The sequence below is a fragment of the Dermacentor silvarum genome, chromosome 1, assembly GCF_013339745.2.
Source record: "Dermacentor silvarum isolate Dsil-2018 chromosome 1, BIME_Dsil_1.4, whole genome shotgun sequence".
Taxonomy (NCBI): Eukaryota; Metazoa; Arthropoda; class Arachnida; order Ixodida; family Ixodidae; genus Dermacentor; species Dermacentor silvarum.
The window spans coordinates 428,194,537-428,338,715 of NC_051154.1; the positions used below are offsets into that span (position 1 = coordinate 428,194,537).

A 144,179-nucleotide genomic window follows, 5' to 3' on the forward strand; every position below is an offset into this window, starting at 1 on the left:
GTAGCAACACCCCAAATAAAAAATACTGCTCCAGTCAGGTAGACTGCTCCCTCCCTGATCGTGAGATTATATTTAGATCATCAAAACAGTGATGCGTTCATAATACCACCGATCCCAACAGCAGGCTAGTCACCACCAGCCCAGCGTTTTCTCCGTCAACGCCTCCTCCGTTGCAACGGCGGCGGCTAGAAACATGGTACGCGCGAGCGGAGCCAGCGGTCGAGCGCTGTATTTTCTAGCAATTGGAAAGTCGCGGCGCGGAGGCACGGCGGTTGGTACCGCGGGTTTCGAAGCGGGCGTTTTTGTTCGCAATTAGCGGTCGCATATTTGACATAACTAGCGTTAAGCTAATGTATATCGCACCTTGTTAGTAGAGGAGACAATAAATGACTAGCAGCAATCTTCTGGTGAGTGAGTAAGTGGTAAAGATGCATTCGCTTCGGGCACGTCACGGCCGGCACAAACATTTTTCACTGGTCTCGGCCGCACGCGTTCTACGTGCTTTGCCGAATCGTTGGACGTAAAAAAAGATTTCAGCTAATTGGAAGAACATTATGCTAGTGGTGTGGGTAAAGAAAGCTGCACCGATTTCTAGGCTCGCGGTGAAGAGCTCTACTGCGACGCACTGCATCCTGCTCGTCAAATTGGTTAATACCAATATACGATGCCTTAGAAATCATTCCACATAGGAATTAGGTAAACAAACTTCTTTTAGTCACCAATGGGATGAACTAGAATGGTGGTGACCGTAAAGAATACTCAAAAGGACGAAAGACAGCATTTCGTTACATGATTCAATAAACAGGGTGTCCCAACTATCATGCACCAAGATTTTAAAATATGCAAATGCCATGTAGCTGGACAGAACCAAGGTAACCTTGCTTGCTGCCGCTTGATTATACTGAGATTATTTTTGCATTCTGCCTAATTACTAATTAGTCATAAATAATTATTCAACTTCTCAAGTATTATAATTAGAAGAAAAAGTTTCAATGAAGAAATTGTAGAGCAACATGAAAAACTCCCGATACAGCTTTCTGCTGCTCAACACGTGCAACATAAAAGCGTTTTTTTCGAGCGTCAAAGAAGCCCGCGAATACACGCAAAATTGCCACGCGACGTGCCGCTCGAGGCACCTTGCCTGTATTCGCGGGCTTCTTTCACGCTTGGAAAAACACTTTGATGTAGAACATGTTGAGCAACAGAAAGCTGTACCGCGAGTTTTTCATGCTAGTATACAATTTTCTCATTGACACTTTTCATCTAATTATAATATTTGAGAAGTTGAATAATAATTATGACTAATTATGTAATTAGGCTGAATTCAAAACAAAAATCTCAGTATCTCCAAGCGACGGCAAGCCACATTATCTTGGTTCTGTCCCACTGCCACGCTTAAAATGCCTCATTGTCATCAGGCACCGAGAAAAGGGATGTTTTTTCCCCTGCTTTTCTAGCAGAAACATAGCCTGTTGTGCAGCTCGGCGCAAAACAGTGCGTCTGTTGTTTCATGCGACTTGGCATTTTTTCTTATGGCATGGCAACGTGTAAAAATATTGTCACCACAAGGAAGCACAACTACACAGCGTAAATGCAAACAGAAAAACAGAAAAGAGCGTGGAGCAAAAAGAACCGAACAGAACCATGCCACCCGAGCGCACTCGCTAGCTCCGGCAGCAGCCAAACTACAACGGAGGCATCTAAGCGTCGACGCACGCTCCACCACTCGGTATCATGAGTCACTGCAACACGCGCCGCGCTCTCCGACGATTGCGTTGCCCTCACTTCCCCATTTCAGCCTCCGTATCCGAGCTCTCCGTAGCCTCTCGGAGTTCGTGGAGTCGAACGAGATCCCTGCCCATCGCTAAGCGCTCGCCCCCAGCAGGCCATCGCCTTCATCACCGGCCTCCTCCATGATCGGATGAGACAACTGCTGCTTCTCATTCTCTTCCCTTCCTCACCTCTTTATCTCCTAATTCCCCTTCCCCTGACGCTGCGCCGTGCTCCCTATTGTACAGCAGAAATAGGCGTCATTTTCATTAATAAATCACTACTACTACTGAGTGCAGAGGGCATCTGAAAGTTTACTTCGCTCGGCAAAATAAACTCCAGGTACAGTCAAGGAAAACATACAAGGAATACAGAAATGCAGCAGAACTCTTCGCAACCGCTCCTTCGGTGTTTGCGCAGCAGAACAACGACAAATGAGCATGATTGATGGGAAAAGTCTATCATGTGGGTTGAAAATGACAGGTTTCGTATGCTATATATAGTGGCGTTATATGGCGTTATATATAGTGGCAGCGCTCCGGAATAAATCTGACCGCCAGGAGTTCCGTAAAGTGCAGACTTGCTCGGTAGGCAAATTCGCTTTTGCATTCTGCCGCAAGTGGACAATGGCAGCACATATGAAGACTCACAAAGTTAAGCAGAAAGTGAAAAGCGGGAAAAACTTTACCGAAAGGGGGAGGCGAGAAAAATGCGCTTTTTTGGAAGAAGCCCTCCATGGAGTTGCTTGCCAGCCTAGAGACGAAGGGAAGAGAGCGAGTTTATCAGATAGAATTACGAAGGAGCAAAACGGGAATACTGTGTAGCTGGGAAAATTATAATTTAAAAAAGTCTGAACTCGAGCCAGTTGGCACTGATTCGTAGCTAAAGAGTCTATAGTTGGAAAATGTAATAGGAAGGCGGGAATCAGTGCACGGAATAACGAAGCTTAGGTGACGCCGATGGAAGCTCCTTGGCGAGATGGAAGCACTGGGATCTAAAATCATTTAGTCGAGAAGAATAACACAAGTGACTTTTACACTGCAGCCTTCTCTTTATAACAAAGGCCTTGATAATGCTGTGTGACAGTTGGCCCTTGCTGTTTCATCAGACATGCACAAGGTACAAGCGTCGTTGAAAAATAATAAGACAAATCATAGCGGTAATTTACCCTTGCAGTTGAAGAAATATATGTCTGGTAGCATTTTCAGCAAGTAAACGGAATTCAGGAGTACGCACTTTTGGGCTAGTTCCTGCAGTACTATTCCTCAGACTGTGCGCTTACGCGGCGTGGTCAAAAATTAGAGCGTATTGTCCTTGTTTTTCTTTTGTTGTCCGCGTCTCTTCAGTGCTATAGACCCAGTAAATAAATAAACAAAAAATAGCATGCAATGAGTCTTTTATATTTTCTCCTCTACTATCAATCGAAAAGATAATCTTTCGAATCAGACGTGGGCAAACGTCGGGTCTTGAAAATAAGGCTCCCAAATCGATCAAAATAAGTTCGTGAACGGCACTGTATACGTTGTCAACAGTACCATAGCCAATCCTATGTGACGTAAGCGTCTTTTTGTCATGATAGGCCTCGTCAAGCAACACTCAGAGTCATTCATTGGAATTACAACGGTTGGATAGCGACTGTGTGTGTATTTTAGCGAGTAGACCATAATTAATACTGACGCTGACGATTCAGTTTCCATATAAGGGGGGAAATGTGTAAACAATACTGTGAGCATTTTTGCTGAAAGGGCACTCGGTACAATGCACATATATTAAGCTCTTTGAGGGATCACCTCCTCTAGTGTAGTCTCTTCTCGCCCCACCCCCTTCATCTTTTAAGCAGATTTTTCTTTTTTCCTCCCAGAATTACTCACTCGTTTAGTACTAATAAAGATAAATGGTACCATTTGAGACATCTAGGATGCTAAGCAGCAAACGGTTTTTCCCCAAAATGTACTTTTCACGAATGTATTGCTCAATGTACTTCTTAGTGATCACGAATGCGCTACGCTGAGACGCCCTGTAATGTTATTAAAATAATTATAGGTACCGTAGATTTCACTCATGAATTGGGAAACTTGTTTTTCGACGAAGGTTTAAGTCGTTATAGCTATATTTCGGAGTGCCCCACTCTGACCGGGCCCGCGATGCGTCAAAGCAATCGCGAGACCAATGTTGCGCACCCTGACCGCCATCCAGAACGTGCCGGCCGAACGAACATTGAGTGCCTAACTCTGGGAGGACTTCATTACTCGAAAGAATTGCGCCACTAACAGTCTGTGCAGCCGCAAGTCCTTGACCGTTAGCGGCGCAGTCGAGACCTACATTTCTCTAGTCGCTTCGGCACAAACACCAAATGCGCGACGGCGGTCAAGGCAAAATAAACATTAATGAGAGGGAAGGCGATGCGGACGCGCAACGCGTGCAAGGTGAAGCGGCGGGGCAGACCTCGGGACCTTCAATAAATGCAGTCACTTTGTCCATTTCGCAACTTTGCCATCGTCTTTCCTGGAATCATTTGCGAGCGAGGCTCCGACGTACGCATACGCGGCACCGGTGGCATAGGAGAGAATGTGAAAGAACGCACTCTTTCTACATCTCTTGGCTTTTGTCGCTATTTATTTTGCTAGCGCGCGCGGGGGGTGCAGGCGTAACCGGAGACGAAAGATTTTTTTCCCCCACATTGCGAGAGAAAGCGAAGAGACCCGGTGGAGAAACCGCGAAGCTCGCAGTGCGTAGGAGTGGCGGGTGATGGCTTTTCCTTGACGCCTACGGCCGTCTCGTCAACTTTGGCAGACGGGGGTTGTCCAGCTGAGGAGTTGTCCTTATTATTATTCGGGAAATATACGTGACTTTCCAGTAACGATTGTTGAATCTGTCATCACCTTTTTGCATTCAGTGGGGAACTGAGTTGTCAGAATGTCTTAAGAGCTAGTCGCGGCCCTCAAGCGCTGTTTGCCTACGTGCAATTCCACAGGTGAGCTTCTTGTATTTCGTTTTTCAATTCTACGGCTTCGAGGATCATGGACAGGTTCCGCGCCAATTCCAATCACTGTAGCCTTAGTCATGCAAACCTTGATAGACGTTGGGCGATTTGGTGTAACGATATAATGCAGCTTTTATTTTAAACTTCGGAGGTTAGTTTAGTAGCTATAGTGTAGGGGTTTTGCTTACTTCTTTGTGAGATGCGCTGCAAGACCAAATAATTCGTAGTGGGGACGGGCTCGTGCAAGTTATCTTTATAGTTCATTGCGACCCTGTGTTCCTGACCAACACTGATTTTCATTGTATATATCCGTTCTGGCTGTGCCTTGGTAGCTTCTAAATGACGTAGTTCCGTCACACACACATAAGAAAAAAAGAAGGGAAGGCACAGGGTAGCGCTCTCCACAAACAAGCTATTACATTGTGAGCTGCTTGCCTTACTATTTCGGTTAATCAAATGAGGTATAGGCTTCAGTTTCATAAAGTGAGCCCAGTATGTGCTCGTAGAACAGATGTTTATAGCTTTTCTCAATGTATACATCTTATATTTCGAGACAGTTGAATAATAATTATGACTAATTATGTAATTAGGCAGAATGCAAAAAATAATCTTCCCGGAGTAATCTTCCCGACGCCTTCCCGGAGTAGTAAGAGCGTGGCACTCTCTTCTTTGCGCGTAGGCTGAGCTCACGAAGGCGCGTCGCGATGGCTTAAACGCCATGACCCGAATGCTTATCGAGAGGAAGCGACAGCCCTTGCTCGGCACTCTAGCGGCATAGGACCACGCCGGGAGTGACTTCATCATCGCGACTTGACGCCTGAGTCAGATCTCCATTCTGTTCCATTCTTTGCAGCCACCAAAATGCGGATTGTCCACCTTTCCGCCTTTTTTGCCATACTTCTTCTGGCTGACCTATCTCTGGCGCAGAGGGGAAGAGGTATGACTTTCACTATAATATCTGCTGTTTTTTTCTCTATTAACCAACGTTCTAATGCCATCATGCATGCTTATGGCAATGACTGCAAATATCATATATGTCCGAGCGTAGTCTTTTTTTTTTTTCTCTCGGTAGTATAGAATCGGCATCCATGAATAACGATTGATATATACCTACTAACTCGCCTATCCTGGCGGCACGTTCTTAAATTTTGTGTAACAGTAATAACGAGCGCATTGGCATAGTAAACATCACGACACGTGGGAGCATTATTTGATATAAAGAGCACTATTCATCTTTAGTTCCTCAGTTAACATGTACCCTGCTACCGCGTGATAAGGTGCAGAACAATATGTGTTCATGGCAGCATTTTATAGGAAGAGTATTTATTTTTTTTTTTCACGAAATGGGCGTAGTCGAAACATTGAAAGTATTTCGCATGCACTTTTAGAGTAATCTGAAACGGCATTATCATATAGACGCCCCGAAAAAAAAATTGGGAGGGTGCCGGTATATTTAGAAACACTATGTGTATCCGAATTACGGTCATTTTGTGTGAGGAACGACTGCCTTGGCGATATTACATAGGCTATTACTATGGAAAAAAATAATTGAAAAAAACTCTCACGAAACAAACTGTTTAATGGTTATCGAATAAGTAGGGGTAACGTATGTTGCGAATGTCATCTAATTAGGTATATTCGTTTTGCTACAAAGCGAAACAATTGTTTTGTTAGTGGCCTTTCAAATTTGGAAAAGAATACTGCTTTTTACAACACCCATTTTCCAGACAAATGGCGTACACGTGCAATGGCAACACATGACACAAAAGAAATCTTCCGGTGCTTCTGAACAGTATTAAAAAACTTGTACTGATGTTTTTTGTCTGCCCTAAAACACTTTCAAGCGACTAGTTCCTGTAATTCCGTGCTGCACTGATACCTGTACTGTTGTATTTCGGTTTCTTCGTTCATTCAATTGCGTTAGCATTTCTAAGCAGTGATAGCTTCTAAGTTTTAATGTGTTTGCACCGTTGTCTTAAAAATTTGTTTGTGGAAGTCTCTTTGCTAAGGCCGTCTGTAAATTACAAATGTTACTCGCTGCCAAGTATTGTGGCTGCCGCCCGGTCGAGTTGCTGATGTCCAGCTGCTTTTTGCGGCAACTCTCTTCTTTTGCAAGAAAAATAGGTGGCTTTAAACTGAGAAAGTTCAGCCGCATAATGATTTGCATTGCTTCGATGTTCGAGAACAGCAAGTCAGAACGCTGAATCAGCGTCATGGCTTGGCGTTCTAAACCACTTTGTTTGTCGACTGAGCTGTCATTACTATAAATTGCCAACTTGGTGTCTAGGTTCTAATCTTTGAGTAGTAAGTGGTAGTAAATTTAAAGTATCTCTATTGTCTTTCGGGAATTAATATTGTACTTCAGCATGTACTAACAAAAAACCAAGCCTGTGTTTAATCATAGAGTGCACTTGCAAACTGACATAAGTTTTTTTTCTCCGCGCTCACATGGTAATGTTATAATTATATTTCACGGGGGCATTTCAAAGGGCGGCAATCACTATAAGTTGTACATTTACTTTGATGAAGAAGCTTTTACACAAAAGAAAAAAGGTGCTATGCTCAGTTGGCCCTATATGCTAATTTTTGTTCTAGTATTTCTTGTCTAAATGGAACATTGTTCTTTTATTTCTTAGCTTTAAACTTGGTTAGGAGGCAAATTACCCTAACTAAAAGCATACTGGGCAGATTGTTGACCTCGCCGAGAGCGTTAGTTTTTACGTTTTTCCGAGCTCTGCATTTGTCTATCGATACAACGTGCCAAAGTAATCATAATCGTCGGGTCATAGCAGCTACCGACGAAACCAATATGAAATGTTGAGGAAAAAAAGAAGGCATAACGTAGATTAGGCGCAGTCATCGATTCAGCAAATTGTTAAGTTGGTGGCAAATAAAAATCGCGTTGCATGGCCCTCACCAATCTGTTTAGTGTCTAACCCGAACGAGTGCTCGTTGGCAATGTAGCTTCTCTCCCCCCCCCCCCTCCCCCATCCCCTCTTTGTTTGTGCCATACCGTCGGGCGTTTACAAAAATGAAGCATCTTCATTGCCCACTTTCAAATAATTTGCTCTTAATGAGTGCAGGAGAAGGCAGAGGTCGTGGTAGAGGACGAGGCCGAGGAGAGTTCCGTGGCAGAGGGCAGTTTCGAGGTCGAGGTCGTGGAAGAGGGCAAGGTCCTCAGAACGGTGATCAGAACGACTCCGAGGAAGTGCAGAGCTCAGTATGCCAAACAGCCACAGGTCTGGCAGGAGTCTGTGAGCCGTTGAGTCGCTGTGTGTACCAGTTCAATGGCGCCGATGACATCGCTGGGTCCCGCTGCGGAAGGGGCAACAAAGTGTGCTGCCCTGTGGACACGCCTCCCACCGTGGAGCAGAGTAAGTCACATTGGATTAATCGAAACCTCTGTTCTGTCTCTCCTTCCGGCCATTATGTCAAACGCCTTGGGTTGGAAGACTTACAGGCACCTGGTACTAAATAATCATGCAAGATTTATGATTTCATTTTAGTCATATCAAATACGTGGTAAACAATCGCCATCAGTACTATACACACAGCGTATAGTATCCAGTGTTCATGCTTTTGACAATTCAACAGCCATTTCTGTCAAGTCCTTTTTAACTCTGAAGGCATTACTTCCTATAGGTCTGCTGGGCGCAGGTTGCGCAGCGGGAAATGTTCAGTAGGAATAGTTAGATGGTTCATATCAAAGCAAGATGACATCAAGAATCATCAGAATTTACCAATTTCTTGGGTTCTCCACTCATTTACTGCGGCATCAGCAGGCTCTCACAGCGCTCACAGCGATCCTATCACGAAGAACTTCATGAGACGCGCGCATCACAAGCAAATACAATGTGTGCGATGCGCCGAATGTAATCGTTGTGCGCTACAGTGTTGCCTGTTGTGGCCGCCATAATAGATGCGTAGGCGCCCGCAAACATTCTGAGAGTCCGTGTGGCATGCCGAAAGCCGCAGCGCGTGTAATGCAAATCGGCACGTTGTCGCATGTGTGAAAGTTCGAATCCCGGTGTTGCGCAAAGGCCAGTTTCTATTCATACCGCGGCGAGAACGAGAAGAGAGCCCGACGGCGACGACACAATATCGACAACTGCCCTAGGCGTGAAAGAAATTGGGGGTACAGGCATGTCAGCTGCAATTCCCAACGTATTATTTATGCTACGATGAGTTTGATACCTCAAAATTCTCATTTAAGTACGGGAAACTCAACGTATAGCATACAGTAGCAATTTCGGTACGCTGGAGTCGGATTTCATTGTTGGCTTTATCAGGCGAATTGCTGGTTAAATAGTTAATTATTTTACGCGGGTAAGGCTTACGACACATTTCATTAAAGCTTTCGAAGAGTATTGTACTCTCAATCGCCAGAAATGAATGAGCAAAAGAAGTTATAATTTTCCTTGAAGTGGAACTGCGTTTGGTCATTACAGAGTTAACTCTTTTGGGCAATCAAAGCAGTTAGAAGAACACGGTTGTGGTAGATTTACCTAAACATCCATTCGTGTATTCTGTCAATTTTGCACTGCCTGTATATGAAAAAAACACGTAATAAAGAAAAATGACGCCCACCAGAACGGGGCACGATACTATACAAAGTCCATCCACACGAGTTTATGCGCCGTAAAACTTCGTAGTTCATTTTTTTCTCGTTGATCGAACACGGCAGCGTCATCTAAGCGATGAAATGGCTCTTCAAACTCAGGTAACCAGGACGCTAGCAGGTGGTAGGCCGAAAAGAAAAACGGTCGCGGCGGAGGATAACTTCGACAACTTCGAAGCACAGGAACACTGAGTAATTTCTGAAATGGAGAGCGTAATCTTACACGTACGTGTTAGGCCAATGCAGTGCGTGTTCGACTTCGACTCTGAAAAACAAGACGAGAAAAACGTTAAAGCTTTCACTAATGACCGTTGTTTCTAAAGTTGAATTAGCCATGCAGTCTCACTTCATATGTTAATAAATTAAATGTAGGATAAAGTTCCTCACAGCTTGGCTCAGCAGAGTTTCTTGCTGGCCCAACTGGTACGTACACATCTGACCAACCGAAAAGCCAGCAAATAGACACATACTCAAGGCAAAAAATTAACAGCCCACCTTCAACTAAGCTGGTTTTATTACAGAGGGGAAAACGCAGCATGAGTGCTAGAATAGAGAGTTTTAGAATAGGGGACGCAAGGTGATGCTGAATCTGTTTACATCCCCTAATCTAAATTTTTCTACTGTTGAAGCGTCGAACATAAGAACACTGAGCCTTAAGATAGTTGCCGGTGCGCCATCTTTGTCATTTAGCTATCTTCACAACACTACAAAGAAAATTTTGTTTAGTGTAAGTACATAAGAGAAAGAACAAAAGTATCCACACAAAAGAAAGCTATGTTCCAAAGCATTTATTTCCTTGAAAGTAGTGATCTATACAAATCAGCGATAACGCTGGACATGCTTTCTTGTATCATCTTCTAAAAAATTAAAACTCTTTATTGCTCAGAAACACAGAAACGGTGATCTCACAATCTCACCCAAGTCTTACAAACATATCGGCTTCAATAATTTCACGTGTCACCTTTGCGCGGTCCTTATTTACAATGGTATACGAGCCATAAAGGGCGCCTTACGCCACAGTTTTACAATGGTGCGCCATCCAGTCATGACGTGTGTTTTAACACTGGGCTTCTTCGATTTTGCACTTCTGGCTACACGCGGGCTGCCAGAACCTGCCAGGACGATTTTGTTCTGGCTGCTCTCTGGAAGTTCTCTCGCTAGCAGACGACAAAAAGAGGCAATGAGCGCTCGCCGCCATCTTTGTGGGGACTCCACGGATTGCAGCGCGCATGGCAGCGCGGGCGCTTCAGGACTTTTACCTCGCTCCTGGCTTGCGTCGAACGGTAGCGCGCGCGTGCTGTCACCGTAGGCGCTGTCGATTATGCTTGCATGGTATTTTCATCGTGTTCCGCGCAAGTTGTTGGCGAAGTTGTAGACGCTCAATTCCCACACATCGCGGTGCCTTTTGAGTTCATCTTTCTCTAGTGGTATCCCTTTTCACATAGCTCGCGTATATGCGGCGATATCTTTTTTCTGCAGTTATATAGCGAAGGCATCGTAGCTAGCCCAGGTTCGCTCCGTCTATCCGTCGTATGCTTGGGTGGCAGCTCGAAACCGCCGTTGATGTTAAAGGAATGCACTGGTTGAGATGAATAGTGGCCACACGTATATTAGGTTAATTATTGCTCTCACGATAAAGTTTTTCGCTGGTCACATGGTGGCGTGTATTTTCATGCGCCAACCGCAGCCCCAGCTCCTTCAGCACAGGAGCAGAATTTAAAGGAGCACTATCAACCGAAACAAAGTTTCTGAAATCGAATTCAAGCATGTCGATCGATCGGTACGAAATTTCACGCGTAATGACGTACCCTCTTTTTCGTGTCTTGTCAAATGACTTCCAAATGTTGCCGGTGGCCGACCTCTTCGAGGCATTCTCGAGCGACCGCCTTTTCGCGATTATTTACGTGCGATTTTGCGTCTTGGCATCGGACTAGTCGCAGGCCGTTTGGTACGCTGTGCAAAGTGAGATTCCCAGTCGCGCGAAATCTCGCAAAAGTGATGGTTTTCCCGAATACAGCTGTATATTTTCACGGTGACAACGCAGAAATGGGCCGACTACGCCGCGCGTGCGCCGCCCACGCCGGTCGCTGCCATGTTGGTAGCAGGTTTACATTTATCCCGTGGCCAGCCCTGTCCCTGCGTTCGATTTTGCAAAGTTCGGGCAGCTCGGGGTTGTCTTGGGATCCCAGCTCTCGTGACTTCCTATCACTAACTAGCTAGCTGCCGTCTGGCTGCCAGCGGGCTGCCAGAACTCCGAAAATCGAAGAAGCCCACTGTGTGCAGGTTCCCTGAGATGGCCATTGGTGCAGCGACCCGTCTCACCTATATACTGCTTTCCACACAATCGGTATCACGTAGACGTCTCCACAGATATGGCCGATGAACTACCCTTTGTGTTTCTTATTACGAACATTTTGTACTACCACGGCTCCTAAAATGCGAAAGCTTACCAAGTTTACAAAGCGAAGAAAAAACAACTTTAGGTTTAGATCGTTCAGCTATCATCTTCCGGCTGTGAAAAATGTTATGCATATAAAATATAACTGCTTTGAATTAAGTAACAAAATCTGATGTATATATTAGGTATATTAAATCTGAGGTATATAATCATATGTTAGCTCTTTTGTATATACCTTCTGCTTGCCTGATTGGGGCTGCGCAGAATTTTCTGAGCAACGCATTCTAGCAAGAACTGACTCAGCAACTGCTGTATGAATAATATATAAGATAATCTGCATCAAACAACCTCAAACGAACATATTCAAAAATACGTTCTAATTTAAGGCCACGACTTGATTTACAAACCTGAGATGCTGTCTTGCGTTTATAGATGCGTCTTGTCGTGACTTACACGAAAAGATGCATGAACCTGAGCTAACGTTTAAAGTCATCGTTTCAGAACTCGCTACCTTGCGGAACTTGATTCCTGTCGACTTGCAGGAAAATTTGTAGCATGTAGCAATTGAAGATTCGTTTGTCATCCGAAGTTCGAAGGTTGTTTTAGGTTTTATAATGTCGTGTTGCGAAAAAAAGCTTGTGCACATTTTCTGCCGACGTTAAAGATCTATAATATTCTATCCCGCTGAATCTTTTACTCTCTGCTGTAGAAGAATGCATTGAAGAGCATCGCAGGCAGTGTCAATTTTCAAGAGAATACCGCAATTTATGTCAGTAGTGTGCGAGATATTCTGTCGTTTTGTGTAAAATGGACGTTTATTTTACGGAATATGTCACCTTAAATTCAGAGGGATGGAATTCGCATCGATTCACGCATTGCCCCTTTCTTAAGCTACACATTTTTAGAAAAGGTGACCAAAACAGGCTTTGTTCGTTTGGCCACCTTGAATGTTTAAAAAATTATATGCGTTGGTGATTGCCTCATTGTAAGTGATTATAACTCCGACGAGACGTAACCACGGGTTTTCAATATCATGTATTTCTTCAGACTCATTCTATCATATTTCGTTAAACCATGAGTCACCCGTAGATGACGTCATTAGGTTTTTAAATATAGCCTCTGTTCTTTCACACTGACAAGAATTGCTTGCGGTATCAGCCACGTGGCAACTAATCTCTCCACCCCTTTCACTCTGGGTAATCTAAGCTCGTTAAGAGGGGTTGAAAACAGTTGCTTTCACAATGCACTTGTAACTTCTTGTGCACACACGATGACCACTATCCCACAAGACTAATCTAAGAATTTGTCTGATGCCGGCTATCGTATGCATGTTGAAACAGCAGTTGGAGAGCCAGTGTTTAGGTATTGCGTTCCTCAAAACGTCTTGCGCAGCCCCAGTCAGACAAGCAGAAGAAAAACGTTGCAGTTACTTTTTATATACATAAGTATCCCCGCAGTGTGAAGATCGCTGAGCGACCCAAATCTAAAGTTTTTTTTTTTTTGTACCTTGTAAACTTGGTAAGCTTTCCCATTTCAGAAGCATTGGCAGTACAAAAACGTTGTGTAATAAGAAACACAAGTGCAGTTCATTGGCTGTATCTGCAATGTCTTGTGTGTGATGCTGCTGTAGTGTGCGAAGCCGCATATAGGTCATCGGGTGGTTGCATGAATGACCGTCTCAGATAACATGCAAATTATTTTACAAAGGCACGCGCTGGCTGGTTGGCATATAATTGTAAAATCAGTGGTTGTAAGCCGTCATTTATTACATGTACACCATTGTAAGTTAAAACAGTGACCAGATGACACGAAATTGTTGAAGCTGATATGATTGTGAAACTTGGATCAGAGTGTCTGAGCACTCCTCGGAGGAGTGTTCTCGAGCGGTAAAAAGAATGAATTTCCTAGACGGTGATGCAAGTATGCAAGTCCCGTGTAGTCCCTGAATTGTCCAAATAACTGTTTTCAAGAATAAAATGCTGTTTGATGTTAGTGTTCTGTTTAATGTATCCTGCCTTCTTTTCCTATGGGCTTGTGCTAAACAATGCTTTTCTTAGTAATCGCATACTAGCAAGCCCCAAACTGCCACAATGACTTCAGAAGACCTTCGCCTCATACTGTTGTCTATGTTCTCTCTCCTGTGCAATAATTTTCTCATTCACTGTCTTTCTCTTTTTCTGAAAAAGGAAAAAAAAAGTTGCAGTGGCCTAGCACGGCTATGCCAGGATATACGTAGCGTTAGCAAAGGTTCAGCTGATTATTCTTAGCTTTCCTGGTTGTCTCCTACGCTCAACCGCTAATTGCCAGGCAACTACTTCGGGATCCGATGAGTCAAGCTTCTCCGTTCTTCTGCGCTGTTGAGCAGCATTTGCGCTCTCCTTCTCCATGGCTATACCACACTGGCAAACGCCAGTCAGAAGCGCAGCGGCTCCAGCGCAGTGTCATACGGCCACTGCACAGCGAGCGCGCGCCGGCGCCAGTGCGTCTACCACGGCTACGACGTCACTCCTCTGGAATGCGCGGACCGGCGGCGTTGGAGTCGCGCGCGGCGGCGGCGGAGTGCGCGAGAGGTGCCGGCTCCGGTGGCTCCGGTAGAGCTCCGGTGCGCAAGCCGTGTGACATCACTGATCCTTGCGCATGCGCAGCACGGCTCTTGATGTGCCGCGCGAAACGGGCTTGGCTAGGCCAGTGTAGCTAACGCTACAAAAATGCGTATATGTAATCCAGCGTATTTTAGTTAGCACTTCTCAGCGCTGCTGAAGTTGGAGTACTTATAAGCGTTAATTGTAAAATCAATGGATTTCTTTACAGCCTTCGCGGGAGTATTTCCCGAAGTCCTCTTTTTGCTTTGCCTCGTGGGCAAACCTTGCAGTTGCACAAATAAAATAAAACAGCTCAGCTCATAATTTCTGCCGGATGACTATGACTTCGCTACTGCTCGGCTCCAATTTTTCAGTTGAAACATGCGCTTAACTATAATAATTAAAATGTAATGAAGAAGTTGTATTATTTCGCTCGAATACTACTGTACCATTTATCCTTTGAGCAGTTTCCATTTACTCGAGTAACTCAGCTGATGAGACACTACTGATATGTCTACCACAAGTGATCTTTATCAAGTCTGTTTACACCTAAAGAGTGCCTTGCTTAAAATGAATAGTTCAGCATGATTAAAGGCGGGCATTACTGTGAGTTGCTGCAGAAGGACATCTTCACAGCCCAACAATGGCGTGTAGCATATTAACTTTAACTGAATTTGAAAAAAAAAAACTAATAATGTCCTTCCAAAAAGCTTGATTGCTTAATGCTTGACTGATTATTTTCTGGCGGGAATGTACGGCGGGTTTATAATGCATACACGGGTCCTTGGTTCTCAGGTGAGTTGCAGGTTTGATTTTCACTTGCATATCTGATACGTTGTTATTTATTTATTTATTTATTTATTTATTTATTTATTTATTTATTTATTTATATATACTGTCGATCCCATCAGGGATCATAACAGAAGGGCATGTACATGGTTGTCTTACAATATAACGATAACAATTAATACAATATTTAGTTTACATACAACACATTGACAATTAGCAAACACAAACAGTATGGTTGGCAGAAATAATAAAGCAATAAATCTATACTAGCAATACTAGCTCTATGAGCTCTTTGATCTTATTTCCCTCCCATGTGGTATGGTTTTGTAATACGCCGCCATGCGATCGCGTCTTCACTTTGCAGCATGTGGTAGGGAACTCACTGCGCGTTACGTTTAGTGACCTAATTGAAAAAACGGGAAGATTGTACTCGGTCGCGCAAAGCTTAGGCACGGCGAAACTTAGTGGCTGCTACTGCTAGGTACTAACTTGGTTGCTGCTAGGTCTTAATTTGGTTTACCTTAACTATGCATGTAGGAAGGTATGCTCGAGCGATCATTTTCGGAGTTACTTTCCCTTTCATGACATTTGGCGTGACTAGCGCTGGACGCACCGGCGCCTACGAGCGACAGCGCTCCTGGCAAGCCTCAAACGCAAGTAGGCTAACCAAGGTTGGCACAGTGCCAAGAACGCTGCTGCTTGCCGACGCAGACCGCGATGGAGGCTAGCCGCTCGATATCAATCGACCAGCTTCGCTGTCTTGAGCTTTGCGCGGCCTAGTGCAAGCTTTCGCCTTTTTTTTTTCTCCTGGCTAATAAAACGCCGCGGAGAGAAGAGAGGCGGAGGTCGGGAAGGCAGGTAGCTGGCGAGGAAGAGACCGCGTCCGCACGCGGTCTCCTCCTTCTCCTCCGGATTGCCATAGCTACGGCGCGGCAGTTTCTGGGCACGCTCCACAAATTACGGCTGGCTTAAACAGCTTCGCTCTTAAAAATGCTAAGAAGAAGTGAACGTATTATATGTGAAGGTATCTCAGGCGCCTGCGGTTTTACAGCTACAATTGTATTTTGACAGATCTCGCGCTGGAAATTCGGTCCAATAGAAAGCTTGTCCGAGACTGGAACCTCTTACGCCAAGCTGCGCGTGGTGCGCTTAACTGGGGTGTACTTTTTTTCACCGCTGTGTTTCCGTATTTTGTGTTGCAAAACTAACGAGTGTGCGGTTTTACACACATGTATATGTACGATTAAGACCCATCCATTCTGCCCGAGTTTCTGATCTGTTCGTCCAATGACGCGATTGCAAAAACACTTCTAGTTCACCGTTCTTTGCCGATTACATATTTATTTCACAATATTACGAATGTGAGTTCCCTTTGTGTTTATTGTTTAGTGATTGTTTGAAAACAGTGTTCGAAAATTGAAAAGGCGCCAAGCTCTTCATTATGTGTGAAAAATGTTGTATTATTACAACGTGTAGTGCCGACTCGGCCCATCGGCCATTAACAGACAGGAAAATAAAGTATAAAACTATGCCGGGTGTTTCACGTAGCATCAGCCAAGAGTTTTAAAAAAGCGGCAAACCGCACTGCTTGGTGAAAGCAACAACACATTGTTTGCCGTCATGTGGCGCTCTTGGGAGTAGTTTTTACATTCCGCCTAACTAGTTATAGAACTAATAATTATTAATTAATATTTTGATATTCACCTTATGGCTAAATGTACTTTGTTACGCTGTAGAGGGGGCTCAAAAACAACCGATCCAGTTTTTGTGGCAACGTAAAACTGCGAGCAAAAGTATGCTGACCACGGGAGCGCGTGAGAAACTGCATCGACACGCTACCTTTCGGAGCGGTGCCGCCTGCCGAGAGTAGCGCTCGAGCTCCAGTGCGCATGCGCATCTCATCATATCTGATGACCTGTCATGTTGCTTTCCGTGTCGACGTACGCTGCTTGTCGACTAAACGTTTCACGGTCAGCTGCCTGTGCCACAGCTATGTCAGCTGCTATACCCCCAGGTAAACGCGAATTGCGTCACAAGCGCCACTTTCTCCCCTGGTGCTTGATAGGCCATGCTTCTGGGAAAAAAAATTAAAAATAAGCCTGCTGTTATGGCAACGGTTTCGCTGATGCACGAGGGGGAGACGGTCATCCAGCTTGCCTGCAATGCGCTCGACGAGTGTGCGATTTCCTCGGCAGACGCAAGAGGAAACTAGCTCGAGTTTCGTTTGCTGCTACAGTCTGGACTGCTGTAGCCGCTTTCATTTTCAGCCTCTTTTTTTGCTAAGACTATTTCCTTTTACGTTTGTTGTTCATGTATTGAATAAACGCCAGCAGAGCATCTGTGGTTGCAAATATGTTTCCCTATTCCGTTTTGATACGTGAGCCAGCATCCCATAGCGCGTGGTTACTGCGTTTCGGCAGGGCAATGACCGGCAGTGAAATGTGCTTTATTTTGCAATTCTATTAGCAACTTTTGTACAGCAAGAGATTAAATCCACAAAAGAGTATTGTAGACGTGACTATCTTGCATCTACAGTACAAACTGCACATTCTGTAGGCGCATAGAAGTAACACTTCTTACAATTTCTGAATAGCAAGTCTTCTTTTTATTGCTTTGCATGAGACAATCCCACCAACGCCAATTGTTGGTCGGAACACTTATCTGTGAATACTCATGAAAAAAATATCATTAAGCGATACCGGCTGAAAGGCTGAAGACCGCACATTTCGCATACCAAAACACAGACGAGGTGAAGTTGTCCGTGCTGGAGCTGTGGTCTGGAAAAAAATGGAAGTAGTAAGTTTTATGCTTACACACGATGCAATTGCAGGAAGAAAGTTCAGTACTGTTTCCGCAAAACAGTGCTTTGAATTCATGTACGTCAACTGTGATATTTTGTTAGGGGATTTATGCTAAAAATATGGCACAAGAATTTAACAATCTAAATTCTTATTTTAACTGCTACGATAGTAAAGTAACAGGTTTGGTAAGGCTGCTTTCTCAACAGCTGCTGAAAACACTGATCAGTTTCTTACGGCTAAATTATCTTGATCCCTAAATTTCTTATTCACTTTTCAATAAGGCACTGACGGATTAGTTCGTTCAACCGTTTTGTATACGCTTTGTCTTCCTAGTTCTGCAGAATGCCTACTACTGGAAGACGATCTTCCAAAAGTTGTAAGCCATTGGTCAGCGGACTAAGCGCATTTCCTATTCTAGCGAGAGAGAGAGAGAAAGCGAAGAGAGGAAAGGCAGGGAGGTCAACCAGATGAACGTCCAGTTTGCTACTCTACACAAGGGGTAAGGGAAAGGGGGATAAAAAGAGGAAGAGAGGACGAGGGTGAGCATTGTGTGTGCAGCGAAGCACCATGACACCAAAGTCAAGTCCCATAGCTGGTGATGTGCGTTGAAGACATCCTACTCTAGAAAAATTTGTTTTGCACAGGGAGAGCACTAGTTCGCGGAAGCAGCAGAGAGCGTGGCTCGCTAAGCGCCGACGTAAGCACCTGCGTCCGCGTTGCGCGCCAGCGCGACTTGACAAGAAGGTAAATTCGTGCGTTCTGAACAAAATCTGCTCGTCTCCCTTAGTTCTCAGTTAACAACCGGGAACGTCGCACATCGCAGATGAATATTCGATAAAGAAGAACAGACAAGCAGGTATTTTTTCTCGTTTTTTTGCGAGAAGATTTTGCTGTATAACGTAAAATGCACCCAGCACCGTAGCACAAAACGCGAAGAAAACGGCGCTTGCAGTGCTTTCTGCACTACCGCAGGGCTCCTTCATTTGGTTTCCGCACCATGTGAAGCTCTAGGCAAATTGCAATGTTTAACCAAGAGCAGACAAGCAAAATATTCTCTAACTTAACCCCCTCGCCCGTGCAGCGAGCATTTAAGTATCTCCAGCAATGATAAGTTATCAGTTTTTATTGCATAAAGCCAACAGCAGTCACCGAGATATAACGAAACGCAATTTCTGTCAGCGGGTCAGCTAGCACTCACTCGACTCAGGACCTGGTGTCGATAGGTAACTTCAATGTATTTGCACGCCACAGAGAAATGTACCGCGTACGGAATATCCGTCCTTTCGTCTTACAACCGTTTCGATATGGTTAGCGGCTATTCGCTACATAACAACTGCATAAAAAGCGTAAAAACCTTTCATTCTCTTAGAAGCAGAAAAAGGGGCCCTGCTGTCGCTTCCCATGTTGGCCCACCACAGAGCCGCGCAGAACGTCTTGTGGCCTTTCTTTTTTTTCATACATCGCTGGAGAACTGGCCGATACACGACATGACAAGAACTTATTCGAGTCCTGAGCAACTGAGATCTAGGTGAGCCGAAGGCTCCCGCAAATCAAGTCGGTGGCTCCTCCCACGATGGGACCGGGAGACGAAGTACCGCCGCGATGTCGTGGGTCCTCTGGACACCGTGGAGTTTAATGTGAAGATTGCTGCTTTTGAGGATGCCTCCCATTGCTGTTTCGTGATGGGTGGAGAGGCGTTAGGGCTGGGCACAACCAGAGCATGTGATCAAAGGAGAATGAGTTATGGCCACATTTGGGGCATTACTATGAGTGGTCAGGGTGGATTCTGTTAAGGGACCGAGGAATGGGATACGAACGGCTTTGCAGAAGTCTAACTGTGCTAGACTGAGTTTTTTTTTTTTTTCAATTTGGGGTGGGGGAGGGGTGGTGGTGTAAATGTCCTCCTGGCCAGACGATATTGGTAAACAATTTCGTGGAAAGTACATAATGGATCTTTGTGGATGTTAACCTCGTTCCGAGCCTGGCTACCCGCGAAAATGTGGTACGTGAAATGGTGCGATATCCCGTGGGCCTGCTCGTTAGGATTACATCCGAGCGGCTTAACTGAGCCATCTACATGGGCTGGGAACGGCGAGATGTGGGATCCTCCTTCGCTATAGCAATCAATGATTTGTATTTCGGGCTACACTGTCACTTTTTTTATTTGAAGTTACCTGATAGACCTCGCATATATCCATGCATGCGTGTGTATGCGAGCCTGTACGTGTGTTGACTCACGGCGGTTAATTTCATAATTCGAGGCGGGAAGCTTTGTTCAAGGAGTCCTTCCAGAGTGAAAGGGTAGTACGGCATCGTGATACCTCTGACGCCCCAAACCAAGACGTCTGTACAATCACTGCGTCATGCTCCGCTTCGGCCGCGCAGCAAGTAATTCGCTGCCAATGCTAGCCACCACTGGAGTCAAACTGCCCAGCCGGCGCTCAGCCACACGACCAAAAAGTGCAAAATCTGACTGAACGCGAGGCAAAGGCTCGCGGAACCGTGTGGTGACGGGGGCAGCCTGATGAAAGAGGTGGGGCAACAAGATAGACGTTATACGCTCTCTTTTCCCCGCGCAATTTGATCTCGCCAAGGTGAAATCATTATTCGTCTATCTCCTCCAAGAACTCGTGCATTCAAAATTTCATCGTCTGGCTCGATAATGTAGAGTTCGGGCACCCAACTTCTCTATTGCGTTAGCTATTTAAGATAAGTAAATAAAGATAAGTTAACTTATTCTGTTACGTGGATTACTAATCTGTACTGGGTGTCCCAACTATCATGCACCAAATTTAAGATATGTTGTGTTGTTTGGGGTCGCTTGGAGATAGATTATTTTTTTGCATTCCGCCTGAGTGCATAATTAGTCATAAATCATTTTCAACTTCTCAGATATAATAATTAGATGAAAAGTGTCAATGAAAACATTGTAGAGCAACATGAAAATCTCCCCATACAGCTTTGTATTGCTCAATACGGGCTACATAAATGTGTTTTTCCGAGCGTGAAAGAAGCCCGCGAATACACGCAAAATTGCCGCATGACTGGCCGCTCGAGGCACTTTGCGTGTATTCGTGCGTGTATTTGCGGAACTGTCTTCCTCAAATTGCACGCCTCAACCATCCGAAAGCGCAAGCGCGCGAAAATATCACCATTCGGAAAACGGAGGCTTTGCCTCCTTACGGCGACCACAGTGAGATTTTGCTAGCTCCGCACCCGTGACCAGTAATAAGCAACGGGCGCGCGAAGGAAGAAGCGCGTAGAATAAAAGAGACGGCATCCGTTGCTAGGTGACAACCGGCTAGGCGGAGCATGCGTCGAGCGCGGACCACCCATATAGAATCTCCTGCGAAGAACAACTCCGTGTGTAACATACGACCAACGTCGCCACTACTGAAAAAGAAAAAAAAAAAAGGGGGGGGGGGGGCTTTGGCTCTGCTATCATTGCTCGTCAGAGCGCGCTTATTCTTTTATTGAGATGGTGAGCGGCGTTCTATATTGCGGTGTTATGCACTATTATCCCCCACCTCCACCAAGGTGCCACGGGTCTGAGCGTAGCCAAAAGGGATAGGAAATTATGTTTACAAAACATATACAGAGAGAGATGGCTGCAGGCAAGATGGCAGAACAACAACACGAGTGCTACTCTGATCATCGTCTTCACCGTCTTTCTGGCGCATTCTTCCATGCTCGGCAGGATGCGTGCTTCAGTGCGCGGGAATAGCGCGTAACAATAAAGTTCATGATTTGTTTCCTTTACACATGGCACCATGAATGCAGCTGATTTATGAGATAAGCTCGCTTCTGGGAAGATGAAGCTTGTCTCCAAGCGAGAAAAAAAGCCAGGTTTCGAAACATTTCCTGGATGTTGTTGACGTGCAGACCAGTCCATGATGAAGGAAGCTCGCTACTCAACGACCCTTTACATGTGGACCGACCACTACAAGAAAGTGGCCTATATCAGTGTAAGGTCCATTCCGTGAGTGAAAAATGGAAACCGAGGAACCTTGTTCTGTTGACTAGCGACTTTACCCCCGAGAGAAAAATTGGAGAGAGCATCCGTAAATAGGTCCTACGAAGAAGCGCGAAGTTGGGGATTGATGAAGGCATGCTGGTGTTCGGGACAGACCAGGGTGCCAACATAACGCGCTGCGTCCGTATGCCACAATGAAATGTTGTGCTCACCTCTTCAACACCGCGCTTCGAAACGCGTTCGATGACGGGTACTTTGATCTGGAGCTGCCCGACCTTTTGGAACAGCTGCAAAAATGGAAGGCTGTCGTGACTTTTTCAAAAAAGAGCGGACTTACAAGCCAGCTACCACACGGAGTGTGCCAGGTGATATGCACGTGGTGGAATTGGAAGCTCGCCATGACCAAGTCATTGCTAACGCAGTACGATACGACAGAGAATAGCCTGGATTCAAGGGGCAATATACTCTTGAAAAAACGTAAATAAGACCGTGTTGCCAGAGGTCGTCGGATTCTCGGAGCCCTTCAAGGAGGCCAGCAAAAACCTCGAGCAGGACAAAGTAGTAACGCTGCCCCTGGTGTTGATGTACTACACAAAACTGAAGAAGCACATTACTGCTACTTCAACAGACTCACCAGAAATGTGCAAGCTCAAGTCGAGCATGCTAGAGTTTCTTGAAATAAAGCTGCAAAGAGTAGAGCTTCACAAAATCGCAACGTTCTCAAAAATGCAAAGTATAAACGATAGCACTGCGGCGACATTAACTGCGGCGGACCACGGCGCAAGGTGAATTGATGACGCAAGCAAACTCCTGCAGGTAGGGGCGCCAGCTGCGTTGATGATGTTCCGATTATTATAAGCCGTTATCGCTCTTTACCGACTTATCCATCCATGTCGAACCACTGTGAACCATTATCACCTATACTCCGGCGGCTGCTGCGTATGGCGCGGCCGCATGGGCCCTATCCTGAAAGTGATCTGCGATGGGGACAGAGTGCCACGAGTGCTGATAGCCTCGTGTGCGCCGTGTTCTCGCCACTTAATTCGCGTTGAAGCGAGACGCGCGCGCCCTATCTTAAAAGCAAGCTGTGATGGGGACGCCGCTTAGTTTGCGTTGAAGCGAGAGGCAGCACATAGGTAAATTGGTTCGCTCCAGCACACCCTATCTTGAAAGCGATCATCTTACGTGACGGACGGCCAGATGCACGGACGGACAGGTTTCCTCGTTGGTAGGCAAAGAATGCTTACGCATTTAGAAAAAAGGAATCAAGCTTTTATTTGGGATAGCCTGAAGCATGGCGTGTGACAGCTTGATAATATCATTTATACTGTACTTCGTGATTACGTTTTCGTTAGAATAGGAATGATTTATGTTTCAGCTGCTTTTCTTGCAGTTCCTCAAGATAACCTTAAGCTTTCTATCTTGCTGCAACAAATTATTAATCAAGAGCCTCTTTTCAAAATTTGTGTAGTCATTATTGTTTTCAAAGTAAAGTGCAGACAAGAGCATTAAATAGATTGCCCTGGATTTGCTTCTATCCGCTTTTTCAAGCTAGATTTACACTTTCTTTTGAAAAACTGTTTGCTAATGTTTTACTGTCACTTCACTTTTATTGTAATGATTTTTCATATGCCGTAAAAGCAACATTACATTTACATCGCTTACATTTACGGGCCAAAACCACGATATGATTACTAGGCGTGCTGTAGCGAGGACCGTATTAATTTCGACCACCTAGAGTTCTTTAACGTGCACCTAAATCTAAGTACACGGGTGTTTTTGCATTTCGCCCCCATCGAAATGCAGCCGCCGTGGGCTGGAATCAAACCCACGTCCCAGAGCTTACCGGCACAACAGCTTCACCGCTAAGCTACCACCGCGGGTGAAGCAACACTTTTCAAGAAACACATTTTTCGTTTGATCACCCGCTAAACAGGGCCAGGCAACACTAATAATAATATTCACCGACAAATTTCCTCCAGCGTACCCCCTCCGGGCCTGGTCATCCACACGAGGGCTCTGGCTAAGCTTAGTAATGAACGCCCGGTCCAGGCCCGTGGCGGACCCGGGCTGGGCTTGGTCATATACGCCCATGTTTCATATAGCGGGGCCGGCCTGGTCCCGGGCCGATAAATCAGGCCCGTGCAGTGCTATATTCTAAGGAGCCCGAAATCATTACCGCCTTGCCGATCAGTGTACAAGCTTGGGCGAGTTGGTAATTTATTGCAAAACATACACAGCGCGGAAGACGGGGAAACAGAAAGACACAGACGGCGCGTGTGTTTCTTGCTGTAACATTGTGTTCCGCGATGTGCTCCTTTTGCCGCCCTGTTACTTTGTCAGGGGAAGCGTGCTTGGTTGTAGTGTGGGTGGCTTATGGCTCACATGCATCATAGCAAGATAAGAGGTGATGGAAAACCTATTTCAGATTACTTACAGTTAAATAAAAGCAAAACATTGGAGCAGCAGTTAAGTTGCGGCGCTACAATTTACCTTGACTCTGTCGGGTTTGTGCGAGTCCACTACTCTCCGAATTTAGGGGTTTCTATATTATGCAAGTGCAAAGCCTGTAGTTTTCGTGCTACCTCTGCGTGGTAGGTGGACATGCTCTTTTTTTGTCTGCAGTGCTGTGCACTGTTAAAGAAAACACATGATTATGAAGCATATGCGATTTTTCCTTCTCGCAAATGTAGAGTTGCTTGGCTGTGCAGGAAGTGGCTTGTGGTTGGCGGCACTGGCACACTTCTACACACCTGTGCAGCGCATTGAAAAAGTTTCAGCACGCACTTAAAGCTAGAGCACCATCAAAATGGGAGCCGCATATTTGACTGTTCCCTTTAATAGTAAGCCACTTTGTTCTATACACAAAGCAATAGGAACCTTTGATGTAATGTGATAAAGTTTTCGCATTTCCGGGGGGAATACTGAGGGGGAACATAACCGGTGTTCACAGATTTGTCCAGGTGACGCCTACTATTACAAGGATTTTGCAAAACTGTTCAAGAATTCACTGGCAGTAATACTCTATTACTTGTAAAACTATATGAATTAATCATTATTTGAAAATAAGAAAATGAATGTATGTGTCCATGCTTGCATAAAGTACGTTGTTAAGCTTGGCGAGGGTAAGTGCTGTTTACATAAAGAAAAATAAATGAAGGTCATGCTGTTCCTCATAATATGAAGGAAAAACTTGTCTGAAGATATAATAATTTTGTTGCATATTATAAATATACAGCTTGACTGCGTCACTCGAAATTCTGTGAACACCCGCCGTGGTGGCTTATAGCGGCTAAGGTATTGCGCTGCTAAGCACGAGGTCGCGGGATCAAATCCCGGCTATGGCGGCCGCTTTTCAATGGGGTCGAAATGCAAAACCTCCCGTGTGCTGTGCAATAGGGGCACGTTAAAGAACCGCAGGTGGTAAAAATTAATCATGAGTCCCTCACTACGGTGCGCCTCATGATGAAATCGTGGTTTTGGCACGTAAAACCCTAGAATTCAATTCAAACCACTCAAGAAGCATCCGGTCGACCTTCGAAACGCCGGGTTTTTAAAATGAAAATCAATTTGGGGTGCAGTTTTCTTCGCTCTTTAATCAGTTGTACCCAATCAGGATCTGCCGAATGTTTACATTTATTACTTATTCCGCAGGAACCTTTCTCATAGAGACATAAGAAAAGGGTAAGGCAGGGAGGTTAACCAGAGGGGAAGGTCCGGTTTGCTACCCTACGCTGGGGAGAGAAGGGATGAGGAGGTAACGTGATAGGAAAGTAGAGATAGAGAAAGAAAGTGAGCACAGGTACACAATCAGAGTTGGTCACTCTCACCGCATACAATCACTGCACAGCACAGTAGCACTGTAGCACCGCAAACTTCAGTTCAAGCTACAGCCGCTTGACCAATTTTGTAGTTTTTAAAAACTGCACCAAAGCTCTCGTCGCCTTCCGTTGCGATGTCGGCATTCTAAAATGGTTTCTTCTGTAAACGGATTTTGGTCCAAGCGTGCTATCGCGCTTGCGAGCGATCGTCTCTGTAAATTGTAGCGAGGACAGTCACAGAGAAGGCGTTGAAGAGTCTCCTCGCTACCACAGTCATCACACGAGGCATCGTCGGCCCATCCAATTCTGAAAGCAGAAGACTTCGTAAAGGCTACTCCTAGCCATATTCGATAAAGCAGGGTACCTTCACGTCCGGAGAGACCAGCTGGGAGGCGAGCAGAAGAGTCAAGGTGGTGCAGTCGGTTGCTTTGAAAACTTCGTGTTTTCCACACGGACAATGTCATGTCACGGGTGAGCATTCGAAATTTTCTAGCGGCATATGTCCTTGATAACGGCATAGACTCTTCTTTGTTGCCTTGAAGAGCCCACCGAGCAGCGCTATCGGCGTGCTCGATGCCTATGACGCTGCAGTGACTTGGAAGCCACTTAAATGTGACGCAGTGTCCTTGCTGAGCCAAGGTATGGATTAGCTCTATAATCTTGAATACCAGTTTTTTGCGTGGTCCACGCTGCAGGGATGATAGTAAATACTGCAGAGATGCCTTCAAGTCACTGAATATGGGCCATCTTCGTGGTTGTTTTTGGCTGACGAGACGAAGTTCCGCACGAATAGCTGTAAGTCCGGCAGCCGTCGAAGTCGTGGTGTGACAGGTCTTGAAACTCATGGGGGTGGCTCTCGCTGGGAAAACTACAGCTCCAGAGAAACACTGGAGAGTTGCTGATCCATCTGTATAAATATGTACGTCGTCGGCGTACCTCCCGTGCAAAAGGAACAGCGTTAGCTGTTTAAGGGCACGTGATGACAGCTAAGATTTTTTCCTGATTCCTGGTACGGTGAGGTGCACCGCTGGTCGAGCCAAACACCATGGAGGAATCGATTGCTTAGTTGCGGGGATGAACCCTAATGGAATGCGGGTGTAATTATACGAAATCATAGTACAAAATGATGCCTGTCGCCTTTCTGACGGTAGTGCTGCAAGGTGATGGGAAAGAGCACGGGCAAAGTGCCTAATCCGCACTCTCAGCACTTGTACTGTAATGTGTGTTTCTCCACGTGAATCTCGGGCAACCGCAATAGTCGCCACTGTTGATGCGCATTTAGGCAAACCAAGGCAAACTCGAGGAGCCCGAGCTTGAATAGCCTCTAGAGCACGAAGATTTGTCCTGCAAGTGTTGGTCAGTACGGGCAAACTGTATCTCAAAAAGCACAGAAAAAGAGCTCTGTACAATTCCAACATTACATGCACTGAGATTCCCCAAGTCATTCCGCCCATAAACTTGAAAAGCTGGGAGATCGCTGTCAGGTGCTGTTTCAAGTAGGTAACGTGCGTGCTCCATGGGAGAACTTTGTCAATGATTATGCCCAGAAATCTGTGCGTCTTCTCACAAGAAATAACCTGACCATTTATAGAGATGGCATAATGTGTCATTGGCTTGAGAGTGAATGACACCAGTGCACATTTGTCTGACGATATTTCAAGATTTTGGTTGCGGAGGTAAGCAGCTGTCTAAGTAGTACCTTTTTTAAGTCTTGCACGTATCAGGTGTGGATATGTCACACCTGAAGTCCATACACATATGCATGTCGACTGCGTACATTGATATCTTGATCGCTGCTAGCAGATGCTCAACGAGACCAATGAATGAGTGTGAGGTTAAATAGGGTGGGGCTTAGTACTGCGCTTTGAGGAACGCCTCGGTAGGTGTAGTATCGTGCGGTTTGGCCATCTCCGGTACACACAAAGAACGATCTCTTAAATATATAATTGGAAATCCATTGAAAAACTCGACCCTAGAGGTCAACCATCTTAAGAGCATCGATAATAGCCTCGCGAGATACGTTATTGTATACACCCGCCACGGTGGCTCAGTCTGCTAAGGCATTGCGCTGCTGAGCACGAGATCGCGTAATCGAATCCCGGCCGCGCCGGCCTCCGTTCGATGGAGGCGAAATGCAATGATGGAGGCGAAATGCTTGCGTTGTAGTGCACGATAAAGAACCCCAGGTGATCAAAATTAATCCAAAGCATTCCACTACGGCGTGCCTCATAATCAGAACTGGTTTTGGCACGTAAAACCCCAGGAAGCAGAAGTACGTTATACTATGCCCCCTTGACATCTAAGAACAAAGCTGCAGATAACCGTTGACATGACTTTTGATGATGACGATGACATGACTTTTGAAAAAAAAATCTGCGATCTCGACGAAAACCACCCATGCAATTTGCGAACATGTTGTAGTGTTCCAGGTACCACTCCAAGCGGGCAAGGATACGTTTTTCCATTATCTTTCCCACGCACCTGGCCAGCGCTATTGGGTGGCATGTGGTCAGTTCAAGTGGAAACTTGCCGTGCTTCAGAAGAGGGACCAAGCGGCTTGTCTTCAATTCTTCGGGAACCATGCCATCTTGCCAGGATATGTTGTAGAAATCTAACAGTTCTGTCAGGGCGCTTACACTCAGGTTGCACAAGGCGCGGGTGGTATGATATTCCGTCGGGTACTGGGGATGAAGAACGCCTACATAGAGCAAGAGCCGCCTCAAGATCCTCCATTGAGAAAGGAAGGTCTATGCGTCAGTCAGGCGAAGCAGGGATGTCATTGGGAGCTGCATAACCTTTACAGGTGGCTTGGCCAGCGATCCTTACACAAACGTCTTCTGCAACATCAACATCCACCCGCCTCTCGAAGAGCGCCACCAATTTTAATGGGAAGCGTTGTTCAGGGAGGGAACGCAGACCACGTATGGTTCTGCAGATGTGGTAAAGTGGCTTCCGGGGGTCTAGTGACTGGCAAGACTATGTCCAACATCGAGATGCCAGTCTATCCATGCAACACTGGATTTTCTTTTGTAGTTGTCTGGCTGTCCTAAGGTCATCGATTGATTTTGTACGCCGGTATCGCCGCTCCACACGGCGACGGAGTGCACGAAGCCGCTCCAACTGTATATCGAACTCCATGTGATTAGACGAAACCGTGACCGTGCGCATGGCGTCTAGCATTGCACACTTCATTGTTTCCTCTAATCCGGAGGACAAGCTCTCTCGGCAAGCATCTTCCATGGCAGAGGTAAAATAGTCCAGTCGAATCGAGTGGTGTTCCGTGGGGAGGAGCTGGACGTACCTTTGATGTGAGCACTCCCGTGGGTCTCGATATCCAAAAACCATTTAACGCATCGTGTGAAAAAGCTAGATAAGACAGCTAGGTCAAGAAAGCTGCGATAATTCACGCCTCGTGGGAGCGTTGGGCTGCTGTCATATAGGCGCGAAAGGCCGTGGTTGCTGGCGAAGTTGGCTAGTCTTCGTCTTCTTGCATTTGTCCGTGAGCTTCCCCATACCATATGGTGCGCATTAAAATTTCAGATTATGACCAATGGAGCAGGACACCAGGTCAAAATCTTTGTTAATCTCTCGGAACCAAACTTACTTGAATGCGATATGTAAACGCCTGCAAGTGTAAACATGACTTTGCCCTTTTTAAGTGTTAGGCAAACATATTGATTGTCATCGTGAGGCGGAATTGGCTGGCGAACATCCGTGAGTTCATGACGAATCTATTACTTTGCTGCATGCACCAGTTGTTGTGGACATAACCGCTTCATATCCCGATAATCTGACTGGCTTTGCTACGTTTGACTCACATATCACACTGATTGGGAATTATTATATATGAACTGACGAAAGTCTGAAAGGCGTGATTTTAGTACGAAATATTGTAGCTAATAACGAATTGGTGCGAGAACAGTTTCAGGTTGCTGTTGATTAAGTGATCACTAAGTGATGTGTTCAGGTTCGTATAAAAGTAGGATGTGAGAATGGCATCGAATCCAGGCAATTATGCAGATGCTTTGTTGTGTAGTTTTCATGTGCGCTAAGACTCGAATCGCATTTGTACTCAAATTAGTTTGCAAGTCTGAAAGACTTTACATGAAAAAATTAGGTATATGAGAGGTGTGCAAGGGCAAGTAATCTAGTGGCACGGCCGCTGGATAAAAAAAAAAGGTGCGGCCTGCTAGTTTAATACACTATAACCTTTATGCAATACGATAACATCTTCAAAAAACGTGGGTTTAGTGGAGTTTGAGGAACTATTCAGCTGAAAGCCAGATTTCATTTGCAACATATTTATTGAGAAGAAAAAAAGAAAACGGGAAAAAGCCCCGTTTCCCCGAAGCATTATTAGTGGAGCTTTCAGCAACTATTCAGCTGAATGCCAGATGTGTTTTGTAACGTATTTATTGAGAAGAAAAAAGAAAACAGATGAAAAAGTATCTGTTGCCTGAAGCATTTTTAGTGGAGCTCTAAGGAACTATTCAGCTAAATGCCAGATTTTGTTTGTAACATATTAATTGCGAAGAAAAAAGGAAAACAGAAAAAATCCCCGGTTGCCTGAATCATTTTAGTGGTGCTTTAAGGAACTATTCAGCTGAAAGCCAGGTTTGTTTGTAGCATATTTATTGAGAAGAAAAAAGGAAAACGAAAAAAAAGCCCCGGTTGCCTGAAGCATTTTTAGTAGAGCTTAAGAAACTATTCAACTGAATGCCAGATTTGATTTGTAACATATTTATTGAGAAGAAAAAAGGAAAACAGAAAAAAAGCCCCGGTTGCCTGAAGCATTTTTAGTAGAGCTTAAGAAACTATTCAACTGAATGCCAGATTTGATTTGTAACATATTTATTGAGAAGAAAAAAGGAAAACAGAAAAAAAGCCCCGGTTGCCTGAAGCATTTTTAGTAGAGCTTAAGAAACTATTCAACTGAATGCCAGATTTGATTTGTAACATATTTATTGAGAAGAAAAAAGGAAAACAGAAAAAAAGCCCCGGTTGCCTGAAGCATTTTTAGTAGAGCTTAAGAAACTATTCAACTGAATGCCAGATTTGATTTGTAACATATTTATTGAGAAGAAAAAAGGAAAACGAAAAAAAAGCCCCGGTTGCCTGAAGCATTTTTAGTAGAGCTTAAGAAACTATTCAACTGAATGCCAGATTTGATTTGTAACATATTTATTGAGAAGAAAAAAGGAAAACAGAAAAAAAGCCCCGGTTGCCTGAAGCATTTTTAGTAGAGCTTTAAGAAACTATTCAGCTGAATGCCAGATTTCATTTGTAACATATTTATTTAGAAGAAAAAAGGAAAACAGATGCAAAAGCATCTGTTGCCTGAAGCATTTTTATTGGAGCTCTAAGGAACTATTCAGCTAAATGCCAGATTTTATTTGTAGCATATTAATTCAGAAGAAAAAAGGAAAACAGAAAAAAAGCCCCGGTTGCCTGAAGCATTAGAGGCGCATGTGGATGCCCGCTACAGGGGCTTTGTTTGTTCGTCTTTTAGTGGGTGGTCCCTATGAAGGCGATGGTCTAGTCCATATTCATCGTAGACGAATTCGGTGAGCTTCGTCTACAGATGGGATACATTTTCCTGATTCTTGTGGCGAGGCCGAGTCCAATCATCTAATTGTGGCTAGCTGGATTGTGTGCAGTTTTTGAACTGCGAAATCACGTGGCGATTGCCAAACACTGTGTCACCATAGGATGTTAAGTACCACTGAACTGTACACGATGAAATTCCCTTTGAAGAGTTACTGAACAACCTATTACGTTGAAACCACGTGGTGAAAATCTGCCGATCAGAACACCTATACTTGACTGAACTCTATAAGAGGCGTATTCGGGCATATAAGAAGCACTGAGCGAAAGAACCAAAGTGAGTAGGATGAATTCTCACGTACAGAACAGATAACAAAACCAAGTACCGATATATGTAAGATTTTTCTTTCACTGGCTGCTGGCGTTTTGTTTGGGTAAAGGGCGGTAAAATATTTGCACGGAAAACGGACACATCTAACGTAATCCGGATTGGCTGTGAGGCAGATGTCGAAAAGATGCGCGAGTAGGTTCGTTCGCCTAAGGATTGTTTGATCAGACCCCTTATCTTATTTGCACCATGGCAATGATTGCACCATGAGACGTCACCAAACCAAGTTCACATGATTAATTTTTTCATTGTAACGCACAGTCGACTAGGCATAAACACGACGAGTTGACTGCGCTTCTCGGTGATTTCCCATTTCAGTTTGACAATGTCATGATTACGGAAACGTGGTATAGAACAAACGAGGAAGTATTTCGAATGCCCGGTTTTGAAACTTTCTTTTTAAATTGTTCTGATAGGTGTGGCAGGGGTGGGGTGTATTACAGCTTGCATCTGAGAGAAATTCTTTTAGCATGGCTCCCAAGTTACTCTGCAATGACATTAGACTATAAAGTGTTAAGTCTGGAATTGCACAGGTGTGTTGTCACTGTTGTGTATCGTCCCCCTAGTGGTGACGTTGAGAGTTATGTCACATTTTTGGAAGGGTTGTTTTGCTTTGTGTGCACAAATGACCTACGACTTGTCATCGGCGGTGATTTAAATATTAACATTTTACTAAATACGCCGAAGTCACGCAGACTGCGTATTATCCTCGATTCATTCGGCTGCAGAAACGTAATTACTGCACCCACACGCACTTGCGCTAACTCCGAAAGCTTGCTTGACTTGCTTATCACAAATAGCGCAGACGGTTGTGTACAGTCGGGTGTAATTTCAGGAAACATAGGTGACCATTCGCCAGTGTACATGTTCTGTAAAGTGAATCATGTGTCTAGGAGCTCACATCATTCTGACTTATTTCTGGTTCAAGTTATTATTCTGAAGACTCTAAAGTCATTTCGTACAGATATCAAAAAAATAAATTTCAGCTCTGTGTTTGATTGCACAGAAGCAGATGAAGCTTACAAAATATTCATGCGTGCACTTCTGAACGTTTACGAATACTGTTTTCCGTATAAAAACATGAAAAGAAAGAAAAAAATTCGGAAGCCATGGCTTACAGATGAATGCCTCAGAATGATCCGCGAAAAACATATGCTGTATGCAAAGTTTGTGAAGGCTCGAGAACCCGCAGACTTCTCCTCTTTTAAAAAGTACCGAAACTTTGCGAATAACATTCTCATGAACGCTAAGAACAAACATTTTCAACACGTCTTTAATAGAGCGGGAACTCGGCGCGATGTCGTGTGGTGCGAAATAAATAAACTACTACTACCTGAATCTCGTAAACAGCAGGAGTTAGAGCTAAGAATTGATAATAAAGCAATTAATGGTGAAGAATTAGCTGACAAGTTTAACAAACAATTCACGTCAGCACGCATGATGTAAACGCGACTTCCTTTCTAAAAGAGCCAAAAGACACACTGCCTGTTTCAAACCTTCAACACCAAAAGAGGTATATTTGGCATTTACGTCGTTAAAGAACAGCACATCGCGCGACATAAATGGACTTGAGATTAGGCCCATTAAATTTGTGGTAGAGCTTTTGTTGCAAGCGCTTACTCACATTTTTAATCATTTCTTATGCAGTGGTGTCTTTCCTGAGAAAATGCTGCACGCAAAAGTGATCGTTTTATTTAGGTCCGGAAACAAGAACGTGTTCACAAATTATAAGCCAGTATCTGTACTTCCTGCGATTTCAAAGGGCCTAGAAAAAATCATTTGCAAGAGAATTACGTCATTTTGTGATAAATACAGTATCTTATCAGATATGCAGTTTGGTTTCCGGCATGGTATGTCTACAGAGCTTGCTCTGCTAAAGCAAAAAGAATTATTCCTAAACAATTTCGAGAGTAAATTGTTAACACTAGGCATTTTCATACGTTTTTCCAAAGCCTTTGACTCTATTAACTAAGAAACCCTATTTGCAAAATTACAACATTACGGCTTTCGCGGGATCCCCCTTAAACTTTTGCAATCATATCTTCAACACAGAAACAGTGCGTCACTATTAGATCAAAACTTTCATCAGTAAGAACATTAACACAAGGTGTTCCCCAGGGAAGTGTACTTGGACCTATTTTATTTAATCTTTATAATATGATATCACAAATATTAGTAAAGACGCACAGTTCATAGTCTACGCCGATGATACTAGCCTTTTTTTCGTTAATTTGACATTGTATGTACATTTTATAGCTTTAGCAAACACGACTCTAAACTTATTACAAAAGTGGGGTAACTCAAATTCCTTAGCGATCAATACGAATAAAACTAAGGCTATACTGTTTACACCACCGCAAAAGCACGTCATCTGTAACTCTGCTCTTTATCACGGCGTAGAAAGGAATGAACTAGTAGATAATGTAAAAACGTTAGGAGTGATTTTTGACAAACATTTAATTTGGCATTTACACGTAGAACGTATTATGTCCAGCCTGGCAAGAACATGTGGTATAATTTGCCGATTACGACACATGCTGCCTTCTAAAATAAAGCTGTTGTTATATAACAGTCTCTTCCTTCCACATCTTAATTATTGTAATCTAGTGTGGGGTACGACATCGCAAACAAACATTCATAGTTTAAAAGCACTACAAAAGAAAGGCGTCCGGCATATTATTAATGCTCCATTTGATGCACATAATTCGAAATATTTCGCGCTCTTGATGTGTTGCCTATTGAACACTTTTATGAATATAACCTTGTCTTGAAAAGTTACAAATGTTCTTGGTCTAACAAAACGGTTTTCAGACATTTGTGCAACCTAACGGAATCAACGGTAGTGTCGTACGAATTTAGAACCCGGAATCAGTGGGTATTGCCTTTCTCAAGAGCTAATTACGGTTTGAAGCGATTGCAGAACCAAGTGGCAAGAATACTAAACTTCTTATCTCATACTGAGTTCAACACGATTACAAGAAATACAATGAAAACAAATTTAATAAATAATGGTAAAGTTTTATAAAAACTACTTTTGCAATCTTGCTTACAGTGTCTCGAACCTCTTTTTATATTCCCTTTTGTTCCGCTTTTTTTTGCGTGAACCACTGGATAATTCCAATATTTCACAATAAAACCTGTTTAGCGCTAATCTTAGCGTGTCTCTACATTTGTGCATAAAGAGTCTTACATATCTGCGATTAAATTATACTTCTTGAATATTGATGTTTGCATATGGATAGATGTAAATATGTTTTGAACTTCTGTAGCCCATTTATGTATTTCTATATGCTGTAACTGATGCCAAGGAAAGGGGAAGGAATCCCGTCAAGCTGCTTTTATGCAGCTTTTTGTTCCTTGCCCTACATTTTTTTCTTCTTTGTAAGAAAGGGAGAAAAAATGCGAAAATAAAGTTGGAAAGTATATCGTACGCCCGAAATGCCGACTCTTTTCGATTAACCAAATACCTTGAACTCCTTTTTATTTATGCTAATTTAGAACATTTTGACAGAACCAATATCACATTTAGGAGCTAAAACTAAGTTATTAATTTCAGCAGAAAAAAATGCATTGCAATTATCCGTATCATTGTTACCTTTGCCTAAATACACTTTATTTTCAAAATCCAAATTGTCAAAACAATGACTACTATGAGCTAGGCTGCATAGCCTGCATGGAAGAAACCCGGACGATCATGGACTTTCCTAATGTTTTTGTTTTGTATGCAGCCAATGCCATTTTTTATTGAAGTTGTGGAATCACAAAGGGATGGATTCCAACATAGAGTACCAACATATGCTGGTTTATTGTTTCACTACATAACGAGAGTAAAACACATTCCAGCAATGTTAAGGAAGCAGTAGCAGTACCTACGGTCCCGGCAATCCTCGAATGACGCAGCAAGTCTAATGTTTGCATCAATGCTTGTATCTTGAGTTTTGTACCTTGCTTTTAGGAAAGACGCCCCAAGCCGCTCTCACAACACTCCTATCAGCTGTTGATGGCGAGGCCAAGCAATGTGCGGCGTGCAATCGTGGAAGCTGCGCCTCGCTATGCGAAACAGTGACGCGGCAGAAACTAAGCGGGTGTGGTGCTGATTGTCCACCGCCGTAGAAGTCATTGATGTAAGATTACGAACATCGTATTAGAAATTCCTTCATTTCTCCTTCGAGTTTTCGTATTAGTATTACGTTGACTAACACACTGTGGCTCCTTAGGTGCTTCGAAGGAAGCAACGAGAGGGTTATCATCCTCGAAATAAGAATAGCATCAACTTGTTTTCGCCGCAGTGATGAGGTAGCGGAAACTTTCATTATCACTGTCTTTTGCCGATGGTGTCAGCAATGCTTTTCATTTCCCGTACAGGTCCCGTCCGCCGACCTGCGAATGTGGCCGGTAGACGAGTAGTGTCGCTGCCCGAGATTACGCAAGAAGATCTGGACATCGCCGGACGAGCGAGTATCAGCATCGTTCGTGGAATAGACGATGCCGAAAGAGCACTGTTGAATGATGGTACTCAATTTTTTTACCGCCGAGTCACCTTAAAATCTGTTATTCTATTCAAAAAGACAAAATTCGTCATACATTCTACATCACTATAACCTATGCCCCCGCATATTGCGTGGCAGCTTAGAGTAAAACGTCTAGAACAGTGTTTATTGCTTTCGTATTGTCTTCAGTTGTGTGATCTTTGAAGAGTGAAGAATTGCGAATTTTTATGAAAGAATTTCAAGCTTACGAGGCCTGCAAGAGACTTACGAGAGAACTTGACCACTACTGATTTGCGAAGCACTTGCGCACGGCCCCCTTGAACTATCGCATATTGTGTGTCTCGTATAGTGAGCCACCATGTTGGCTTTCTGTCTGCGAAGAGACAATGCTTGTAGAGGCGTGCCGCACAGCCATAGATGTGGCTGGATACTGCTAGGCATCACACACAAGTTTTCTTGTCGTCTCTCATCCCGTACCTAAAGCGCCGCACTTTTCCGTTGAATTGTTTTTACCTTTGACGCTAAAATACAAAGCCTCCGTGTGGTTGTAAACCTACTTGTATTAATAAATATTTTGGGTGATACGAGAACGCCACTCAGCTAAATATTTCTGTCAAAAACGGTAATAATATTGCGCCATCTTTCTTCTTAACTTTGAAGAACTCCGAGTGCCCCTTGCCATGTGTAAATGGCATTCTGTAGAAGACAACAGACGTTTACACACCCTCATCAATTGTTCAAGGGCTGCATTTTGATTTAAGCAGTGGGCAGTCTGCTATCTGCTTATTTCATGAATGGCAACCTTTTTATAGTTTTACATATAAATTGGGTCGTCGCTGAATAGGACAGAAAGTTCCGAAGAAGAAAGAAAAAAAAGCTAACAAATCGAAAGCTTTCGTAACCTTTCTGAGCTCTGACGCTACGTGAAGACAACACTCACAGCAGAACTGATAGTTGGGCGAGTTGGTACGAATTCATAGTGAAATCTTTTTGCGCACATCTTTTTGTGTCTCCCCTTCACTGTGTCCGTGTCAATTGTGTGCGCAAAAAGATTTCACTATGGACAACACTCACAACCAACGGCGTATTGTTCTTAATCTTTCATGCAGCGAATGTCATTCGTAACTCATAATTTAATGGTGTTCATCCACAAATTACAGAAAAGATGGACAGTTCAGCGAAAATTTGAGGGCTAGATTCACAGTCAGACGCCATAGCACATAAAACAACGTTCAGTGAGTGCTATGACTCCATGAACTGGTTCGACTGCTTTGAACCATATAGATTACACTGAGCCGCGGGAGAGCAAGTGATAACCAATGAATTCTGAGGACATGTATTTACGTGCTCAGTTAACGTGCAATTTTCGGATGAAGTTCGAAAACCTGTCTGAAGATTGATTTTATAATAATCGAGTGGCGTTCAGGCTAGTGGGTGTTTCGCACATATTCTAAAATTTATTACCAGCTGACTCTCCATAGCTTATCATATCAAGTCAAATCCACGTGCCCTGCAGAATTACACTTTGTCTATGCAGGCATCTTTGCGAAGCGGAAGTCAACCGCCTCTCAACACGCTGCATTCTTTGGTTTCAAGCTCATCGTTCAGTCTCTCGGCAGGGACGGCCTCCTCGGCCTCGAAGCAACCCGAGAACTTGCTCGCAGGTACGTCTGCCGCGCACACGAAATGTAACGTGGATATCAGGCACTGCAAAATTAATCAACTATTTCAGAAGTGGTGACACTCCGTGACAACGTTTCCAGGAACACACAATTAAATTGAGGAACTTCGAAGAGCCACTGTGAAAATATTACTGCGTTAGCTTTACTTGGCTCATTGTGCGACTCCACCGTCGTCAGAACGCCATGGCAAAAAAAAAAGAAAAAAATGTCACAGTTTCGCCCTAAGGGCGAAGCAATGAATGCGATAGCAACACAGCGATGTCATCCGAAGTAAGGTGAGCGGCTTTGGTAGCAATATGAATTGTAGTAAACATGAGCTGATTAAGTAAGCAGGTGTGCTGCGGCGTAAGTAGACCGACATGAAGAGAGACTCGATGACCACGAGAAGGCACGTATGAAACGGTGGTGTTGATGAGAAGCGCTTCCCGTGGGCAGCGCGTGCGAAGGGACACACCTGTAGTGCTGCACTGCCGATCCGGGCAGCATTGCACGTGTAGCGTGCGTTGGAAAATGTGGCCCGACTATTACTAACTGAATGAACAAGCGTGGTGTGAGCGCGCACAAACAAACATGAACAGATCACACTGAATGACTGCAGACAACGACTGTCAAAACGCTGGCAGCAAGCACATACGCCGCCACGGGCGAAGGTACGTACGTGCGGTCTATCGCTTCAACGGAAACTGAGCGGCGAATGCACGGCGCATAAAGGTCAGAGCCGTGTGGAGATAAGAGACGGTGCGGGCGAGCGAGCGAGCGACGAGCGCGGTTGTTGGCAGAGCAGAAGTGCGCCCCCCCCCCCGCGCTCCCTCCGGCGCTGGCTTCCGGCTTCCTTGCTTGCGCGTGGGTGATTGAGTGCGTTCGCTCTCCGTGATAGCGCGCGTCCCCGCACGCTTCCGCTCGGGCATACGGCGCGCGGCGAAGATTTTATCTATAGGGAACCTCACGGCGACGGCGACGACGACGGCGACGGCAGAAATCCGGTTGACCTGTCCATATAATTGCTATCGCAATAAAACGGCACAGAAATCACGTCATCTTCATCTAACCCCCCCCCCCCAAAAAAAAAAAAAAATTCGGCAGCACGTTAGACTCCTGTAACACGTGAAGGCTAAAGCCTGCTGCACACTTGGTAATGCATTAAGTTATACGATCTGAGAGGTCAGTCTTCTTTACGTTGCATCTTCTCAGTAGTGGAAAACAGCACATCTGGTCGAACGCTTAGCTGCCGCCGCTTGGCAAGTCGCACCTTGTTTCTCGCTTGGCGAGCATCCCCCGGCCGCAGCGTACTTCCGACCTCTACCGCGCAATCCGCTAGGCTCTGGGCGAGCGTCCTCCATCGGCGTCTCTCGCTTTGCAGTCGACTGTCGCCACAATCGCCGCCGCGTGACCTCAGCGACGCAACGCCTGTTTTTCTGCGTACGCGCGCCGCTCTTACTCTCTCCACTCGCCCCTCGCTCCGAGAAGGTCACGTGGTTTCTGCGCGCGCCGCTCGTTCTTTCTTCACCTGGCGCTCGCTCGGAGGGGGTCACGGGATTTATTGTACCCACTTGACTAGACGCCGCGTTTTTATTGCGATAGCAATTATATGGACACTTCAACTGGATTTCTGCCGTCGTCATCGCCGTCGTCGTCGCCGTGAGGTTCCCTATAGATAAAATCTTCCCCGCGTGCCGTATGCCCGAGCGGAAGCGTGCGGGGACGCGCGCTATCACGGAGAGCGAACGCACTCAATCTCCCACGCGCAAGCAAGGAAGCGGGAAGCCAGCGCCGGAGGGAGCGGGGGGGGGGGGGGGGGGCGCACTTCCACTCTGCCAACAACCGCGCTCGTCGCTCGCTCGCACCGTCTCTTATCTCCACACGGCTCTGGCCTTTATGCGCCGTCCATTCGCCGCTCAGTTTCCGTTGAAGCGATAGACCGCACGTACCTTCGCCGCTGCGCCGTATCCGCTTGCTGCCAGAGTTTTGACGGTCGTTGTCTGCAGTCATTCAGTGTGATCTATTCGTGTTTGTGCGCGCTCGCACCACGCTTGTTCATTCAGTTAGTAATAGTCGGGTCACATTTTCCAACGCACGCTACACATGCAATGCTGCCCGGATCGGTAGTGCAGCACTACAGGTGTGTTCCTTCGCACGCGCTGCCCACGGGAAGCGCTTCTCATCAACACCACCGTTTCACACGCGCCTTCTCGTGGTCATTGAGTCTCTCTTCATGTCGGTCTACTTACGCCGCAGCACACCTGCTTACTTAATCAGCTCATGTTTACTACAATTCATATTGCTACCAAGACATTGCTGTGTTGCTATCGCATTCATTGCTTCGCCCTTAGGGCGAAACTGTGACATTTTTTTTCAAGGCCATCGCTCTAAGAGCCACTTAAGGCTTTCACCTGAAAAAAAAAAAGTTGCCACGGGGAGGATTCAGTTGTCTACTCCACAGCCATGCTACCGCTCTGTAGCCGAACGCGCTAACCACTGCACCATCGTTGCTTTCTTTACTGTAGCGCTGCAAGCGCTACAGCAATTTATGGTGACCGAAAACACATTCAAAAGCCGGCAGATCCCACGCCCTGTGGCAATCGCTACGCCTAAGAGACCGGAAGACGAACGCGTTAGTCATGCTCAAAGCCGGCAGATCCCACGCCCTGTGGCAATCGCTACGCCTAAGAGACCGGAAGACGAAAGCGTTAGTCATGCTCATGGCTATGATTTCGACCATCAACCTTTAGCCTTGTCCTTCACTTAGTAGCACATCCGAACCCATTTCACACTCAAAAACATTTCATTGTTTTCGAGTGGTAATCTTTTTTCGCTTAAGTCATTGTCATTTTCGTTGAGTCATGCTCATGTCTATGACTTATACCATCATCCTCTAGTGTTTCCTTCACTTAGTGCCCACGTCCGAACCTATTTCAGTTGTTTTTGAGTGTTAATTTTTTTCACTAAGTCATTGTCATTTTAGGTGGCTGTTTCGTGACATGCATGTCATGACATTCATGTCATGGCCTATGATTTACGTTCGTCGTACACTCTTGCCATACTATACCAATTATGGTACCTACGAAGTTAACGAAACGACCATGAGAGCATCAAGACGTAGGCGGCTGTTTCATGTACTACATGGCAGGCATGTCATGACATTCATGTAATGTCCTGACCTATCATTTATGTTCGTCATCCACTCTTGTCATAATATGCTAACTTTGGGGAGTGCGAAGCAGTTATTCGCCGGTGTTTCCCCTGTCTTTTCTTTGTGTTTATCTTGTTCTATTCTGTGTTTATCTTGATTTAGCAATGCATCATCTGTTTCGACACTTGTGATAAGGTACAGCTGGTGGGAAACAGCCACGCACACGGAGCTAAAGCCTTTGCTGCGCGTGACCACGACAACATGAGATGACATTACAAGATTTTCATGAGTTTCTGCTAATTAATGCGCTTATTCCTGAATTATTTTTATCTTTTACATTATTCTGAATCATGTTAGTTTATTTTGAACCGATTTTGATTAATTCTGCCCTTGTTTTGACCCTGTTATTGCGCGTGAACACGACGACTGCGATCACATTACACGCCGACAGCCCGCGCCCCTAAAGTGCGATTTTCGAAATTTTATGCAAATAATGTGCTTAATGCTTGATTATTCCTACCTTTCACATTATTCTGAATCATGCTACTTTATTTTGAACCGGTTTTTATGAATTCTGCACTTGTTTTACCCTGTTTTTGCGCGTGACAATGACGACATGAGATCACATTACACGCCGAAAGCCCGGGCCCCTAAAGTGCTTCGCACTTAAAAGTCAGCCAAGCATGTGCAAGCGTCCAATAAAGGCATCCAGTCCGGCGCTATTTCAAGTGCAGCGTAAACACTACGAACGTAGGTAGCAGATTTCCGAAAAAACGACCGAGTGCTTCGCGGTGGTTCCGCGTGCCTGTCACACACTCTACTGCGCCAAAGGCCATGTAGGCCAAGTACCGTGAACATGTCATATGGTCGGTCACAGGGATCTTTAAAAGGTAAGAAACGAATTGTGTATGGTTTGATGTCGAAATGTTTTTCTAATGTTCTTTGTAGAATGTCGCAGAAGAACACGGCTTCCGCACAATCGACACAACAGTGATCAATCGTTTCAGCATGTGTACACTAACGGCAGTTTATAGGCCACGGCACGAAAAATCCCTTTTTTTTCCAACCAGGTTTCGGCAACCATTCTTGTCAAAACAGCGCCATCGTTGCATTGCGCCGCCGTTGCGACAGGCGACAGTGATTAATATATTGGGGCCTGTGCACGTGGTTGGGCTTTGCCTGGCGAGCGATTTACTAGATGGCAGAGCGAATGACTGCGGAGCGAGCACGGCAAGCTGCAACCGTTCGCTCTGCCACCTAGTGGGGAAGCCGTGTTCTGCTGCGACATTCTCCAAAAAAAATTCAGGTACCCGTCGGACGACGACTACGACATCCCACCAGAGTATGACGTGGAGTTCACCTACGAACACAATGATGGAATGTATCTTCAACACCATGGTGCCGCTCGGAAAAATACTGTCATCGCTCGGCAAAGTGGTGTCATTGTGCTGAAAAGTGGTGTAATCGAGAAAGAACGCTCAATGCAAAGTGTGTGGAACACTACTTTGATGAGAACTCCGCAAATAAAACTCAGCTGAGAGATCGCAATATGGCCGGCTTATCGTCTTGCGAAGTTGCGACCTCATAAGCAGCAACTTTACATTCGGAAACACACCGCCGCAGCACTAAATTCAACAACATTTCACCGCGACACTAAACTCAGCGACAAGTAATGCTCTCGAATTTACACATCATAGTTGCTTAAGTGGCCCCATAGTTTTTTAGCTTCGTGACTTTTTGGCTAACAAAAAGCTCTGTTCTCGCTGCGACTGACGAGTTACTTATTGCAGAATCGTAATTTTCGATCTAGCTGAACTTCATATTTTTCTTTAGTGTCCGTTTAACATGTCAGTATCCATTCAGAGCTCGACGAGGACTGTTGGGAACTTGGTCTGCGGTTCGTGGTTCCAACTCAAGCGCCACACCGAAGGTCACTTGCGTACACTGCCGGAGCACCTTAAAAATGGTAGCTGAGATCGGCGTTTTTCACTTGTCCTCTAGCGCATTCCCGTCTGTACAAGCTTTTGCTCTCATTGAATGGACGTACAATAAAACTCCCATTTGGCGTCCCCAAATCAGCACCTGGTCTGCCTTGAAGATTATTACCATGAGTTCACTTCATACATTGGGCTGTACCGAAGCACACTTTAGTGATAAAGCAATATTTCAATAACTCGCATGAAATAGAAAGAGAAAAGGTAGTAGAATCGTTTCCTATCATGAACATGGACTCATTGGCAGCGCTAATACGTGAAACTTCAGTCTTTTTGTTAAGGTACTTATACCAAATGTTACATTTAAAAGAGAGACTTTTGTAAAGATATCGTAGAGAGACCGAAGATGACGCTTCCTGGGCCTGTCTGATTGGGGAGAGGAGGTCATTTGAACTGTGCCAGAGATGAATGTTGTAGCCTTTGGTGGATGCCCTTCCAGTCATTAAAACGTGCACGCTGAGCGTAGGGGCCCCTTTCTGTTCTTCATCCATATTTGGCATGTGAATAAGTACACGGCAATAAATAGTTCGCTATAGTAGTAAGGTGGACGCTTCGGCTACAATGCTTTTTCGCATATACTATATAACTAATCTACGAAACCTATATTGCAGCATATACAAAGGTGCACCTGCAACGCAACGCTAAATAGAGCTAGAAAACGTTTTGCATGTCGTAAAGCATCGAAACAAATCGTGTTCGCAGGTTTAACCTGGACTCGGTACAAGGACGGGATGGTCTTCAAAGGTTCAACATTCAGAACACGGTCATCGCCGATGCTTGCCCGAAAATTCCTCGCTGCCCTTCCACCAAGTTTCGATCCGTCGACGGACTGTGCAACAATCTCCAGAACCGAGAGTGGGGGAAGTCACTGACCGCTTACGAGAGGTTCATACCGCCAAGCTACGCCGACGGTAAACATTTATGACTATCTTGATGCTTAGCATGAAATAAAAAAAACAAACACCTTCTGCAATGATAAAAACGATAACACGACATAGGTAATTCAACACAGAGCTTTTGAATTTCTGCTACGTAATGAACTACCTGCTTCGTGCCAAGGCTTCGAACCATTTCGTCCTGCTTTCGCTATTATTTCCACGTTTCTCTTTTTTCTTGCCCCTCCCACAATGTTTCCAGCAACCTTTCCTACCTTTCCTATCCCATTTCTCTCTCTCTCTCTCTCTCCGTTCTCTATATAAAATCTCAGATGTCGGTGTCATTAACCTAAAAACACATTTCTTCACTAAATGTGAAGTTTCTTACAATCACTTGAATTTTCGCTCGCATAACAGCACAGCTTACTACCGCGAAGAGAACGAGAGAGAAAGAGCTTTTTGACGACTCGCAACGATTGCAGCCAGCGTGTGCCAAAACCCATAAATGCTAATCTGCGTATAGATCGAGGACACCAAGGATACATGAGAAGGAGCATTGCGAGAAAATAATTAGGGGAGAAGAAAATTATGTCAAACTTTGGTACGCATAGGCACCAGAAACATGGTGGAAAGGTTGAAGATATACTAGAGTTTGTCAATTAGGCCATGGCTCTGAAGCAATGAGATTGCGAAAGCTGCAGCTTGACGTCATCTAGCCAGCACCAGCCTCCACTGAAAGCAATTACGCCGATAGCATTTGTGTCCCAAATGTAATTTAGTAATGTGTTGCCGCTTTTACCGGAATGTCGATCTCAGATCTGTTTCCAGGCACTTACCTCTCTGTAAGAGCCTCGTAAAAGCTTCGCTTTCTGTAGCAGTCCTATTAAACTTTAAGAGTCATCTTTTTATACTAGAGTAATTGCTAAATAATCAAATAAGTCATCACTAAATGAGAAACTGGTGAACCATTCTTGCAAGCTATTTTCATTCATGTTTTGGAAGAACAAAGATCATATCTGCAGAGGTATAGCCAAATTTCCCGTTCTTGTTTTTATTGATTTGCGTCAGAAACTGAGTACCAGGATGTTTGTTTGACATCAGGGATTTCAAAGTTTTGCTCTTATTTGGGCCGTTTCACAGGAGTAAATATTCGAGAAACGTACTGCTTCGGTCTGCTTTTTTTATGCAATGTAGTATTCATTTTCTGATAGACTACATCCTATACGCCGCCGTTTGCGTTGTAATTTTCGTTCCTACTCGTGTCCGCGTTAGCCCGCGTGCCTTTAGTACGCTATAGCCTATGTAGGTGCGGTCAGAATATATTACTTCTCGTGGAGCCGCTGCGGTAACACCACGGTGGAGTTGGGCCAATCGTATTTTGGGTGACGGGATCGTCCCACCATAGGTAATTTTATGAAATAAAGCAAAGATAAGGAGAAGGCTACATTACAATAAGGCAAATCACGAATTGTCGGTGACTAGTTTACACTACCCTCATTCAAAGGGGATGTGGTTATAGCATCAATTTGGCGAATTTTCTGCCACGCCAATCCTCCTGTCATGGTAGGAGTGTCTGTTTTGCTGTGTTGTAGCAGCGCAAATGTCTAGTGAACGTTTACTTAAAACTCTTCTTTACGGTTCCTTGAAGTCTTCGCAGGAGCAGACGACAAATAATGCTGCAGCACTTATTTGTACCTATTCCGTTCTTTTCATCCCAGGCATCACGCTTCCTCGAGTGAGCATCGATGGAGGGCCGCTTCCCAGTGCGAGGAAAGTGTCGGTGACGCTGATGCCAGACGCGGACGTACCGAACCCGCTGCACACCCTCATGCTAATGCAGTTTGGCCAGTTTATTGACCACGACCTCACACTGACTGGAGTTACACGATGTGAGTTGAATAATGCGCCCTCCCAGAAAGGCTATGTGTAGTTCAGGGAGCAAATATAAAGGTATTCTCCGGGGCTAGCTGCAAGTTGCAATTATTCCTAATGAAATGTGGTATACGGAAAACAAACCTAGCGTTTGCCAAAATATATCAATTTTTATCTATGCTTTGCGATTAAAATACTTCCAGAAACTGTAAGCTCAGTAAAGTTGCCATCGATTCCTATTCGAAAAAACGTTTGTAGCGCCCTCCATTCCTGCATTGCAATGGCAATTTCTATTGACACCGCCAACGTTAGCAAAAATTGCAATCAGTCCAGAATTACATACCACCAGTAAAGAGTCGGAAAATCTGCTCTAGCTTGTAGTTTACCTCGCAATTAAAGTTCTATGAAAATGTAAACCGTGAAACTGCAGTAGACTGAACAACTTGAAGAGCACGAGGCAACGAGAGCAACTTGTAAGTGTAATCTCAGCAAAATTGCCCATTATTGCTGACGCATAGATATTTTATACTTTACTATTGACGTATGACAGGCCATGAAATGTCGGCTGTGACAGGGACAATTTTCACATCACGCAAAGCGAAGTTTAAGAATATCTCGTATGTATTCATAAAAAAAACTATATAAAGTTGTCATTACTTAACAACAAGAAAAAGAGCGCGGTTACTTTAGAAGTGAAAACAAACCTAGGTAACACTCGTTGAAGGCCACATTGCCGAATTCCTCTTGCAGGCAGGGACTCCTAAGAAGTTTGCTTTTTCGTACTGTTGCTGAAACAAAACAAAACAATACATTTGTGAGCAACTGCAACTTGCTTAATAGGTTGCTCCCCTTTCTTCCAAACCACCCAGTCAGCAACGGCTCCGCCATCACCTGCTGCGACCCGCAACTAGTAGCGAATCCGACGAAGCGCCACTTCGCTTGCATGCAGATCGACCTGTCACCCGACGACCGCTTTTACGGCCAGTTCCAACAGAACTGCCTCGAGTTCGTCCGTTCCGTGGCGGCTCCGAGGCCCAAGTGTGCATTTGGTGAGGACTACATTGGTCTTTTTGGCAGATGGTAATTTAGAACAAAGACAGCGCACATTAACGGTACAAGAAAGTCTACTTACCGAAAAGCTAGCATGAAAAGCAGAGGTCTGCCTTCGCCAGCCACTCGCCTGGACGCCAATTTCTGCTGTTGTGCTGACGGAGGGGGGGGGGGGGGGGAGGGGGTTCTTTTGCAAAAAACAATAAAGCAGCAAAACAAAAAGACATAAAAACATTCTCGCATGGCCAACGGTTTGCGCAGAAGATAGGTCAGAACTAGTGGAGAGAGTAGGGGGCAGAGGAAAGAGCTTCTTTCTTTCTTTCTTTTTCATGTTTACAAATATGCCTTCTGTGAGCAGGAACTGTCTGTTAACCGCGAGTGCTGCTTTCCCCTGTAGCTGCCATGAGTACTGATTTTGCTGCTTATGAATCTTTCTGCGTGTTCCTAGTGCTAAAAATAACACACCTACCATGTTCCAACTTTCCATAAAAGAAAACAAAAGAGGTTTCGCAAACACTATTCGCTATTCAGGACTTTTACCTGCAAGAACGCATTGCTGTTGGGTTTACAAACTCGATAGTGATGCATTGCTACAGGTAAGAGCCCTTACAAGTGAATGGTAGATAAAAACGTGCTCGGTTGTTCTTTAACAGTGGATTCCTCATATGATATCTACATACGTTAAAGATTTCAATCCCTCAATGAGAATTTCAGACTCTGCATGCATACGCAACGCGGCGTAAAATCTGAACTATAAAAAGCACGAAATGTGGTAAAACCTAAAGTGGGCTAAACTGCGCACTACAATAAAACAAATTTCTTGTAGCTACGCAGAAGGCAAGAATGACATAATTTCATTCCTCCATTTAGTTTTCGCTCATAGATATTCAGTAGTCCAACTGCTGCAATAGTACATATTTGTAGTGGACAGCCGCTACAAATTCATTGGCCATTCTAAAATAAAATGAGAAAACTGGTTAGGCCGGGAACACGCAATTACCGCCGCCTGCGAAATCGTCCCGACAGCCTCTCGTTAGCGGCAATCCAGCCGTTCCCAGATCACGTTTCTTTTAATTTTTTTTAATGATTAGAGGAGCCTGAATAAATGCGTATTATCTTGCGCCATCTCAGTTACATCCTCTTTCGCACTGCCTGATTTACATTCATTAGCAAGTGCTTTACTCTTATCGTGTCTCCTATGTTTAATTCGAAGGCATTTAAAACGCTTTACGCACACTAGGGGCACTTGTCGCTCTAGGTATTGTAATTGCTTTTCTTCTGCTATAGTCAGTGGTTGATTTATACATTTATATAATAATTTGTATGCGCGACTCGTTACGCTTATGCGACCTGACCGCAGAAAACACTTCAAACCGTCTTTAATCTGCTTTATCCTCCACCTACTTCTTTTTTTGTATTCATGGCGCACAATTGAAAAACATAGAGAAACTAAAATAAATGAGTCTAGGTTTGACTTACTAATTATCCGTGCCCGCTAGCACATAGCTATCTATAAAGCTAAACGGAACATGCTCTCCAGTTTATTCTGCATGTTCTATTTGGCTACTAAGCCCAAGGGGGCGGGATCGAATCCCGGCCGCGGCGGCCGCATTTCGAAGTGGCCGAAGTGCAAGAACGCTCGTATACCGTGGATTGGTGGCACGTTAAAGATCCCCAGGTTGTAAAATTTTTCTGAGGTCCCCGACAACAGCGTGCATTATAATAAAATCGTGGTTTTTGCACGTTAAACATCACAATAATTATTAACTATTTCGTATGTTGTTTTCGGCACCTTTTTTTTACTAACTGCTTTGCTTTATCTACTAGCGTCCATCTAAACTGCCGTGACGTAAGCGCTGACTTTCTTCTTAGTGCCCATCTCCCTGTACAACAGCAGCATAGTAGATGAATGCAGTCTTTTACTTATGCAGGTTTACTTACATATATTCCGCTTCTCCTTGCAGGACCGCGCGAGCAGCTGAATCAGCTGACAGCGTACCTTGACGGCTCGGCTATCTACGGCTCCACGGAAGACGAAGCGAAGGCTCTGCGTAGCATGAGAGACGGTATGATGACTGCACTGTGAGCAGAGACCACGCATTAGCTACAGCGTACAGCAATTGTAGACAAACAATTGCAATAACTGAAGTATTAGGATAAGAGGTTTACGAGAGCACTTTCCTCACTCCATACCAACATATGACATGTTACAACCGACTACTGCTTGGAGAAAGAGCTGCGTGTATTTTTGTCATAACATGGCACCGTTGTAGCATGGCACCGATTTGCATTGTGATTCCTAATATTGTTTTTTTCGCATAGTAATTTTGATAGCACATCCTATGCACTCGAAAATATCTATATGCAGCCGCGCTGATCAACTACACAAAGGACCACCTATGTAAGACAAATAACGCAAATGATTCGTTATTGCTAAAGTGCTGGCTGGCAAAATTAGGTTTTACCATGAGACCTGATTTTGTCCAGTCATTTCATATGTTGCCGAGGGGCAAGTTTGCGCGCGCTGGGTTGCTTTTATTACTTTATTCGTGTTCTTTCTAATTTGCTGCCAGATACTAGTTAGGCGCTGGTCCTGGACTTTTGTTTTGGTGAAGCTGGTCCTGCGGCATAGTTGTTTATTTAAATAAAAGCGGGGAAGCCGTCCTTATGACGAAATTGCATAATAGCTTGGCAAACATATCATCCATGATTCAAAACATAACGCTGCCTGTGTAATCCATTCGTAGAGCTTGGCAGCACTTAGCATTTTTTTCGAATAGCCCTCATTGCGGTGGACAGAGCCACAGCAGGTGGGGAATGTCCGCTGTAGAAGCTGTAGTAGACCAATTTCGGCTGTTCGCTGGGTCTTTAGGTATTGGACCCTAGGTCCAGGCGGCGGAAACTGTAAGTGCCTCCCCAACACGTATTCTCGGACCATAGAGTTGCTCCACCTGAGGAAGGTTACGGGCGAAATAGTAGACACCGGGAGGGAATAAGGCGTGCGTGCTCCGATGGAGAAGTGATTTTTTGCCTTAATGGGTAGCGTGGGAGTCGTAGGGGTGGGTACCAGGCCGAATTGGTGCCGAGTGATAGCGCACATTTCTGTCCGCTTGATCGTTGTGCTGGTTCTGATTACGTCCCTGCACCTAGACGGTGAAGGGGAGGGACCTGTGAAGATTGTGTACCTCTTCGAAAATTTGTGGTGTCTTGCAAACCTCCTTGAGATGCTGCACAGTGCTGAGGGAGTCAGTGTAGATGTACACATGACGTGTTAGCCTTCTTCATGCTACCACGTCCTGCGTACTTCTACGACTGCGTCCTTTCCTCTTTGCATCGTATTTCGACAATTAGTACCAGCCAACGCAAACAACTCACCATGTTGATACGTTTTCGTGACAACTCACAGGCCGCCTGGCGTCTACAGTGTTCAGCAGTGACGAGATGCTGCCTTTACAGCCTGAAGGTGTTCATGCCTGTGTCGGAGACGGCGCTTGCTTCCGAGGAGGTGAGTCCTTTCTGAGTGCTACGTAATGAAAGGCTTGCTCCTTCGGACTACACACAGGCGGGGCATGCGTCCTCATGTCAAGTGCGCTTGCTTTCATTGCAACCTCACTGGCATGCTGGCATGTGCAGTTGTGGTGTGTACGACCTCAAGAGCGCGAGCGCTACATGATCGCAGGTTATACGCAATTGCCATGGCGTTGCGTATGCGTATGTGGTGTGTGAGTGATTTAGTCATTACGGATTGAAACTTTTGGTAGCAAGTACGATATCGAGTGGACTTGTCCACTACTGTAAATTCTTTATTAAAATAAGGGTATGATCGGTAAACTGAAATATTCCAAGTGTTGATCAGTTTGCTGCAGCAAAACACGGTGTAGTCAATGGAAATTCAAATAAATATAGAAACAAGCCAAGATTCAAGGCAAGTTCAAGTCAAAATTTATTTCCAACATGCGTAAAGCACAATGTTGAGGCCATGCTGGCAAGACAGCTGTAAAGATACAGGTTGACAAGGCCAGGGGCCATTATACAAACAAATATCACAAAGGAATGTATAAATAAAGGAATGCGGATAGAATATATATATATATATATATATATATATATATATCCTGACGTACGGGCAGTAGAAAGCCGTGTTCACAGGCACATTGCAGACAGTCACGTTCAAAAAACTAAAGTGAAAAAGTTTTCGCTTAGTTTTGCCGATACCAAGCGAAAAACACCATACATCATCAAAGCCAAATATACTCGGAAACACGAAGTCACACTTGATTAACCTACAAAAGAGAACACAGCTAGAATATTAGAAACTGAAAGACACACGCACATGCACACGCAAGTCGTAACAGCCAAAAGTTCACTGTTCGAAAAAACAAATAGATAGATTGAAGGAAATTTTTATTCCGTTTTTCTTTCGAAAAAAAAACGAAAGAAAGGAGGAGGCCCAAACAAAAAGTTAGCGCCTATTCTGTTCACTACTGCTGGGATCTATATCACGCCACTTTGCATCACTATCTCTTAGATAGAGAGAAAAAAAAGAAACAACGGGAGGTTAACTCCATTCCATCTAGTTTGTCACGCTACGCAGAGGGAGGGGGAAGATGCCAGTAAAGGAAAAAGGGACGGAAGAACAAGCAATGCGCGCGCACACTCAGTAGCCTTCACTGTGCCATCAAAGGCGGTCGACGAGCTCAGACTATCCCTTAGGAATGCTACTAAAGCCTTCAGAGCAGTTCATTACACTGATGCGTGACTCCGAGGTCCAAGAAGGTTTTCTTTGGTAAAAGTCCGGACCATTTTTTTTGCATGTGTATGTACTGTGCTGAAATAAGAGAGTTCCATGAGGGGGTTGTTCAACAAGAGAACTACATAAGAAGTACCAGTGAGTGAGCGGCTGGCTTGCACGCATGCAGGATTGACTGTTTGGACACGGATGGTATGCTCTCGTTCTTATTGGTGGAGGGTGTATACGTAATGTTGTTACCTATAGCTGCTATACACAAGCCACGGGTGGAAAAAAGCAACCTTTTTGTTTGTTGCAACATTCGTCATAACCGCGCGCTCACAAAATCCATGTGAATGACCCTTCTAGGAAAAAAAAGATCTTTATTGCCATTATGCTGCTACTGAGACTTTTGCGCTAGCAGATTATGCAAACATCGACTCTTAAGACGACCTCTCACTGCGTGCGCTGCACTGGTAGGGCAGCTGCTGCACCGTCACTAAAGGTTAGGTTAAGCAATGTGGCTCCCCATAGCATATCGGGATCTATCTAAACCCCATACCCTATCTTTATCTAAACAATAATAATGTGCCAGGAATTCATAAGGGGCTTAAGCACTATGCATTGCTCGCACCATGAAATTAAGATTGTCCAAATGTGGTATATTGCGGTGCATGCTCCATCTGACGCCTTCTGAAATTCGGGATAAATTATTTCCTCTGCTTGTACGGCTATCAATAGATATAAACTCTTAAAAAAAGAAATACAGGTAAGCCTATCTACGCAAGAAATTCTCACTCTGCATACAAAAAGCGTACAGCGCGCAGTAGATAAACCTGTCCGCAAGGCGACACCGCCAAGAAGCTTCACCATATGCGCTTTTTGCAAGTTATGTAGCTGTCAGCCTATAGATGCGTTGTAAGATGTCCAAATTGGTTGAAATTCACTTTGTTTGCCAAAAGATATGGGCCGTAAACGCAAGAAAGCAACGTTTGTACCATCTGACTTCATCCGTCTGTTTTACCTTTCGTGCTGCAAGAAAAAAATACCACAGGAAGAGCAACTGCTCGCAAAGTGGTTGACCGATTCTCCGTTGCTCTTACCAGCTACACGCGCGCACTCACGCGCCGACAGACTAGCTGCTGCACGGAGGAAACCAACTCCTGCTATGTGCTGACTGATAGCGGACCAATGTCCACTCGAAAGTGCGGTGTGCCAAAACGAGAAAGCGAAAACATCAAAGTCACGGCTATAGCTTGCGTCTGATGGCGCTGAGTTGTGCTCCCTGCTAATGCTGCAGAAGATAGCGCCAACCTTTCCTTTTCTCACAACGAACCACGTAGTTAGAGTTACGTCTGCTATCCATTTTAAAAGTACAGGGCCGTCAACGGTCGAGCAGTATTTCGAGGTTACCTGATCGTAAACCTCGAATAAGCTAGAAGGTGTTAGGAACGAATGGTTTGTTGCAGCTCAAGTTTTGGGCTAGCCGGCCCTCCCTGTGACCAAATTCTTCATTTTTGACATATAAGAAACAACAGCAAGAAGGTTTGATGGAGTTTTTCCTCAGGTAAGTAGCCTTTCCACCGTAATGTCGTAGCGAAGCACTTTTTTTGCTGCAGCTACATGTAGGAACGATGCAACCCTGGCCTTCCAGCCTCGTCTCCAGGCCTTCATTTCCACGTTATGCTACTGCTACTAGCATTTATTTTTGCTCATTACCTAAACTGATCCTTAGTTGAGAAACTGAAGGCATGGGCCCAAATTCAGGACAAATTGAAATGTGAGGACCGAGCATTTCAGTGAAAAGTATTTGCAACTCTGAGATTGCCTTGACTAATACTTCAATACTTCCTTTGGGCATCTGAAGTTAAAGTGAAACGTCCTGCCACATCATGACTTCTTTGTAAAAGCGTTCCACGACTCTTGAATTGCCGCCGTTTGTATAAATTGATGGCACAGCGTGCGGGATTGAAGCCAGCGCCTCAGCTGCAGTCCGCGCATAAGCACTTCTTATGTCAGTGACCACCTTCTGTTTTTTTTTTTGCATTCGTCAGCCCGCTTGGATGCTTCAAAATCATTGATACGGGAGAGCACAGAGTGAGGGGGTGTTCTGCACACTAAAGTGTATCGGGAGCCCTTTTCGCCTTGCTTTGAGCGCGACTCAGGACGTTATGGTAGTCGAAATTAGCGGCGGTGAAGTGCAGCTACGACGGTGAAGGACAGAGGCGAGAACCGAGAATCGCGTTGAACGATTGATTTACTGAACCTGTAGCGATATTGGCTCGTGCGCGCATCGTGCGTCACCAAACCTTTTTCTTCAACTTTAGCCACCGCTAGGCTGTGACTGAAGCTCGATACCAAGAACTGTGGCAATATTTTGTATAGTTACACTGTGCGCACAGTGTGCGCTAGTCTGACGGAACGATTGCTTTACTGAACCTGTAACTATGAGTGTCGTAAGCTGTACGGGAATGGGGTAGTGGGTCATCCGCGCAGCAAAACAAGGGGAGGACGATGGCGCCTTCAGCTATGATGGCACTAACTGGCGCTGCGATCGAGTCAGTTTAGCGTGTGACGTTTAAAGTGATAAAGTAAACTTTCCACATTAACAAACTAAGACGATGTCAACACAGAACTGAAAGAAAAATAATTCGCATAAAATGAATAAAATACCGTCTTAGGCAGGGAATATTATAACCCAGGGTAGCCTCCAGGAGAATCAGGGGAGAAGGGGGGAGAGGCTCATAAAAGCATGCAGAGAACGCAAAAAACGCAGTGCGCCCCCAACCACTCTGGATCCTCCATTGTCCATGGGATACATTACAGCACAAATTTAAAAAAAAAACTGTAAGAAAGCAAACTGCATTTGGGCTTCAACTTTTCTGTTTGAAGAACCAGATCTCCAATCCTCTGGGCAATGTTATGCTGAATTAAATATTATACGGATTCTGTGTCCGTTCTTACGCCTACCAGTAAGCTGCCCCAGCCTGACAGTTGGCTAACGCCGGCTGCTGCACAGTCATCTACATGCGTCTCTTTCGCAGGTGACGCGCGCGTCAACGAGCAGGTAGGCCTCACGGCAATGCACACGCTGTGGATGCGGGAGCACAACCGTGTAGCCGCTGAGCTTCAGCGGTTGAACCCTGGCTGGAAGGACGAGATCTTGTACCAGGAGGCCCGACGAATTATAGCCGCAGAATTCCAACACATCACCTACAACGAGTATCTCCCCCTTCTACTGGGTGCGTACCACTTATGCATTCAGCTGTAGCCAGGCTTAGCGACGACAAATTGCTCGAAAGAGGGGGGAGGGGCCCGCTTTACGAGGCTCATTGCACTCTGGCTGTAGCATAAATTTCAGCATGCACTCACAGGAAAACAGAAGAATCGTGAGCGCGAAGGAATGAGCGTACCATCGACCACCGAAACTAATATAAAACTTCACAGCTGTGCTGAATACAACAAAGGTAGCGGCAGTTGAGATGTGTTGAAGCGTGCCTTCGGCCTCATTGTTGTACCAATCTTTCATTTAATGTAGAAGTTGCCAGCGTCATAGGGCTCTACGAAAAGAAAGCTCATAATTGGGTTGTGTCAAAGTAAATCCGCTGGACAATTTCCCTTTATAAAAAAAAGGGCGGATACATCCAAGTTTGTGTTCTGTCAAACTTGATCAACTGGATATTTTCCCTTTATGGAAAAAGGGCAGATGCATCGTATTATCATCGCTCCTCGATGAAAAACACCTAACTACGCAAAACTTCATAGAAATAAACGCTGTTTTCGGCATTTTTGCAGACTTCGCACCAGCACTTTTTTGATAACAATCACAACGTATTATTTTATAAGTTAAAGCACTACGCCATTCAAGAGCGTAGTGCATTCAAGAGAGATAATAGAGATCCGATATGCTGGGAGTTTAAATGCCTTGTGAAGCAATGCACACTGCCAGTATTCTACTCTTGTACGAGCCATCAATGTAACTGAGCCAGAACTGTTGCACGGAAAGTAGTTTGTACCTGTCTTCCTCAGCGTATTTACAGTCGGTCGCAAAAGTTTAAGCACAGATTTCACGACAAACGTGAATTTCTGGTCTGTTTAGGCCTAGTACTTCTGATTTAGGGCCTAGAAACAATAATTCATAATAGGACGACATCGATTTGCGAGAAACATATTATAGTCACGGCCTCTCAGTTTGGGTTTAGAAAGAATTGCTCAACTGTGACCGCACTCCTATGCATAAAAAACACATTTGGCAGGCACTTGAAGACAAGATGCTATAACTCTTGGCTATTTTATGGATTGTTTTAGGTCGTTTGACCGCAATAATTATGTAACGTCACTAAAAAAGCTGCAGATTTATTACTTCTGAAGTGTATTTTTGTCAATAACTAAATCTTGCCTGGAATTACGCCAGCAGTCAGTTGGTATATATGAATAAATGTCCAGCCTAAAGCCTATTAAAGCTGGAGTTCCACAAGGACGCATCCTTGGTCTTTGCTTTTCAATATTTACATTAATGGCATTGTTAATGTGGCCATAGGACTACGCAATTTATAAATTATGCAGATGACACCAACCAGTTATTCACTTCTACCAATATCAACAAATGGGTTGATCATTCCAACGATGTATTCTATGAATTGTACGAGTGGGAGTGCACTATACCTACTCCCTATGAACACAAAGAAAACAAAAGGCTCTGTTGTTTCACCAAAAATGAGCGCTATATCGTTAACAGTGGCCTTATGATTGGCAATAGAATTATTGAAGTTGCGCGTGCCTCCAATAAAAGTTATTTTTCAGAAGCCTGTGGTTTGAAATGAACATTTAGACATGGTTACTAACACACTTGCTCGGGTGGTCGGAGTGTTCCCAAGATTGTGTTCATTACTACCAACGCACATAAAACTATTTATTTATATCACACCTTTTTTTTTTCCCATATTAGCTATTGCGTCTTGGTTTAGCGGAAAACCACTCAGTCAGGTCTTCAGAAACTTCACGTACCTTAAAAAAATACTCTGCGTGCTATTACAAACACCATTTTCTTGCTCGTACAGAACCACTATATACTAAGCTTGGGTTGCAGAAAATTGATTTACTGTGCAGTCATACTTCACGGAAACGCTGTTAGTTAAAAAAGTGCAAAAACAACCCTTTAATTGAGCAGCTGTCGAGCCTAACATAACCACTACCAATTACAGACCGCGTCACTATGACACATGGCACATACCTCACATACGAACTAACTAAGGTACCCAAATGTTCCAATAGATACTGACATCGCGTCTGAACTTACTGTGTCCTTAAAATGTAAAATTAATTCCTTACTATTACCAAATTTATGATATATGTGTTTCTTGTCGATATGAATTGTAATTTCATTCTGTTGTATGTATACTATACAATTGTCTTGTACACTATGTAATTTTTGTTTCTATTCTTAAAATGTTATTGTGGATGTATTGTTCTATTGCTAGAAATTGTATAACGCCTCTGCACTGAAGAAAGAAAATATGTATCCATATTTATTTATTGTCCCCGTCACCACTAATTTCTTTATAGTGGCATGAGCACCGAGAGATACTCCTGTTTATTACGCAGCAACTTCCGGTTAGGAACCGAATTCCGGTTTGTCACAGAGGGGAAGAAATTAAAAATAAATCATAAAAAATAAAACGTATTTATCGATGATTCTACTTATAGTTAATGATAGATATGACATCCGAGCGCAGGTTTAGTACAGTAATGAGCTAATAAAGTGTCAGGAATATTTAGAAAGGATTAAGGAAAGTCTAATTGCCGTATACCAAAACACACAATCGTACACTTCAGATACGCGCCGCATCAGTACAGGTTCCCGTGAAACTCCAAGACCAGAAGTGACGTCATCAGTGACGTCAAACTTAAACCAGCGGTACTCGCTTATTACTAATTAATATAATAACAACATAATTAGAGCTACACAGCACCTGACACAAAGTGAACGCCTGCCAAACAAAGCGGAGGGGTTACGTCATTCCCTCATCTCTCGCTTCTCCTCTCTCGGCGCGCACCTGCTCTGTCGCTCGCTCGCGTGCGCCAGCTGCGCACCGGCGCTCGTTACATGCTGTCCAGCAGCATAGGGGCACGTAACGTGCGCTTCGTGCGCCATCAGCTAGGGGGCTATGCGTCACGCCCTCCTCGCCCTCCTTCGCTACTTGAGCTGCTCCTCTAAGCGTGGCGGGAAACCGCCACGCTTAGATCTGAGCTCGGTCTTCCGAGTTCGGTTTCCCGCCCTACACCAGGGCACACCAACGCCGAGGTGCGAGTGCCACTAGCAGATAGTTACCTAAGTCAAGGATTAAGGTCGCTTCTGCTTTTTTTTCTGCCTTCTTAGACGGCCCAGGCCTTCGTAAATACAATTTTTAAAGCCTTTTGTCTGTGTTCCTGACATCGCACCATGCATATCTGTACTTGTGATGTCATGCATATAAACGTTTACTTCGGCTTTGAATTTAATGGACCATAGTGTAGGTTGAAAAAACTACCACAGACTGAAACATTCGATACGAGGTTATCGGCCCAGGTTTCGAGGGAATTCAGCTTTTCGCGAATACCGTCTGACATGAATTACATTTACGACAGTGTAATGGCAGTTTTATTAGCGTCTGGCAAGCAATGGACACCTCGTTCGGTACGCGATAGGTGCCTCTTGATTTGTATATCAGAGCCGCACAGTGTGACATATTTCACGCCTACAATGTAGATGTGCCATTCCGACGTAGTCTCACGGCTGCGGAAATCAATGTTGATTTCGAGGCTGAAATCGAACCCACAACCTCGAATTCAGCTACGCAATGCCATAGCCACTAAGACAACAGCAAAGCGTTCCTTCGCAACAACCGGTCGTGATTTCAGACGTTTTTTTTTTTGTAGTGCAAGCATGGATACGCCTGCACCACGCATCAAAGGAATGAGAAGACTTCATTTGTACTCTGGCCGTTGACATGGAGGCGCAAATGAAAGATGGTGTTGCACTTTTCTATTCACATTCCAGGTCGTGAAATCATGAAAGAATTTGACCTGTTGCTGACAGCCAGAGGCTACAGCAACAGCTACGACCCGGAGCTGAATGCCGGTATCGGAAATGTGTTCGCTGCGGCTTCGTACCGATACGGACACTCTCTGGTGCAGGTAAGTGGTAGGTCACCCAACTGGGCTGACAAAAACCGCGGTAATGTTTAGAACTGTGCCGCATAAAAACTAAATTTTATAGAGCCGGTAGCAAGATTCTGCCCATTTGATGAGAGGCCTATGCTTTATTGTTACTTTCTTTCACCTTGCTCATATATTATTTCGTTCCTTGCTTCATGCTGTGATTTCATTGACATCAGTTTTGTGCGACCAGTCTTATGCAAGCTCGAGCCGCAAACTAGCCTGTCTTGCTGCCCTGGGAGCAACCCAATAAAGCCGTAGGCGTGCGCAGGATTTTCCATTAGGGGGGGGGGGGGCGAGGTTTCCCCAGAGCGCCTCCCCCCTTTCTATCAACGCACTCCCACTGATGTCCTTCCGCCCATATTGTAGTGCTGCGACAAGATATGGTTATGAAACGTTTATTTCAACAATATTGAATTGTAACATATCGAAAATATTATTAAGCAGTTGGTTGCACTTTCTTGTGAAACGTCCGCAAAGAAAGGCCGTCCCTGCGCAGCTGAGGCGTCAGTGACACAACGCGCGTACAAAGAATTTTGATTCTTTCTAAACCAGAGAAAGATACGACACATATTCCATCTTTAACAGCACAGAATATTTAAAAACATTGCCTCAACGTGACTCTGCTAGTAGGGAAAATATAGTACACATACAGGGCAAACGCATGGGTGCACCTACACATGGCGATAGCTGTCCCATGGCGTCTGCAACGTTCATGCAGAGGACGAAAAAAAGCCTCCCAATACACAACGTAATGGAAACGCTTAAAAGCATTAGAATATACTGCAGATTAAAAATACGAGAAACAGCAAGTTACAATATTTAGAAATTATTGAAGATAAACGTCATGACATGCCCTTTTTTTTCTTCTGAGCATCCAATTGTACAGTTGATAATCTTACTTTCTGGCGCTTGATAGAAACATGTAATAAAAACAAGGGCTTTAATTACTTTTTTGCACAAGATAACACGCACGCATTATGTCATGCTCAACAAACATTATACAAACTAATGGATATGTTATGTGGTGGTAAAAATATTTTATGACTAGATTACTAAAAATGTGTAGCACGTGGAAGATATCGTACATTTTACCAATCGTGAAAAGTCTCAAGCGAAAATCTGCGCGATTTTGTCGCGGACTGTTCGATGACTGACTCAGAACTTGTTGACAATGCACTCTGTTGTTCAACGAAAGGTAAAAGCAGCCACCGAAGCCGGTCATGACTCATAGTTGAGCTCAGCTTTATTTTCACAATGGCGAGCTTTGAAAACGTCTGCTCGCATGAGCAGCTAGTGACAGGGAGAACTGCAAAGCCTTTAAGAATTAAAAAAAAGTCACTATAAACTAACGCTCCTAGGCCATTTTGTTGCTACCATTCTAGCCATTCATTACAGTCACCGAGCTTTATGTGCTCTGTGCTAACATGTGCCTTCAGAAAGCGGAGCTCAGCCCGCAAGCTGTCATATTCCTCGTCAAAATACTTAGTGACAACGTCTATCTCCTCGTCATTGGCAGTGAGGCTAGGCAGTGAGGCCAGGCAGACGGTCACATGAAGTTATCACAGGTAAACGATACGCGAAGACGCAGAGAACGTTCCCAGTTATCGTGCCCGCAACTTACCTATAGTGATACTTGAAGAACTCATCTCCTAAACTCTGAGGAAAAAAGAGAGTGTGTTACTCTTGTAGGAACGTCCTGCTTGCTAAGTATCCGTGAAGAGACGCGTCAACTGTCTTTTGGGCCACATGACTCTCCGACGAGAGAGTTTACGTGTGCTAAACTCGCAATACAATAAGTAAGAGTCCAAAGACTCTAATAAGACACAATAAGTAAGAGTCCAAAGACTCTTACTTATTGTGTAGCAAGACTCTTGCTGCAGAATATTAGTACCATCTGTATTATGAAGCATGATATATTGGAAACGAACCACCACTGCCCCAAGTGTCATCTGGTGGGTCAGGGCGCTACCAACTGTTGAGCTCGTTCAGCGCATAGGCGCGGCTCGCAGCCTCGTCAAAATAAATGCTGGACCGTGACAAGGGCACCTAGAAGCTAGAGCGTATCCTGGAAAAACAACCCGTGTGCTTTAATGTGAATGAAATCACTTTTTTTACCTTAATTTAAGAGGAAAAAATTAAATCCTGGCCACATTAGTTTTGTTAAATTTCACAGTATACATGGGTCGATCATCTCGCATTTCGGAGGCGTGGCACTTTGGCAGGATAAACAGAGGCTCACCACATTGCGACACACATATGGAGCGGCTTTGCTCCGGCAGTAACACGTGGATGACATGCACACTGCACAACAATGCCCGGGTCACCCCTCATTGGTGTTGTTCTATCTGGGGAAAATATCGCAATACCAGCAGCGTACGCAAACAAGCGTAGCAGTAAGTATTGCTGCGAGTTTTTCTAGATCTATGTTATACCGGGGAACGTTATTGGTGGCCAAAAGCCGGAATATCGAATACTACGTTAGACGCCTTCCAACTCGGTAGAGGGCCGTTGCAATCTAGGAAAACACGTTTTTCTTTAAATTAAGCATTCTCTTGGCACGTAATAAGTACTACGAGGTTTCGGTAATGGTGCTTCTTGCAGCAGTCCGCGCGAACCTTTTGTTTCCCTCTAGTGCCCCTTTAACAATAACGGGACCGACGCTACTGAGAAAAAATATGGGGGCAACTTGGCGCCCCCCCCCCCTAGATTATTGGAGGGGGCGGCCGCCTCCCCCCCGCCCCCCCCCCCCCCCCCCGTGCGCACGCCTATGAATACAGCACAGCAAAAAGCAGCCAACATGCTTTAACATTTCGTCGAAGATTTAGAGACAGAGACAGAAGAAAGGGGAAAGGCAGGCGGGTAAATCAGCAAGGAAAATGTGGTTTGCTACCCTACACTGGGGAAGCGAGGAAGAAGGGGGGAGGTCGTTCTATTCCGGGCAGCCAGGCCGGGCGTGGGCGCCCGACCGGGCCGCTGTATCTTGAAAGCCATCTGCGACAGGGACACAGTCCACCGTGCGCTGTGTTTCGAGACGCAGCACGAAAGTCCATTAGCTCGCAGCTACTGCGACGCTTCCTCACTCCAGCGTTTTGAGAGCCAGTTTCCGCGGTCACAAATTGAGATGCGTTCATGTCGGCTTGAGCGCGCGTGACACTAAGCTCGTTAATTTAGTTAGTATGCCTATGTTTTCAAGTATATACGGCCGATAAAACTAACACGGCCACTATTTTGCTATCGCAAACAATGATTCGCCTTTCGGGCGAAACTGCGACTTTCTTTAAATAAATAAATCAATAAAAGTGTCCAGTGATCGGAATCGAACAGAGAACCCCTTGCACAAAGCCCAATACTGTAACCATTACGCTATTGACGCTCTTCCCCGACAACGTTATGCCGCATAAAATTAATCCTCATAAACATCATTTGACATGTAAAACCCAGGAAATTATTTAAAATTAACTTACAAGTCATGATAGTCAAAACCTTGGCTGATCCCGAAAACAGTGCTGTCTAAAAATGTAAGCCGGTCCCGAAGATAGTGCAGTCGAATATTGTACGCCAATCCCGACAATGGTGCAGTCAGAAATGTAAGATTCCGACGCTGCTGCTGCTCCTCTCATGCGAGGGGTGGCGCGATTGAGCGCGTTGTGGAGTGACTGCGCATCTATTTCACCCGAAACTCGCTCGTTATGACTTTGTCTTTCATCGACTTCAGCTGGAAGTTGAATCGTATTCCAACTTTTTTATTGTCAATATAACATTATTATTGAAAAAAAAGGTAGCCGTATCTCATATAGCACGCCCAAGTCTTTTTTCTTCAATTTTCATTTCAATGAAAACATTAGGCTCGATTTTCTTCAGTTTCCGCCAGCTAAAGAAAGTGGCCAAAGTGACAAGCTGCAGTGGCAAATGGCTGCAGTCGAAACAGCGACAGTGCAGTCGCAAGAGGCATCGCAAGTGTAAAGAATTACTCTCGGGCCAGGTAGGGCAGTTTTTTCATGGGTTCGGGCCGGGCTCGGGCACGGACTTTCTGGTGATGTGCACGTAACGTGCAGCAAGTTATCCTCGCGCATGTCAACTCTGAAAAATCTGTTGCCCCGGCGCAGCTGGAAGCTAGCAGTGCTACTCCTGTGTACTTCCCTTTTCTTCATCCGTCGAATTTGGCGCTGTTTGAACAGAATGTAAAAGTCCAGAAAGATCGAAGTCACCTCAACCCAAAGGATGCCATTGTATTCCTTACCTAAATCAATGTAATTAATGCTTTCAGCGTGGTGTAAGCGCGTTCGCGACTTGCTGATTCTTCAAAAGCGAATTAGTAAAACGATGACTGGTTAGATAAGATAATTCGTCACGCAGCTGAAGTATGACACTGCGTCCATCCATGATTGCACGCATGTTCTCAACCGGTCACCGAGCCGCAGCGCATTACGCTGCACCATGGAGGAACGAGAAGCTTTCTTTCTCCATTGACTCCATCCATGCGCTGCGCTCACGACCGGTCGTGGCTGCGCTTTGGCTAGAGTGTACTAGAATACGGTTGAGTGGGACGAGCGGCTGGGGCGGCGCATGCTCTGCAATGAGGCGCCCGACATGGAAAATACTGTGGTGGTGCTGCGATAGAAGTGGATTAGGCCGCATCAAGGTCGCGCTGTTGGAAACTGTTAGCGATACTGCTCGGCAGGTTCATTCGTACTACTTTGCGTGCTGGTATTTGCGTTCAGACGGCTCAAATGGTGTTCATAATTGCATATGACATGTATTTATTCCTTAAGAATAAATTCCTTTCATTCTTTTCTTTATTTTTATTTTTTAATGCCGCTGGGTGGTCTTTTTCGGTATCGGGCCGGGTTCGGGCCGGTTTCGAGCCGGGCCGGGCCGGGCCGGGCCGGGCGGGTAACGTAGAATATTTCCGGGCCCGGGCCGGGCCCGGGTCGCACCATAAAACTTTTGGTCGGGCTCGGGCGGGCAGCCCAACGTAAAAACGGGCCCGGGCCGGGCCTGGGCACAAAAAATCGGCCCGTGCAGTGCTCTAATAGACATATCATTTCATGTCATCTTTACGTACGTTGTAAAACGTTCAAAGACTGTTTCACTTTTTTAAGCACGAAAAAAAGTGTGCCCTTTTGCGTGCTTTGAAGGCGGGAAAGGGAAGGTGTGATCTCACATGAAAGTTATGACACTGCGTCAACATTTGGCGGACGGGGTGCATGATACTTTTCTATCGGTACAGTGCAAATCGAAGTGAAAAAAAAGTCTCGTATTGCGCAGTAAATTACAAAATGCAAGACCCTAAGGCTCGGTGATGAGCAATTGTGACAGCTTTGCTTCTTTATGGCATGGGTCCATTTCCTAACACGCTGTGTTAGGAACCCCAACGTCTTCATTTTTCTTTTTTGCGATTGGCAATGGCAGCAAATGCGCCGTCAATTAGTGCAGAACGTGTTCCACCGCTGGCTTTTCATCTGCATCTTCTAGTGTGCACAAAACATTTACCTTTCGTGTATACACAACGCGGTGGCGCACTTGCAGTGCAATTAGTAAAGAGAGCATGGCAGCTATATTTCCTTTTGTCAAAAGAGTTTTCAAAACACCCTTACATGTCTAATGTTCTCCTATGAAAGTAACAAGTTTTTTTTTATGAGCGCTGTAATTTCACCTAAAATATCAAAAAGAGTGAAATCATACGATTGCACTCGCGAGTCATCATGAGCCTATTTTTATGCCCACTGCAGGAAGGAGGCCTCTTCTAGTGATCTCCAATCACTCATGTCTGCGCTAGCTCATTCGAACTTGCGCGTGCAAATTGCCTAAATCCATCGCCCCACCAAGTTTTTTGCCGTCCTCGATTGCGCTTCCCTTTTCTTCGCACCCATTCGGTAACTCTAATGGTTCACTGGTTATGTACCCTACGCATTACATGGCCTGCCCAGCTCCATTTATTTCTCATAATGCCAACTGGAATATCGGCTATCACCGTTTGGTCTCTGATCCACACCGGTCCCTTCCTGTATGTTCTCGAGCTTCTATGTTAACCTCCAAGTTTCTGCCACGTATGTTAGCACCGGTAGAATGCAATGATGGTACACTTTTCCACGACAGTGGTAGACTTCCAGTCCGAATTTAGTAACATATCTGCCAAATGCACTCCAACCCATCATTATTTTTCTGTAAACTTTTTTCTAATGACCAGGGTGCCCTGTGAGGAATTGACCTAGTTAAACGCTTTCCTGCACAGACTGTATAGGCTGACTGGCAATCATGAATTCTTGTTCTCTTGTCAGGCTATTGAATATTGCCCTTGTCTTCTCCATATTAATATTCAACCCTACTCTTGTCCTCAATCAGTCATTACAACCTATCCCCAGTGTTGTCGAACAGGACAATGTCATCTGGAAACCGAAGGTTTTTGAGATATTCGCCGTTGAAACTCACTCCTAAGCCTTCCCAGTCTAATCGCTTGAATACTTCTTCTAAACATGCAGCCATTGTATCTCCTGGCCTAACCACTTTCTTCATTGGTAATTTTCTACTTTTCTTGTGGAGACATAAGGTAGCTTCGGAATTTTTGTGGATATTTCCCAAAATATTCACGTGTCTCCTCTACTCCTTCATAACGCAATGGCTCCATAACTGCTGGCATCTCTACTGAATCAAAAGCCTTTTCATAATATATAAATGCCTTATAGCAAAGTTGATTGTACTCCACAGATATTTAAATCACCTGATTGATGACAGGGATGCGATGCATTGTAGAATATCCCTTCATGAAGCAACTCTTGGTTGATTGAAGTGTTGCCGTCATTCCATTGGAAATTATCTTTTAGAATTTTTATGCGAAACTGAAATCCAGCTAATGGGCCGGTACTTGTTCATTCTTTAGCGTTTGCCTTCCCATGGATTAGTATGATGTTGGCATTCTACCAGCTCTTTGGTACACTTGATGTCGTGAGGCTTTGCGTATAAATGGCGAGAGTAACATACGCTATTCGTGGTACGGGAAATGGCTGGTACCGTGATTTCCCAGTCGCACCTTGAAAGTGTTGGCAATCTTCCATAAAATGCAATAGGAAACAAATTATACTACCATGTTCTCCATAAATCTGTCAAATTGCTGGTGGCAAAGCGCCTGATAGTGCTCTTTCCTAAAAAGAATTAAGCTATAGCGCTGTTCACATTACTAGACGTCTATGGAGTTTATGGTCTCTCCAGCCACAGATACCCCGTTCAGTTATAAATGCGCATTACGATTGGAAGCCTCTCAAGCTGAAATAGTATATGTTTCAAGCTGCTGCTCACGATAAATCAAAAGTGAACACTTTATTTCACAACAGCGAAAAGTATAGCAGGTGCATTAGTTATACTAGAAAAGACAGCACCGTTTTGTAGAGAAGCTGAAACGAGCAATTGGTCACACACCTTGAGGAATATTTATTTTAGCCGAATTCTCTCTACAAATAACCGGGTCGAAAGGAGCGCTTCAAAAATAAAGTATTGCGGCACTGCATTCGCCTGCCGCACCATCCAACGCCAAAGAAAATCCGCTAGGACTGATAAATGCACGCTCAGTGGTTTCGCCCCCGCTATCTTCGTGGCACAAGAAAGCCGTTGTGAGCCAAAACAACCACACCAAATTTTTTGAAATTTCTAAACGGCACCACAGAAAAAAACAGAAAAACACAATTACAAGAAAAGACACGATAACACAAGAACCAACTCCCAACTGCAGGGTGTATTCGCGATAGATTGAACAATATTTACCAACACGTGGTAAACAAAGAAATTGAAAAGTTAGCCGTTCAAAATGAAATGTCCGTTCTCATCAAAATGTCCTTTCTGCAAATGAAGATAACTGATACGTTTATCTTTTTTACAGTGTATATGCTCTGCCTCGATTTTCTGTCGAATCCAGGCGGTGCAGCCGCATTTTTCGTAGTGCGAGGCAATGTGCGACTGACAGTTTTCCCGGTGTAGACAGCTCGTGCTCCCTTAATATTATATATACACAGTGTCCGGTGTGTCCGATATAGGCCGAGCCGCACGAGACAGTGAGATTGTACGGCACCTGCGTGGCACATTGAATTGCCTGTGACCTTGGCTTCACGCCACAGCCATGTTTTACCTTGGCCTTTTTTTGGCTTTCACCTTTTCTCTTACGCGGACGCCATTCGGAACGGAAAAATCAACTTTTACACCGTGAAGGGCTTTTTGTCCATGAGAAAGTGCGTGAACGTATGGAACTATTGCGACTTCCCTAGCTTATTCTCCCGTTGTTTTCATTCCCGTTCCTGCTTTTTCTTAATTTGATTCCTCGAATTACATCTCACATGCTCTAGTCACGAGATATTCTAGGAAATACACGCATTCTATTCTGCCGACTTGTCTGGAAACACTACTATGTGTGCGTGTTCGGCGGTCCATAAACATGTCCTGATCGCATGGAAAGTCTGCATATATCGAAATATTGCAATAATGGAAAGTACTCTTGTTATACTATGCACCTAACGGTGGATAGTATTATCCCTCATAAATTATGTTTTTTTTTATATTTAGAGAAAAAAATATGAGATCAAATTCACCTGTGGTGCCACATCTGTCGGACCAGATGGAGTCGGTATATCTGCGATGCGCTGATGAACACCGTGGAACAGCATTCATACGATTCAGCCTTAAAACTCGCTCTGTCTTGGCACAACTTTTATTTTTGGCTGCCTGAAGTGATTATTTTGGCACTACCACATATTGCAGTGTTTACTTTTCTTCAGTGAAGTGAAGTTTGCCAGAAGAAATCTTCAATAGGAGGGATACTCACAGAATGCACAGATTTGAAAGAAAACTGCTTGTACTTGCACCTTGTTCGCATAACCATCGAAACCGGAAGCGGAGCGAATGACAACATGATGAAACATGCCGCCAAGACAGCCAGGGCGATGAATGTGAACTGGTTACCGTGGTACATTCCACACACACCATAGAAATGCTCGACGCTGCGGTACTCGTCTTGAAAGCGGTGACGCTGCCCTTGACAAGAAGCATACTGAAAACACTTAGGAGAGGGTGTAGAGTTGTTGTTTTCGTTCAGTTACGATGAAACACAAAAGCACGCAACTGCGAAGAGATGGAAGTGAGCATGAACGACTAGCGTGCGCAGGACAAAGGAATACATCACACTAGCGCGCGCGCGCGCTTGTATAGAGGAGCAAATAGAGGGCGATGATAGACGGCGCAAATAGACGGCATTAGAAACGCCTGTTTCTAATGAGAGGCATTTGACGAGGCGCTATTGACCTCTTAGCTACATTGGCAATAGTAAAACAAGCTTACGAACGTGGTTAGCCTAAATGAGTAGATTATACTTTATATATAGGAGGTCTGCACCGAAACTTCGTGCTATATGGTTAAAACCAATCATTTTACACACTTTCAGATGCATCACTGTGGTAACCTTCAAAATACCCTCAATTAAAAACAATACACTGGTTCCACCTCTTCTTTCATTGCTGAAAGCATCCTTGGAAGCCCTCTTCAGTTAGATGTTTCTGCAGGGATGTAGTTTCTTTTGATTTGCCGTCATATCCCAGCAATGTGACCCCCAAAGAACCAGTTTGCATTCTGGTAACCAACAAAAAGTTGCAAGGCGGCTATCTCTCGTCAAATTTGAAGCCACAAAGCGCACATGATTTCACGAACGCTTCAGGACCTCGACGTAGAAGGCTTCATTGGCAGTTTGACCTACAGGTACAAATTTTTGGGGCACATATGTGTGGCAACAAAAAAAAGAAACACGTTAAAAATGACTGTTACTTTTGTTCTTCCGCACTTTGTTAGACCTTGCCTAACCTTTCCTTCTCCACTCCTTGACCTGCAACTTTATCTCAATGTCGTGTTTGTAAATCCGAGTTACGACCCCGGTGATGACTCTTTCCACGAATTAATCGCGGTCGTCGGAGGTTTCCCAATCAACCCAACATTCTTTTCCTCGCAAATTTTACTCTGGAGTCATCTTGGCAAAAATATATTTTTTTCCATCTCCATTTTTTAAGTCAAATTCCGCTTACCAGACAACTTTTCCCCGAACCAAGTCTTTTTGCTATCATTCTAACTGTCATTCGCCTTTCACTGAGCACAAGAGAATGGACCCGATCGAAGTTTCCATTTTAGCCCGATGTGGAGGAGCGTCCTCATATTGCATCGTCCTTGGGGTTTTCACGGCCTTCCCGAAAACGCCTGGACCCACTTGATCCCACTTATTTCCTTTACATCTTCGCATGGCGCCAGGCGTTAGTGAGCAAAAATTCTAAACGTAAAATCCGTAAAAAAAATCGTAAAGTACGACCTAACCACAACCTACAGACGTGCTAGCGTCGGATTCTATTTTAAATATACGAGAAAAAAGCCTGATAAGCACCCAGGGATCTTTGAATGCTATCGCGTTCCACTCTTAAAGGTGAAGCTTAAGCGTCCTCCAATTCTGATGGTGTTTCACCGTACTTTGGTTCTATAGGCACCATGGAGGGCAATGTTCAAAACCGAGCCTCTCTAAATTTTGATCGGGCCCCATGTCACAGAAAATACGGTATCAGTGTCGGCGTCAACGGCGTACAATAACGCTATCACGTTGCCTCTTAAAGGCGAAGCTTAAGCGTACTCCAAGTTTTTTTTTTAACTTTGTATGTAGTTTGTAAAATGCTTCGACACACAAGTATCATATATTTTATTGTAGATCTCAAGGCCCGCGTACGGGTTATTACTTGATGGGTGTGAGTTGAATGTACTAAAGAATATAGATGTGGGTGGTCCATAGCGATGAGAGTCTTTGAAAAGTCAGTCATCAGGGTAGCGTGGGCGTAAACATTGTTATAATTTTTGGCTCCGCGTCAGTGGGAGTTCTGCGTAAATATGTGTTTTTTTAGCTTGATGATAATAAATGACGTCGGAGTGGCTGTCTAAGGATGAACTGGGAATATGGGGTTGTCAGTTGGGGAGGTGTGCGGAAAAAACAAATCTGCGTTAAAGGCACAGGCGTGCGATCTTGCGGCGTGAGGCAAGGGTAAGAAGCTAAAGCCAAGCTTGTAGGACAAAATGCTAGAGTTAAGGGGAAAATTGCTGAAAATGAGTCTAGTCGCACAGTGTAGGAGCAACGCTTGCATGAATTTTGTATTAACCCGTCAAACGTATTCGTCTATTATTTCTTCCAGGGCCATATTGATCTCATCAACGAGGATGGCTCGGTGCACAAGAGATTACCGCTGGCATCGCAATTCTTTAACCCGGCTGAACTTACGGAACCAGGAAACATCGACCGATTTTACCGTGGTCTCATCACCCAACCATCTCAGAGCTATGACGGCTTCATGAGCGAGCAGGTATTCAGAATCAGGAGAATCACTGCAGAATCAACAGAGCGAAACTAGTAGGCAACAGAAAAGCGTGAACTTTTTACAGATCTGAGACAGTTTCGACTCATCCTTAAGAAAAAAGAACAAATGGCAATGACTCTTGATTGGTATTACGGTTTATTTATAAGTAGGCTAAAAAGACATGTTATTCAGGGTGCATTCAGGTGATAAATTCGCTATAACGCTACTTTGCAGCTGCTTCAGAACAAGGCTGGAGATCTATGTATGAGCCTCTTGTTCTTGTTGGTTGTCATGAACTGGTTTGCGTTTATACAACCGTTGTATTTCCTTTGTTGTCTCTGTATCCTGCGACAAAATTAAAATGGAAATATAAATAATCTGCTTAGCCGTACCTTTCTTACGCGCGTTTTCTAAAAGTGGCATTCATAACATGATGACGCGTTCTAGATTACCGGGTGATACGTTGGTATATTTTGCTTCAGACTCTGTAGCACGTGTGCCTTACGTAGCTGGATTGTTCGCATGTCTTGCGAGTTTGCGAAATTGTAAAAAAGTTTTATTTCCTTATCCTAGTTAAAATGGTAAACAACCAGTGGCACTTATTCATTTCAACACTCCGTAATCCTCTAATGAAATAGACAACTGTGGCAGCGCAGTTTGAGCGTATTGGGAGGGTGCGCTCGTCTACTACATGTAATATGAATACTTGCCCACTTGACGCATGGCAGGTAATTATTCTTCAACCATGTAGAGCTCTGGCTTCTAAGTGCAGGTAGAACACGCAGTTTCTGGTTCCACATGCCCGTGCACTGCGATAATTTTGCTCCTTATGTTGGCCTCTCCCGCAGCTGACGAACCATCTTTTCGAGCCTCCTGGTTTCCCCTTCGGAACAGACTTGGCCGCTTTGAACGTCCAGCGTGGACGTGACCATGGCCTACCCAGCTACAATGACTGGCGCGAGTTCTGCGGTCTACCACGAATCACAGATTTCTCGGAGCTGGCCGACGTCATGTCTCCGCAGGCTGCCCAAGCCTTCGCTCAGGTGTACAAGTAAGAGCACCATAGCTATTTTGCTACTGATAAGGCGCGCTGAGACATTACCTACTGCTTGTTATAAAACATAAGAGAATACGTGAATTTTCACCACGAAAGTGGTTGGTCGTGGGATCCGCTTTCCTGGCCGGCTCTGTGCTAAGGAACGTTTGACAACTATCTCCTAATATCCGGTAACTTTGTACGCCTATACAATTAAGCAGTAAAGAATTGCGTTTATCAATTCCTAGTAGTCAAGACGCTCAGGGCAGCGCAAAGGAAATGAATAGAAGAATAACGACAGCTTGAACTTGTCATATGTTGGTACTCACAAGTAATCAACTGCACTTTGCCGGTATCCTCGAATAGAAAGTCTGTAATCGGTACATTGTGCCAGCACCAACCTACGCAAACTAAAGCTCGGTAGACAACGACGAAAACTTGAAATTAAAGTAAGCAACGCGCAGATGTTGATGGAACGCCAAATTATAGGCTTAATGTGATGACACACGAACACTGTAGTATGTTTTATAGAACAAAAGCGGGTAGCTCATTATATTTGAGAAAGGTGGAAGAAGTTGAATTTGGCTAGATAATGTGTAAAGACTATAACTGGTTGTCTATTAAAGTAGCACAATCCTAAGAAGAAATAAAAGGGAGCGAGAAAGGAGGATCTATGCGTTTTCCTGCTTCACGAAGGCGAGTTCCTCTTTAACACGCACTTCCCATGTCGCGGCCTTCTGAGGCAACCAAAAGAGGCGGAATGTTCTCCCTGTGTAATGTGCATCGCCGCCGACGGTGACCCGAACCTCGACTACAATGACTTGTTTCGACGGAAAGTAATACTAAGTAGCTTAACTTAATGTCTAAATTGTACCTTTCGAGACAAGCGACCACCACAATCAAACTTCTAGCCCACACAGGACCTGCCATCCGAGAATGGTTCAACCTGAAAGCAGCGTCCTGCTGCTGACGCACAGCGAAATGAGCCCGTGCTCAGGCATCTCTGACTAGGCGCCGCATATACGAGCCAGCCTTTCTCGCTTTGATGCATGAAATTAGGCTGAGGAGAAGGTAAAGCTACATCACGGGCACGTATTTGTGGTAGTTTTAAAGCGCCATCAGTGACGGCCTCGAACCAAAAGCAAAATGTGTTTGCTGGCGCCATCAGCACGTAGCCAGGCGGTGGGAACACATCACTGAGAAAATTATAGAGCAACACGAAAAACTCCCGATACAGCTTTCTGTTGCTCAATACGTGCTACATAAAAGTGTTTTTCCGAACGTGAAAGAAGCCCGCGAATGCAAGCAAAGTGCTCCGAGCAGCCAGTTGCGCGGCAATTCTGCGTGTATTCGCTGGCTTCTTTCACACTCACAAAATCACATTTATGTAGCACGTATTGAGCAAGAGAAAGCTGTATTGGGAGTTTTTCATGTTGCTCTACAACTTTCTCATTGACACTTTGATAGTTAGGGCAGTACTTCTCGACTTAGATAATTAATTATAATTACCCAATTAAATCTCAGTAACGAAAAAATTACTGGCGGCTACTCCACTTCACTGAAAACAATGAGCACTAGGTTTGCTTTGCGTAACGCAGTTCCTCTTTTTTGAAATCGTGCTGCGTGATGGCTGCGACACCCTGTATATGTTACTCTCGTGAAAAAAAAAAAAAAAAGCAGTTGGACGTCAGTGCTTGCCTTCGTCCTTTCATATCCTTGTCGCGGTATGCGCTGTAATTCACAGTGATGCTAGGTGACAGCAGCTCTATATAGCTAGACGCCAGATGCAGGGTGCCCTTTCTTTACCATAAATTACACACGAGTGCAGGCTCGTGCCGGCGTGCGCGTTCTTTCTGATCTAGGAAATGGGAAAGTGGTCGCTGTTGACGCGTTGCCCCGTCACCGAACCGTACATTTGCCACTCTCGGGTGCCTCTGTCAGCACCTCAGACGGAAAATAAAATCGTAAGAAAGCAGAGATATTGACGTCATCCCAGTTGGAGGAATCCATGTGTTGAGTGGGCAAAGTATGCAATACGCCTTTTTATCGCAGAGTCGTAGGTGCCAAGCAGAATGCAAAGTGACGAGCAGTGGCTCTACTCACAATTCAAAGACTTTATTAAAACCACACCAGTAAATAGCTCTAAAAAAGAATGAACGAGGTGCAGACGGCAGTGCTATTTACGTCCCTTCCAAAAGATCTCTCTGCTTAGCAGAGATTCCTTGCCTGGTCTTTGAGAGACCATAAGTAATTTATATCAACTATCCAAAATTTCGGTTTTTCTTGGCTAGGAGCGCGGCCAGTTTTTGAATATAATATAAAGTTTTACTACTACTGCTACTTCAGTATCAGACTCTTTATATGTCCGTTAAAATTAGGGCTTTTTTCAAAGCCGCAAAAATATACTTTTCGGAAGGCATAGCACTTCCTCCTGCCCGCAGCTGATGGTTTCAAAAAAATTAAAAAAAAAACGTGTTTCAAAACCCTTTTGGAAACAGCTCTGCGCGACTGGCTTCCATTGAAAACGGATCGTGTTTAGTGAACGATGCATTTAAAATTTAATTCTTTTTGCACTCAGTCACAGGTTCGGACGCAGCCGGGCGGCTGTCCTTGTCGGCATTGTCCTTTCAGTGCAACGTATGATAATTTGGGAATAGTAGAAAAGGCAATGAATCTTTACTACACACCTCCTTTCGACGCAATACACCTCCCTTTCAAGCTCACCCGCCGTCGCTTATCTCGAGAAAAGGGTTTCAATGTAAAAGAAGGTAGAGGGGAGCACCGACTCAATTATTCCGACTATCTCACAATAAACTTATCAATCCTGTGCAGACATCTCGCTCTCGAGCGTGGTTTTCGACTGTTCGCACCAGTTGTTTCAATCGCCTACTTTCTGCATTTTGTCTGTCACTGCATTGCAAACTCTCTCCTTCACCTTCATACTAGTTGTTAGCGGAACACTTGCACGGCCATTCGGAGAAAAAGAACAGCAAAAAATTGCGGGGGATGCTTAGAACTTTCTACGAATGTGAAAGCGCAAGCCTAGTTGAACCCATAGAGATGCGGAATGAAGCTCTGAGCCCACGCGGCGACGTATACAAGGCGCGCGAGCGCGCTGCGAGCGTGCTGCCGCCATTTCCAAAACGTTTTACGGGCGCCGCCGCTGACATTTACCTCCTTCTTAGCAGCGCCGCTGTTACACTTTACCTCAACTACGGTGGCTAGATGGGTAGGTGTGCCGACCGAGCGCAGTTCACCACTTCTCCGCATCATGACGCAGAAGTGGCGCTGCGGACAGTAGAACGGCTGAGCTGCGCGCAACGTCGGCTGCGCTGTGTAGACGAGCAGCGTGTTTGATAGTATCGCTGCCTCTGCTCTAGCTTTGAAGTACGCGTTATACAATGGCGTTTCGAGCAGAGTAAGCAAAGCCAGAATGGGGAATTTGTTACTGTCGTCTACTCAGAAGACACGATATGCTGAAGTAAATTTTCTAGCTTGGCGATAGGTCACATATATTTATTGGTACAAGTGCGGCGCTCCAGCCCATTGCATTAAATACGTAGATGAATTTTTTTACATGCATAAAACAAAGCTGCAGTGGTTTTATACGGTATATGGAAACGTGTTTACGTGATATTTAGTGAGTTCTAAAGTTTCAATTTCGAGAAATCCAGCTATTGTGTTTATTGCTGCCTCAGTTGCGGTATTTAAATTGTTACTAGACGAATTGTGTTGCTAAGTGCATATGGTTCACTGTTTGGTTGCAATAAAATAAAGCAATATGTCTTGGGCTAGATTCATGAATATATTTAAAATACAAGAAACGCTCTCATAACTTGACGCACCAACATAAATAGCCTAGCGCCAGCAAGGCCGCAACGTTGGTCCACCACATCATAACATTATTCACAGCACACGCCTCCACTTCAGGTGATTCTTCTTCTCCCTGTTGCTTTCGCGCGCCATGTTATTGCCCTTGACAAGAAAGTAAAGGCGTGTAATTGAATAGAACTTCACAACATCGTTTGTGAGCTCGTTCTTTTGCCGCTTACAGCCGATCACATTCGGGGGATTCAGCTGCAGAGAGGATTCAAAGTCGGCGATACATTGTTCCTTCGTAACTCATTTAAACTGAAGCACAGCTTGAAGGCGTCTTCGAGCGACGCTACCAGTTTTTTTAGTGCTTCAGAAGGGAGCAACAGCCCTGACCTACTCATTCTGTTGAATTCAGTAATGTCCCTGAGCAATCGGAGCACTTGGTTCTTTGCAGGAACTTCCTTGCTACATAGCCTGCTATATAGAATATCAGCCTAGAATCACTTTTATTTTCCCTGTAGCAGCGCAGCGGTGCTCGATGTCGCAGGCGCTGAGCACCTCATGTGCGGCTTACAAATTTCCAACGTCGAGGAGCTCATGGACGTACGCTTTTCGGTGTACCGCTTGCTCATTAACGTAGCCCATACAATCTAGCCACCGTACCGATACTGAGCAAGCTACTGAGCAGCTCGGTGCGAACATTTCCGCTGTCAGACAGCGGAACAATGCCGCTGTCTTTCTAACAAATTTAGAGCCCGACTTTAAGTTTGCAGCGAAGCAGTAGGTCTCCTTGGTGGTCTTCTTTGGTGGAGCAACGCCGCCGCTAATCTCGCCGGTCATTTTTCGGACCTGGAACATTCCACATCGCTTAGGAACTTACAAACAGTACGAGAGATGCGGAGCTCTTCACCTTTGAAACTGACACGAACAGACGACATACAACTATTCCAATACGGGCTTTATTTATTTATTTTTTTTTTTTTTTTGCTCGCCGCCAGTCCGCCAGCCCCCTGTAGCAGACGACGCGCGCTGCGGAATCGTTCTACTGACCGCAGCGCCAATTTTGCGTCATGACGCGGAGAAGCGGTGAACTACGCTCCAGAGGCGCCGGTCGGCACACCTACCCATCTAGCCACCGTACTTCAACCGCGTTGAGCGCGAAGGGCAGTATGGAAACGCTGGCCTGATGAGGGGCGTCGGAGACAGCTATGGAAGAAGACGAATGCGCGTGCAGTGGTACGAGCGCGAGGCGAGCTCGCTCAGTTTTTCTGTACCTCACACAGACCTTGAATTATACAAATTTAGGGTTTTCGCCTTAAAAGTACGAGTCTCGAACTATGCTGTACCTTCACCGCAGTGAGAATTACGACGTCCTCTCAATGCGTTGCTCGCTGAGTATCTGAGGCTGGAAAACGCTGCGACTAGCCTGTTCTACGCTTGAAGGTGTAGTAAGGTGGTGAAGGCATTACGGGAGGCATACGGTAGCACGGGTGCCACGAGGCAGCTGTTCTTCCGGCTGCTACTATAGATGAAAGTGCGAAGTTTCCATGCCACTTATGGAGTGCGCCATAAAGAATAATAGGACTCTAAACTGATCCCTTCACAACCTTTCATTTTACAGCGAAGCTCTATATGGCTACCCCGGCAAATTTTCTGCGTCCGTGCGTGTACAGCATCGCGTCGACAAAGAAAAATTTTTGTCTCCAGAGCTAGTGTAAGTTTAAGTTTCGGCGTAGCAAACTGGATATTTACCTTCCGGTTAACCTCCCTGCCTTTCGCATCTCATTTATCTCTCTCTCTCTCTTTAAGTTTCGGCGTAGCAGAATTATGGTTTCTGGTATTTCAAATTGCAATCCGATGCTATCGTGTCTGCAGGCCGTGTGTGAGTCGTACATTACAAATTTTGTGGCACACTTTACTTTGAGAAATTTATTTATTTAAATAACGCACTTGCGCCAGGCGGACGGTGTAACTAGAATGAGGATATATGCTGCCCTCCGGCGCACCTTCGCGCGCGCGCGGCGAACGTGTGCACCCAATGTATCTGTACTTAATGAGTGGACGCTCTGTCCGTTGCATCAGTCGCGCAGAGTGTGCTGCGAACGTAATCGCCATCAGGGCAAGACTTAAAAAATTACAGTGACGTTCGCTTCGTGAATGTGGGTTACGCGCAAGCGTATGGACGCCGCGAACATGCACCACGGCGTCGAAGCACCAGCGGAAAGGGCGTGAACGAGGTCGTGGACGCTACATTGATCTCGACGGTGCGACGCCTTGTGGTGGTGGCGCTTGAGTAACGTCGGCAACAGCTTCGCTGTACATACACTTTCACAGGGTGGAATGGGGGTGGACATATTTTGTTTAATTATGTGATTTTAAAGTAGAGGTTGGCGCGTTTAGGCTGCACCGCCCACTCTTCGATGCGTGGCAAACAATAAATTAATCACAAAGAGCCCCTAAATGCACGGAATGTTGTCAAACAGGACGAAAACATGCAAAGTTCTGCACTGGACTCCAGGAATAGACAGAAGATAGTTCGCAACGTTAAAGGGACCCTGACACGATTTTGACGATCTTGTACAAACGTACTGAGTCGTTAGAGTAAGCCCTTCTTATCATTAATTGACGCATCTAAGCGCTCCACGTAAAGCATGTAATTTATTATAAGGTTTTAAAAATGTACATCGCTACCGATCGCAGCACGCCATTCGGCTGGGTTTTGTGACCACGTGACACGATTTGACTTTGACAGGTCACTTGGTCAGCTATACAATTGGCTGCCCAGGGCGCGTCATCGGTAATTTTTCCAACATTATCGTGAACAAATGTTGTTCGTAATAGTTTAGATGTTAGTTAATTTGTTTCTATAAAAAGAAAGTAACAGAAAGAGAATGCATAACCACATGTATCACTACACTAAAAGCCCTTCCGGCCCACAGCAAGTGTCGACTGCTTGTTTAAAACGTGCTCCGTGTTGACGAGAGCTGCGCGGTCAGTGTTGGCCTTGTTCTTTCTTTTCGCGAGTACCATGGTTGCCCTTGTATCGTCGTGGGCTGCAAACGTAGCGATCGGTGACATGTCAAGCTGCGACATCGTGCACCGCTGCAAGGCAGCAGACGAGCGAAGTGGCTGCAGCGTATCGGACTGTCGGTATCCAAACGGTTGCCCTTGTATCGTTGTGGGCTGCAAACGTAGCGATAGGTGACATGTCAAGCTGCGACATTGTGCACCGCTGCAAGGCAGCAGACGAGCGAAGTGGCTGCAGCGTATCGGACTGTCGGTATCCAAACGGCGCCAGCATCTACGCGTTTGCGGCCGTCACTTCACGTCGAAGGATTGCCACAATGGAGTCTAGCGTGTCCGGTATTCAGGTAAACCCAAGCGCAAGTGCACTGGCCGTTTTACCACGTTTAATGTGTTGAAGGGAGGTGCAAACGTGACCTGCTTGCACGGTGCAGCCAGCTGGCGGAACAAAGCTCAACCAAACACACAGATAATATAGCAGTAACCAAGTTTTTTCTACTTTGCTGCTGGCTCAAATTTTTGGAAGGAGCGTAATCTTGAACAAGTGGTCTTTTTATATGTTTCTAATGTTTTACACTTGGTTACAGGAATATTAGCTCTGTATTTTGCTGGTTAAGTTCTGCGCCACCAGATGGCTGGACCTTGCATGCCGATCAGGCCGCTCACGTACGTCTGCGAAGCTCCTTCATCACAGCCGTTGGAGGGGCTTTAGTTTCCGCCTCTGCTTATCCGTCAAAACACGCAGCTCGCCTGTGGTCACCGGAATACATGGACACGCTCGGCGCTGCGACAGAGCGCTCGCAACGCACGCTGCTTGAACGCTCTCGCTGGGGATCGACGGCCGGGCTGCTAGCCGAGAGGTTGGAGAGCCTTCGCGCGCTGGCTCCGAGAAAACCGGAAATATACGATGACACCTAAAACACGTCACAACATGACGTAGAGCCAGCGAAGGCGGAGCTTAGCCCCGGTCACTCGGCGAACGAGTTGAGGAGGAAATACATGGCTAGGGAGGAGTGTAACTTGTAATTGCCCGTAACTCTCTTAATATTATGAAACGCTTCACTTAAATTGTGACGCGAATGTTTTACTGTAGCTGTACCCTACGCGTTTACAAAATGTGTCCGAACCGTTCCATGGACCCTTTAACTGGCCAGTAGGTACTTTTCCGTATCTCACTGTTTCTTCTCACAACGTGAAGAAAGGGAACCAAGGGGCCCGATTATTATTATTCATATCATAAGAAGCCAACAAACTGCCCTCGTTCATTACATAACGATGGCTCGAATCCGGGAACATTGATGCCTTCAGGTAGCTTTGTGGGTTTATTGTAGGTTTCAGGTAGCAGGTAGCATGTGTGTTTATTGATCAGTTGCCATCACCAAAAAGGTCACGTGCTGATGACGCCTGGGGCAGAAAGGATGTTCCACATCCGCCGCCATGGTTTGTGAGTAGTGGCGCTGGCTAACACTCCCAGGTTTAATTCTAGTTGTAAAACATAAATACCCCAGAATGTGGATGGAAAACGGCTCGGTGCGTGCTCAATGGTAAGAGTATCGCACGCGTAATACGAAGACGTGGGATCGTTCCCCACCTGCGGACAGTTGTTTTTTCATGCATTTCCATTTCCAGTAATTTATGTTGTTCTTGGTGTCATTGTTTGTAGGCTTCTTATGATATATATATATATATATATATAAAGAGTATATAAAGAGGACACTTATATATATATATATATATATATATATATATATATATATATAAAGTGTCCGAGCTAAACGTAGCCAATGTCTTAAAAACGACGAAATGTGCTAGGAGGCTCAAACCAACTCTGTGGTGTTGAGAATCGCGTGTCCTGGTCTGTGGCAATTTTATCGTTTTGCAAAGTCAAATAATTCGTATAAACTAATCGCCTAACTTTTTAAATGTTATCTTAACCAAGAAAGTGCCAATACAAAGGTTGTAGAACCGATTTAAAAATGGCCGACTGAAGTGCTTGCAACTGAGTACCATTGAAGGAGCTTCTTGTAGTTGCTTTTGAGAAAGCCCGCGAAATGCAAAAACAATCGCGTGCTAGCGCAATTATTTCAGCGCTCCCAAACGACCGGTCAAGAAACAAAATCCGCATAACTGTATTGCAGTTCCGGGACGGGCTTGGCGTTACCGGTGACCGCAAGGTACGCGCCAGCTATTCTCGCTAGTAAGATATGATCGCGAACGAGTAGAACATGACAATTGCATTTTCCTTCCCGATTCAACAGCTCGGCGGTCAACGTTTACTCAAGCCGCAGCTTCCTTTCTTCCTTTTTTTTTCTTGCCTTGTGCGTTCGCGCTTCATTCCAGAAGTGGAGCTAATGATATGTTTTCCCACGTCAAGTCGAAGCGCGACACATCTTTATCACCGCCGCTCGCTCTGTGCGCCCGATCGCGCAGGGCACGCGAATGAGTCTCGAAAAAAAACATACAAACAATATCATTTAATGATCGGTCGTATGGGGGCGCTGAAATAGTGGCACTATTAAAGCCCCATATATAAAAAGTAGCGCCATTCTTAGATGTTGTCGCCACCGCGATCACCCCGGTGTTTCCTCCTCGCCGCCTCTTGTCGCCTCAGCCTCTTCCGCTCCCCCATTGGCCAATCCGGGTCACGTGGGAGCAGGCGTTGCGCTTTGGTATATTTTTTTTTTATTTCCAGCGCGCTCCGACCGCCGTTCTCGGACCTGTTCGATGAAAGTGCTGTACGCACAAACGGATCAAACGTGTTAGCGACAAGAACTTCGTTGTGATGGCATGCTTCTGCGCCTTCAGATGCCGCAACCGACAAGGCGAGGGCAAAAGGCTTTTTTTTTTGTTGTTTACCATCCGGCGAACGCAAACGCTTGCTGCACACTTGGTATTTGCGCCGTCTCGCATTGTCACGTTGCTACTTCCAAAACGGCATTATTAAGGCCATTTACGGGTGGACGAAGCAAAATCGCCCCTCAAAAACTTCTCCGCAGGGCGCGATCGAAGTTTTCCGCGGATTTCCTCTGGTAGCGCGTTATCTGTCGTCTGCCACGGCAGGCCCGACGTAGGTGGCGCAACTGTCGACATCGCGCCTCGATCGCGCTAGCCGCGCCGAGCGCGACAGTGGAACGGAAGAGGAGAGACGTGGTTGATGGTACTTTTTATATATAGGGGTTTTAGGCACTATCACGCGATTGTTTTTGTATTTCGCGGGCTTTCTTTATTCGCGGGCTTTCTTTAAAGGAAACTACAAGAAGCTCCATCAATGGTACTTAGTTGCAAACACTTCAGTCGGCCATCTTTAAATGTGATTCACAACTTTTGTATTGGCACTTTCTTGGTTAAGGTAATATTTAAAAAAGTTGGGCAATTAGTTTGCACTAATTAATTGACTTTGCCAAGCGAAAAAAATACCGCAGACTAGGACACCGGTCCGCAACACCAGTGAGTTGGTTTGAGCCTCCTAGCACACTCCGTCATTTTTAAAACATTGGCTACTTGTAGCTGAGACACCATGTATATATATATACATATATGTATATATATATATATATATATATTGTAATGAGGAGAAACACAGAGCTAACTTCCTCTTTCTCTACCTCGCTCTTCGCCCAAGCAGCCTAGACACGGTGCCGTACTTCCACATCACACTCGGCCACGCTGCGGACCTGGCAAACAAAAAAGAAACGACAGTTCAGTCTAATTGGCGTAATCTTTTCTTGAGGCGCGACACGTGCACGGCGAAGTTATTTCTTTTCCGCCGGTCAAGTCCAAAGCTTGGATCCGAGGTGGTAACGCGCCATGTGTTATGTCCTACGCGCTCGGTGATGGAGAAGGGCCCCTCAAACTTTGCTAGTAGCTTCTTGCCTGGACAGTTGCCACCTTTTTGCACCCACACCTCGTCTCCGATGTTGTACGCAGGGGCAGGTCAACGGCGGTGGTCATAATAGCGCTTCTGTTTTTCTTGCGCTGGTGTGGCTTTTTCTTTCGCCGCAGCTCTGATCTTCTGACAGGCGACTGTGCGACTGTCAGAGCGTTTGACGCTAACGGGAGCATCTAGCCTGAGGCCCGCTTTCAGCTGGGGCAGCTTACCATATACGATTTCATACGGCGTCACACCAGTAAAGGTCTGCAGCGCTGTATTGACCGCATAGACCGCTGCCGGAAGCTGGACGTCCCAATCGGCCTCTCCTGCAGTGTTGCCAGGTCAGACGAGGCGGCGTAGCCAAAAGCTAGAGAAGTTGTAGCCCAAATGCAGCCAAACACAAAAAACTGCAAAAAAAAAATCGTAGCCAATTATAGCCATTATTATTTGCAGCTTTATTTGTGTATACATTTTTACATTCGACTACGGCAATCCTTTTTTTTTTGCACAACCCGGTGTAACAAAATGTCCGTGCCGCCATTACGGTCGGCCCTTGACATCAACATCAGCAACATCATGCTTGCACAGAACACTTTTTTGTTGGGCCCGGAAGCTCTTAAGTTCCAGCGAATCGCTGCAGAGGGCGAAATGAGTGCTTTTATTTTATGACAGATAGTACTAAGTTATTATTTTTAGTTGTTTACAGTAATAATATTAGCTACAAATTCTGCTTTTTAGCTGTCGTGCAACGCAAAATAATGTTTACCATCATCGATCTCTCACGTCATCTCTGCCTGGCGTAAAAGTTCAGCTGTCCAGCGATCTGCGACGTGTTCACGGCTTCTTTTTATTGCGATAGCAATTATATGGACGCTTCAACCGGATTTCTGCCGTCGGCGTCAGCGTCGCCATCGCCGTGACGTTCCGTATCGATTCCAAGGGCGATAAAATCGTCGCTGCGCGCCGTATGCGCGAGTGAAAGCGCGCGGGGGACGCGCGCTATCAGGGAGAGCCAACGCACGGCGGAAAGCAAACGCGATTGTCGCGCGAAAGGCCGTGGGGGTATGGGGGGAGGGAGGCGGGGCGACGCTGCGCTACGGCACCAAATGCTTATCTTGCACCGAGCGCAAGGGGAACTGGCAATGCAATCGCCCACGCGAAAGCAAACAAAAAAAAGCGGGGAGGCAGCGCGGGAGGGAGGGGGGGGAGAGCAGCTTCTACTCTGCCAACAAATACGCTTGCACTGGCTGTGGTGGCGGCCGCCCGCACCGTCTCTTATCTCCACACGGCTCTGACCTTTGTATGCGCTGCGCATTCGCCGCTCAGTTTCCGTTGAAGCGATAGACCGCACGATTCTTCGCCCGCCGCAGCTGCTGCGCCAGCGTTTTGACAGTCGTTGTCTGCGGTCATTCAGTGTGATCTATTCATGTTTGCTTGTGCGTGATGACACCACGCTTATCAATTCCGTTCGAAAGCGAATGTGTCCAAGTTTATGCAGCCGATAAAACTACTATCCCTACTCCGAATAGCTCTCTACCAATTTGCTATCGCAATTGATGCTTCGCCTTTCGGGCGAAACTGCGACATTTTTTATGAGCTAGAACAGGCCTTTCGCGCTATGATATCTCGTGTTAAAAATTAAAAAAAATTATGGGGTTTTACGTGCCAAAACCAGTTCTGATTATGAGGCACGCCGTAGTGGGGGACTCCGGAAATTTGGACCACCTGGGGTTCTTTAACGTGCACCTAAATCTAAGTACACGGGTGTTTTCGCATTTCGCCCCCATCGAAATGCGGCCGCCCTGGCCGGGATTCGATCCCGCGACCTCGTGCTCAGCAGCCCAACACCATAGCTACTGAGCAACCACGGCGGGTGATATCTCGTGTTATTTGTCTCATCGTCCTATCTTGTTTTCACTTTTTTTAATTAGGTTGGCCCGGATTAGCTGTTACATGATCTATACACTGTTCATTTACATCAACCTGGCCGCAATATTAGATTTCACATTCGACTACCATTAGCAAGGCAAGAACATGCGTTAAAATAAAGTGTCAGACAGCAGATGCCAGATCGCTCTCTGAATCGGTATAAGCGAAGCTTTAAAAGATTACTGGGCAAAACGACACACCAGTGTAAGAAGCGCGCAGTCGTTTTCGGCGACGAGCACGTGCCGAACATAACTCGCTCGAAATAGTAAAAGCCGCGACAGCACGCAAAGAGCAATGGTAAACAACAAATTGATAACAGTGTTTATGCTGTGAAAACCGGTTACTGTCAAAAAGCAAATCATGTTGATGTGCTAATAAAGTTTTAGAATAGGGGCCCGCAACGTTTGGGGCCCCAAAGAACTTTGCGGTTGTTAGCGTTGGGTCAAAAATATTATAATAAAATATAACATTTTATGATAAGAGTAATTTATATTTACGTGTTTAATTACAATTTAGAACTAATTCTATTAGCAGCAAGCAGCATGTTGCGGTTAGTTTTGAGTAACCAACTTTACGTACCTTCACGCCGCCAAGTCTATCCGTGTTACGCCTACGAACTCGGAATCAGCGGTGTCTAATGAATCAATCCTCATTACACATGTTAGTTGAGAAAAAGCGATAACCGCCATCACTTCTCCTAGCTTACGAACTTCACGCGTGACCACGAATTGAGCCCAGTTCGGTGCTAGGTTAGAGCCGTCGCTTCGATGGGCGCCGCCATGTTTAGTGACAAAAGCTTTTGGGGCATCTAACCTTTTGGGGCTCCTGCTAAATCGCTGAAATAGCGTGCCTGACGCAAAATCCAAGCATAGTTCGCGTCTTGCGCATGCGCAGTGGCTTCGACGCAATTTCTTTTTGGCCCCCAAAAGTTTGAGGCCCCTATTCTAAAACTATCTAATAATTTCTGGGGTATTACGTGCCAAAACCACGATATGGCATGACCCAGTGGGGGACTCCGGATTAATTTTGGCCACCTGTTTCTTTAACGTACACCTAAATCTTAGTACACGGGTGTTCCTGCATTTCGCCTAGAGCGAAATGCGGGCGTCGTGGCCGCGAATCAAACCCGCGTCCTCCAGTCAGCAGCGCGACACCTCACAAGCTAAGCTAACACGGTGGGTGAAGTTCATGTGACGTGCTGCACTGATGTCATCGTGGCAAACATGTTTCAATATTATCAAAATGAGTATCTGCATCCGTGACATTACGGGCAAACCATCTAGAAGTAAAAGCACCAGAACCCACCTTTGGCTCATGGTCTTGCTCCCATTATTTTTTCTGCGTTCTTGCATACTTGGCCCACTTCCCCATGTTTGGATTCTCCTCTCTGAGGAAGATCCGATCTTACGTCCCACCTATCGAAATGAATCTCGAATGTAATCACGAACAAAAATTCAGCTAGCAGGTGAAGGAAAATAGATGTAAAGATTCGCGCGAGATACGTGGAGTAGGTCGAAAGCTGTGCCCGGCGCGGTACAACATCCAGAATTAAGACATGGCCATGAACACACTGGGGCGTATCATCCACCCCTGCTTCCATTCTTTTATGTCGGCGCCCCGATCGCCCGACGGTCCCGACCATATGTTATTGCTCTCCTTTCCTGAGCATACCCATGTTAGTACAGTGTACTGCGAAAAACCCACTACTCCCAGGTTCATCCCCATGCCCGGGGATCGGGTGCATAACGGTCAAGTGGGGTGTAAGTTTAGGTGCATCAAAGATCAAAACCACCGGCTCAGACAACGGCGCAGAGAGGGAAGGGAAGGGGAGGGGCGGCCATTTCGCGCACGCACACATGCACAACCACACTGCCGGCTCAGCCAGCTAAAACAAAGCCTTCGATATTTGCTTCTACCCGATCAAAGCGACCTCTGGAGCGTGGATTAGGGCGCCACTTAGAGCCCAAACAAAGCCAAGTCGCAGATTTTCAGTAGCCCAAATATAGCCACATAGCCAACTCGTTCATGTCGACGCCAAAATTTTTTTCCTGCAGCCCAATTTGGCTATATATAGCCAAACCTGGCAACACTGCTCTCCTGTCCGTCCTACTTTTGTACATGGAGCGAGCCTTGCCTGAATGCTGTCGTTTGTTCGCTCAGTGAGGCCGTTTGCCTGGGGATGAAATGCGGGTGTATAATGATGCTGCACCCCCGCCGTGGAAAGGTAATTTCGTAGTTCCCGACTGCGAAATGTTGTGGCACAATTTGATATCAGTTTCTTTGGCAAGCCATGTCTCCGTTCAAACCTGTGTTGCAGAAAATCGACTAAATGAGTGGATGCCAGGGATGGTACGGCAGTCATTTCCACGTATTTGCACAGATAGTCCGCAGCTAAAGTGACGTAGCGGTTTCCAGCAGTGGAGGTGGGTAGCGGCCCTATGTAGTCGATGCCAACCGTATTAAAGATGTCTTCGGGTATCTCCACAGGTGTTAACAGCCCAGGCTGGCGCCCAGCAGTCGCTTAAACTGTTGACACGCTTCGCAGCTAGCAACGTAGGAGCGCACATTGCTTTGCATCTTCGGCCACCAGAAGCGTTCTTGTAGCTTGCGGAGCGTGGCTCGTTGACCAATGTGCCTTCCTTCGGGGGTGTCAGGAATGACTCGTAGTATCTCTGTGCGAAAACATTTCGGAACGGCCGGGATGGCGCACGTTCTTCCGAGTGGTCCTTTTGCCACCTACGACGGTACAATACACCATTGCATATTGCAAACATCGAGTTTGTTTTTGATCCAGTTACGGAGGCAATGATTGTCGCGAAGTCTTTGTCCTCTTGTTGCGCCTTGGGCAAGTCTACTTGGGCAAAAAAGATGTGATTTGGCCTGTTTCGTTCCAAACGTTCGAGGGGATTGCGTGATAAGGCATCGGCGATGTTATTCAAGGCCCCGGCACGATGGCGCACGTTGAAATCATATTCTTGACGCGTGATAATCCACCGGGCGAATTTGTGCTTTAGCTGTTGCTTAGAAAGCATCTACGTTAACGCATAATTATCAGTTACCACGGTAAATTTGCGCCCGAAAAGATAGTGTCGGAATTTGTCATCCAAGCTCCACACCACTGCCACGACATTCCAGCTCATTGGAGTGATAGTGGCGCTCGGTGTCGGAGAGTTTTCGGCTGGCATAAGCAACGATGTGTTCGACGCCATCAGGATCGCGTTGCACGAGCACTGCCCCTAGACCGACTTGGCTAGCATCGGTGTGCACTTCAGTGGTCCAGTCATCATTGAAGTGGCTTAATACTGGTCAGACAGTGAGCTTTTGCTTTATCGTCCGGAAAGCGTTTTCTTGCGCGGCGCCCCACTTAAACTGTGCGTCCTTTTTAAGGAGATCACTCAAAGGAGCAGCGATCGAAGCGAAATGTGGAATAAACCTCCGCAAATACGAGGCCATACCCATAAATGACTGAACCTGTTTCAAACAGGTTGGTGTGGGATATTCAGACACTGCCGCTATGCGCTCCGGGAGTGGCTGAATACCGTCAGGGGAAATATTAGGTCCAAGGTACGCTATCTTAGACAGACCAAACTGGCACTCGCGGTTTAAGCGAAACCCCGCCTCGTAAAGTTTGTACAGCACTTCATCTAAATTGCGAAGGTGTTCATGCTCGGTGGTTCCAACAACCAGGATGTCATCTAAGTAGACCACACAGGCTCGGTTCTTCAGAGACCCTAGAACTGAATTCATCGCGCACTGAAATCTACTAGGGGCCGTTCGCAGCCCAAACGGCGTGTGATTGAATTCATACAAGCCCGATGGAGTGTGAAAGGCTGTCTTGCACTTATCTTCTTCAGCAACGTTGATCTGCCAATACCCTGCACGTAAGTCGAGTGACGAAAAGAACCTGCAGTGGCGGACTGTGTCACTAGCGTCATCAATGCGGGGTAAGGGGTAAGAGTCGGGCGTCGTACCTTGTTTAGCTGCCGGTAATCCACGTAGAAACGCAAAGACCCGTTTTTCTTCCGCACGAGCAGGACGGGCGCTGCCCACGGACTTGATGAAGGCCTAATTATGCCTGTGGCGAGCATTTCGCGTACTTGATCTGCGATCACGGAGCGCTTCTTCTCAGCGTATCTTATCAATGGTACGCATATCGGAGAATGGTTCCCTGTCGGTATTCGATGCAGGAACATCTTTGTGCCTGGGAGATCGGCGGTAGTGTCAGCGAACACCGCTTCATGGCGAGCCAGTATCGAATTTAATGTAAGCGAACGAAGCGGCTCACCTCTCGGCGTTGGCAGGGGCATCGCAGTAGTGTCAGATAACGCACGCCGGAGGTGTACATGGCCGCGACTGATGGGGAGTTGAATGTCGTCGGACAGTTGAAAATCTGATCCGAGAATCAGTCGGTAGGCAGGTCCTCGAAGACGGGAATGGCCGGGAGAAACTTCGTCCCTGCTGTTGTCCGGACATAAACGTCGAGCATGCCCACTCGCATCACACTACCTACTAGTCTGTGGATTGGATTGTGTGTGGATTGTGGACGCAGCCACCATTTCCCCGTGGCTGCGTCCACGGGGAAATGGTGTAAAGAGCATGACGCTGGTGTAGTGCCGTCCGCTCGGCGCCGGTATCAATGAGTGCGGACAAGTCGCCTATTCCTTTGATATGTACTGGTAGCAGTGGAGTTGGGTAGGCCTGGTACTGAATTAGGGACTGCGGCGATTGGCGGAATTCCTTGGCGTGGTGTCTAAGACGTTCGCAAGAAAAGCAGCCCCGGCGCGCTGAGAGGGGTGCTGACTGTCCGGCCCGTGGCCCGCCGAAAGTGAGACGGCGTCGAGTACACTGCTGCAGTTCCGCTGCCTTGTGAGCGAAAACCAGGGATGCGATCTTAGGAAACTGAGAAGACAGGATGGCAGCATGAGTAGAGTCGCACAGTCCGTCAATCACCTACTGGCCCGCAGCTGGAGACGGCCATGTGAGGCCACAGTCGTTGAGGAGTCGGAGCTTATCGTAGACGTAATTGGTGACGTCTTCAGTGGGAGCTTGTCGGCGCGACCGCATACGCATGAACTGGTCATCGTATGTGGATGAGAGCGGGCTGAAGGCAAGCACTAAAGCTGCACTCCATTCGGCCCTAGTTTGGTGCTTCCAGCCATCATATCGATGCCATGCTTTCGCGGAATCGCGAAGTCGACTGTCAGCAATCGACATTTTGACGTCGTCAGGCCAAGAGTGCCGAATGGCCAGGGAATTGATGTTTTGCAGCGAGAGTGTCGGGTTATAGGGAAACCCTCGAAATTCCGGAATTTCTGTGAGAGATGGTGGAGGCAGCGCGGTACGTGCCATCGCTGCAACGACGGAAATGTTGGCGTCTTCGAAGTACCTGGTCATAGCAGCAATTGCCTGCGTGAATATGGCCGGGTCGCTGGAAACCACATTCGAGGTAGGAGTTATGAACTCTGGCGTCGATGCTGATGTCGCTTGCGGCGCGGTATGGGAAGCAAAGCCCAAGGGAGCGTGTACGGCGTCCCTTGGCGCCGAGGTATTTTCGATACCCGCGGCAGTTGAGTCGCTGACCTGAGCTGTGTTGACGGTTGCAGACAGCGTGCTGGCTCGGACAGGAGCGGTAATGAGCTCGGTTGCAGAAGCAAGAGTAGTAGAAGCAGCGGCACGCGGTAGTGTGCGTCCGCTCCGCAACACGGTGTCCGACTGCAGGTCGGCCAGCAGAGAATCGTTGGTCGACTGCGCCATTGTAATGAGGAGAAACACAGAGACAGCACCCGTTCCTGGGCTGGCTGTTCTATATTCTGCCAACTTTCTCTTTCTCTACCTCGCTCTTCGCCCAAGCAGCCTAGACACGGTGCCGTACTTCCACATCACAATATATATATATATATATATATATATATATATATCCTGGGTCTGTTTTCACAACCTTACAAACAAAATATTGTTGGTTTGGAATGTAAAGGAATTACTAGAATAAGGGCTACTTTGAAACTACCACTACATTTACCTGCACACACATAAGAAAGAACATCATTTTATTTTTGCAGCACAAACTATGCAATAACAACGATTAGTTGTGCACGTAAAACACTTAACTGCTCCACAAACTCGTTGTGAGGCTAGCAGGCAACACAGCTGAGCCCCGCATAACAACAAAAGAAGTTCCAACAAGCTTTTTCAACGAATATATGCCATATCAATAAAAAATCAATGTATTACCCTTCATCGCCATGGTGGATGAACGACTGCACAGCAAGATAATCGACCAGATATCTTGGCATGAAATGGTGACGTAGGTAGTTAAGCGTGGACAACTGGGCTAGTAGGTTATGATTAGCATTATGGAACACCGTTCCCGCGCACAAATAAACACGGACGAGAAGAGAAAGAGAGAAAGACAACAGCTGGCCTTCTTGTAGTCTCTCTTTTCTCGTCCGTGCTTATTTGTGCGCTGGAACGATGTTTCATAAGACATAGATAGCGCGGAAGTTTTCTTCTAGCAGCCAGCAGCAGGCCGTACGTGCTAACACGCACCTAAAGATGACAATCAGTGCGTTTAAAGTTTATAAATAGGCCACTCATGCCGGTAAATACTCCGGTAAATGGTGCAACGAACACACAGCAGGTCAGTGCTCGAATGACGTTTGCTTCTGATCAGTGGTTTCTAGTGTACCCTGAATCTCGTTTTTCGATCATATGTCCTTTGTACTCTGTTCTCATCTGAAACTTTTCTCGCACCTAGGCATAATAGAGTCGCCCCTTCTTTATAAAGCCACGAAGCTACATGTTTAATATTTTCAGTTTTCAAATATGTCTCTCTGCTACTTTTGAATACTATGACAGGCTCTGACAGTGATTCGTTCTCGAGAAGCTGTGCTACGTAGCTACCACTCACAACCTCTAAAAGCGAGCTGCTGCAATACTAAAAATATACTCACACACGCGCTAACAACGCAGGAAGAGAGGGACGAGGGTACAGCGAAAGGAATGCAGGGAGATCAAGGTAGCAAAAATGAGGCACGCTTCAGCCCAGACCACCGACATTACGAGCATGATGCGTCCAGCACGATGCTTCACAGCCTTTCCAGACATTACGAGCATGATGTTTAAAAAGCAGAAACTTTATCGTTAACTACCCAAAAGTGTTACTAGCTTTGCTTATACAGGATAATGGAACATGTACAGGCAGTGCTTAGCGACATACAAAGTTTTCGGGTTTGCCGTTACAACGGGCCACAGGAAACCTCCAGCGATAAAATATTTCCCTGTCCGGCGACAGCGCGAAATACGACTAGGCGTTCTTTCGGCGTCCAAATACTTTTTCAAATGATTGTTTTACAAGACCACCATTAATTCTGCCGCACGCAGCAAATAAAAATAAAAAAGAAATGCTGCTGCGCACTTCTAAAAAATTTTGCTATAGAACAAAAGCGGATAGTGAAGTGCGAGTGATTGGCTAATCCTCATTAGGCATACAAAGTTGCAAAAACACTTCTGTTCTAAAACACTGAGCGCACTTCGACTCAGTACAATTCACCAACGTGCAAATTTCAGTTTGACAAACGGTATTTTGAGTACAAAAGTTTTACCATCGTGCAGCGAAGGCAAATTAGCAGCGTTCTCTTTTTCTTTCTGGAACGCGTGCTTGGCAATGGGCTGGTTCGCTTGCATACACCTACGTACTTTGTGAATCATGCTTAGTTACACAACCGGTGTCAATCCGCTTTACTCTTTTTTCCTGTTTTGCACCACTAATATTTATTCGATCATTTTTTCAAGTTCTTAGAAGCTAGTGCATCAAAATGCACAGATTATTTGAAAAAAAAAAACCTCGACGTTTCTAAAAATCAGCGCCAGTAAATTCAATCGCCAATTACAGCGTAACCTGACGTTGCAGGATATATAGTACTTTACTTCAAGCTTCCCTGTTGGTATTGTCAGCAAAAGATCTGTCAGTTGCATAATACTTTCGTTGGCACGTGCTGCAGCTAGCTTGCAAACTGCGCTCGCAAGCTGCTTCTTTCTATTACTGCAAAAGCGCTCATCCTAGAGAACACCTCATGGCTCATGGCTGCGCATTTCTTTTATACGCAGGCCCACATCTGCACAATCGGACACCACGCCAATAATTTCCGCTCACAAAATGAACTTCAACCTCCGAATATGAAGTTGCGATTGCGTATACATATTTGTTTTGTAGCATCGCCGCAGTTAGGATAGTTAGTAGGCATTAACTTATGTGACAAAATTCACATAAGAAATCTCTGAACTTATCAAAGGGTTGCTTGCAGTTGACAGGCAACTCTTTCAAAGGAGCCTTTCTTTCTTGCAGGAAAAAATAACACAAAATAGTTAATACACTCTTACACAGACCGCGTGTTAATTTGTGTGTTTGCTTACTTACTGGTGTGGTTTTCTGCTTCTTAATACACGCCACTTGACAACCTCACTGTGCTTCTTCAGCGCATACGATTCGCTGCTCTTGATTACTTACTTGTCACTCTAGTGCTGATATGCGGAAGGTTGTCCATGCGCGTGTATGTTCAGCCACTATGCATGATCTTTGCATTCAACCCACAGCGCAGGGGCAAAGTGAAGTTTCGAATGGACCTCCTACAGGCGAGAAATCTGCACAGTCCGCACTAAGGGTCGCCAGAGGCCCGCTGCTATTGAACGTCTTCTGAATCGAGAGCAAGCACGCATCAGCCGCCGCTCGCTGCTCCGGTAACTTTCCGCCGAGAGGCCGAGAATTGCTTAGTATTATAAAATGTGCACAAGCAGAGGAAAGACTAACTCTGTCGTGAAGTGCAAGAACTGCGAAAGAAACTTGAATGTGTGAGATGCGCCTGTATGCGAGCTTCAACCGCCTAAGCTGAACAAGGAGTGCCGTATTTGTGACCCTTCACACTGCACATCTTTCGGAAAGACCAGCACAACAAGCTCTACCGCCACCAGTATAGCCCAACGCCGGCAGTTACTGCAAGGCTAACAACATCTGCAGCCATAACGCGGCGTTACCACCACCGTTGACATGAAATATAGTCACGTTGCCGTAACAGTGAAGCACCACTGTGGCATAACCTGTGGGTCAAGCGCGTCCGCTTTCATACATGGCCGGTGAAATATTCCTGCGTAATCGTTGGTACCCGTATGCCTTCCAGAAAGTACTACCGAATTCATGTCACACATACAATCTCATTAATCTAGGTTCGGTGACAACACTAAGGATAGAAGCACCGATAACATTCGAGTAATAACTTCCGATATAGAAAAGCTCGTCTTGGCGAAACACTGTAACGCAGAATGGCTCGTGAAAAAAAATTCACTATAAAAAATACTCCCTAATGCAAAATTTGAGCGCAGCTATATATGTGTTTTCATTTCGCGATGTATTGGATGGCGCGGACAATCTATCTCGTGCAGCACGTTGCAAACGGAGCGAAGTGTGGCACAACTGCCTCGCTAATCAGGAGGTCGCAAGAGGCAGCGCGTGGGTGACACGTGGGCCCGTTTGACAGCAGCCCCCGCAGACAGACCTCCGCTTATGCAGCGCTTTGCTCCCATGCAGGCGACGCATGCTACTCTGGCGTCATCTCGTAGCCATCGTCGTCGCAAAGCACGCCTTGCGCGGCACTTCGCTTTTCTTTTCACGCTTCATACCTTCATATCTTCGACACCCGCTTTCCTCCTCGCGCTCTCTTCGTTATCGCCGTCTTTCATGTCCCGCTGCGCTCCGCGTTCGCTTTCATCTTTAGCTGTGCTCGTTCGCTCGGTTACGATGGACAACACCGAAGCCAACGCTCGCCGCATAAGCGGGCGCCTAAAAGCTGCGCTCTAAAGTATTCACCAGAATCATAAAAAGATTAAACGCGTGTAAATATCATGGCATGTTGAACATTGATAAGCATGCAGCCTCCCCACGCAAGCGCCGCTGACACACTGGAACTTCAGTTTCCATAACAGCGAAGCCAAACAAACAGCGATAAAACAGCGATTGCTCCGCCACTTGCAACATGTTTGTCCACGCGATGTGAATACATCTTAACCTGCACTGTAACTAATCCGAAAACCATTCCCAAGTTATCTGATCAGTGCTGGCAAAAATAATTACGTGGTCGGTATAAACCAGCTTGGTCGGAGCAGGTCGCAAACAGGTATTTTGTGCACGCACACGCGCCTATTCTCAACGAAGTTGTCGTACATACAGTTAACGACTGCAACAGTTGCACCGCCCTATAAGAGCAATACAAATCTACCACTCTAAACACTAAAACGCAAAAGGGAACAGCCAACAACAGGCTGCTAGATTCGTCACCTTCAACCGGTAAGCGCGTACATTATTAAGACTGCAGCGCCGACAGAACGGATAAATGAAAATAATAATTACACTGCCTCTGCAGCTTCCACCAAAGTCGTGTGTCGTCTAACTACTCACACCTCAACGTAGTGGTCATTGTAAACAAGCGAGGAAACGCCTATCAGAAGGTGCTCAGTGGTGGGTACTGTCACGTGAGAAAATGAGGCGTTGCCCATGGGTATAGTGCTGTAAAAGGCCCATGCTGTGTTGAGGGAAGGCCCCCCAGCTTACGCCGCTCTTGTCGTTGCCGCCAGGTGGCTCCACTTCGGCACGAGCATATATGCGCCATATGATAAGGCATGTATGTGCTGCAAAAAAGGCCTGGAAATGCTTCGGCACATCGTAATAGAATGCCGAGAACTTCATCCAGTGACCACGCAGGGTGTGTCCACCTTCCAGAATCGTTGCTATACAATGAAGATTGAAGATTAAAGTAGAAGATTGAGTAGGTCAGCAGTCGATAGAAGTAAGAAAAGTTTAGAGTACTGGTGAAAAAAAAAAGCCGGGAAGTGATTTGATAGAACTGGAGTCATTGCAAGGGTACTAGGTAATGGTACAATATAGTCATAGAGGTTTTAAATACGAAAGTCAAGATCGAGACCAGCTAGGCAAAAGGCTAGATAGTGGCACATATAGTAAAATCTCATTAAATAAAGAAGGCTTGGTGACTATTTGTCCTCGCCTCGTTTCAAAGGGCGTGCGTATAATGATCATTATCATCTGTATGGAAGCCACTTGTTTCCCGCGACACACACCGCAACGACCGCTTGTAGCACCAGTTGCGCTTTTGAATGCTTACAGTTTTTTGGGAGGTTACGAAAATTATTAATGAGGTAAATAACCAATCAAATCAATAATAAATATCTATTTGCTCATATAAATTGCAGATTATACATTAATCAATGATGTAAGCAATGTTGTAGATAGATGCTTAAAAATCAGTAATTATTTAGTAATTCAATAAGCACAGACAGCCGTTGATCTCGTGGTGACAACCGCTGCGTATAATTGAAAATTTATTAACTCAGGGAAAAGCAAGCCTTTATTTTAAACGAAGGCGTCGTCACGTAGCGAGACTACATTTATGGAAATTGTGAGGCCTACGCAATACGGCTCATCTTTTCATGTCTCCCGCGACTGGTTCAAAGCCTTAGCAGCGAAATGGGAGCCATGTTAGGACATAGAACTTTGCCAGTTCAGCAGTGAGAGCATCTGCATGATCGCTGCAGCCTAAAACATAGGCGAAGGGCGATTTTAAGAATGTCAAGTATGTCGAGTTTCGTTGTCCAGTTTCTGTCGGCTGAAGAAAATAGTAAATGTGTCCTCTAACTTCTTCACTGCCTTTAAAAGCAGGGGCGGAGGGTATAACAAATCTACCTTACCACGAATCACGGTGGTTTCACTGTTTCTACCCTTCTCAGTACAGCTGTCTAAAGGAGCGTTCCTACATTGGGCGCACTCATTGCGGGTAAGAAATTTGCGAGCAACATAAACTGCTATGTCTTATGCCAAGCCCAAAAAAGGACCCAACACACAACACAAACTCGACAAAACAACAACAACTTCGACGCACACTCTAGCCGCGCACAACTACCACAACTGACAACAACAGAAATGAGCGAGGCACTTGGAGAAGAGGCGCTCGCCAGCCTGCGCGAATGCACTGCCGCTTGCCGCTTCACGGCAATGCATGGCACGCGCCGCTCCTAAAGACACTGCCCCCTTCTAGTACACTGTAATGCAGCTTGCGTGTTTGTGTAGGTGTCTTCTTTATCATGTTATTTCCCTGTGGTTAACTTGCGCAGGGAACATATAAAGCAGATCATCCTGAAATATGTGCACATCGCCTGGGAAACGAGGCAAACAAGCAATACCCTGAGTTCTGCGTGGGTCGTACATACGCATCGTCATGGTCGCGGTCTAGGTCTCTGCACTTCCGGTCTGCCCACTCATTGTGTCCAACAGTGATGTGTCCTCCAGCATATCAATTTCGCCTTGTGCTTCCCGCTGTGAGCGCTCGCGTTGCAGGCACCCTGCGATGACATCCAGAATAGGAACAAGTCGGAAAACAGTATGTGGGAGTGTGAAGAGCTTTAGCGATAATAACGACGAATTAAAAAACCTGAGGCAAAGGATCCGCTGCCACGTAGGACGCTTTTTGAAGCTGAGAGTGCATGGTAAAAAGGCGCGAAGGCCGTTGTGCTTAGATTTAGCTGCACGTTAAGGAATCCCTGGTGGTCAAAATTAATCCGGAACCCTCCACTACAGCATAACTCAGAGCCCCAGTGCTCATTTCGTAAGCTTAAACCCCATGAATAAAACATACAATACACAGACAGACAAAACACGAATATATATGCATAGCAAACACACGTGCCAAAACGCTTGAAGATAAGCAGCCAAGTAATCAATATTTAAGCGGCGCAGCATCCCAAGTATACGCTCAAATAATGAATAAAGAAAGATTCGGTGCTCTCCCGCACAGTCTTGTCTATGTGATTCACAAAACCTTCTTGCGTGATAGCAACGGCTCGCATTTGTGTTCTTTACAATGAAGGAATAAATTAGGAGACTGCTGCACTCTCAACGAAGCTTTGTCCTTCATTAAATGGTCATTCATACGCCGATGTATCAGGAGACGCTTGAGCGCAGCACAATAGCAGTGCGCCATTTTCGCATCCCGTTTTCCTTTTTCTTCGTGTATCGCGATCTTTATTTGGCCCGCAAAAAAGAAAGAAAAAAGGACTACGTGGGACATGTGGCGTAGAAAACAATTTATAGGGGGTTTCTGAACGTGCTCTACAACATCGCAGTATCACACTTGCGGTCTTGAGCCGTTAATTAAAAAGGTGCGTAATTACAGTAATTAAATATTTTGTTATTGCGAAAATAAACCATAGATTGAGTTACTCTACGTTATTTCCAGCACTATACGTTCGGTTAAATTCACTTCGGAAGTACCTTTCACTTTTGAAGTCTTGGCTCAGGTTACGTGGGAGAACCTTTATATATTTTAGTATCAAAAGAGGTGGCTGACAGATGGAGTAGTACACGTGATATAAATGCTATAAACAGGGATAAGGTGTCTCAGAAAGGCTGGACAACGTTTCGATAAGAGGACCTATCTTCGTCAAAGGCAGCCTCGTCATCCTCGGCAGATCAGTTTTAACAGGTTAGTAGAGTGACGTCACGTCGATGTCGGTTGCGGCTGGCTGTAAAGGGAGAGACTGAAAAGAAAATGACCGCTGGCGTTTGACTGTCTCTAGGCGCGGTTTCTAAGACGAGGGGACAAGAGCGGGAGAGCGAGAAAGCGGAAAAAAAGACATAAGAGTGTATTCGTAGAGCGAGAGGGGAGGGAGTGTGTAGAGGTGTCGTGGGCGCGTGCGTTTGGGGTCCCTGAAGAGCCGGTCAGCCAGTCACTGTGCGAGTAACAACAAGACGAGTTGAAAGAATGACTTGAGTAGCGTGGCAGCAATGCGTCGGGTAATTTTGAAGATGTTAATATGGCGACACGGAGTCTGGAAAGGGGGGGGGGGGGGGGTTGTGGTTGACAGGGAGCTGCTCGGTCCTTCAAGGGACGTTAGCCTCAGTAGTTCGCCGTAGGCGTCGTCACGGCGGTATACAGAAGTGGCGGGACCCTGTGTGATCGACGCGCCGAAAAAGGTATCCTGGCGTCTGGGACTTTGGAATGTGTCGGTGTGGATCTTTAAAAGGAAAAGAAAAGGACGCAGAAAAAAGGGAAAAAAAATGGCATAGGAGGATGGCAGCGGAAAAAGGAAAATTTAAAATAAAATCACTGAGGGGACAGGCGTACATGGCAAAGCGCTCGTATGGTTCATCTGTGCGTAAAAGCATGGGAGAGAATAATACATTGATTGGTAGGGATATGCAGGGAAGAACTGGAAATGGAAGAATAGGTGAGGTTGAGAATCGAGATTAGCTGGAGGTTTAACTTGCTTTGTGCCTTTGTTAATGGTATAAGAATTTCAGGTTTATGTTAGTGCTTTTAGCGATTCTAAGTTGCCACGTGACAAATTAATCCCTGTCAGGTGCAGGCGTTTAAACTTGTGTATGAGGTAGGATTCTGTATATTTCCTCTCGCGAGGTGAACGGAAATTTGTAGTATATAGAGTCTTGCTTCATCGAATATATGGCCATGCTCATTGAAGTGGCTGGCTACTGCTTTAGGGAAATTGTGTTTTGCATCTACGCGATGGCCGTTGAGTCGCGTGTGCATTTGTTGTCCAGTCTCACCTATGTATTGCTTGTTACCAGCGGCACATTCTACAGAGTAGACTACGTTGCTTGACGGGCAGGTGAAATTCGAAGTTACCTTGTGAAGGTAATCTGACCCTGTACTTTTTACTGTAGTAGTAGATTGAATAAGTTTGCATGTGGAACATCTGGAGTGGCCACAGGGACCGGATGTTGGCTTCTTCGATGTCCTTAGTTGGGCGTGTAAAAGAATGTCCTTGAAGTTACTGTTGCGTCTGTAGGCTATTCTGGGCGGGTCGGGAAATATCTTTTAAGTTTCTGGTTGCCGGTGAGAACTGGGTAGTATTTACTGAGGATGTTCACGTTGGGGAGTGCGTTTGAGAATTTAGTAGTAAGAAGAGGCGTTGTTGTCCTTGTGATCTTAGGGCGGGCTTTGAGGACCTCGGCTCGATCTAGTTTGGTTTCATCGGTGTAGGCTTCCGAAGGGCAGTGTTCGGGTAGTTCCTGCTTGATAGGGTTTCCTTGAGGTGATCGAGTCTGTCTACGTAATAATGGTTTTCAACGCAAATGCGACGAAGTCATGTGGCTTGACCTTTAAAGATACCTTGTTTGCAATGTCTGGGATGGTAGCTTGTATATTCTAGGTACTGTGGTTTATCAAAAGGTTTCATATACAGCGTTGTCTTTAGTGTCCCATTATCAATATATATTGTTGTGTCCAGAAAGTTTATGCGCTCATTTGAAGATTCCGATGTGAATTTTATTGTTGTGTGAAAAAAATTTCGGAAAGTTACAAATTTAAATAAACTGTCCTGATTATGTCCCCATATTATGAATATGTCGTCTATGTATCGTAGGTATGTGTGGGGCTTGTGTGTGCAACGAGATAGGAAATCCGTTTCTAGAGTGCCCATATGTATGTTCGCGTAGGTTGGTGCCCATACTTGTCCCATGTATTTGTAGGTAGTAATTTTTCTCAAATTCGGATTAATTATATGTCAGAACTAATTTAAGAAGAGACAAGTGTGTTTGAATAAAGTTTTGTACATTGTGTGTGGACAGCGTTTCTTTTATCGAGTATAAAGCATCAGGGATTGGATGCGGTAGTGCGCCTTTAGTATTAATGTCCTCTATAATTCTGATTAGGGGGGGGGGTATCTTGTAGAAATTACGCAAGTGTTTTCGGAAAGTCACCAAGCAAGTGGTTAAGAAATGTGGAGAGGCTTTCTGTCAGGGTGTTGTTGTTCGATACTATCGGACGCCCTGGGATATTAGCGGTGTAAGGTTCAGTGGGTGGAATTTTATGAATTTTCGGAAGGAGGTAGAAGCGCCCAGCAGTTTTGTCCCTTGGTTTAAGAAATTTGAAATCTGACGGTATTATCAATTAATCACCCAAAAGTTATTTCAGCCTGTTGGTAATTGTCAGTAAATCCACACCCGCACACTCCAAAGTCCCAGACGCCAGGATACCTTTTTCAGCGCCTCGACCACACAGGGTCCCGCCACTTGTGCATACCACCGTGGCGACGCCTAGGGAGAACTGCTGAGGCTAACGTCCCTTGAAGGACCGAGCTGCTCCCTGTCAACCACAACCCCCCCCCCCCCCCCCCTTTTCCAGACTCCGTGTCGCCATCTTAACACCTTCAAAATTACCCGACGCATTGCAGCTACGCTACTCAAGTCCTTCTTTCAACTCGTATTGGTGTTACTGGCACACTGACCGGCTCTTCAAAGACCACAAACGCACGCCGCCCACGACACCTCTGAACGCTCCCTCACCTCTCGCTCCCCCAACCCTCTCCTATGTCTTTTTTTCTCGTCGCTTTCTCGCTCTCCCACTCTTGTCCCCTTGTCTCACCGCCCCTAGGTACAGTCAAACGACAGCGCTCATTTTCTTTTCAGTCCTCCTTTTACAGCCAGCCGACATCGACGTGACGTCTCTCTACTAACCCTTTAAAACTGACCCGCCGTGGATGACGAGGCCGCCTTTGACGAAGATAGGTCCTACTATCGAAACTTTGGCCAGCCTTTCTGAGGCACCTTATCTCTGTTTATAACATTTATATCATGTATGTCTTTTAGGATAATAGAATAGCTTGATTTTTTTCCTTTCGTCACGGCTCACCTTACAGCTTAACCACCTTTATCCTGTATCAGCATTATCGTATGACCGCGTCTCCACGCCCAACTCTAGCTAAACAACTAATATCCTAAGCACGCGATCGTAATCTTGAGAAGGATACATGTAGGCGTTGAGCACGAGTTCGCGGGATAGAAACCCGGCCGCGGCGGCAGCATTTCGATTGAGGTGAAATGCAAAAACGCCCGTGTGCTTGTGTTGTAGTGCACGTTAAAGAACCCCCTGCAGGTGGTCAAAATTAATCCGGAGCCCTTCCCTACGGCGTGCCGCATAATCATAACTGGTTTTGGCACGTTAAACCCCAGAAATAAGAAATAAAAAGACGACATGTAGGTATTATAATGTCGATCAACTTGTCTTGGGCTTCGCATTCGGTTCCTTCTTTTTCACAGTCTTGCATCTCGAGACCCGTACGTACTGACGTTGGATCTCGGCGAAACGAGGTTTTTTTAATGATTGAACTGATGGAGCTTTATGATAATCATGTGGAGGAAACAAAAAGTAATATCAGACAGACACGGGCCTTTGTATTTCTTGTTGTCATGCATTTATATACAATGTAGCTTGAACGAAACACGCAAGATGACAGCGAGACGGGAACATGACACTACTAAGATGTATTTATTTCACGTGATCGATATAACGTGTGACGGATGGAATGCTTCGTTATTCTGTTTGTGCTCTTTTTAACAGCGGATAGGTTGTAGGTTGAGGCTGCGCCGTCCGTCCTTCCGCAGGTGTTACGCAGGTCACGTGACTAGAAGAGGATGAGAGCCGCGCCGGTGAGGGCAGCTGACGCGCCCAGCAAATGAGGAGAGACGCGCTGGGGAAGGAGGTGACCGATGAGAGGGCGCGCGCAGGGGGGAGGAGGCAACCAGTGAGAGGCCGCGTTCACGTTGCACGTTACACGTGCAACGCATGCACATGTAATACTCGGTGTAACTAACACAGCTTCGTTGTTCCACCATCTTCACGGAGTGGAAGGGAAGTATAAGTTGCGTTTTCTTTGGTTGTACACTCACTTAAACGGAATTTATTTAGACCATACCTATATTTTTTTTTGTAATGCGCACAGCGAACGCGCCATTTTCACAGTGGAGTTTCTAGGCGAGGTAGACATTTTTTGCTGCTAATAAAGTGTGCACAAGAAACATAATAGCCCATTATTGAATAACTAACCTTTTTTTTATTAGTGGTTTAGGGGAAGTTGTCTAAATGGCCAATTTGGAAGCCGTCATATTTTAATGTAGACCATTTTTTTGTTCTTTAAAGCCGCACCTTATTCGAGATATTCATCATGCAACTCCAGAGTTCAATGGCGACAATATCGAGACCGAGCTCGGCACGCTGTGCGTCAGACGGCAACGTCCGTCAGAGAAATGGGGAATGAAGCTAGAATAATAGCTTGTCAAGGCAAATCCCGACCCTGCACACAGCCGGGCATGCTTGTCAAGCGAAGCGTGCCATGTCCGTAGCTGCCGCGGCTGGCCGAGACGTTCAATTTCAAACTTCCTAGTGGTTGTCTTCACGGAACGCTTTCGTTTATAATAGCGGGCCTGCCTTACCTGTGCTCCCGGCGCGCTCGGTTTCGACATTGCCTGGATTGACCGTTGAAATTTGATGATACATATCTCGACTTAGCTGCGACAATCAAGACTTTAAAAAAATGAGGGTGCTTAAAACGTGACTGTCTTTAAATTTATCATTTAAACAACTGCTCCTAAGGCACTAAGAAAAAGTAATTCAATTATTGTTTGCTAATTATTCTTGTGGAGCTCGCGTTATTAGCGGAAAAGTATATCCACCTCGTCTAGGAACTACTCTGCAAGAACGCCAAGTTCACTGCGCCTATAGCTTTTCATAGAAGGAAATGTATATGGTCTAAAAAAAAACATGTCGTGCGCAATAAAACCCTCAGTTGTCAGTAGTGCCGTGTCCCCGTCTTCCTGCCATCTTGTGTATTTCGTTTGCGCTACATTGCACATGATGCAATATCAGCTAGCCCATCAGTCTATCCTTTTGAAACTTGCGTTCGTTTTCCTGCGCGCTGATTATCACACGTGTATTCCAACCCAATCAATTTACAATCCTGTTGCTAGCGCAGAAGGGCTTCAAATCGCGAAGTGGTGGCTTTCTGGCAAGGCACCACGCTTCGCTCTAAAGGGGCAGAGGATAATCAAGGGCATTTGATACTGCGTAGTGTACAGCCCTTCGCGCGTAAGCTATGATGTGCGTAAACGTTTCCGCAGGTTTCCGGACGACATCGACCTTTTCGCTGCTGGCGTAAACGAGCGCCCGGTGGCCGGAGCAGCTCTGGGTCCCACATTCGCTTGCACAATAGCCGAGCAGTTCCGGAGGATGAAGAATGGCGACCGCTTCTGGTATGAAAACGGAGGCCTCGAGTCATCTCTCAATGAGGGTAGGTGCATGCGAAGCGATTGCTCTTTCTCGTGCTTCACTTTCAATCATGTTTGTGATGGCTTTGTTACTATTATTGTTTATTATGTAGACGTATTCAAAAACAACACGCATGCACAGACGGAAAGAGAAGCAGGCCTAGCAGTTCTTTACTGAAAGGGACACCACGCCCAGCTGCTTGAATGGAAGATAAAATAAATGGAAAGAAAAGCAGAAGAAAAAAAGGGGGGGAGAGGATTGTCACAACGCGTCGCCTCGCACATAGAGCACTACAAAGGAGAGTCGAGTCGTGCAGTTCACAAAAATGTCAACACAGCTTTGTTAGTTTGCCTCGAATTCAAGCTCGAATTTCTATAAATACAAAAAACAATACTGAACGCAGTTCGAGCAAGATGAAGCTGCCGGAACTTGCTCAGCAGTATAAAGAAAAAAGGGGCTGAAAGTTGCGCACTCTAAAAGCAAGTGCTTAAGTTTTGGCTGTTGTGTACACAAGCCGGGTTTAAAAGGCTTGGCGCACGCTCTTTAAATTCATACGATGAACTCCCGTATCCACCTGCAGCGTGTGGAATTTTCTCCTCCACGCAATCAGCGTATTCAGAGAATTTCAGGTGTTGCCGTTTCTCGCCGTTGCTTGTATTTTGCTTACATTGCTATTCTTCACGAAAGTGTCTTTGTACTTTCTACATTCGTTGAAGCTTCCCCTAAGCAAAACAATTTTTTCCTCCCATAATTTCTGATACGTAAGCGGAGTCACATAGTCAAGGAAAGATACGAATAATGTTTCTCCGCAGCAAGAAGGATGTTAAAAATGTAATCTTTTCGCGTTACAAATTTATGCGACAGTATTCACTTAAGATGAAACGACAAACGAAAACGCATTACATTTTATATCGACCCACAGAGACATTGACACTGCATGCTTCTTCCTTTAGTTTAGCGAAGAAAATGTGCAACTTATAATAATAATATGCTAATATTGTAAGCACAAGTGTGTATTTTTAGTTCACGTAGACACGTCCTGTAATATGCCAGGTGAAGTTCTGTAGATCCTACCACGACAGCTGGGTGCGGAAGCTCTCGTGCTCTCTATCGCCACAATTTGATGCATTTGATGCATGCACTGTATTTGCGAGAGCTGGCAAATTATAATTACTGGAAAGTTGAAAAAAAAGTTATTAGATGTTTGTTTTATTGATCTAATACTACCAGTAGAGATGTTTCGCCTTTAATTCATTGTTGTGTGTGTAAATATTTTCCGCTCAAAAATGACGCTGCTTCTCAACCATGCATCGTCCCATTGCCACCACGGGTGATCTTGGGATAAGTATTACATACGTGGCACTTCACACCACACGTTTTGCACACGGTTATTCCCCCCTTCCGGTTCTCATGAGGAATACCGTGTGCCATTTGCATTCTTTTGTGTTTTCGGTATTTTCAGAACGCTCGCCTCCGTGGTGCCACTAATAAAATTATGCTGCTAGCTATGTGCATTTAAATGTCCGACAATAAAAACAACCACGTCTATACATTGCACTATAAGTGTCCTAAATGCCTGTCACAATTTGCAGATGTTTTTCAGACATAGTCAAGTAAAATCGATTATTTTTCTTGCGGGAAAACTTCTACTCGCTTCGAGTTCAATTTTTTTGGCGCGCTATCACTAGCCTTCTCAGTGGTCAGTGTTCATGATGCTCATAAGGAGGAAATCGCAGATGAGGGAGTTCGCAGATGTAAAAATTCCGTTTACAAAAATTTAGTGCGCTTTTCTAAAAAGAAACTATGGAATGCGTATCGAAAGACTGGGTTTTTAAATAATCTTAGACGGTCCCTTTCAAACGCAGCTAAATCTCTTTTAAGTGCATCCTTAGGTATTACGAACACACCTTGTTTATGCTAACGTAAGATGGCAACTACCAACAACCTTTGGTAGATATGTTTTCGGAGGTCTCGCTACAATTGTCTTAAAATATAACGCGATGGGGTGAACTTTTGCAGTGCTGTCGTTAGAGAGTTGCGGTGGGTCTGTATCCTGCGGGAAGCCACCCCATATACGTAATCCTGTCACTGATTGCATCATTCGTAATTTCTGCGCGTTCACTCGCAGAGTAAATAAACATGCAGCTTTCAACGACTGCCATAAATTGATCGCTTTTCGTGCAAAGAAAGCGCTTTGTCGCTTAAGTTGGCAACTTTTTCTTGCCAGTAGCTCGCGTGCGGTCACCTCCGACAATGTAGTGGTACACATCCACCCTGACGTGAGCGGCAAGCTTCTGCCTCAAGCGAGCGGTGACGCAACTATAGGACAGATAGGCCAGGTCTGGATATAGACACAGCTCTTCATAATGCCAGCTTAAGCGGCCTAGCAAAGGTTTTTCGAATCGTTGGCAACACTTATAGGCAAGAGTGCCATTCTTCGCGTGTGGATTGTTTTAACACACCGCTTGCAATATGCCCTCCTTTTGGAGAGACTAGTTGGCCAGCAAGTCTTCGACTCCACTCGCTGCGTTGTCGGAACACTCAGCGCCCGCCTGCTTAAAATTTTTTTTGGTTAAGTCATATTTAGCACAAAGTAGGCTAACCAGTGTAAGCCTGCAAATGGATATAATATTGAATCAGATAATTTTGCGGATTAGAGATTGATGAGGCGTAGTCTAGTCTTATAAGCTGCTGAACTAGAGTGTTAATTAGAGTGTATACTTTGTTGCGCAACACTCTCAATGTGCTGTCTTTCTTGTATTACAGTGCAAATCGAAGAAATCCGCAAAGCAAGCCTGGCACGGATTATCTGTGATAATTCCAACGTCAGGTTCGTCCAGCCACTCGTGATGATCCGGGAAAGCAGCTGGTGAGTCACCAATGCCTTCTTGGAGCGGCCGGCGTACACTTTTACGCGCGGAGTCAAACGGCTGAGATTTGTTGTAATCAGTGATTGCTTTAACAAGTACGCAACACTGCGCAGGAATCCCAAGGTTGACTGCAACAGCGAGGACATTCCACGGGTTGACTTCGACAACTGGCAGAATGAACCAGTGTGGACGTAATTTTTTGCCACGTGCGCCCGGTGCTACCCTTGACTTGTCGCTTCTTCGTCCTTCGCACCGGTACTTCGCTGGTTGTGCGTCGCCCAGAGAAATAATTCTCATGTACATACTTCTTTTTTGCCAGGCTATGGCGAATAAACTTTCGCTGATACACGAGCGCTAATTCGATCACTCTCTTTGTTTCATATAGATTTGTAAATACAGTCCGCCAGACAACGCGGCTGGTATTTTTCTTTTCAGGCCAATCCTTCTCACCGCACAGAAAGTACTGGTTGTTAGCTTTTCATCGAGTATAAAAACAGTATGATTACTTCCCCGCTGTGGTGGCTTAGTGACTACGGCATTGCGCTGCTCAGCACGACGTCGCGGGTTCGATTCCCGGCCGTGGCGGAGGCATTTAAATGCGGCCAAAAGCGCTCGTGTACTTATATTTATTTGCACATTAAAGAACCTCAGGTGGTCACAATTAATCCGGAGTCCCTAACTACAGCGTGCCTCGTAATCAGATCATGGTTTTCGCTCGTTTTACGATTCCAAAGCAGCCCAATACAAACTCTGCAGTTTGCCCTACTTCATCATCATCACGCACTTGAGAAAGGACACGACATTGTGTTTCGATGTTTGCCGAGCTGTTGCTGAATTGTCGGCAACAACAGTGCAGTTGAAACTGCACGCTCGGCACATCAAGAGCATCATACCTCTCTGAAGAACGGTTGCTGCTCGGCAACTTCAGTCACTTGCTACGTTCACCCGCGGCGGGGGCTTAGGGGATATATGGTGTGGCGCTGCTAAGCACGAGGCCGCGAGATCTAATCCCGACTGCGGCGGCCTCATTTCGATGGCGGTGAAATGCAAGAACGCTCGTGTCTCGTGCATTGGGGACACCTTAAAGGTTCCCTGGTGGAGAAAACTAATCCGGAGTCCCCCACTACTGCATGCCTCATGATCAAATTGTGATTTTGGCGCGTAAAACCACAGAAGTCATTCACACTTCTACGATAGAAGTCACCGGGTTTCACCAACTCTAGCTTGCACTCTCTCGACCCTTACTTGCGTCTTCGCCTACCACCTGGACTATCCCGTCGCGTAACAAGTTTAATGTGTCGCATGTGGTTGGGCGTCGCATTTAGAAATGCCTATTCATTCCTAATAGGGATGGCCAACAGTGCGGCGTGCAATTTGTGCGGTTGCGATGACCCTCTAGAGCACCTTCCGTGTCACTGCCCCTGCTTTGACGCTCAAGGGCGTACTTTACAAGCTAAACTCTGCCAGTTACATAATAGAGCGCTCGCGTAAGAAGAGATATTTGGGACGTGGCCTATGCATTCTTGAAGGAAAAAGGCTACAAGAGCCCTTCTGCACCTCGTGAGCGATACTGGATTGTACGAACGCTTACGACAGCGGACATTCCTCTGCGAATGACCCACTCGATATTATTTTATTCTGCTTCCTTCCTATCTATTGTACCCCTTTCCCCCTCCCGAAGTTTAGGGTAGCCAACCGGGGACATCCTTGGTTAACCTCCCTACCTTTCCCTCTTCATTTCTTTCTCTCTAGCTCGTAAAACCCTGAGTTTTATATTATTCAAAAGCGATGCGATTTCTGGGTCATTTGATCCTCCGCTCATTTTAGAAATTTTGAATATGGCTGCGTCCTCGTGTTTGGGGTAAACAGCATTCATCATTAACGATGTCTGGAGTGTGTCGTCTTCCGCGTCGATGCTGTTCTTGTGACTTTTTCAACATTCCAGCTTGATTGCCTATGGTGAGCTTGCTTGCTGCAGCGATGCTTGACATTAACTTTAAAAATGACGAAGGCAAACATGCAAGTTTCATAGCAGCGCGCGCAGCCCGCGGCATGTAACGTTAAATGCCACAGCGAAAACGACTGCCGGTTAGTCAATGTGCAATGCGTGCAAGAAAGAACAAAAATATTTTAATGGCATACTGCCAGCGTAAAGGGCACTTTTCTGTCACGTGGGACTCAAGTGGAAGACACACACATATATATATACCTTAAAATTAACAGGGATGGGCTTCGGCATTGGCAAACAGGCTCAAGCGAGCCAAGGCTGTGTTTGCTTTCAATGTTTGAAGAAGACGCTGACCGCTCCCCAGACAGTTACAAGGACAACTTTCATTTAAATAGGATGGCCTCGGGAGATTTGCCTGTTGCCCATCCACGTGCAGTATGGCTTCCAGGCGTGTGCACAAATACCTATTTCCGTACAAATGAATCAACTCGTGCTGCGAAGCGCCGCCAGTGGAGAAGCAGCACCTAACTGTGACCTAAATTAACTTTTCGTGTTTCGAGGTATGAAACACGAAACTGTTCAACAGTTTCGTGTTTCATACCTCTTTGTGAATGATCATGCGTGTGTTTTTCATTAGCGCGCACGTGTTACATGTGACCCAGTTTCTTTTCATTACCCTGAAGCTCCTCTTACGCTACACATGAAGGTTGCGGACACAAAACCATGTAAAATATAGGGCGCTGGGCTTTCTACGATAAGTGCGAGTTTTCCTGACCTACCATGACTTCATATTTATCTAGCTACCAATGTAAATTGTTTTCGTGATTGTGTGTATATGAAGTGCACGCGTGTATAGAGCGGCACATTGACCGTATTTATAGGACGCGGTTGAGTCGTGTTGTGTGCATTCTACAATTTGGCCGATGTATCGCAAACAGATCCGTTTGCTCTTCGCAAAATGCAAGGTAATCTTTTTGTTTTTTACTAGAAACAAACTTTAAAAATCGTGGCAAATAGCACTGCAATTCTATCAAAGGAACCGTATTGCCTGCAGAGGCAGACATAACCTGCGCGACAAATAACAGTGTGATGTGACGCTTAAGAGTTTCGGCAATAAATATTGTAGTCAGACATTTCAGGGTACACGTGTTACAAGCGCAGAATTGACGTGCGGATATATATATAAGAACGAAAAGAAAGGGAACCAAGGGGGCCGATTTTTATTACTCCTATAAGAAGCCAACACACAAACATACCAAGGACAACATAGGGGAAATTAGTTGTACTTACGTAAAAAATTATGCTGAACAGTCCCATCTACTTTCTCGTGACGCCTGCGGCAGAAAGGACGTTCCACATCCGCCGCCAAGGTTAGTGACTGGTGGCGCGTGCTAACACTCTCAGGGTTAGTTCTAGAAGTAAAACATAAATACCCCAGCAAGTGGACGCGAAAACGGCGCCGCGGTCGCTAAGTTGGTAAGAGCATCGCACGCGTAATGCAATGGTGTCGGATCTTTTCCCACCTGCGTTAACTTTTTCTGTATCCATTTTCATTTCCCATTTTTTATTATTTCTTTAGTTCAATTAGTAAGCACTAGTAATTTCTCCTGTGTAGTTCTTCGTTTCTTTGTTTGTTGGCTGCTTATGTATATATATATATATATATATATATATATATATATATATATATATATATATATATATATATATAGATGTGGCGGCGAAACAACACAGCAGCTCCGTTGCTCATGACATAAAAGAATAAACGCGATGTACGTGGACACACGTTCTTTCTTACTGTCGAACGTTTCGGTCGTCAGAGTGCCATGTAACACGACACTGGCCACCTCTTTAAACATTTGCAAAGTATTGCTGCACGTGGGAAATTATTTCGCAGTAAATTGATACGGTTATATTTTGAAGATATAGAAACTGCAAACATGCACAATGCGCGAGGTAAATATGCGGGCAAGGTCCGCCTTTAATCAGCATAACAACCTCAATGTGTGTGGAGCAGAAGTCTCATATGAGTTGCGCTCGATATGAATTACTCATTGCAACAACATTATGCGCACATAGCAAAAAATTCAGAGCCCTTCCCCTTTCGAGAAAATGGGGGTAAGCGAAGCTTGTGGCAAGACGAAGCTGTCGCAGGCGTTCCGCTTCGTTTGCCCTACACTCAGGGTCGGCGGCTCTTCGCTGTCGTTTGGCCTCAACATCGCGCTCCCGCAACTCGGGGTCCGCGGCTCTTCGCTGACGTTTCGCCTGGGCTTCGGAAGCCCTCACGCTAGAATCCGACGACAAGATTCGCTTACCCCCATTTTCTCGACAAGGGAAAGGCTGGCGATTTTGTCTGCTTGGGCACCACGTGTGACAAGGGTAGTTCAAGGGCGCGTTACAGGTCCCCGAACCCACAGGGATATGTGCTATTGAGCTTGGACCATTTCTGTATTAAAAGCAGGACCGGTCCACATGACAAGAGTATGACGGAAGCCCATCTGGTCGGGATGATGCATACTTAAAGGGACGAGATCGAGACACCAACCAGAAAAGGTTTAAAAATATATTAAAAAAAATAACATTTCGGCTGCCCCACGGGAGCCTTGTTCACAATGAAGCATGCAGGAGAGATTGCGCCCTTTATGTGCGGCTCAAGACATGACCAACGTACTTGGCATACATGGACGGCAGATTTCCTTTGTTGCGATTAAGAGTGTGCGCCATGGTGCGAAGGATTAAGGATTCAAGATAAAGACGCTTAGAATGATTTCGTTCACTGGCGACCACGCGAGATTTGTCCCAGTTAATCGTATGTGACGTAGTTGCGCAGTGTTCGGCTAGGGCATTCGACGCAACGTGTCGTTTTTGGACGTCATTCCTGAGCTGTTGAACTCTTTTTTTTGAAGTTGCCGCTTTCTCCGACATAGACATATTGACAGTCCGCACACGGAATGACGTACACCACACCTGGGAACTTGGCCTTTTCCAAAGGGTCTTTTACACGCACAAGTTCGTGCCTGAGTTTCTGGGAGGAACGTGCGCAGTCTGTACGTCATATGAGCGCAGAACTCGTGCAAGGGTCTCGCTTACGCTTGGGACGTAGGGTATCGCAGCCCGTTTTTAGGGGGGTCCAGAGTGGGTGGGTACTGCACGAGCCAGCTATTGCTCTACTGAGTCAATGAAGTGCTCAGGGTAACCACCAGCCGTCAATTCACGCCGGACAAGTGCATTGTCCGCCATGCACTCTTCCGCTGCAGTGCACACATTTTTCGCCCGACGAAGAAGAGAACCGACAACAGACCTCTTTTTCGAAGCAGGATGCACCAATGTTTAGTTGAGGTAGCGACCAGTGTTAGTCTGGTTCCTAAACACTCTGAACAACGGATTTTGTCCTTTGCGTTGTACAAGGTTGTCCAAGAATGGCAGTTAATTGGCCTTCAGATTCCACTTCTACGGTATACTTAATTTCTGTTTTCCTACTGTTCAGGTGAGCCGTGAAAAGGTCAAGACTCTGTCGTTGCAAAACACTGAAACAGTCGTCGAAGTACCTGAAGAAGACCTTCGGTGTCGGTGTAAACGAGGACAGCGCCCTAGCTTCGATCTCCTCCATTGTTAAATTAGTGAATGTGACCGAAATCGACGCCCCCATTGCCGCTCCGTGGACTTGCCGATAAAATGTTTTTTGGAACGTGAAGTATGTGTTTGAAAGGCAAAACTTCAGTAGCTTAGCTAGATCATGCACCTCGATGGGGGATCTGTCAGGCAACGTCGGGTCCTTGTCGAGGGCGGTGACGCAAACATCCACGGCCATGTCTATCAGTGAATCACAATGATTCATTGTGAACAAGGCTCCCGTGGGGGAGCCGAAACGTTAAATGTATTTTTAAATATAATTTTGAAACCTTTTTTGGTCGGTGTCTCGATCTCCTCCTTTTAAGTATGCATCATACCGACCAGACGGGCTTCTGTCATACTCTTGACTTCATCCATTTGCGACAGGCGTACGGCCAGCAAGTGTCATTGAAATTCGCCGGTTCGTCTCACTGACTACGCGCATTCTGGCATTCAACGAGGATCTGATGTTCAACCTTGCCTGCAAGTCCCATTGCTTGATCCCGTACTCGCTGCGTCTTCACAGACTCGTGTCGACGAGATTTGGACTAAGCGTGGTATCCAAGGCGGAACGGCACCTGTGACAGGCGAGGATCATACATTGCAAAGACCAAGACTTAAGCAGAACTTTTTGTTGGGCTAGTTGGTGCATGTTACTAAATTATTTAAAGCGCCAAACAGACGACACAAGAAGAGACACGGACGAGCGCTTACTAACAACTGATGTTTTATTGAAAAAAACACACAATATATAGGCATATCTGGCGGCGTAACTCACACGTTGTCGAAATTCACATGGTAACCAGGCAAAATGGCGATAAATAGATTGTAAACGATGGTGAAACTCGAATAAAAGATGACATATGCGACAAAAACACGTGGTGTATAGAGCCACAAGACCATAAAAGATAATGGTTAAGCGATACACAAAACAGCGCAGTAACCCCATTAGAAAGCTAACGATTAAGACTTTTTTTTTTCTCCCAGCGCATGCAGGCGGCGCATCAACGTTCTTAGTTCTAACCAAGGGCTTCTAAAAATGACAGTTCACTTGTATACAATATTTTTGACGGTTCGCTGACGCACTCCAGGCCCTTCCTTTTAATGTGGAAGGCTTCCTTCAGCTCACGGGCAACGCTGTCTCGACTTCTCTCCAGGACAATGCTATCTCTTAGGCGAGGCTTGCACCCGCACTCTTTGCAATGGATGGCCAAATTGGATCCAGTCCCTTTCTCTAGTGAGCGTTCATGCTCTTTTAGTCGCTCATTTAAACATCGCCCCGTTTGTCCAATGTAAACCTTTTGGCATGAGAGTGGAATTTGATAAACCACCCCTTCCTTGCAACTGACAAGTGGATCGGTATGCTGGGTGCCGCAGGTCGTGCGTTTTGTATCTTGGTTGTTGACACGAGCGCACAATTTAGCAAGTTTTGAAGGGGCTGAAAAAACTACCGGGACTTTGAATTTACTCGCGACCTTCTTCAGGTTGTGGGCTACACGGTGAGAGTATGGTATGACCACGGGTCTTAATCTCCTGGTTTGTTGTTGCACGTTTTTTCTTCCTTTACCTTTTATCTTCTGGAGCAAGGATTCTACTACTGAAGTTAAAACTGTCTGTGGGAATCCCGCTTCCTTTAGCCTTTCAATCTGCAGCTGGAAGCTGCTTCGTATACCATGTTCACATGACTTTCTGGCAGCATTTTGCAATGCCGCTGTGGCTATCGCTCTTTTTACTGTCTTAGAGTGGGCTGACTCATAAGACAAGAGCTCTTTCTGCGCTCGGGGGTGGTACTTCCAGTGCACTTCGGCTCCCAGGTTGAGCTCGAGGTCTAAAAATTGTATCTTATTGTTTTTTGGTAGTTCACAGGTGTACTCCAAACCATGGCTATGTTTCCTAAAAACTTCTAGAATCTCTTTGTCAGTTCCTTGATGGCCTGGTGGATCCTGTCTGTTTAACAGAATTAGGAAATCATCTACGTATCTGAATACTCTCAATACCTTCTTTTTGTCAAGCATGCTGTTCAAAATACTATCAACGGCCGAGAGAAAAATATTGCTCAAGATGGGGGCTACACATGACCCTATACAGATGCCCTTCTTCTGAACATAAACCTTATCTTCAAACTGAACTAGCGTGGAACTAAGATAAAACTGTAAAAGCCTAATGAAATTTTCAACTGACATGCCAACAGTATTCTGAAACTGTATAGTGCCTTTCTTTTCTATACATGCCTGAACAGCTAAAAACAGCTCCTTGTGTGGGATAGAATAGAATAGATCCTTAACGTCAACCGAGAAAAAATTACCTACGGTACCGCAGGATTGCAAGAATTCTACCACTTCATGGGAGTTTTTTGTCTCGAAAGGATCTTCTACGTTAAGTGAACTCAAATGTTTTAGAAGAAACTGGCTAACATGACGTTGCCAAGATTCACGTTCGCTCACGATACACCGGAACGGAACTTCTTCTTTGTGGGTCTTGGCGGTAAAAAACATGCTCAAAGTCTTATTTTTGCACTTACTTATGGCATTTGCTATCTTTCCCAGTTCCAGTTCCTTGCAGAGGGACACTGCCCGAGATTTCACTCTAGTCGGCTTGAGGGTTGACATGGCGAAATTCCTTTCCACAGCTTGGCAGGCCTTTTCCTTGTAAATTCCCTGTGGGACCACAACGAAGCCTCCTTCCTTGTCCGCCTGTAGAAGTAGCAGGCCTTTGTCCTTGAAGAAGGTGACGACTTTGTTCATCACAAACCGGTTGCGCGAGGTTCTCTTCGAAACTGTTCTTGACAGAGCGTCTACTCCTTCCAGTAGGCACCTTTCCTGGTCTTCAGGTGACGCCTTCTCGGCGATGCGCCTATTCAAAGAGAGAAGTTCATGCGCTGCGGTTTCAGGTTCGAGGCTGAACTTCGGTCCCTTCTTCAGAACATTTTTTACTTCTTCCGTGACTTGCACTTGTCCAAGGATTCTTACAATTCCACTGGACCTCTTCTTGTCTGGGGGCTTGGGTGTGTTGTTCAACATGTGTCCCCACCAGAATTCCACCGTTTGAGCCGCAAGCTTCCTGTATTCCTGGAATTTCTTCTCGGCAACCCACTCAGGATAATTGGTGTGACATGTAACACGCAAATAGTCAAAAAGGAGCCGCACTTGCCTCCACAGTTCCGAACGTACAATCCTACACACCCGCTTCACGTGCCCGTAGGAAGGTTGAATGGCACCAAAGAGCGCGGAAATTTCACCGGGGGACAATCCCTTCTTGAGGCAAAACGAGATGTGCCTGGCGCGGCATGAAGACCATGTGATGTTGGTGACGAGGGCGGCCAAAATTGATGTAGGGGAGGAAACACATATTGAAGGGCCCACTGTAGAAGAAAGGTATTCAAGCAGAACTTTTTGTTGGGCTAGTTGGTGCATGTTACTAAATTATTTAAAGCGCCAAACAGACGACACAAGAAGATACACGGACGAGCGCTTACTAACAACTGATGTTTTATTGAAAAAAACACACAATATATAGGCATATCTGGCGGCGTAACTCACACGTTGTCGAAATTCACATGGTAACCAGGCAAAATGGCGATAAATAGATTGTAAACGATGGTGAAACTCGAATAAATGATGACATATGCGACAAAAACACGTGGTGTATAGAGCCACAAGACCATAAAAGATAATGGTTAAGCGATACACAAAACAGCGCAGTAACCCCATTAGAAAGCTAACGATTAAGACTTTTTTTTTCCCAGCGCATGCAGGCGGCGCATCAACGTTCTTAGTTCTAACCAAGGGCTTCTAAAAATGACAGTTCACTTGTATACAATATTTTTGATGGTTCGCTGACGCACTCCAGGCCCTTCCTTTTAATGTGGAAGGCTTCCTTCAGCTCACGGGCAACGCTGTCTCGACTTCTCTCCAGGACAATGCTATCTCTTAGGCGAGGCTTGCACCCGCACTCTTTGCAATGGATGGCCAAATTGGATCCAGTCCCTTTCTCTAGTGAGCGTTCATGCTCTTTTAGTCGCTCATTTAAACATCGCCCCGTTTGTCCAATGTAAACCTTTTGGCATGAGAGTGGAATTTGATAAACCACCCCTTCCTTGCAACTGACAAGTGGATCGGTATGCTGGGTGCCGCATACCGATCCACTTGTCAGTTGCAAGGAAGGGGTGGTTTATCAAATTCCACTCTCATGCCAAAAGGTTTACATTGGACAAACGGGGCGATGTTTAAATGAGCGACTAAAAGAGCATGAACGCTCACTAGAGAAAGGGACTGGATCCAATTTGGCCATCCATTGCAAAGAGTGCGGGTGCAAGCCTCGCCTAAGAGATAGCATTGTCCTGGAGAGAAGTCGAGACAGCGTTGCCCGTGAGCTGAAGGAAGCCTTCCACATTAAAAGGAAGGGCCTGGAGTGCGTCAGCGAACCGTCAAAAATATTGTATACAAGTGAACTGTCATTTTTAGAAGCCCTTGGTTAGAACTAAGAACGTTGATGCGCCGCCTGCATGCGCTGGGAGAAAAAAAAAAGTCTTAATCGTTAGCTTTCTAATGGGGTTACTGCGCTGTTTTGTGTATCGCTTAACCATTATCTTTTATGGTCTTGTGGCTCTATACACCACGTGTTTTTGTCGCATATGTCATCTTTTATTCGAGTTTCACCATCGTTTACAATCTATTTATCGCCATTTTGCCTGGTTACCATGTGAATTTCGACAACGTGTGAGTTACGCCGCCAGATATGCCTATATATTGTGTGTTTTTTTCAATAAAACATCAGTTGTTAGTAAGCGCTCGTCCGTGTCTCTTCTTGTGTCGTCTGTTTGGCGCTTTAAATAATTTAGTACCAAGACTTAAGAATGGAGCGTTCTTTTCTCGACGGCGGCTTGAGGCTCACTGCCGAGAAGAGCTAGCACGCATACAATTGCATGCTAATTTTCAAGCCAATGTACGCACTCGGGAAAACGAGCAACGCCACGACAAAAAATTGGAAACCCTGTAGCAGCGCCGCACAGCATGTTCGCCAGGCGCCCCCAAGAACGTGGTGTACAACCTCTCCTCATAGAAGCCTGACGGCTCCGAGATGGCAGTCCTAAATCTCGGGCTCAACTTCAACATGGGACCTGAAACAGACACGAAGAAAATAATTTGCGCCACTGAGCGTGCTGTGAATTTGGTCGACCAATCTCGGCGGGACGAGGGTCGCACATGTGTTGTAAACGTTTTGTCGAATTTGCACGCCCAACCCGCGGCGGACACCTTGTCGAAACAGGAACGTGAGGCCGTCAAGAGGCTGCCGGAGAACCAGGATATTGTCATACTTTCTGCCGACAAGGGTAACGCCACCGTCGTTCTAGACAAATGCAAGTACATCGAAAAAATGCGGTTGCTATTGACTGATGTTTACACGTATGCCGACGTTGCAAGAAACCCGACACCAAAAGTTCAGAGGGACCTGCAAACACTGCTGGCCCACATATTCCGCATGGTTCCGCAGCAACACAAGCAGTTGTACTACAGATTACTCTGCCACAATGGATCAGCTCCAGCTATATATGGCCTGCCGAAGGTACAGTCAACCACAAAAGTTTGCGGACCACGCGAGCGCGTGCCAGACTGCCTATCCGCGCCACCTAGCGGTACGCCACCTAGCGGCGACAGGGGCGCTCTCCCGGATATAAGCCCTCTTGGTACTCGCCTGCCTTTTAATTTTTTATTCCCGTGCATGACATTGTTAGTTCGTTGTGTTGACGCAGAGCGCTGTCTGCGATAAGACCGCCACATATCTGGCTTGATAGCAGTATCGGAGCAATCACTGCAACCTTTGTCGACTGGTGTGCCAGTGGGTAGATAAGTTTCACGAAGCGCTGCGACGATTTTTTTACGCAACGTTTACTGGCGCACTTTGGTTGGCAGCATCTTGGTCCAATGAGTGTTGCTGCTTCTGCGTCTTGAGAGAAAGGGTAGGGAGGTGTTTCACTGTCATCAAAAATAAAGAAAAAGCGGATGCATAGAAAATTTCTTTCATACATAGGCGCATCTTCGCATCAGTCGCTGAAAACGTAGTAGACTTGCTTCAGGCCACGTGGTGATTGCCTATTTGGAAAGATGCCGCTGCGTGTTCCACTTGACGAAAGAAGGCACATTGTGCGTTTATTTATAGAGGGAATACCTCAGCGCGAAATCTGCCGCTGAACCAACAGGAGCCGGACTGCCGTGAATAGGATTATTCAAGCTTTCCGCGACGATGACAGATTCACAGATATGGAGCGCAGTGGGCGTCCAAGGGCCACGACTGAGGAAGAGGACCGCCTGATTACGGCCGCCATCGTGGCTGATCCTTTTCAAAGTGCAGAGGATATCCGAGAAGCGCTCTCGCTCACGGTATCGTCTGAGACTGTAAGAAGAAGGCGGAGTGAGCTTGGCCTGCAGTCTTTCGTAGCAGCACAGAAGCCCTGCCTCTCAGACAGCCAGCTACAAGAACGACTCATGTTCGCTACAGCAATGAAAGATTGGACAACAGAGAAATGGGGCGATGTCATCTTAAGCGACGAGTCAACTTTTTCCACGCGCTGGGACCAACGGAAGCGGGTTAGGCGTCCACTAAACTGCAGGTGTGTTTACAGTGTATTGGCAGTTAATTCACGAAGCTAATTCTGCATCACAACATGTCTCACGTAAAATGAGCTTTTGGACATTACGAGATTTTTCTGTAGTGGTATTATGTTGAAAATATTAACGATTGTTTCATAGTACTACTTACTCTGAAGCTAATTAAAAGCTGCCAGTGGGTCTTTAAGTAGTATCTAATGATGTTTGCACGTTTTCTATTGCAACTCTATAACAGCATTATAAAGTTCATACGCAAGAGGAATCACAACATTTTTAGACGCGCCGCTGGAACCCAATTGTATGCTATTTCTTGCAGATATCTGCCTAATTACACACAGAGTGTTCTATCCAGTGGACGGTGTTCCGTGAGCGTGTGGGGAGCAATCAGCAAAGATAGCCTTGGTCCCCTTGTGCGTCTGGAAGGGCCCTTCACTGCGTCACGGTACTGCGACGTCATCACTAGACACCTCGTTCCGTATGCGCTGGACGGTCCCTTCAGCGACGGCTGCTATTTTTTTCAACACGACCGCAGCCCGATCCATAAAGCACGTATCGTCCAGTCATTGCTAGAAGAACATGCTGTTTGCCAGCTTGAGTGGCCTCCATGTGGCGCCGACTTGAATCCCATAGAAAATGTCTGGGGCATGTTGAAGAAACGGCTGTCCACACGAGCCAACCGCGGCCGCACGGCCGATACGCTGTGGCAAGCGATCGCACAAGAATGGGAAAGCCTGCGCGGTCGACCGGAGATTACTGAATCTTTGTACGAGTCGATGCCCACACGCATCAATAAGGTGCTAGAAAACGGCGGACATTTCACTTCCTACTAGATCATTGAGAGACCTATGTTTCATGACACTTCTGTAAATGTCTTGTGAATAAATTCATCCCCTTCAGACACGAATTATGATGCACTGTCTGCAAATGCGTCAAATGCGCATGGCATCATTTCAAGACGCTCACTATTACATTCCAAGAAAGAAGACGAAGCAATGTGCTGTTTTGTGCGAGTTTCAGTAAAAAAAATTTATTAGCGTATAACTCATTATCTAATTATTCTGAAATCCGTCAGCTTCAATGCTTGCATAAAAAGAATCAACTATTAGGCCCGAAACGCATGCACACTTGCTTTTTCGGTTGTATTCGTGTCGACCGGAGAAAAAAAATACTCTTGACGTTGGTCTTGGAACGCGGCACGTCGAAAGATTGTCTAACATGGTAGTGTCTCCAGCAAAGTGATCATCTGCAGCAATACGTAGGACAATGAAGTTAACTGACCGCTAGTTGTCCCATCAGGAAGCGGACACGAATGTGCACACTGAGTTTTAGGTCATTTGAAGAAACACGTGGCGTGGGACGCGCCTCCGAAGTTCGAGTCCCCAAATGAGGACGCCGTGTCGCAAAGGGTTATAAAAAGAGTCATCGCACCCGATTATTTCTTATTTTTCTAAATGTAACCACTATAGCAGCGCGGTGGTTCGGGCTTTGCGCAGCAAAACCTGGGCGCAGGCGACCAAATCCCGGCCGCTACTGTCACTTAGCGATGGGGGAGGAACGGAAAAATTCTGCCTACTGACTAAGCATCTGTGTCCCATGGCTGCCTCACCGCTCACTCACGCACTCACGAAAAAAAAAAACAGCGTGGCTACGCGAAAATAGAACTGATAACAGCCGAAGAATACGCTGTCTGATTACTTGTACTGATATTCTGCTCTCAAAATATAAGCAAGTAGCCCTGGCTAACAAAGAGCGCGTCACGTTGAAAGAGATAGGTAGAAAATATTTGCGCACAGTGCGAAAATAGACAGGCCATAGATTTAAGGAGGGATGCGTCTTCAACGTAGCGCTGCTGTCGATCGCTGGTGACGTAGCGGAAGTGTCGCGAAGAGGCTCTTGGCCACGCGCTCGCGTGGTCCGCAAACTTTTGTGGTTGACTGTACACAAGCCCGATATTCCCCTGCGCTCCATAGTAGGCTTCACGTGGTCGCCGCTGCACAAGCTGTCAAATTTTCTTCATAGAGTCATATCGCCCCTGGTTGGCAAAAGTGCTACCCGTATACGCAACACGTACGACTTAATTGAAAAGGTCAAAGGCACAAAAGCCGACTTCGACGAAGTTTTAGTTTCTTTTGACGTGGTATCACTGTTTACGAGCATACCGACAGACATGGCCGTGGATGTTTGCGTCGGCGCCCTCGACAAGGACCTGACGTTGCCTGACAGATCCCCTATCGAGGTGCATGATCTAGTTAGGCTACTAAAGTTTTGCCTTTCAAACACATACTTCCCGTTCCCAAAAACATTTTATCGGCAATTCCACGCAGCGGCAATGGGGGCATCGATTTCGGTCACAGTCGCTAACTTATCAATGGAGGCTATCGAAGCTAGGGTGCTGTCCTCGTTTACACCTACACCGCAAGTCTTCGTCAGGTTCGTCGACGACTGTTTCAGTGTTTTGCAACGACAGAACCTTGACCTTTTCACGGCTCACCAGAACAGTATGAACACAGCAGTAAAGTTCACCGTAGAAGTGGAATCTGAAGGCCAAATGCCATTCTTGGACACCCTTGTGCAACGCGAAGGACAAAATCTGTTGTTCAATGTTCAGGAAGCAGTCTCGCAATGGTCGCTACCTCAACGACGCATTGGTGCATCCTGCTTCGCAAAAGAGGTCTGTTGTCGGTTTTCTTCTTCGTCGGACGAAAAATGGGTCCACTGCAGAGAGTGAGTGAAAGTTAATTCACTCACTCGCTGCAGCGGAAGACTGCATGGCGGACAATGCACTTGTGCGGCGTGAATTGACGGCTTGTGGTTACCCTGAGCACTTCATTGACTCAGTACAGCGCCAGCTGGCTTCTACAGTACCCACCCACCGTGGACCCCCCCAAAAACGGGCTGCGATACCCTACATCCCAGGCGTAAGCGAGACCCTTGCACGAGTTCTGCGCTCATATGACGCGCAGGCTGCGCACGTTCCCTCCCAGAAACTCAGGCACGAACTCATCGTGTAAAAGACCCTTTGGAAAACGTCAAGTTCCCAGGTGCGGTATACGTCATTCCGTGTGCGGACTGTCAATATGTCTACGTCGGAGAAACCGGCAACTTCAAAAAAAAAGACTTCAACAGCTCAGGAATGACGTCGAAAAACGACACGTTGCGTGGAATGCCCTAGCCGAACAATGCGCAACTACGTCACACACGATTAACTGGGACAAATCTCACGTGGTCGCCAGGGAACCAAACGATTCTACGCCTCTTTATCTTGAATCCTTAATCATTCACATCATGGCGCACACTCTTAATCGCAACGAAGGAAATCTGCCGTCCATGTATGCCAATTGCCCTTACAAAAAATGTTGTTGGATTTCCATTGGTTTTCCATTGATATTGTGTGCCGCAAACACCAAAAAATTGTGGAATTTTTATTAGTATTTCATTGTAGATTTGTTGAGCAGTCATGGAAAAGTGGCCACCGTGAATCCATTGGAAATATATTGTAGTATTATTGTGTTGTTTTTCCATTGGTTCGTTATTGTATATTCATTGGATTTAGATCAAGATGAATTTTTATTGTATTTTCATTGTGCTGGGATATATCCCACTAAGGTCTAAAGTAGCAAGATTTGGCTCACTGAGGCTGAATATTAACTGCAGCCAACAGGAAAACAAAAAAGGCACATGAAAAGGCATTTTTATATACTGATTTTATTTCCTATGTGAGGTGAGAGAACAGCCTGTCTTTTATATAAGAAACACTTGCGCCTGGAAACTTCGTGCTGGCATACCATGGTAAATGTGGCAAGAGTGATGTATTTGCTGCGACACAGGATCGTCAATGAACTTCTATGCAGTGAACTATGAAATAAGTGCATATATGCAATAAGTGAACTTCTATGCAGATTAAACTAGCTTGATGTTCGTATCATCCACAAGAACAGACCTCTAATATTTTTGTGTTCTTGCCTAAATGCTTATCACAAATTACTAATTTAAAATTAACATATGGTCACTGTCAACACAAGAATTTCAAAGCATATTTGAGAATATTGCCTCTGTTTGCAATGCACTACTTCCTGTATAGCTCTTTTTATGACTAAGTGAAAGACCTATGACTAAGTGAAAGGTCCATGAAGATTGCTGAACTAAATGAACTTCATGCATAATGTGCCTGTCACACAAACGTGAAGAGGCTCTTCATCTTCGTATGGCTGCTAAGGTCTTGCTAATGGCGAGACTAGCATTTAACACGAGTCGGGTTAATGCCACCTTGTGATAGCAATAAGCCATATGTGAGAGCTGAGTGAAGCCGAGAATCTTCTATTAAAAAGATTTGCAGGTCTTTTTTTAAAGAGCAACAAAAAAGGTAGTGTGTCGCAAACAGCTAACACTGTTTTGAAATGTGCCATCATAGTCATCTAGAGCACAAATACACCTAGGACTGTGTGTGTGCTAGCTGGTGGGCTATGATAAATTCATAACTCAATCGATCATTTATTTTATCTCTACTTTAATGCCCTCTGGTTTCGACAAGATTTGCATTCGTGCCTTTCGCTTTCATTTCATGCTTCTTGGCTTGATCAAAAATATCTGGATACAACTCAGACTCTAGTTCTTTCTTTTTATTGCTCTTTTTTTGCAATATCCAAACCATATACCTTCGTTCTCGTTTAACTAGACCCAACACAGGAAACACTTGCATACACACAAATTGTCTTCCAGGTGTGTCACCCCTACTTGGATGAAGCAACACAAGAATCCTACACCTCCTTGTTTTCTTTGTGTCCTGTTTTTTGAACACTTACAATTCCCTCACCTTACTCTATGCACTGCCTGCATCATTCTCATCTTCCCCCAATGAAGTGGGGGAGCAGAAATCAGGTGCTGTCTTGACTTGCCAAAATGTTGGTCCTAGTGATATTTTTGTTTAATCATTCTTCCAACCTTCTTCTTCTTCTGCAAGTTCTGTCTTGTTTGAATTTTGCAAACATTGTGTGCTAGTAACCGCGTTACGAGATTAGCATTCTTAAAATTTAGGTATAGTACGACAACGTTACAAGGCTCTGACCAACCACATTGGCATGCTGCTCTTGCATCTTCTTCCAACTTCTCCTTTCGGGGCCTGGGATGCCTCGTGAACTGTTGCACTTAGTGGCACACATGCTGCATAGATAGTTTGAATGAAAAAAAATTACCATAAGTATTTTTTTCTAGCAGCAAAAGGAACGTAAAAATCAGCAGTATGAGCACATCATAACTTCTTTTTAAGACCCCACAGTATTAAATATTCCTTATAAAAGCTGGCACGGATTGAAGGCTAACAGGAACAACATTGTTGCAGTGGTTTTCTGTTTTTCTTGTCCGGAGTCATGGAGTTCCTACATAATGTTGCTAGAGGGCCTCAACACCTACACACTCATAAGTATTATAGAGCACGTGCACAAGAACTTTTTACGAGGAAGGGCATATTCAACTGTGGCTTGTTGTCTTACCACTGTTTATTCTGTGTGTAAGTATATTCACAAACGCAGGTAACAGTCCTAAACATTCTTTTTACATTCACACGAAGCATTAACCGGTTGGTATAAGACTGTTTTCTGCTGCTGATGTGTCACGCAAGTTGGCACCAGCAACTGCCATACCCTTTTCTCCAGTTGCTGTGGATGCCACTATTTAAAGAATTGCATTAACGCAGTATTGTGCAAGCTACACAACGAAATGCCCTGAAGGATAAAAGATGTAAATAAGCACTTGATGCTTATTTAAGTAAGTTTGTTAACACTGTTCTTATGTGACTGAATGAATCAGCTGAACTTTGTATTGTTCATGGGATATGTTTTAGATATAGTGAAATACCAAGAACCAATTTTTTTACCGACAGTTTTTCGCAGAACATTTAAAGAACTTGAAAAGAAATGTCTGACATTATGACATCGGCTAAAGGCACTTTTCTGCGCCGAGTACATAAAAGTCGCAATTCTTGTCAGTCCTCTGACTTGCATACTTTCACAGATCTTATTTTCCATTCTCTTTTGCGCGAATGAATGTACTTGTAGTAACACCTGACTAGCGTGTTCTTTCTATCATACGCCAAGAGTAAAATCTTGGTTTTCAAATTATTAACAGTACAAAAATAATTTCGTACAAATAGTTTTGCGACGTGAAAAAGATATCCAGGGATGGGAGGGAAACTGGGAGGGATGGGAGGGAGAACAACTGGCGCCGTGAACCAAGCGTCAAACATACATTCAGCTGGGAAATCAGTTATACACAGAACATGAGACAAGTGCTTACCGCAGTCAAAGTATCGTTCGGTCAGTCGGCGCTCCTTTCTTCGTGCCCGCGTCCACGCAGCCGAGTCGGCAGCATTCCTCCGCGTCAGCCAATGCACGGACGGTATATGGATACCTCCCGCTTTTCGTCTTGTACGCTTTTGACAAAATGTTCCTTATCGCGCAGCAGCAGATAATAATAATATAATAATAATAATAATAATAATAATAATAATAATACTTTATTGATGACTTGAGTATGGTACAATACAAGAATCGGGCCTGCCAAAGCCGCAGTACGCTTGAACGGCAGTGCCTGGCAGACAGCGACAGAGCCATCAGTAACAAGTTGTTAGGATGTAGACAACAGTGAAAAATAAAAAAAGCAGACAAAAAACACGACAGGCTTCTTATCACGCATTAATGTGTCTAAGAGCCTTTCTGAGACCACATTTCGTCTTCACGTCTTGTATGCTTTGGGGAATTGAATTAAGCATTGCGGGGACGTAATAGTTACGGAGTCTTCGACTGTATCTCGTCTTACAGCGGGGTGTAACATAAGGATTCTTCGGTCTGAGGTAACGAGCAGGAACATAAGGAATTTTATACTGGCTTCTCCAAAAATGCTTTAAGACTACAGTTTCTAGCAGCAAAGAATTGAAATCTGGTAAAGACAAAGTTTTAAACACATCAGATTTGGGGGAGACATCATATGCAACATGCTTCAGAATACCACGAAGGACGGAGTTGACCCGGTTTACCAAATGTTGAGCACCATGACCACATGTAGATATCCCATACCGGATTACACTGTAGCATAAGGCATGTACTACAAGCTTTAGGACAGACATTGGCATGTAAAATTTTATATTATGCAAAACACAAGACACTGCGCGAAGGTTTTGACAAATATGTGCGAAATGAGAATTCCAGGATAAATCGCTGTCAAAGAAAACACCAAGGTATTTAATTGAACGAGTGTATTGCACAGGGTCACACGAACAGGGATTGCAATGTGATGTGTGCAAATATAATGGGGACGACAGGGTAACTTGCCTCACAGGGTTGTGGAAACAGATTAGTTGAGTTTTGGACGCATTGACATCGACTACATTATTCCGAAACCAGTCCATAACTTTTGTTGTTGCCATTTGTAAAGAAGAAATGGCGTCAGAGTAACTTCGAGCGTATGAAACAAGGACAGTGTCATCAGCATACTGATATAAGTTGACGTTCACAACATTAGATAAATCGTTGAAGTATAAGTTAAATAATAATGGACTTAAAATTGAACCTTGGGGGACGCCAGCTTTAATTTCAGTCAGGTTGCTGCGAAATTTTCCAATAGAGACAAGTTGGTGCCTCTGAGATAAGAAGTTTTTCAGAACCCGCAAAAACGCACCCCGAAAGCCTAGCAATGAAAGTTTGGTTAGTAGTATACTATGACAGACGCTGTCGAACGCTTTTAGGACGTCGAGAAACAGTGCACAAGCAATCTGATTGTGTTCAAACGCAGAGTTTAATGTATCGGTAAAATCTTCAAGCACCAACTGTGTGCCCCGATTCGGCACAAAGCCATACTGGCTAGGAGATAACACGCTATCCTTGCTTAAAAAGCTGCTCATTGTCTTGAGCAGATGTTTTTCCAATATCTGCCCAACGCATGAAAGGATAGAAATAGCCCGGTAGTTTTCGATTTTGTTGCGTGCGCCAGTTTTAAAAAGAGGAATAACCAGCGCATTTTTCAGATTATCGGGAATGATACCAGTGGTAATAATATTGTTTAAAATGCGTAGTAGCACATCTTTTATTGCTTCGAAAGTTCTGCGCAGCTATAAAATTGAAATACCATCAATTCCTGGGGACTTATTTGATATTAGACTGAAAAGGATCGCTTTCAGGTCATGTTCCGAAAGCATGGGAAGAAAGGCGGATTCTGAAATACTAGTTTGCAATGTGCAGATATCTGGATGAGGTCTCGCTACACCAGACACTTTTGAAAAAAGTGAGTTAAAATCATTAGCGATGGCAGGACCATTTGAAGAAAAACGAGACATCAGATCAACATGGCGATTTGTGTTTACATCACCACCTCTAAGATTGTTAATTAGGGACCATGTTTTCCTGCTGTCACAACGAGCGCCCGTAAATTTTGCTTGTAGGTTATTACGTTTTGCTAGACGTATCATAGCATTGACCTTATTTCGAAGCTCTTTGAATCGAAGCCGCAAATCAGTAGAATTAGGACTTCTCTTCGTTTGAACCCATAACAAGTCTTTTGCTTTTATAGCCGCGAGTGTTTCTGTCGACATCCATTTTTGGTTCAAGTTACGTTGTTTGATTTTACAAACTCGTGTAGCTGCAAGCCGGAAATCGATGAACAGCGTTACAAAGTTGTCGTAGGCGTCGCCTGGAGGAACGGTCATTAAAAAGTTATACCAGTAATGTTTCATTACGAATTTGTTGAAGGTCAAGGGGTCAACAATTGAAATTTGTTTGAATTCATTTGGAGCGACCAAGTCAGTAGTGTCATCTGTTAGAGAGCAGCAAACCATGTAATGATCAGCAAGTTTCGTTGCAATAACGGCAGATTTGACACTCAAGTTATGTGCGCGTATATTTATATGATCTATGCAAGATGTGACAAGATGAGCCGCAAGGAATTCTTCGCACGTGGGTTCACAGATCGTGTTTAGCAATCCCGATTTCGAAATGACGTCCAGATAATTACTAACTATCGTCTTTGAAGGGCGTAGAGTATCTAGGTTGACATCCCCAATTAAGCAAACATGGTCCATTCACGACATCGAGGCCAAGGCGGCATCCAGCTCTTCCAGAAATGTACGACCATTGCAGCACGGTGGGCGATAAACCGCAAGCAGAATTAGTGACAAGGAAGGTGCGCAAAGATGCACTGCTACAATTTCAGCTTGGGAAAACGAGAAAGTTAGCTCAGTTATCGCCCAAGTGTCTCGGATGAAAACTGCCACGCCTCCTCCCCTCTTAATTGGCCGAGTGTATGAGAAAGCATGGTGTCCAGCTAACTGATATTGATCGATACAGGTGGACGGAATGTTAATTTCGGTAAGCACGATTGCATCGAAGTAGGAGTTCAAAGGAGTAATTAACGCTTGAAAATGGTCCCAATGCTTTCTAATACTGCGAATGTTGACGTGAACAGCACGGAAGGCCCAACCATTAGGATTTGGAAAGAAACTACAGACCTCGTTCAGGTTAGTACATGTCTTGAAGGCATCTTTGTTCATGCTCATGCAATACTCCCGAGATCAGATGCCTTATTAATATACAGAATAGGTGCATCTTCGTCTCTCTTAGCCAGTATCCTGCCGTTTTTGGTCCAGACGAATTTAAATTTTTTTTCTTTGCCTTTCTGCCTTGCCTGCCGATACAGCTCCCGTTGTGCACGCGAAAGATTGTCATTGAAGTAAAGCCGCGGAAAGGTGCTGTCATGAGCAAGCTCACGTAGGACCCCTCGAGCAGCGAGCCATTCCTGCTTGGCCGAGACAGTGTGCATTTGCACAAGGATTATCGGAATGGTATTGCTCCGTGCGGGAAGTCGGTGAACGGCAGAAACATCGGTCGTTTTGAATTCCGAAATGTTTAGCTTCGCGGCCAGTTCTGACAAGAAGGAAGGCAAATCCTCGTTGGGGTTATATGGCCGACCATGAATCTCAAAATTGCAGCGTCGGCTGTATTGCTCTAAGTCGCTAAGTTCAGAGCCAACCTTTTGAAGCAGCTCAGCCTGGGCAACAATCTTAGCGGAGAGTGTATCTACCTGCGTGCCAAGTTCGCCGACTGCTCTCTGGTTCGCAGTCACAGTGGACGACACCTATTCATATTTAGCGGCAAGAGAATCGAGCGACCCCTGTATCTGCAGAACAGTTTGTGCAGTTTTCTCTCCGGTAGCTTTGAAGGTCAGTAGTTCTTTCACCCGACAAGCCAACATTTCGACTGTAGTCGTCAGCCGGTCCAGTTTATCATTTACAGTCAAAAGTTGTTGTTCTAGTGCTCCATCATCCGATTTATTACCCATTACAGGTTGCTTGACGGCATGCGTCTTGCATGCCGGGCAGACCCAGGATCCCCGTTTTACTGCTGACATTTTCGAAAGAGTTGACTCAGCAACCGCCGAGCAGTTTTACCAAGGTGAAAAGCTTCATTACACACAAAGCACGTCAGAAACTTATCGTCTCGCGGCAATGGCTCAGCACAAATAGTACAATCAGGCATTGTGGTGCAGTCGGCGGCAGAGAACAAAATAGAAAAGGTACGCGGGCAGGTGGTGGTCTGAACTCACCTGTTGACAGCAAAATAACGGATCAATACATGGTACAGCCTTGCCGCCGACTGCGACGGGAGTCAGCGGGAGCAGTCCTTTTATAGACGGTAGTCAGACTTGATTGGGCTGGTCGATACCAGGTGACCAAGGCGATGGAAGCGACGGTGGGTGACAGAGAACGAAGCCGATGTTGGTCCTTTGGTATCTTGACGCGAAGATCGGAGATCCGGGCACCAGCACGTGTCGATGCGTGTTCCCTGATAACCGGATCGGTTGCTTCGAATGCGTGCGCAACCGAACAGCCTGTTGACAGCAAAATAACGGATCAATACATGGTACAGCCTTGCCGCCGACTGCCAATGACAACACACACTCACGTGCTTAGAGCTCACGACACACACGTGGCGCACACGCCGACCAAGCAAAAATGAAAATGGCGACAAAAACAAACGCAAAAAAATAATATACCAATGTTGCTTGTTAACTTTTTTAGATTTCGCTAGGTTTGGTAATAAACATCGAACATCATTTTTTTTTCAGAAAACTTCAGTATTTTTTATATGTCATCAGCTATACACAGAGTGTAATACAATAAAATATATCCTTGTGCAAATGACTATTGGCTGCGGTAAAGCAATCATTTAGTATTGAGGACAACACTTAAACACAGCCTTCGAGATCACCTCAGCGCACATAATCTCGAAGGCCACACTTCGATCAATTTGGTCACCAAGCAACCGGTCGCAAATGATCGCGAATCACCACTGTTCTGGCTCATTCGCAAAGTGCTTCATTGCTCAGTCGCGCGAACGCAGTGGCAAAGCTGGCTAACCAATGCGCTGAAGATTATTTTACGCGGCGATGACGGCGAGAGCAGACGTGAACGGCATCAATCGCGAAATGTTTTGTTGAAGCGATTGGGCAGGTCGCGCTTGCTGCTGTGAACATGAGTCTCCATGAGTCGAGTCGCCATTTACAGATGTTGTAAATCCCGAATAAACCAAGCAGGCTAGGTGACATTTGTCTCCGCCCTGTTTCAAAGGTTTTTGATGCCGATAAATATAAGCATCATCATCATCATTGTGGCTGGTCGCATGACCTCTGCCAATCGTCGGTGGGAATCGCACTGCATTTTGTTGCATATCTTGCCGTAAAGTAATAGTGAAAATTTACTCGAGGTCGCCGAATCGCTGGCTTTGTATCCGCGTGATAGCTTGCGATGCCACGTAATAGACATTTTAGTAGACACCAGTGGGATCCATACATCGACGTATGCTAGGTTCGAAACACAAGTTCAAAAACCGGTAATCTGTTAGTATTCTGTCTGCTTCTGCATGCATTGAGCAAGGCATGAAGCTAGGCATGCTGTCGCCAGCCATAGTAATTAAATGATGAGGGGTATTAGCGCAGCAAAAGAGGCGCTCAGGGGTTAGTTCGTGGACAGCAGGAAACGTAAGTTTGGGCAAGTTGGTGCGTCATCCTGAAGTATGTGCTTACAGCGCGAGGCTACACGTGGGCGGAGAGAAGTAAACACGGACAACGTTTTCACTGTTTTGTCGCAGGGTCTCTTTTTCTGGATCCGCCAATGGGTAAGACGGGGGGAGGGGGGGATTGGGGGAGGTGGGAGAGTGACCTCAAAAATTCAAGAATGGCAATCTTCGGCCTACGATGGCAGCGCATATCCGAACGTAAAGCAAACAGTTAGCCAGGATGTCTGGCTTCCCTCATTGGATCGCGCGCCTTAAGTGAGAAAATGCAGCGAGAAATCCATGAAAATTCGTCAACAGAAAAGTTATTGAGCAATGCCCAACGGCATTTTTAATGAAATCTCATTGTGCTAGCTCATTGAGTGTTGGAGTTCCATAGAATTTCCATGGAATCAATGATACTTCAACAAATCGACAACGGAAATTCAATACTCATTTTTGTAAGGGAAGTGTTTGGCCATGTCTTGAGCCGCACATAAAAAGGGCGCAAGCTCTGCCGCATGCTTCATTGTGAACAAGGCTCCCGTGGGGGAGCCGAAATGTTAATGTATTTTTAAATATATTTTCCAACCTTTTTTACTCGGTGTCTCGATCTCCTCTTAAGTATGACAAGAGTATGTGCCATTGAGCTTGGATCTTTTCTGCACAATCACAGGGATCGGCCCACTTTTTAGCGTGGCACCACCACCACCACCACTGGTGACACTTGAGAGCCTATAAAGCTTCGTTTGAAAAGAGAAGTAAACAAAGCTATAACATGGGAAACAATACAAACATATGTACAATAAGCTGTGTAAAAAATCAGAAAAGCAGTGAATGAGACGCAATAAAACCACGCTAACTAGTGGAGGGAGACTAGTGATCGAGTACGTCTGTGTGTTCGTTTATGCCCCACCTTACATTGTTAACCTTATAGATGAGGAAAGATTCGCGGATTTTTCGCTCATGGTGCGAGCAAAAAGCGGACGTCAGTACCGTTGCCTTAATTTTATCAAAGTGACCAGGCATCATGACATGTTTTGATAGGGACCAATTTGGAAGTGTTTTGGCGTGAGACTTTTGGTTGTGAAATCTCGTTCTAAACGACGTTTCTGTTTGGCCAATATATTGCATGTTATAGCTATCACATTCAAGAATTTATACCACGTTCGGACTGTCACAGTTTAAATTGCCCCTGACTTTTACCTGAAAGGTAGTGGATTAGCTGGTGACCATTTGTGCAGTTACCATGCGCGCATACACCTTGCACCGCGATTTCTCATAAGAACCGCAGCCATTGTGTTTATGGACCACGAGCTTTGAAGATGAACGGATAACGCGGAGGTTTCTTGACCATCTGTAGATGACCCGCGGCGGTTCTGGAAAAATAATTTTTAGGGGTTCGCTTTGTGTTAGAATGTTATGGGGTTGTTTCAATGTAGCAGCCTCTTTTGGTGCAGACGCAGAGTAAGTCAAAATGAGATTAGCTTGGGATGTATTGAGAGACATGGGATTGGCATTGAGGAGATCGACCCGGTTAGTCTGCGCGCTTTATAGTGGCATCAACCATTTCCGGTGGGTATTTGCGTTGAATGAGAGAATCTTTTAGTTCTTGACAGTTTGAACGGAAATCATCGCGGTTGAAGCTAATTCGTTGAAATCGATGCACATGGTTGTAAGGTATTCCCGTCGTGACTGCTATGGAAATGTAAGAACCTTTGACTTAATCTAAGTGTTTATGTAAACGATCGCTATGTCGGTTGGATTGCGGAAAAGTTTTTGGATAGCCATCTTTGGACAGGCTATGACGGTAATGTCAAGGAGACTTATAGTTGTTACCGAGGAATGGAGGTAATGGAAAGTTAATGGAGGGATGGGCATTGTTAATGTCGGGAATGAAACTTGAAGGACTTGCCTCGCCATGTGGCCAAATCATCAAAATGTAGTCTATGAAACGTTTATAAAAGGACGGATTTAACGGTGATATGTTGAGAAAATTATCTTCCACTATAACCATAAATATATTAGCGTCGTTTGGACATGCCCTATAGTGCTCATAGACGTTCGCTTAATGTGCACATAGTGTGTTATTGAATTCAAAATTGTTTAATTCCACGATAAGCATCACGAAAGGAGCAACAGTGTCACCGTAATTGGCTTGTGCAAATTACGTTCCCCGTAGGCCTTTATGAGAGCGGATATGCCATCGCTCTGTGGTATGTTTGTGTAGAGAAGAGACATTCACTGTCACCAGAACACTACCGTCGGGAACACTTACGTTCAAAATGTCTTTCGGAAACAATAATTGTGTCCTTCATGAATGAAGGAAACGTGGGCGGAATCTTATTTATGAGACCATATTCATATCTAGATGCAGTTTCAGTTATGGTGTCTATGCCAGAGATAATCGGGCGTCCAGGATTATTCACTCAATGTATCTCAGGCAGGAGATAAAATCGCCTGCTACTGGGAATTGTAGAACGGGCTTTCGTTTCATCTATTTCGTCTAGTAGCGCGATTGTATCTTTCGATTAAACTTTTAACTCGTTCGTAGGATCGGATAGGAGGGGTTTGTAGAAGTTATGCTTCGAGAGCTGCCTTTCAGCTTCGTTTACATAATCACTTAGATTATGAATAAAAATAGCGCTGCCTTTATAAGCAGGCTTAATTACAATATGAGGGTTATTCGCTAACTTCTCGAGTGCACTTCTTCCTTCGGTTTTGGTTGTCCCTATAGGGAGCACGAGTTTTGTAATAATCCATGACGTCCTGCTGAACAGCCTTATTGTATATATCTAAGCAGCTGTCGCGTTGTTGCCGTGCGGTCCCATGCTTCTGCCGAGGAAGAGCAAGTCTACTTTCTTGTGGACTGAATGGAGCGATCATGGAAATATATTTATTACCCATATATATATCTCTCAAATAATAAAAGCGTGTTAATTTTAACTTAATAGTTTGTGGTCACCCCAGGCGAAAAGCGGCAAAATGCAGCTTGGAGGTGCCTGGGGGGCCCGTGAACAAGGCAGCATGCCCAAATATTTAGAAATGAGTTTAGTTATCTGCATTATTGTGTTATATGTCGTCACCTATAACGCAAATAAATAAATAAATATATATATATATATATATATATACATATTGTTACGAGACCGCGCGCAATGGGACAAAAATGACGGTGACCATTTCGGTGAAGGCGACGATTGAAGAGATTGTCTTTCGGCCATCTTGGCAGTGCTACAGCTCGCTGTATGTATTTCATAAATATATTTTCACTTACACCGTTTCCCGTGACATTTTGGTGGAAGTGCTGGGGTACTACTCACGACGGAACTCCGCAGCGGACATGTCCTGGCAAGTTCCACCATGTCAACAGGCGGGGATATGGCGTCAACCGCAACACCGGCACCCCAGCCAGTGATCTTGATCCAACCCCGCGACCCAGGATCTTTTTGCGGCACCGACAACGTCGACGTTGATGACTGGATTAGGAATTACGAGCACGCCGCAACCAACAATCGGTGGGACCCGACAGTGACACTCGCTAATGTCGGTTTATACCTCAGTGGGACAACGCGCGTCTGGTTTGACACTCACGAAACGGAGCTGACCAGCTGGAATCTGTGTAAGCAGAAGCTTCGTGACCTATTTGGCAAACCAAATGGCCGCCAGAGCGCCGCTTCGAAAGATCTCTCTTGTCGCGCCCAATCTCCCACGGAGTCGTACGTGTCGTACATACTTGACGTTATCGCCCTTTGCCGCCGAGTTGATGCCACCATGACCGAGGCGGACAAAGTAAGTCACGTCCTAAAAGGCATTGCTGATGATGCTTTCAACTTTCTGGTCTTTAAGGACTGCTCGACCGTTGAAGACATTATCAAGGAAAGCCGGCGTTTCGAAGCACTGAAGAGTCGCCGCATCGCCCAACAATTCATGCGGCTTCCAAACACGGCCGCTACATCGTCCTGAGCGGGCGTTCAGCCACCCAATCAGCAACCGACTACCAATAGCCTTGTCCGCATCGTGCGTCGTGAAATTGAGGCGGCGTCGCCACCTTCCTATTTCGCACGCCCTTCCGACGATTCCCGACCGACAGTTTCTTTAATCCAAGCGGTCGTAAGGGAAGAGCTGGCTAACGCAGGACTCCAGCCTGTTGCATCCCTGCCTCACCCTCGGGTCAGTTCTGTTCTTCCGCCTTACAGAAATACAGCAACGTTGGTCCGCTATCGTGATCCGGCCCAGTGGAGAACCCAGGACGATAAGCCGATATGTTTTCATTGCCACGGCATTGGACATATTTCCCGTCACTGCCGGTATTGCCAACCTTCCTCCCCTCGCTCATTTTTTCACATTCGCCGCGACGACAATCGGCCCCTGCCGTTTCCCGCTCGTAACAACTCACCGCTCTGAGACGCTCCTGTACCAACCCGCAGCTCCAGCCGTTCACCTTCTCCGCACGATCGTCGTTCCCGGTCCCCTCTGCCCCTCCGCTATTCATCGCCGCACCCCTCTGGGCTCTCTTCCCAGGAAAACTGAGCAATGCAGCTCCCGGAGGTGACGCTGCATTGGACCCACGACCTGCAAAAGCCTCTTTTAACCTTGCCCACGCACGAGAAACAACTTGCCATAGAAGTGGATGGCCTACCCGCTACTGGCCTTATCGACACCAGTGCACATATTTGTATCATGAGCGCTGATATTCGTGAACGCTTGCACAAAGTGCTAACACCTCCAGACTCCCGCGTTGTGCGTGTCGCTGACGGCGGAACTCCGGCCGTGCTTGGAATGTGCACCGCACGCGTGAGCGTCGCTGGCCGCCACACTTCCGTGTTGTTTTATGATCTCCGCCACTGCCCTCATGACGTAATCCTTGGACTCGATTTCTTGACTCACCACTCCGCTGTAATTGACTGCTCGGCCGGTGTCGTTGAACTTGACTTCCCCGCTTGACTAGACGCTCCTGATGTAGTCCAGAGCCACCTCTCTTCGTTTGTTCGTTTGCCGCCCAAGGCACTCCACTGTATTGTCGCTGTACCTTGCCCCAGTGTACCGGATAGTGACTATGCGGTTGCTCCGTCTACCAGTGTCCTTTTGTCATACAACATTTCGTTCCCCCACACTGCTGTGACTGTTGCGACCAACCAGACTTGCCTGCCCCTCTTGAACTTCGGACTCTGTCCTCAAGTCTTCCCCAAGGCATAGTTTTGGCCACCCTGTCACCATCAGATGGGTGCGAGATTTCATCATTGACACCTGATCCTACGTCAGCAATTTTGTCCGCCGACACGCTCACTTCTCCGTCGGTACAGAGCGCTATGACAAAGATGATTGCCCCGGACCTTCTGCCCTCCCAAGTAGACGACCTCCGTCATTTGCTCGTCACATACTCCGACATCTTCGACTTTGACGGCCGTTCCTTAGGTCAAACCTCTCTCGTCAAACATCGCATACATACTGGCGATGCGCCTCCGATTCACCGGCGACCTTATCGCGTGTCACCATCCGAGCGCCAAGTTATTCAACAAGAGGTTGACAAGATGCTTTCAAAAAGCATTATTGAGCCGTCCGCGAGTCCATGGGCTTCCCCTGTTGTCTTAGTTAAAAATAAAGACAGCAGTCGGCGATTTCGCGTTGAATACCGGCATCTCAATAAAATCACCAAAAAGGATGTATATCCTCTTCCACGAATTGATGACGCTCTGGATTGCCTTCACGGAGCGACCTATTTTTCATCCATCGACCTGCGCTCTGGTTACTGGCAGGTCGCCGTAGACGACAGGGACCGTGAAAAGACAGCATTTGTTACAGCTGACGGCCTCTATCAGTTGAAAGTTATGCCATTTCGCTTGTGCAATGCCCAGGCCACATTCGAGCGAATGATGGACACGCTGTTGCACAGCTTTAAATGGTCTATCTGCCTGTGCTACCTGGCCGACGTGATCGTGTTCTCCCCGACATTTGCCACACACCTCACACGTCTTTCATCCATCCTGTCGGTGTTTCGTGCGGCTGGGCTTCAACTTAATTCTTCGAAATGCACTTCGGTCGCCGCAAAATTACCATCCTCGGGCATCTCGTCGATTGAACTGGCGTCCGTCCCAACCCCGCCAAGGTTCGTTCTGTCATCGAGTTCCCTGTACCAACTTGTACCAAGGATGTTCGGAGCTTTGTGGGCTTGTGATCGTATTTCCGCCGATTTGTCAGAAATTTTGCAGACATAGCCCGTCCACTAACAAATCTTCTCAGGAAAGATGCTCCGTTTTCGTGGGGTTTCGTTCAAGCCACAGCCTTTTCACACCTTATCACGCTACTCACTACCCCGCCAATTCTCGCCCACTTTGATCCCAAAGCGCCAACTGAAGTACGCACAGACGCGAGTGGCTATATGGCATTGGTGCTGTTTTAGCCCAGTGGCAGCGTGGCTGTTATCGAGTTATTGCGTACCCCAGCCGTCTTCTCTCCCCTGCCGAGCGCAATTATTCTATTACCGAGCGCGATTGCCTCGCTCTTGTTTGGGCAGTTAGCAAATTTCGCCCCTACTTATACGGGCGGTCTTTTACTGTTACCACTGACCAACCCGCTCTGTGCTGGCTCAAGGACCCCTCTGGGCGTCTAGGTCGCTTGGCTCTACGTCTCCTGGAATTCACGTACACTGTGGTGTACAAGTCTGGCCGACTACACCAGGATGCCGACTGCTCGTCTCGGCATCCCGTTGATGCCTCTGAAGCTACCACGGAGGATACACCGCCTGGCCTTTTCTTGCTCTCCACTTTCAGCCACATTGGTGACGAGCAACGGCGGGACACGTCTCTAAATGATCTCATCAACGGCCTGCAGTCTGGCTCGTCGGACCGGCCACTTCTCCTGTTTGTCATTGTAAATGGCACATTATATCGCCGTAACATGCACCCTGAGGGACAAGAACTACTACTCGTCGTTCCCGCACACCTTCGGGCGACCGTACTCGAGCAACTGCATGATGTCCCAACAGACGGCCACCTTGGTGTTTCCAGGGCGTATGACCGTGAACGGCGGCAGTTTTTCTGGCCCGGTCTCTACCGTTCTGTTCAACGTTATGTCGCTCCCTGCGCGTCGTGCCAACGCCGGAAAAGGCCATCTCTTCCTCCAGATGGGCTTCTCCAGCCTATTGACATACCCGCCGAGCCATTTTCTCGCGTTGGCCTCGACCTTCTCGGCCCCTTCCCTCTCTCCACTGCTGGCAATAAATGGATTGCCGTTGCTACGGATTATGCGACCCGTTACGCTATCACAAGACCTCTCACGACCAGTTGCGCTGCAGACGTCGCCAACTTCTTGATGCAAGACGTAATTTTACATCACGGCGCTCCTCGTCAGCTTCTCACCGACCGGGGTCGCTGCTTCTTATCTAAAGTCATTGAAGCCTTACTTCGTTCTTGTGCCACCAAACACAAACTTACAACTGCGTACCACCCCCAAACGAACGGTTTTACTGAGCGCCTGAATCGCACTATCACTGATATGCTCTCCATGTATGTTTCGTCTATAATAACCATGACTGGGACACTGCGCTACCTTTTGTCACCTTTGCCTACAACTCCTAACGCCATGACACCACCGGCTACGCTCCCTTCTATATTCTATACGGCCGAGAACCAACGCTCCCTTTTGACACACTTATTTCGACCCCTGCCGCACTGCCTACTGAATACGCGCGAGACGCCATTGCTACAGCAGAAAAGGCACGTCACCTTGCCCGTATTCGCATCTCTGCGTCGCAGTCACGGCAGAAGTTGTTGTACGACGCCCACCACCGGGACGCGTGCTTCAGTGCGGATGATCTTGTCCCTGGTCTGGTCCCCGTCTCGGCGCGTTGACTTTCCTGAAAAACTACTTTGGAGATACTCTGGCCCCTATCGCGTCCTGCGGCAATTGACAGATGTCACTTACGAAGTAGCCCCGCTCGGTCCTACCACGTCTTCTCCTTCCTCAGACGTCGTGCACGTGGCCCGCCTCAAGCCTTACCTTTCGCCAACTACCCTGTCTTAGGCGCCGGGTCGGCGCTTTTCCGGCCGGAGGTTGATGTTACGAGACTGCGCGCAATGGGACAAAGATGACGTTGACCATTTCGGTGAAGAAGACGACGATTGAAGAGATTGTCTTTCGGCCATCTTGGTATACACTACTTAATTCTTTTATTACCGGTTCGTTTCACATCTTCAATTATTCATATATTTTCCTTTAATTTTTATTACTTATTTATTTCTAAACTAATTTATTTTAAATTTCTATCATAATAGCACCCGGTTCGTGGCCTCATCATCATTATCTTGGCAGTGCTACAGCTCGCTGTATATATTTTGTAAACATATTTTCACTTACACCGTTTCCCGTGACAATATATATATATATATATATATATATATATATATATATATATATATTACTCAAGTCATAAACAGACAACAAACAATAACAAGAAGGATAGGATAGGGCATGGGTTTGTAGTTCTTACATGAATTGAAGAAATGATAAATAAATTGAAATGAAAGTGGATGAACAAACAACTGGCCGCAGGTGGGATACAAACTCACGTCTGCGCATTACACGTGCGAATATCTTACCACTTGAACTATCCCGGTGCAGTCTTCCCGTCCACTCTCTGGGGCATATTGTTTATGTATGCCTACTCGAACTAACCCGACGAGTGTTCACCAGCGCCACCACTCACGGTCATGGCAGTGGATGCAGAACATCACACACACACACACACACACACACACACACACACATATATATTGTACCGAAGCACATAGGCCCCAGCTCTGTGCCAGCCTCGGTGGAAGAAGACGTTGACGATCGTGTGGGTCGTGCTAGGTCGGTTTTCGAAGGAACCAGCTTGTTTTAACGGTCAAGCTTCGTCAAGTCTACCTGCCGAATACTCTTGTCACATTTCGTGGAAGTGCTGGGTCGTCCCTTTCATCGTCCTGGAATTCCGCATCGGGAACTCGCGTCGGGTTAATCAGACGCAAATTGCTGAGGACCTGCCGTCGTCTGCTTAGCTGCCGCTAGTTAAGGCACCGCTACAAGTTACGCCTAAATACGGTCCCGCTACAGGTTTCGGCGCCGCTCACTTATGCTGAGGCCCTTACACGCTCTCATGCCCAACCGACGTCAGTCCCATCTAGCCCAGCCACCAACTTCTACACGCCGCCCAGTCCTGTACGGTCGGTTTACGCACCGTTCTCGCATCCGAGACCACCTATCTACCCTTGGCGCACTCCGGACAACCAGCCAGTGTGCTGCTACGCTTGCGGTATTCCGGGACATGTTGCGCGTTGCCGGAACCTTGTCCTACCGTTTGCAGTCGTCACACTTGATGATGCTTCCGGTGCCGTTGACGCGTACAATCCGTTTCCCTGCCCTTCAACTCTACAAGTCCAGCAATCTGGGACATCGACTACTGCGGCGAAGCCGACCCTGGGGCGATGCGGTTAGCGTAACTCTATGGGAAGCATTTTTTAAAAATCGATTACTGAGCAATGGCTCGTTTCTCGCGATTTGCACTTTAGGCACTAAATCCTGACAACGTTCTCACAGTATATGTCGAGTGTACTCTAATTCCACTCGCTGGATTTTTTTCCTGGGGCACTTTTGTAGACCCGTTGAAAATGCATGGGGTGATTTTTAAAATGTAGTTTGCATCACAGTAAAAACTCATCCGCTAATTGCACTCTATTGGCACATACTTTAGGTCTCTCTATATATGTAGGTCCAGTTTGGTTTTAATCCGCTGGCTGAATTTTTTTCCTGGGGCGCTTTTGTTTGGCCACTATGCGGCAAAGCATCTCTACAGGGGCAAAAGATTCGTCCGCCGTGGAATTGATGGGAAAGAGCTTGCGGACCATGTCAAAAATGGACACGAATGTGCAGCTGTGATGCATATTTGCTCCATGACGTATAAGGAAACATGATGGTATTAGATTCTGCAAGAAGGAGCGGGCCAAATGGCTTTATGGAGTGCCATCCAAGCGCGAAGCCTGGTTGCGCGCCCCCCTTTTTCTCAAGTTTCGGTGCATGGTGAAGTGTTTCATTTGGTATTTAGTAAGGTAAGGTGCTTAGACAGATTTAGTATTAGGCAAATTTTTGACACAAGAGGACATCGCCAAATAGAGCACATGTTACGTGTGTTTACGTGTTACTTGTTAGGTGTTTACTTAATTTGTTACGTGTGTTACGTGTGTTTAGTGCAATGTGCGGACAATGCGAAGGTTTGAATATTATCAGTGTAAAAACAGATTGAAAAGAAAAACTCATGATCTATAGTGCGCGTGACGGAACGAAATAAAGAGGAAAAGATAGTCCCCGTGTTACAGCGAAAATCAGCAGCTTCGTCTCGTTTAATAAAGCACCCCGTTTTAGTTTTAAATGCATAAGCATTTCTATGCATACCAAATGAGAAATTTGTCCGACCGTCACGTAAGACGAATGCAATGGCTCATAACCACGAAAGGCAGAGGCTACAAGCGCTCAGCGAAGTGAAGCGAACAGCGCATACATTCATTCAGATCACCCATGCAATACACAGAACAGCACACGTTTCAATAAAGAGCAAGTGCAAAACAAGCATCCGAACCATGAATAAACATTGCATGCTCCCTCAGCAATTGTAGTGGTGGTTTTGTAACAGCTTAGCTGGACATCCAGGTTGATAAGGACCGATAATAGTTCGTAAGGGTCGGATTGTGTTCGATAAGGTTGATAACGATCGATGAGGGTTTATAAGGGTTTATGCTGGTCGAATCAAGTTTCATAACATTGATGATGACACCGGGCTGCGTGGGGATTAGCAAGCGGCACAATGCTTGTGCATACTTAGGCAACTCCCAGAGGAGTTTCTACGTGATTTCTTTTATCAGTTTGGAAGTATAGCTAAAATCATGCGTGCCTGTTCAATGTACACAAATCTCGCACGTTATACGTGAAGGTAAGGTTGTGAAGGTTTGAGAAAGTGGAGCCGCAACCGCTGAACTGCACAGGGTCAATTGTTGTAGGGCCTGCTGTGAGCCACACGATTGCTTAGCTGAGCAAATTGGTAATCTCTTGAGAATATTTCTCGGAGCCCCGCTTTGTCGGGAATATTTTCTCGCAAGGTGACTCTTACAATGCCCTCGCAGCGCAACAAAACACTGGTCTGACGATCGTTCGGACATGACTAACCTGATTCCGGGCTTTTAAATGCAGTCGCACCAAATCGCTTGGAAATACGAAGAAAACATACAATGCGTTTGTTTCTGCATAAACTCAGTCGTACTGTGGGGAAACAAGCTTATAGTTTATGGCAGCGGTATTTCCCGTACACAACTTTTTTTTATTATTGTGAAAGCAGTTATATGTACACTCCAGGCGCATTTACGCCGACGTCATCCGCGTCGCCTTCGCTGTCGCTGCGATGTTCCGTGTGAAGTCCGACTGCGATAACATCGCGGCCGGATGCCGTATGTTGCCGGTGCGAGTGGAAGCGTGCCAGATTCAACTTAGAAGCCTGGTGGCTCAATCTCGAAGGTTATGAAAAACGGCGCACAACAATGCCTCAAGCAAGCACGTCTCGCTGTGTATTGTGTGTATTACACGGACAAACAGGTGCACGCAGAACATCAACTCACCACTCTCGCGTTGCACTAAATGCTGAAGAAATTAAACATTCACTGTTAAGATCACCGCGTACTATCGTCAGTCAAAGCAAACAGCAGAGAAAGCTTCGCTTACTCTGCTTGCCACACTGAGTCGGATCCACATAATTTTATTGCGATTGCAAATATATGGACACTACAGGCACATTTCCGCCGTCGTCGTCGACGTGATGTTTCGTTAATGTCCAAGTGCGATAACATCGTGGCTGCGCGCCGTATGGTATGGGTAAAGTGAAAGCGTGAGAGGGTGAGCAAAGAATGATTGCTCAGTCTCGCGTGCGCAAGGGAGGAAGGCGGGGAAAAAGCGCTCCGTCTTCCATGGCGCACAAGGCCGCAGTGAAAGTGGGGGACGTTTTACTCCCGTGGCGGCTACGTATGGCGCGGCTGAGCGCGGCCGCGCGGCCCCGAACTAGAAAGCTATCTGCGCTGGGTACAAAGTCTAGGCGGGCCGATGGCTGGGACTCTATAACGTAAAACTATTCCAATCTGTTTACCTTCTAATCACCTGATGTCCAATTTACGTAACCGCCGACGCAAGCATCGGGCGGTGACTGGCAGCGTTGTTTGAGAAGGCTATTGAAACGCTCTCCTATTTTATAGGAGGTCACTGCATGTTGTTTGCTTTCCAAAGGAATAGCATTGCCTAACTTAACATATATTTCTTACCTGATTGGCTGACCAAGGGCGATGAGCACGCAGAAGTGGAGGGGGTAACGTGGGGCCGGTATAGTGCAGTGAAAGTAGTTAACCTGATGAGCAGTGTGTTGCCGGCGTCTTCGTTTGCCCTGCTTCTTCTTACTTAGCTTTCGGTGTCTGCTATAAAATCACGTCGGCGTGCAACGGCAACGTAACAATGCAGCTAAAACGAATCTTCAGTAAAGAAAATTTGACATAGCGATGTCGTTTTCGTGCTGAAAGGACTCGACAACCATATAATGTCACGCAAAAATTTTAATACAGACAAATAAATCCATTCTCCACGGCAGCTCCGACTAGCCAGTGCCAGAGCGATCGGCGGGTACCCACCTTCTATTGATGTCGGAACGGGGCAGTGTCCGGCTATTAAAAAGAAAATTAAGTTTTGATCGGCGTAATAATGCATCTTTAATGCGTGCAAGCCACCTTGACGCAGTGATTTTTCACGGTTTTTGGACGTCAGGTGACAGACAGGCGAAGTGGACGCAGCCCGAAAACTTTTGAGCAATTGCGGATGGCTGATGGTAAAAAGGCATAGAATCGAAAAATAATATTTTTCTGTTGTTCGGTCTCACATGCATAATTTGTGTACACACGTCATATAAGAGTGAGTAGCTCTCGTGGTTTTTTAACAGCGGAGCTGTTTAAGCCGAGCGTTAGCCCGTAACCTGCGGACAGAAATTGTGGGCCGATCCTGGCGGTAGTGCAGAAAGGCTCCAAGCGCAATGACACATACCTCTGTGAACTGGCGAAGCTGAGCCTGGTTAAGTCTAGCTAAGCATAGTTGGGACTACTTAAGCTTAGTCTCTCATCGATAGACAATGATAGTCAACCAGCAGCTAATCGATAATCGATAAATGATCAATAAATTCTGGAAAATGCTGGGAATGACTTTGTAGTGCTTAGCCTAGTCCAAAAGCCATGCCAAGCTAGGTGCCCATCAGCTACGCTTTCTCTGTAGCATTGAGCCTCCCGTGCAAGCTACGCTAATATTCTTCCTTTACGTTGCATGAAAGACAAGCGAAGTTGGGCAATCATGGAGGCCTGATTGCAAAAATAGAATAGAAGCAGTTTGGAATAGCTTTTCGCTAAAGTGCCCCTGATGCCTTCGTGTGCAGTGTATTCTCGGCGCAATTAGTTAGCGTTGAAGCTAGAAGTAGCACGATGGACAATTCGCTCGCTGTTGCTGCCACTCTCCCCCACGCCAGCGTTTTGACAGCGAGTGTCCGCGCTTATCGAGAGAGATGTACTCGTTTGTGATTGTGCGCGCGTGACAACGTGCAGGTTAATTTAGTTAGTAAGCGAATGTTTACAGCCGTTTATGCAGCTGATAAAACAACTAACCTTAGTTTACACAGCTGCCTAATAAATTTCTGTCGCAAACTGTGATTCGCCTGTTGGGCGAAATTGACCTTATTGTTAATATTATTGTAGTTAATATTATTATTACTTATTACGCTCAAGACAGGCGCAATACACATACAAGTTTAGAATACAGGCGCAGTTGTGTCTTCTTGCGACTGAGTGCCGATAAGTTTTTTCGAGCAAATGGGGCACAGCGTGTCGTTTACAAAAAGCAGCTTGGTGTCTGCCACTGCCGATACGGTGGCACAGACATGTTGTAAATCCGGTTTTCTATTGGATGGCGCATATCAGCACGCAGAAAGAGAATTTCGGGTGGTGGGTGGATTCCTTGTTGGAAAAATGGATATATTCTCTCGCGCAAGCCGTTGCTTTAAAAGTGAATCCAAAGTACAAGTGCCCAAAAATGGTAGTATTAGGTAGTGTGCGCTCTTTCCCGTCTCTTGATTTCTTCCTGTTTGTTTTGGGCAGCGTCTGAATACATTAACATAAGGTCGCTGTCTCGTTCGACGGAAACACCTAAACATTTTTGCAGT

General features: G+C 45.6%; 2 protein-coding genes across 2 annotated transcripts in view; both read left to right on the plus strand.

Moving 5' to 3' along the window:
• LOC119448047 (uncharacterized) overlaps positions 1-1,868 on the plus strand; it is a 4,804-nt gene extending 2,936 nt beyond the window's left edge. The window contains exon 3 of the mRNA XM_037711546.1: positions 1,799-1,868. Within this exon, the coding sequence (XP_037567474.1) occupies positions 1,799-1,868 (70 nt within the window). The remainder of the gene's footprint in view (positions 1-1,798) is intronic.
• A 2,739-nt stretch (positions 1,869-4,607) lies between these two features.
• LOC119437676 (chorion peroxidase-like) lies at positions 4,608-106,071 on the plus strand. Its single transcript, XM_037704665.2, has 17 exons — positions 4,608-4,744; positions 5,607-5,690; positions 7,837-8,127; positions 36,033-36,179; positions 37,695-37,821; positions 43,666-43,874; positions 45,557-45,727; positions 46,580-46,759; positions 48,725-48,826; positions 50,167-50,265; positions 54,534-54,731; positions 58,529-58,665; positions 69,885-70,052; positions 70,895-71,097; positions 102,696-102,865; positions 105,610-105,712; positions 105,827-106,071. The coding sequence occupies exons 2-17, from the start codon at positions 5,615-5,617 to the stop codon at positions 105,906-105,908; spliced, it is 2,463 nt and encodes an 820-aa protein (XP_037560593.1). The 5' UTR covers positions 4,608-4,744; positions 5,607-5,614; the 3' UTR covers positions 105,909-106,071.
• The last annotated feature ends 38,108 nt before the right edge of the window (positions 106,072-144,179 follow it).

What these genes read in the sequence shown, in the direction of transcription:
- LOC119437676 (XM_037704665.2), top strand. Translation starts at nt 5,615, where the DNA reads ATGCGGATTGTCCACCTTTCCGCCTTTTTTGCCATACTTCTTCTGGCT. An exon ending in AAGAGCACTGTTGAATGATG is followed by an intron (nt 36,180 to 37,694) that starts GTACTCAATTTT and finishes TTGTCTATGCAG; the next exon opens with GCATCTTTGCGAAGCGGAAG. An exon ending in GCCTTCGCTCAGGTGTACAA is followed by an intron (nt 71,098 to 102,695) that starts GTAAGAGCACCA and finishes ACGTTTCCGCAG; the next exon opens with GTTTCCGGACGACATCGACC.